At 44.6% G+C, this 144179-nt stretch overlaps 4 protein-coding genes across 5 annotated transcripts; all 4 read right to left on the reverse strand.

Moving 5' to 3' along the window:
- Positions 1–24544: 24544 nt before the first annotated feature.
- LOC147673434 (uncharacterized) lies at positions 24545–59150 on the reverse strand. Its single transcript, XM_086946353.1, has 7 exons — positions 59075–59150; positions 58331–58426; positions 52263–52405; positions 44611–44878; positions 29665–29843; positions 26893–26951; positions 24545–24692 (listed from the first exon to the last, which is right to left on the reverse strand). The coding sequence occupies exons 1-7, from the start codon at positions 59148–59150 to the stop codon at positions 24545–24547; spliced, it is 969 nt and encodes a 322-aa protein (XP_086802479.1).
- A 15664-nt stretch (positions 59151–74814) lies between these two features.
- CTU1 (cytosolic thiouridylase subunit 1) lies at positions 74815–91065 on the reverse strand. Its single transcript, XM_086947301.1, has 3 exons — positions 90930–91065; positions 83109–83635; positions 74815–76511 (listed from the first exon to the last, which is right to left on the reverse strand). The coding sequence occupies exons 2-3, from the start codon at positions 83602–83604 to the stop codon at positions 75982–75984; spliced, it is 1026 nt and encodes a 341-aa protein (XP_086803427.1). The 5' UTR covers positions 83605–83635; positions 90930–91065; the 3' UTR covers positions 74815–75981.
- A 12008-nt stretch (positions 91066–103073) lies between these two features.
- Positions 103074–135850, reverse strand: POLE4 (DNA polymerase epsilon 4, accessory subunit). Of its 2 annotated transcripts, XM_086947302.1 has the most exons (4): positions 135467–135850; positions 132055–132139; positions 129383–129424; positions 103074–103624 (listed from the first exon to the last, which is right to left on the reverse strand). In XM_086947302.1, exons 1-4 carry the CDS (start codon positions 135641–135643, stop codon positions 103611–103613), a joined length of 318 nt encoding a protein of 105 aa, XP_086803428.1. In that variant the 5' UTR covers positions 135644–135850; the 3' UTR covers positions 103074–103610. The 2 variants fall into 2 exon arrangements, with proteins under 2 accessions (XP_086803428.1, XP_086803429.1); XM_086947303.1 differs by lacking the exon at positions 129383–129424.
- Positions 135851–136871: 1021 nt separating this feature from the next.
- LOC147673437 (uncharacterized) lies at positions 136872–141188 on the reverse strand. Its single transcript, XM_086945499.1, has 2 exons — positions 139976–141188; positions 136872–136888 (listed from the first exon to the last, which is right to left on the reverse strand). Exons 1-2 carry the CDS (start codon positions 141186–141188, stop codon positions 136872–136874), a joined length of 1230 nt encoding a protein of 409 aa, XP_086801625.1.
- Positions 141189–144179: the final 2991 nt, after the last annotated feature.

Below are 144179 nucleotides of genomic sequence, written 5' to 3' on the forward strand. Positions count from 1 at the left end.
GTGAAGTGGAATAAAGTGATGTAGCGGTGGTGGCGTATAATGGAGTAGTGTTCTAGAATAGAGTGGCAAAGAGTGGAGTGGCACAGAGTCGAGTAGTGTCATAGAGTACAGTGTTGAAATGTGGAGTAGAGTGCTGTAGAGCGGAGTACAGTGTTGAAGAGTGGAGTGGCTGAATAGAGTGGTTTAGAGTGTCACAGAGTGGAGTGGCATTGAGTGTCAAAGTGGAATGTTGTAAAGTGGAGTAGAGTGTTGTGCAGTAGAGTGGCATAGAGTGGAGTGATATGGAATGGAGTAGAGTGGCATAGAGTTGAGTTGAGAGTTGTTGAGTGTTTTGTGCGTAGATTGTCGTGGCATAGAGTGGAGTGGTGTACAGTGGCTTGGAGTAAAGTAGAGTGTCATAGAGTGGAGTAGAGTGGTGTGATCTAGAGTGAAGTGGCATAAAGTGGAGTGGCATAGAGTGGAGTACAGGGTCGTAGAGTGGAGTGCTGTGGAGTAGATTGGCTTGGAATGGAGTAGCGTAGAGGGGTGTGGCATAGAGTGGAGTACAGTGGCGTTTGAGTGGAGTGGCATAGGGTGTTGTGTATTGGAGTAACATAGAGTGGATTCGAGTGGAGTGGCATAGAGTGGACTGGTGTAAAGTGCATTGGTGTAGAGTACATAGGCGTAGAGTGCAGTGGTGTAGAGTGCGGTGGCATAGAATTCAGCTGCGTTGTCAGGATTTGCCGTGATGCGCTTACCTCGTCGTGAAACTACATTTCCCATGATTCCCCCCCTGAATCTCCTCAGGAAGCACTTTAGGGGGAGAGACACGCTTCCGGTTGCGTGTTATTCTTGATTACGTCTTTGGCGTGAGAGCGGACTCTCTGCACGCCGGTTCCTGATTTCCTTGACCCGGGGTTCGCCGGGGAAACTTGAATCCAAGGTAGGATTCTTCAGTTGGGGTGTTTGTTGATGCACGCTGTTTCTCGGCAGCGGGTTGACTATTCCCCCGACATCACTGTACTTTGATCGGGTACACGTTAAACCGTAGCTGGCTGTTGCGTGTTTCTGTGCTGTTCGTCCTTCAATTGGTAAAGGAGGGGTGAATTCATCTTTGGAACTTTAGTTCAACTACTAAGGAGTTTGAAGGCTGTTGTTTCAGTCGCGGAGCGCGGTGGTGGTCGAAACTACGCGTTACCGTGTTTTCTGGCTCAGAATTCTTCCAAGATCTTGAACTATGTAGCAGAACGCTGTGGTGAGGTTAACTAGACGCTACCGTGTATTGATTTCGGACACGTTGCAATTAAAGGGAGCAGAATGCAGTGGTGGACGCAACTACGCGTTACTGTTTAAAGTCTTTGTTTATGGATTACTTTAATTCATGCCAAGTTCAACCATCGACAGGGTAGTGAGGAGCGGAGTGCTGTGGTTCTTGCTTCCTACACACTTCCGTATCCTCGGCTCATCGTTTGCGATATTGGTTTGAAGCTCACGGAAGTTCTTTCTTTATTTTGTTCATACAGACCCCAAATACATTATGTCCTCTGGGCTGCCATGTGGTACGTTAGAGGTGGTTTGTTTAGCATCGAAGTGTTGTTTGTAGACCTTACTTTGTGGAAGCCATGTTTACACGTTTATTTATGTTTCCTATAGGCGATCCAAAGGCAGTAGTAGAGTGTGAAGAGAGGTTCATTATCGAGGGTCTTTTTCTTTTCTTTAAGCAGGTATACAATGGTGCATGTTTAGCGAGAATTCATGAGAGTAGCTTTGTGTATAAACCTAGTGTTTATTGAAGGTGGCTTTTGTCGTTTCAGGTTTCGCTTCCCTGCTGACCCCTTCCTTTCCCTTCCTTTTTTTTAATTTTTATTTTCTCTTATTTTCCCTCACCTAATGGCTCGAACACCTTGTATACATACATCAGGGTGTTGGTGACATTTGGAGGTGGAACCATTAGTGCAGCAACTGGATCCCGTGGAGGTAAACCTGACAGAACAACACGCCCACGAAATACACTCTACCTGATCCAGTTGTTGCGTAATGGCTACCATGGATGATGTCATGCAGGCTTTGCTTTTGGTTCAACAGCAGCTAGCCTCCTCCAAAACTGAAGCCACTGCATTAAGGGAAAAGGTAGAAAGGTTGTCTAGGAATCCCTTTGATGTCTCCTCACCCCAGATACAGGTCACGGTTCCTCCTCCTATCCCTCTGGCCAGTCCAGAGAGGTATTCAGGTGATCCGAATAAAACTCAGGTATTCCTAACACAGATCATGCTCCATTTCTCATGCAAGCCAGCCTCATTCCCTAACAACCACTCGCGGGTGGCGTTTGCCATTTCTTATCTGATAGGCGATGCCGCTAACTGGGCGGTACCCTTGGTAAGAAACAATGATCCTGTTCTTTCTGATTGGTCAGCATTCCGCACCGAGTTTGAAAAAGTGTGCGATAGAAGGGCCACTACATTTAGTGCAGATAGGGAACTCTTGGAATTAAGACAAGGTAGAAGTGATTTGATAACCTATTTACCCAAGTTCAACGGATTGGTGGCTGAGACCTCGTGGCCTGAGGAGAAATTAATGTCCCTATTTTACCAGGGGTTAAGGGATGGATTGAAAGATGCCATAGCCCAAATAGATCCTCAACCTGCCACTTGTATAGACATGGTTGATTTAACCCTGAGACTGGATGGTAGAATGGCCGACAGAGGTGGGGATAGGAAAAGATGGGATAGGGGCCCTTCTAGGCCTGATTAAACTCCCCGTAGAGCTTTGCCTTCTACCGAGAATACTACAGAACCCATGGAAATAGGGGCAGTTAGGGCCCCGCTAACCAGAGAAGAGAAAGAAAGCCGTAGGGTATCTGGGCTGTGTATGTACTGTGGCAAGAAGTGCCACTATGTCAGAGAATGCCCCTCCTAAGTCTTCAGGGGGATGGAATAGAAACAAAAGAGTAGCCATCACAGCTTTGAGCGCCCAGGACGAGGTGAGCGGGATAGCGGTATAGCTGAAGAGAACAAGAGGGAGGTTCAGCCCTGTAAAGTTCCTTCTCTAACGGTATTAGCTCTGCTGGAAACAGAATCCCATATCTTGCTGCCCACGAGGTTGGAGTGTCAACTACAGGTCCACCAAGTGATGGTCATGATCAACTCAGGGGCCACCCGTAATTTCATTAATAGCGGGTTGGTGTCTTCTCTCTCGTTGGACAGAGTACCCAGAGACACTCCTGAAGAAGTCCTAGCCGTGGATGGGAAACCATTGATTCCAGGTTTGATTACGGAACAAACCGAGAAAGTAACATTGTCTGTAGAGGTAAAGGAAGGCAGGCACAGGGAGGAGCTGTCCCTTAATATTATTAAAGCCCCCCAGTATGAGGTGATTTTGGGGATGCCCTGGCTAAGCCATCACAACCCATCAATAAATTGGAAGGAAAAGACAGTACAGTTCTTGTCCATGGAATGTAAGGCACATATGGAGAGGCATAATATCGCTCTGTTTTCACCAACACTGATTCCCATGTTGGTGGCCACGGCAGCGGAAAAAAACGTGAGCTTACCTATTGAGTATTAGAGTTACAAAGATGTCTTTAGCGAAAGCAAGGCAGAGCAGCTTCCTCCGCACAGGCTGTATGATTGCCGTATAGACTTAGTAGAGGGGGCCACCATTCCGTCATGCAGGGTGTATGCGTTGTCCATTCCAGAAACAACACACTTAAAAGAGTATCTAGACCATTACGTGGACATAGGGTTTATCAGGCCATCCAGATCTCCTGCTGCTTCTCCCCTGTTTTTCATCAAAAAAGCACTACCGTATGTTGAACAAGAATACAATCAGAAACAGATATCCTCTACCCCTTATCTCAGTTTTATTGGACCAAGTATGATATGCCAGGGTTTTTACCAGACTGGATTTAAGGGGCGCGTATCATTTGGTCCGCGTCCGAGAGGGGGACGAGTGGAAGACCGCCTTCAAAACAAGATACGGCTTGTATGAGTACACTGTAATGCCGTTCGGACTGTGTAACGCTCCGGCGGCATTTCAGTATTTCCTGAATGATGTTTTGAAGGAGTTTGTGGACATCAGTGCAGTGGTGTACATAGACGATATTCTGATATACTCAGAGGATACCACAGTACACAAACAACATGTAGTATTACAGAGATTAAGAGAACATAGGCTGTTTTGCAAGATAAGTAAGTGTGAATTCAGCGTGTCTATGGTTGAGTGCCTAGGCGTTATGTTAAGTCATGAGGGTCTACAAATGTCCGAAAGAAAGATACAGGCGGTTCAGGAATGGTCTACTCCCACCTGTGTGAAAGAAGTACAGAGCTTCCTAGGCTTTGCCAATTATTACCGCAGGTTTCTACTGCGGTTCTCTCAGGTGGCTGTTCCTTGGACAAGACTGCTCAGGAAAGGAGTTAAGTTCCAGTGGTCCGCTGAAGCTGAAGAAGCTTTTGCATATCTGAAGAAAGCTTTCACAACAGCCCCAATCCTTGCTCATCCTAAGCCACAATACCCATATATCGTAGAAGCCAATGCATCTGATGAGGCCATAGGGGCCATTCTGTCCCAGAGAGATAAAGATACAGGACAACTCCACCCTGTTGCGTATCTGTCCAAGAAACTGAGCCTGTCCGAAAAGAATTACACCATAGCTGAGAAAGAACTGTTAGCAATAAAAAGGGCTTTTAAAGAATGGTGACAGTATCTATGGGGGGCCAAGTTCCCGGTCACAGTCTTCACCGATCACAGAAATCTTCAGTTTATGAAGACAGCCAAACACCTCACACAGAGACAGATGCGATGGATGTTGTTCTTTTCGGAGTACGATTTCACCATCACTTTCCGGCCTGGGGCGGATAATCTGAAAGCAGACTCTTTCTCTCCTGACGAGACCAGGTTGAGGAAACCGGGAGAAAAGATTCTAAGGTGGCGATTGTGAATCCAGAAAAGGTGATTTGCGTGATCCAGGCAGATACCTTTTTGGAGGTCATTCGCAAGACTAAGGATCAGAATGCCTGGGTTCATTGGGCCACAAAGGGTAACAATCGCTTATTAAAGCAAGGACTGCCTTTTCAGGACGATAGGTTGTATCTCCCTACTCCGGCGCTGCAAAAGAAGGCTTTTGCTTGGTGCCATGATTCTCCGTTGGCTGGTCATCAAGGAGTACAAAAGACTTTACAATTCCAGAAACGTCATTTCTTGTGGAATACTGAAAAAGCTGATGTAACCTTATGGATAGGGCAGTGTGAGGCCTGTGCACGTGCAAAAAATGTGACAGGAAAGAAGAAAGGCTTACTGATGCCTTTGCCTTCGCCAAGAAGACCTTGGCAGAATATCAGTCTGGATTTTGTTACTGGACTACCCCCTGATCAGGGTAAAACGGCCATTTTAGTGGTCATAGACAGTCTCACTAAGTTGGGACATTACATCCCATGCGTGAATCTTCCTACTGCAGGCCAAACTGCGCAATTGCTATTAACTAATGTCATCCGGTTGCACGGAGTGCCCGAGGTCATTGTGTCAGATAGGGGCCCTCAATTTGTTACAAGATTTTGGAAGGTATGGTGTCAGGCTTTACATATCCAATTCTCGATCTCCACCAGCTTCCATCCGCAGACCGATGGGCAGACGGAGAGATTGAACCAGACACTAAAAAAGTATCTCCAATGTTACGCTACGGACGCCCAGGAGTCATGGGTTTCTATGTTATGGATGGCCGAGGTGGCATATAACAACGCTTGGCACTGTTCGGTGGGGGTTTCTCCTTTCCTTGCTACCTACGGTTTTGATGCACGAATCCTTCCGGTACGCATCCCTGAGGAGGTGTCTCGGCAGCCTACGGTCAGTGACGTATAGTACAGCAATATAGAGTGCAGTGGTGTAGAGTAGAGCGGCATAGGGTAGAGTGGCAGAGGGTGCAGTGGCGTAGAGTGGTGCAGAGTGGTGTGGCATTGATTACAGTGGCATAGAGGGGAGTGGTGCAGAGGGGAGTGGCACAGAATGCAGTGACGTGGAGTACAGTGGTGTAGAGTAGAGTGGCATATAGTAGAGTAGCAGAGAGTGCAGTGGCATAGAGTGCATTGGCATGGAGCGCAGTAGTGCAAGGTAGAGTGACGTAATGTTTAGTGGCTGAGAGTGCGCTGTTGCAGAGTAGTGTCTTAGATTCTAGTAGTGTAGAATGCAGTGGCATAAAGAGCAGTGGAGTGGCTTAGAGTGGAATGGCGTAGAGTGGAGTGGCGTTGACTGCAGGGGAGTGAAGTAGAGTGGAGTGGCATAGATTGGAGAGGCGTAAAGTCGATTGTTTCAGAGTTGAGTGAAGTGGCCTAGAGTGGAGTGGTGCAGGCTACAGCGCAGTGGCAAAGAGTGGAGTGATACAGAGTGTAATGGCGTAGAGTACAGTGGTGTAGAGTACAGTGGCATATAGTGGAGTAGCAGAGAGTGCAGTGGCATAGAGTGCATTGGCATAGAGCGCAGTAGTGCAAGGTAGAGTGGCGTAATGTTTAGTGGCTGAGAGTGCGCTGTTGCATAGTAGTGTCATAGATTCTAGTAGTGTAGAATGCAGTGGCATAAAGAGCAGTGCAGTGGCATAGAGTGGAATGGCGTAGAGTGGAGAGCCGTTGACTGCAGGGGAGTGGAGTAGAGTGGAGTGGCATAGATTGGAGAGGCGTAAAGTCGATTGTTTCAGAGTTGAGTGAAGTGGCCTAGAGTGGAGTGGTGCAGGGTACAGCGCAGTGGCAAAGAGTGGAGTGATACAGAGTGTAATGGCGTAGAGTAAAGTGGTGTAGAGTGCAGTGGCATAAAGTGCAGTGGTACAGAGTAGATTCGAGTGGCATACTGTGGATTGGCGAAGAGTGCAGGTTGTAGAGTGTCGTGACACAGAGTGGAGTGCAGTGGTGTTGAGTGCAGTGTTGTAGAGTGGTATAGAGAGGAGTTGTGCAGAGTAGAGTGGCCTAGACTGGAGTGGTGTACGCATGGTGTGGTATCGCACTGCCATTACAGACAAGACATTTTTATTTGAGATGACATTAGTTTTGCACAGACGCACAGTTTTACTAATAAAACTATACAGCGCACATTTGAATCGATAATGTGTGGAAATGGCATCACCTAGTGTTTTGATTTGTTTTGATCATGTTAAAGTATTGGTTTGCAACACACCTCAGAATTAAAAATATACTACATTTGTTCTTTCGTAATTCTGATATATTCTGGAAAACGTGCACAGTTCAGTTAAATGTTGTTGTGTGCTAGAACCCCATCCCCATATCCAGCAAGATTGTCATATAAATCCTCTCACTTGGGAGTCAGAGAAAGAAAAGTAAACACCAAGCTCCCTCATAAGACAGAGCCTGACATTTGACCTCTGTCTTTGAATGCACAGCACATATGACAAGATAAGAGCAAAATGTACAGGCTTTCTTACAGAAAGGAGCACTTGTAGAAGAATACAGAGAGGGGTAGTGTGGAAAGTCTGTACTCCTTTGGAGGCATACATGCAAGGTGGCCAGCCTAAAATAAATAAAGTGAGCAAATAGAAATCCAGAATATGTGAGCTACAAACCACAAAGCTATTGGTAAGGAATGGGTAGAATGCATTCCCAGGGAAGCTTTCCGAGTGTCCCCAAGATGTCTTTACAAACCAGACGGCGAGTCTGGTAGGCTTCGGCCTCAAATATAAATCTCCAAAGAAGACAGAAACAAAAGCAGGACTGGTTCAGAGGCATATCAATAGCCTCAGCAGCCTCTGCGGTGCAGGGCGCCCAAGCTCCAGGGGCCCTCCCTCAGCACTTTGCACGGACGGCGGCTGAGAGCTCTTCACTGGGTCCAGAACATAGGGGCCCCTCTCTATATAGCTTGCAGGGGGTTTTGCCACTGGACTGGTTCTGGGTAACACTGCCTCTTATGGCTCCACCCCTTTGGATCCATACTTGGGAGGGGCTGAGGCTGAATTGCTACCATTTTTCGCTGGTGTGACCGCGATGTGAGGCATGATGGAGCGCAGTAGGAAAACAAACAATGAGTGACAACATACAGGGAGGACTCCACCTGCCCATCAGGACCATTGTTATGTTTCTCTTAGATACAAACCCTAATTTGTGGGATTATTGCTGAAAAGCATAATTAATACAAAACAGGCCAAAAAATCATGGCGACCACTCAGCATTGAGACCAGACAGGCAGCGGATGAACTTCCGTTTAACAAAGTGGCGATCACATAATGTGGTGTCCAGAACTCCGCCAGGGATACAGAGGCCAGCGCCTCCACTGTCCGGTTAGATGTACCACACGGGCTCTAAATGAGAACTTAAGTACCGGAGCCCACTTTTTAATCGCTCTGTTTTAATTTATTTTATTTGGGGATCCTGAACATCTGGCATCCATCCCTTCTGGGTGTGCACAAGACATACCTGTTTCATGTAACATGAGATAGCCCAAAATATAACATGTTTAATAATGTAACGTAAATTAACTCGGGGCTGGACTATAATTATTGTTTGAAGTGCAGGTCCTGGGAACCGGGGGTGTGATGGAACCACTGTACCCCAAGATTGGCTGTCTCTTACTACCTACCCAGTGAGGCACGGGGCTTTGCCTGCATGGGGCCCGAAAGCATCATGGCTTTGCCACTAATATAATTTAGGGATTTGCCGGGACAGTCCCGGTTTTTTATCTGCTGTCCAGGCAGATTTCGGCAAAAATTGGCTCGTGTCCCGGTTTTTAGACTAAGTAGACTGAAATCAGTGAGAGGCACTTTTTTGGGTGTTCTGAAGCTGTACTAGTTAGAAGCTGTTATTAGTAAGCGATATAATTAACAGGTACGATGCTGGCTTCTAAAATGATATTTTATTTATTTTCTTAGTGCCTCTGTCATGCTCCGTTGACGTAAAATTGTTGTCCTTCTATTTTTGGCAGAATGTCCCGTTTTTTTGCTCTCAAGATCTGGTCACCCTAACATTACTTAAAATGTGAACTAAAGCCATAAAATAGCACAGTCCTACGACCGTTTTTGGTGACAAGAACCGCACTATACACAGAGCTCCCCTGCTCCAAAAACTCTTCCCACTGCTGAACATTTTGCTCCTGTGGCGGCTTCCCGCCAAATGGCCCACCTGGCCTTGTGTCACATCACACTGTGACTGTTTGCACGCCGAGGAAGGGGGTGTGTGCTCAGCTGCACCCGACACTCCGGCCCCGCTCGACAATAACCATTAAACACAAACAGAAACAAGCTCCCTCGCCCTTCGAAAGAGCTCTAGCAGCAGATGCGAAAGGAGTACCCGGGACTGAGGATGTAGGGTCCTTGAACCGACAGCGCTGCAGGGCCTTACCGCTGAGAATACAGCGCTATACAAATGTACTTCAAACCTGTGCGTGTAGTAGGGGGTGCTCAAATACGGCATTTGGGTCTGGCTGATGAAAGGTATAAATGATTATACTCACGGCCTCTACCGCACATCTCCCGGAATATAAAGATGACGTGAGTGACATTTTCAGGCATGGATAGGGGTTGCATTCAACGAAGATTCAAGAGGGGCACAGATGAGAGCAAAATAAAGTAACCGATCTTAGGTTGCCAAGCCGAGACTGTCGCCATTTGACAAAAAACGAAAATCAAAAAATGAAAAACGTTTTGACTGCTAGGGTGGGTGGGAGAGGAACGGCAGTTGCTATTGTAGTACAATATCGACTTCTGCATGAGGAAGAACCAGGCGTATCAAACGACATTGCTTACCGTCCACACCTAGAAAGTATGGTCGAAGGTGCCATTTCCTCATGGTCGTGGGAGGGTGGTGGGGGAGGTGTAACTTTTCCTTTCCACTGCTTTCTTCTACAACTCGGGCCTTATTCACAAAGGTAAAGTTCACATAAATAAATCTACATATGCAATGGTTAATTTGTAAAAAAATGAAGTCTGGGGCTCTCGTCAGGAGGCAGCTTCCATCAGCATGTTTCTCCGGTTAGCGCCCCTAAAACAGTACCTACTACTAACCATGAAAGTGGGGAAGAGGGTGTGGCGTGATGTCCTGAGCTGCCGACTCCGGAGCTGGGGAACCTGGTTCGAGTCTCGTCTCAACATCCTATGATTCTGGGCAAATCACTTAATCTCCCCGTAAATAAATGTGCCCTTAACTGGTGCTCATAAAAAGCGCTGGTGTTGATGATTAAGTGCAGGTGTTGAGCACCAGAAACCACTGGCTCAAATTAAGCACTGTACATACATGTTTACTCTCATACTTTTCAGTAACTGTACTACTTTGGGCTAGGTACCACTTGACTGTGTTAAATTACTCAAAAGTGTAAACTCAAATATCCCTTCACCCTGAAACAGGAGTGGAGCTAAGTTTATGAGTGTAAAGTTACTACAGCCAAAAAGCGCAGTAGTATGTCAAGCACCTCACACGGCCAATCGCTGGTACTACAAGAGCCTCCAATAAAAAATAAAGGAGTAAAAGATTTTAAATATTACCCCATAGCAAATTATGTTAAATTTAATTAATTAAAGTATCTAAAAATAAAGCATTTTTCATTTTAACTTACTTTAATAACTAATTTAAAAATTAATGTAACATTAATTGGCATTAAAGTATCATTATTTTTTCATTCATTCTATACACCACTTTTAATAATTAATAAAGAATAAAAAATGTATTTTTATTTTATGTTGGACTTTTTTTCTAACGAATATTTTAATATTGCAAATTTAATATATTTTTTTATTAAATTCAAACTTAAGTTTCACAGGAGACCACACAAAGATCACAGTGAAGAAGCTGTAATAGATTCACATCTTTAATTTTGTGCTGCCATCTAGTGCTTTGATACGCAATCATGCTATGAATTTTTAAAACTAAATTGTGAGTGTCAACTTGAATATATGTATCATGGAGTTAGATCCCTTTTATGACATAGAGTTGACCAAAAAACCCTTCACATTTCCTAGTCCTACTACTGGTAAATTTTCTGCAATTGCTGTATTTGAGAATCAACAGTTATAGATTAAAAATAAAAACAAATGGATAACCTTTTTGACTAGTAGGCATAAAATAAAATCCTAAAGACTATGGGCCCCATTAGGATGGCGGGCGGATTGCCCCCGCCAGGCTGGCGGTAGCCACCGCCAGCCTGGCGGGGGAAATCCGCCCGCCATCCTTCCCTGTATTCCCCCCGCCATATTAGAATGGCGGGGGGGACCACAACGGAGCAAAATACCGCCCGCCACTTTTCCGCCCCGGTCGCCTTGCGGCCGGGGCGGAAAACGAGTAACATGCAGGCGGTGTCTGTCAGACACCGCCCGCATCATTACAATGGGCATTTTACAATGCCTTTCCGTGGCGGCATTGCTGCCACGGAAAGGCATGCGGTGTTCACTCTGGGGGCCCCCTGTGGGCCCCCAGAGTGAAGGCCAAAGGGGGGTGGCACACGGGGGGTACCTGTGGTACCCCCCTGCATTTACATAATCAAAGCGGTAGGCACCGCGCGGTGCCGGCCGCTTTGATTAAGTAAATGCTGCACAGCATTTTTAGTATTGTGGCGGGCGGAGCACAGAGCTCTGCCCGCCACAATACTAAAAATACAGGATGTGCCCGCCACAGTGGCGGGCACATCCTAATGCTGCGTGCGGGACCCCCGCCCTTAGGGCGGGCGGTCCCGATGTCCGATAGGATGGCGGGCGGGCAAAGCCCGCCCGCCATCCTAATGGGGCCCTATGCATTCTTTGGGTATGAAATGGAGAGGTCATATGAGAATATTTCATATTTGTGCACATTTTCAGGTTCTACTAAACTGCATTTCAGCAACATTCAAAGAGAGTTCCTAAAGTAATTTTTTCTTTGCATTGCACTAACAATATTAAGATGGATAAACACTTTTTGTGTAATTTCCTTTGTGGAACCACAACAAAGCATCACATGAAGCTTTTAGAACCTCCAATCAATGGTATCTCAACAATGTTGAGAAACATATTGTACTTAACACACTGGACAGTGTAGTTTAGTTCTAGATTTGATTCTTTTAAAAAACCCACGAACTAGAGGACACTGGCGAGCAGTATTTCGAGTTTGAAAGGCATTTCATTTACAAGTCCTGGGTACACTTGGTACCATATACTAGGGCCTTATAGGCACATTAAATAAACCAATCAGGTGTATGCCAATTTTACCATTTTGAAAGGAGGAGTACAACCACTTTATCACGGGTTAGCAGGATTAAATGCACAGAGTTCTGACTAGACAGAAAGGTCAAATTTCCAACACTGTTGAATTCCATTGTCGCTGAATGTGAACACAGTCTCATATTGATTCCACATTATGACTCTTTCTTAAACACTGTACACTGTGCTGGTTCTTGTTGATCCCTGCTTCCACCCTTTGTCACTGTTTTTTTTATGCTTTTTGCTTCCTTCTCCATTTTACCTTTTCTACCATACTCTCTCTTACTCTGGGTCAAATTCTGATGCTATAATAAAAGTCCGGTCACCACACATGTGTGCCAGTGCCCAGCACAAGCAATCCCAAAGCACACATTAGGCATTGTCTACTCTGCTTAGTTCATCAATTCTATGTACTACCACCTCTTGGTAACTGTGGCTATCGCAATTCCTATACTACCTATAAAACCATCTCCTTTCAGTAACCATTCTATTCCCACCCAAAGAGGAAACTTGAGTAGAAGCAGCTGTGCTTGACTTACCCCCGGATACATAGTTGTTGGGCCTCTTCAGTCGGGTACAGATTGGCTCCAGTGGCACAGTAAGCGAGGGACCTACTTCTGGACATACCTTTGGCCTCTCAGGGCAGAATATCAAACACACAAATGGTGATGGTGGGAATGCTTGCTATAAGCCCAACCACTGACAATCGATCGGGCAGCATTCCAACCAATCGTTCCTTTGCCGACCATGACACCTCAGATTAGACCAAGCCATATGCAAATCTGTCTTCGTCCTGCTCAAATGGGAATAGTCCCTCACCTTTGGTGTTTATTATATAACCCCCTAAGTTTCCAAATTCATGCCCAGACGTGGGTCCCTTGCTCACTGTGCCAAAGGATCCAAGCTATAAGTAACTGATGAGACCTAAGCAGGACGAAACCGGTCTGGAGTTGCTTGTGGTCCCTTCTAGAGTGGACCTCACTAGACAATTCAGGATTTCCATGAAGAGCAGGGGCTGTTCTCATTTGCATAATGTGGGTCTTTGTCAAGAGTGGCCCAGTGGGCGGAAATTATGGATTGTAATGCTACACATAGACTATTTGAAAGCATTCTTCACTTCACATTTTTTATGTATTATAAAGACATATCACGGACTGGTGGAGTCGACAGGTGATTTCTTAATCAGAAATAAGATGCTTTTTTTTTCAGAAGGAGAACAGAGAATACAGGACAAGCATTGACCAAGTCAAAAGGTCGACCATTTGTAGGAAGAGACTAAACTGTTGGATTTAAAATGTATCAATTCTTGTTTGCATCGCATACATAAAAAGAAAATTCAAGATGGCTGCTGATGTGCCAGCATGCATGAGTACCCATGGACAGTCGTTTTATAATGCTTTTTCTTTTAGAATGAGAAAGAAACATTTTATGATGCTGTCAGGCATGCACACACCTACTGATGTCCTGGCAGATACATTGGAATTTTCTTTTACTTTACTGATGTCAGACGGCTGACAGTCATTTTGTGGGCCTCATAAAACAAATGAATTGATAAAAATAAAGAATAATGCAGAAATGGCAACTGAGGCCGAAGAATGAATGGATGGCCTAAGGTTAGGGTACAGGAATGGTCAAATTGAACTGCCGGGCCTCTGTTATGTTGCTCCACATGATGGCACACACATCAAGATTTGTGGAGAAAGGAGTTTTATTTAAGTTGCAGTGAAACCATAATAATACACATGTAAAAAAACAATTATATATATATATGTGTGTGTGTGTGTGTGTGTGTGTGTCTGGTGGTCTGAAGACTGATAGACTCACGGAGGCGTGGTGGTGGCAGTCTAGCCACCGGCGCTCCGATAGCCCCATTACCAGTGGGGCGGTCGGACTGTCATTGCAGCTCGGATGCCAACAGGGAACCGCTGTTCCCTGGTGATGGCGCAGCAGTGTAGAGGCAGGGATATGCTTGGCTGGACTGCTGCAGTCCTGCCAAGCATATTATGAGGTTCCTCTCAGCTATGGTTTTCATGGCGGTTCCTCCTCCATGAAAACCTTGGGGGAGAGGAAACAAATAGGGCCCTACAGGGCCCCCTTGTGCCTCTGGGCCCAGGGGTGCAGGCAGGTTTGCACAGCATGTGCCCCCCGTGTGCTTACACCACAGTTCCTGCACAGCATGGACTTTACAGTCCATGCTGTGCAGGAACCTTTTTTGGCGTTCCCATTGCAGTGCCCATTTTCAGAGTCACTGCCGTGGGACCACCCAAAAAAGCGCACCAGACACGAGAAACACTTGTAATATGACCGGTGGCCTGAGCATGGGTTTAGTGGTGCGGTAGCGGGCTGCCGGCATAGCGGTCGGCTCCCGCACCGCCAAACTCGTAATGAGGCCCAAAGTTTGTCAATAACAGACAGCTTACACTTTCCGTAGGGAAGGCCTAAAAGATATGCATTATCCAGTATTATGGGTGTCTTTCATAGATTCACATGCCTGAATCATTCCCCGTTGTCGAGACGGGAGTCTCCGGTACATAGAAAATTAATGTCCTATAGACATACATAGAGAATAGTAGGCCTAAAGGCCTCACCTTAGTAACATATCCATGTCCTTTTGTAAAAAGGACCAAACTCTAGATAAGAGCCAATCAGCTATCACCTCCCTCTAGAACCTTCCTGGCAGGAGCCTCAGTCCCTCAGATTTTCTACTGCACGTTGTGCTAAGGGAGTCTCCACCCGAGTTCTGCTCAGGTTTGCTTCTAAAGCTTTATTTCTTCAAACATTTGGATCCTTTGTAGGTAAAAGCTATTCATTATGGCTGATACTCATAAGAAGGGTCTTTTTAGAGCCTGTAGCTCTTGTGGTAAAAAAAAAGGCTCTACATAGATGACCAACACAAGAAATGCTTATATTGCCTGTACCCGGATCATTCATCTAAAGACTGCAAAATATGTAGAACATTTTCCACAAAGATACTCAAGGACTGGGAAGGACGCCTTCTACTCTGGCTCCAAAGGCTCAAGGACAGAGACAATCTGGAATCCTCTGAAGAAGGTGAGAGCTCTTCAGTCTCCTCTTAACTGTCTCTCAAAAGGCCAAGGGTAGCTTCCCCTAGCCCTCAAGACGCTCCTCCAAAGAAGACAACTAGAAAGTCTTCAGAGGTCCTGTCATCATCAGCGTCTGACAAGGAGGTTCACACCTTCAAAAAGCCAGCGCCGTCGTCGACGACGACCTCATTGACATCATCATCGGCGCTCAGGAAGGCTGTATCTCCTGCCTACGTCTCAACGTCGACGACGACAGTCCCGACGACGACGGCATTGTCGACGTTAACTTCTTCGACGACGACTACCACATCGTCGAGGGCGGGTAAGCCCTTGTCGTCTACCATTGTTATTAAAAGGTTATCAAAACAAAGTGGTCCTAGACACAATTTTTCAAACACATATAGATGAATTATTCATTTTATACCCTTTGTAGGACTTAATCCTGGAAAGGAAGGAGACAGAAAACAACAAGCCAAATACGTTTGCAGTATTATCCTAACCACCCAAAACAAATTGTATGACACTAAGTTTGTATATAGCAATATAAGTTCGCAATTTATTTCACAATCATATATACATATTTACAAAAAAACAACCCAAAAAGTTGGGGGAATTTTGCCAGGTGCAGTAGAAAGTGCAAAGGATTTTGTGCTCAAGTGAAAGTAAAGAGAAAGAAAATAACCAGGATAATCAAATGATTTCGAACAAGGACTAAGGTTCTGTTCCCTTAGTATTATGCCAGACCCACGTATATTAATCATACAGTTTTAGTATCAGTTTTCAAAAAGGGGCAGGGGAAGGGGTGCAGGCAACAAGGAAAGGGGGGGAATCGTCGACGTTTCGACCCTGGCCCTTTGGAGGGGGGTTCAACACCTCAGCTACGGGTCTTCCTCAGGACAAAAGGAGAGGGAGAGGGGAGAGGTTTTCAAAAACCTATACTGCAGAGAGACAACACCCCAAGAATGAGGGTAGCTACCAATGAATGGCATGCTCTAAAATTCACCAAATGTAAACTCTGTACAATGCTCTTCCTAATACTGGAGAGGGCAGATTGGGAAATAAATCCAAATCGCAAAGGGTGAATCCTTATTCAGGCAGATCAAGAAAATATAAATTATACACCAAAAACGCCAGTCAGGTAATTCCAAAGGCGTGGTCCTGGTAATACCAGCGCTGATCTCATCAACGGGTCCCGTCACCATAGTCCATGGTCTATGGTGAATTTTTAAAGATTGGAGGAAAATTAACACATTTTCTCAAGAATTAGAAAAGAATTACCACGGACATGTGGGTCCTTAAATTGATTCAATTTGGCCATTCCATGGAATTCAAAAGTATCCCTCCGAGAACTCCTCCTCGCCCAATGCATCACAAGAACCTACGATTGCTTCTACAAGAACTCTCAATTATGCTCAGGAAAGGAGTGATAGAGAGAGTACCATCGTCTCAGAAGGGGAGGGGATTTTACCCCCGCTTCTTTCTCATTCAGAAAAAGGAAAAGAAATGGAGGCCCATTCTAGACCTCAGAGCGCTGAACAAGTTCTTAAAGAAGCAGTCGTTTCTCATGTTCACCATACAGGAGATCTTGCATCTTCTAGAGGAAGGGGATTTCATGACGTCTCTGGACTTACAGGACGCATACTTTCATGTTCTAGTCCACAAAAATCACAAAAAATACCTGAGGTTTGCAGTTGCGGGCAGGCACTTCCAGTTCTGTGTCCTACCTTTTGGCCTCAAATCTGCGGCCCGCATCTTCACCAAGTGTCTCTCCCCGGTGGCAGCTTTCCTCAGGCAGCATGGTCACCAAGTCTTCCCATATTTGGACGACTGGCTGGTGAAGGCGCCATCCTTTGCAGGTGCTTCCAGATCCTCCAACGCCTGTCTCAATCTCTTCAGTCACTTGGGTCTTACACTCAACCAAGAAAAGTCCACCTTACAACATTCTCGCATCATCACCTTTCTCGGAGCAACTCTGAACACAGGTTCTGCAAAAGCGTTTCCATCCCAGGAACGAAAACGCAAGCTCCTTTCTCTAGCCTTAACAGTAGCCTCGAAGAAAACTTTGCCAGTTTGTATCTTCAAAGCCCTTTTGGGAATGATGTCATCATGCATCCTACTCATACCACATGCAGTCTACGGATGCACCCCCCTACAAGAGGCTTTGTCCAGACAATGGACACAATGCACAGGGTCGTTCGACGACAGCATAACTATTACAGTGTGAATCATCAAGGCATTGCAATGGTGGATGTCATCAAGAAGCCTCTCGCAGGGATTAACATTCCTATTTACCGCAGCTCCTCATGTCATCACAACGGGCGCCTCCTTGGAGGGTTGGGGAGCTGTCCTGTAGGAACTACAGATAAGTGGCAAATGGTCAGAGCTGGAAAAACATCTCATCATCAACCTACTTGAACTGAGGGCAGTTTTCCTGGCCCTACAGTCATTCTTGCCAAGGATCAAGAACTCCCTAGTGCTCATCAGGACCGACAACACTACGACGATGCACTATCTAAACAAAGAGGGAGGGACGCGTTCGCTGACACTCTCTCAAGAATCGCAAAAGATCTGGAATTGGCTCATTCTCCACAATGTAACGCTAAGAGCGGAGTATGTCCCAGGCAAGGACAATGTGATTGCAGACGCGTTAAGCAGGCAGAGGACATTGTTGCACGAATGGGAAATGGACCAGGCAATTATCGACCAGATCTTTTCCAAGTGGGGATCGCCGTGAATCGATCTATTTGCGACCAGAAAGACGCCAAATGCCCACACTTCGCAAGCTGTCATCCCCAGTCAGGGTCCCTAGGGAATGCATTTTCCATCGCATGGCGCAACGTCTTTGCTTACGCATTTCTGCCATTCCCGATGCTTCCCAGAGTCCTCAGAAAGATGAAAGCGGAGCCTTGCACTCTAATTCTGATAGCCCCATTCTGGCCAAGACAACACTGGTTCATGGAGCTCCATCGTCTATCTCTAGAGACACCGATTCATCTATGCCAATATCCATCCCTGCTCACAATGAACAACAAGCAGGTTCAACATCCGGATCTGAAGTCTCTCAGGTTAGCCGCCTGGCTCCTGAGTTCTGAAAATTCAGCAGTCTAAACATACCACAAGACTGTAGGGATATTCTAGCCAAGGCAAGAGCAGATAGCACTAACAAGACATATTACCTGAAGTGGAAGCGCTTTTGTGTATGGTGTGCGGACCGAGGAATTCGGCCTTTTCCTCCTCTCCAGAACAAATCTTGCCTTATCTACTATATCTGGCACAGTCGGGCCTAGCCCACTCCTCCATTAAGGTACGCTTGGCAGCAATATCACGTTTTAAAAGGACTCCTAAGGGTCCCTCTCTCTGGTCTAGCAGACTAATTAAACAATTCCTGAAAGGACTATACAGATCTTTCCCACCAGTACGGATGATACCACCAACATGGCATCTAAATGTGGTTCTTAAACAGCTTATGAAGCATCCGTTCGAACCTATACACAAGGCTGACCTAAAATACATCTCGTGGAAGACAGCTCTCCTCCTAGCGCTTACATCTGCCAGGAGGGTCAGTGAAATGCAGGCATTTTCCATCCAGGATCCCTTTCTACAGTTCAAAGACGACAGGGTGATTTTGAGAACCAATCCTAAATTCATCCCTAAAGTCCTGTCGGACTTCCACTTGAACGAGCCTGTAATCCTAAAATCATTCTTTCCAAACCCCAGCACTGCAGCTGAGAGGTTGCTGCATTCGTTAGACCTTAGAAGGTGCTTGAAATTTTACATTGATAACACCAAACCCTTCAGGAAGTCTAATCAACTCTTCATAGCTTTCAGTAGACCTAGGAAGGGTCTACCGCTTACCAAACAGAGTATCTCCAGATGGATCTCTTCAGCAATTGCTTTCTGTCATGACAGAGCTGGACAGCCATTACAGTCTAAAGTCAGAGCTCAGTCTACAAGAGCTATGTCTACATCTATGGCACTCTTTGCAGGGGTGCCAGTCGTTGACATTTGCAGGGCGGCAACATGGAAGTTGCCGCACACCTTCACTAGGCATTACTGCCTGGACACAGAGCTGATGAAGGATGCAGCAGTGGGACAAGCAGTATTACGCCATCTATTTCAGTAAGGTGAGCCTTCCTCCGTCCCTCCATCCTTCTCTGATATGCACATTTCTATGCTGATGCTTATTGTTGACATTTATTGGTGGTTCATAGTCGAATGATATGTATTATCTAATGACTTGAATATGCTGTACCATCAGAAATGTGCACTCTGCATTGCTTGCTACTCTGATTCAGGCATGTGAATCTATGAAAGACACCCATAATACTGGATAAGAAATGCGTTACTTACCTGTAACTGCAGTTATCCAGTATTGGTGTCTTTCATAGATTCACATGCAACCCTCCCGCCTTCCCTGGAAGGACTCACCTAACTCTCTCAGTGTCACGACTACTTAGCTTAGTGCGTACGAAAATCTGAGGGACTGAGGCTCCTGCCAGGAAGGTTCTAGAGGGAGGTGATAGCTGATTGGCTCTTAACTAGAGTTTGGTCCTTTTTACAAACGGACATGGATATGTTACTAAGGTGAGGCCTTTAGGCCTACTATTCTCTATGTATGTTTATAGGACATTACTTTTCTATGTACCGGAGACTCCCGTCTCGACGACGGGGAATGATTCAGGCATGTGAATCTATGAAAGACACCAATACTGGATAACTGCAGTTACAGGTAAGTAACACATTTCTTGTTCAGTAACTGGCGATTACCAATGTTTCACCTGTTTTTTAATATTTTAGTTATTCAAACTCACCTCTGAATCCTGCAAAAGGTTGGCAATCCGGGTCCTCTAAAGAAACTATATAACCAATGTTTGATTCCCTCTGTTATGTTTAACCCTTTATGATCATCCTTAAAAATGAATGCGTCGAAAAATAGGTAATTTACGTTAAATTACAGAGATTTGCATAGGATCATATTGCCATTCGTTTTTGCTGTGCCCTGCTAAATAAAAGACCATCTATTCTTTGGGACAAAGAAGAAGTTAATCCAACTACTGATTTATACTATAATTTCTGATCTCTATGTGCAATCTCTCTAATGTCCACCAATTGATATCCATTAACACCCCAGAATCACGCCCTATCCATCCACAAATACCCATTTTTGGAGGCTAGTATCTCCCACTAAGCCACAGTACTTCGCATCACAACACTTCTTTTACTTATGTCATTTATTTATAAAATTATTTGTGATGTACATATATATGAATAAGTGTTTTACGGCAACACATAACATATAGGCATGTAACAATACAATAAGACATAAAAATGTACACATTTCATAAACAGGAAACTTTACCATACAAAAATACAATATTTATTTGATCATATTTATGTTTACATTTTGTAGATGATGCGTTTGTGGCTTACAATTTATAAGATTGTCAAAGCAATCCCTACTCCTGCTGCACTTTTTTTTAGTTTGTCTTTTGTAAAAACTATTATCAAAAAATGTAGAATCCTAAGTGTGATTTTGTTGCTTAAGTTATAAACAATATATAATTAAGCTGCAGAAATTTGACACACCGAGTTTTTGTTCAAATATATTAGATGTGCATTATTCATGCAAAAAAGTGCAGATAATTGAAAATAACACTTTCCTGTTTCTAATATTTGGAGGCTGAGCTAATGTATGTTAAATCCAGAGGAAATGGATGCTCTTTCAGGTTACATCTCACTTAATGGTTTTCTTATTATATTTACATATTCCTATCTTTTTAGAAGTGTGATAATGATTTGTACTCAGCAGTACTATGAGTCCCCTCTTTCAAAACAGTGTAATATGTGAAATACTAAACAGGCCAAAACAACTATCTCGTAAGTCATGAAGACATAAATAGAAATATCGGTTTTCTATGCCACTGAATATCAAGTTTATTATTGAAAGAAATTATTGTAGTGTTTTTCGTTAGAAGTAACACACAAAAAGGTAGAGATGGGATTAACATTTGTTCTTAGACGTTCTGATGAAGACCAGTGCTTCAGAATTTAGACCGCAACTTTTTTTTATCCTTAACATATATAGATTTAATATTGTTATGTTAGTCATTCCTAAATGGAGGACTTGGGTAAGGATGCAATGTCTCTATTGAACAAGACAGTGATAATTATGAGATGTGTGTGTGTGTGCTGTATCCCTTATGCACAGGTATTTGAAATTCTATCCCCAGGCCACCTCTATTCATTATAACTATACCGCAAATGCCGAGCAATGACAGGGACACGAATTAACCCCTCCACCATATGTGGACACATACAATGACTGCCTAGACTGCATGCTTGCCAGAACAAAGGCAGGCCGGCTTTCACATTAAGATATAGCATATGGGCACTTCGTATGGAGTATTTGTTTGTAATTGAATGAACAAATCTCTATTTTCACTTTCTAAATATGTAAGAAATATACTACCACAACATATAAAATGCCTCTTGGCAGTTTACATAAACCTTGCATTTGTATAAAATATAGCAAATTCTCTTTCACAAAGTTTTTGCCTCTGTGTGAGAATAATTAGAACACACAGATTTGGATGTAAACCATAACCCATGCTGCCAGCTATAGTATATTGATTGGCAAGTTTATTTTCTGCTAGACATGTCTTCTCCTTCGAGCAGCCTTGGAAAATGTGCCAGAGTTAAATTTCCTACCAGGATGGCAGAGTTTCCCCACAAAGGGTTTGTCTCTGCTAGAAGTGGAGATCCTATTGTGGAAAAATTGTCTGACCTTTATGTTGACGGGTTGAATTCCAGCCACCAAAATGAGAGGTTGGAAATGTAACCCTTGGTTTTGTTGATTGTTAGTGCCTATATGTTTGGTACCCCTAAAATACTCGGGAGTCCAATCATGTCTGGGATTATAGTTAAATATCACAGCTAGTATTCAAAAACGCTTCCCATGGTGGTATCGCATGGATGTAACCCTACCAGACATGGTGGAAGACCGGCTATTATAAATCGGTAAAACTCCACCCTTTTCTGGTACAATTATATATGAATGACCTGGCCACACAAGGAAAATCTACACCAAAAAATGTTCACCATGCCCTTAACGCGGAATGAGGAAAATATATTGCCGGAGACAGAAAAGGTTAATTCTCCTGTTTCACAGCACATTCTATGTTAACACTGCCCTGTAAATCAGACCTATAGTTATTGCAAACGATTTATGACATAGTTTGATTAAAAATCATTTTATGTGTGTAATATAGTGTTTAACACATGAAAACGACTCATGAATAATCTTTGTAAAAATAAAAAAAGAAATAAAACTGATTTTGCAAAACGTATTCTGCATCCATAAGAGAAAACGAAACATATTGATTTTGTTTAAATGATCTAATTTTAAATTTGGAGAAAATGTTTCAGTTTCTCTCTATTTCAAATGAAAGCATCAAAAACTAAGTAAATGTAGTTTGGTCTTTTTGGTGAGGCCTGGTGCCAAAAAAGGGCCTTGCTCTACTCTCTAACAAAGGTACCAAAAAAAAGGTGCAAAACGAGCAATGCTGCCATTTGCAATTGTGTAACTTGTACTTAAACTGGCGCTGGGATTTTGCAGCTTCTTAAGAGTTCAAGACACACAGCTCTACAAACAGACAACCTTTATGTCGGTCCCTTTTGGCACTACTGGCCTAACTGTGGGAAAGTGTGTGCTTAGCCTCCCAGTTGGGTACAGACAGGGATGTATGGCTCAGCCCTCTGCCACCAACCTGGGGCAAGGCTTCCCCTCCAGGTGTGTGTGCTCACGCCATTAAGGGTACAATATATTTTATAGTGTTTGTCTTGGACAGTATTTCCTCGATAACTGTAATTAGAGATGAAAAGCATCTGCTACCGTTTGCTGTGTCTATGGTTTGTGTGACTGTTCCTAGGAATATTGTTTTCTTGAATTTTGCTCGGCTTTGCCCGAGATTCCATTTTAAGTAGCTCAGTCCCCTGAACGTCCATTTTAAGTAGCTCAGTCCCCTGAACGTCCATTTTAAGTAGCTCGGTCCCCTGAACGTCCATTTTAAGTAGCTCTCCCCCCTGAACGTCCATTTTGTGTCTAGATATAGCCCGCACCAGACAATTTCCTGCAGCTGGTTGTCCCGTCCACAAAGACCAAAGTATTGTGACGTCATCTGTAGCTGGGCGAAAGCAATCTATAAAGTGTTATTTGGTGTCTTTGCATAAAACTGAACTTACAGTAAAAGGCAATATTTCAAGGAGCGGCTATAGAAGTGTACTGGGGGAACAATCTTAATAGCAACACTTTTAAGTCTCAAACTCTCGCCCGCCCTTACTAACAGAGCCTGCGTTTTGCTGGCCACACATAGGTAATTCTCTCCCGATTTAGATCTTGCCCTCTGGAGGGTGGGGACTTCCGGGAGAGAGCTGCCATGTTCTGCTGACAAGCCATAGTTGTAACCCTGTCTAGGAATACAAATTATTTGGTTCTATGCTGTCCAACATTGGTCCACAAAGGCCAATTCCCTGCCACATATTTACCATGTATGCATGCAATGAAACTATATGGAGTCTGAAACCAATGAAACTAAATGGAGTCTGAAACCAATGAAACTAAATGGAGTCTGAAACCAATTAAACTAAATGGAGTCTGAAACCAAAGAAACTAAATGGAGTCTGAACCCATTGATGGCACTCCAGAACTCATTCTGAAGGACAAAAATTAGGCTGGTGGCTGACTTACTTTTTTTTTCTGAAAGCAAATAAAGAAATTTAGTTTTTTTGATATTGAGACCTCAGAGGACATACATTCCTTTTGCAGCACCAGAGTAGTTTTCCTTATTGACAACCTATGTCATCTGGAGGGCGTCTATTGTGTACAATTTGGTACTTTCTTAAATTGGTGATTGGCGATGGAGAACTTGTTCTAAATCCCTTCATCATAAGTCCTTAATACCTTGGCTTCGATGAGCAGTACTGAAGATGCTGATTGTTTTGTTATTCAGAACTGGACAAATAATATCCCATGACATCTATGTTGAAGAATTGATCCACGTGGCTCTCTGCTGTACACTTTGGTGTGATATCTCATGCTTCTACACGGGAATCCAAGGATGTTCTCTTCAATGTTTTAATGATGCAATATGATGATTTGGCAGAAAGGGTCTAGCCTAGTCATAAGCCTAGAAGTAACCGGCCTATCAGAGACTTTGGTGGAGGACGGCAAGTAGAACATCGTTTTTCTGTACAAGGTGGAGAAAGTTATTGCAGATATCTTTCGATAGTTTGTCGGTTGCTGTACACTCCATGCTCCTGTACAAGCCGCGATGTAGGTCGGGGGTGCCCCTCATCGGTCTGTCGCTGGTCTGTATCACTGGCATTTACAGGTTTGGATAGCGAAGACGGTGCGGATGTGCCCATTCCGGGTCCGGAAAACATGCGTCTCATACTCGTCGGGTACACAGCCGTGAGTCTCCCCCTCTGCCCAGACCAGGCAGTGGTCTTTGTTCCTAGTGTCCCTAATAAAAAAAAGAGATAAGATATAACAATCCTTATTTCTTAATTTCCCTATACCTTAATTTCTTCATTCCAAAGATATTCCAAAACATTATTCACAGCAGACATGTAAAGACAAGAATACAGGAAATTTGGGAGGAATCTTGACCAGCGCACCTGTAACGTCAATAGTGCTGGGAACAGTGAATCACATACGACAAAACTAACATGTAACTAACTGAGATATTTCCTATAAATGTAGTACTAGTTTCTTATAAGCCAGAGGGCCTCTGTTCTCAACATGAGACGCCCCTAAAGCCATGATGCATAGCAGGTCCAGCAGGGGAAACATCCTTTACAACGCGGTGTTTACACTGCGCGACCTTTACGACGCAGCCATTACAACACAAGTCGTTACTACGACTTGCGTTGGAGGGTGCTCTTGCTTAAGGAATAGTTTGATTTTCTATTCCAACACCTTCCCTACTGTTACGTGTGCTGGAGCTGGAATAGAAAATTAAATTAATCCACAATCCAGATCCCTCCAACGCAAGTCGTTGTAACGACTTGCATTGTAATGGCTGCGTCGTAAAGTACTGCGATCAAAAAGATCGCATTGTACTGACGTACAACCGTCCAGCAGGGTACACAGGCCGTCTCTCGACACCCCTCATCCCTTAGTTTAGGGTCTTCTTGCCAGAATCAAGGCACAAGCAAAAGTATTTGAGATTCATAATCAGATTCCATTTTTTTGGGTCTAAGGGTCCTCAACGAGTTCAAATCATATATGGAGGTGCTCAAACAGAGTTGAGAACCAAACCCTTCGTAATAACACGATGCAGTAATGAGGCTACTACATTTAGGCTATGTGGTGTTACACATCCAATGAAATGTCGTAAAGTCATAAAACCTTTGGAAAAGCGAAATATTGCACTTGCTGAATTGCATGTTTATTGCGTTTTTAAAGCTCTGATGAGGAGGTAGGAGGCAACTTATGCCCTGGAGAAAATGAGCACAGAAATCAGAAATATTTAGTAATCTCTTTGCGTAATCCTAAATTAGCTCACCAGATCAATATCATGGTATAAAGCGTGCGTCCCTTCGAATGTGCCTTTGTCGGTCAAAGGCCTGCATGTAGCTTTCAACATTTTTTACTTGCCACATCATTTTGGGTAGTGGGTGATGGTCGCAATGAATAGATCTTTGAGACACACAACACGGAGGATATTTTTACAATTTTTGGCGCTATTTTGGAACCACTTGGCAGTACGAAATACCACCTGGAAGGGACAGATGCCGGGGCACTGGTAATTAATGGACTCTCTGAGCTGAACTGGCCGACATGGAAATCTGGAGTATCCCCAACTGGTTGTTGTCTGAAGTACAGTAGAAATGAGGCTGCCCTTTGAGCTCTCAGAAGTAGGACATGAATTTCGCAGGATGCAAGTTGATTTCTGACAGAACGGGTTCCTATCACTAACAAAAGTTAAGACACTATTGCATTCTTGGCATCCATCCATCCACCCATTTGTCCATCGACTGTGCCATCCATCCACTGTGCCTGCCTGCCATCCATCAATCCATCCATCCACTGTGCCACCTACCCACACATCCATCCACTCTGCCATCCATTCATCCATCCACTCTGCCATCCATTCATCCACCCACCCACTATGGCCGTCGTCCACCCATCCATCAACCCTCCATCCATCCTGCCATCCATCCATCCACGCACCCACCCATTTAAGTTTGAAGCTCGTGGCTGCATACAACGTCCAATCGGAACTGAGGATTAGCAAGTATTGCCTCGATTGGTGCCAAATGGGATTTGAACCCTCCCCAACCCCTACCAGGCAGCGAGGCCATCAGACGGAGCGGCCAGAGCAGTATGTCACTGTTGGCCTCCTAGGCATGGCAGACAGCGGTGCGGGTCTACAATGCACATTTTGTGAACGGACGAGACGACTGGTTTTTTCTGTCCTCTGTCTTTCTTTCTCAGCCTCTCTCTGTCTTTCTTTTACTCTCTCCATCTCTTCCTCTGTATCCCCATCTCTCTGTCTGTGTATCTTTGTGCCTCCGACCCTCCGTTTCGCTTCCTTTCTCTCACCCTCCCCTTCCCAAGTGTTACAGTAGTAAAGTCGATCTCAACCCCCGCCCCCCCTCCCCCCCCCCTCCCCCCCTCTCACCCGCAGGGGTGGTAGCGCCGCACAGCTGTGTGCTTACCTGAGCAGGCAGTGGTTTCCTGCCGAACAGCTCCCCAGGCATCGGCCAACATCAATTTCCTGCAACATTAACAAGACAAAGCCATTAGCAAGCGTCGCACCCGCACCCCCTGCTGGTGGAGGGGAGTCCTGCAGCCTGGACCAGCTGTTCACATGGAGGGGAGCGCTCTGTTGGTTTGTCAGGGGAATCAACATACTCAGGGGGGTACATTTACCAGGGCTGCAGTTCCGTGGGATGAGGACAGTCCGGAAAGCGCCTCTGACTACAACTGAGGGCCTGGACTTTTAGCCCGGAAATGTATTTAGAGGGAAAAAGAAGGAAAGAGAGAGAACTTTATTGAGAGGAAAGAGAGAGAGATGCATTAAGTAGAGAAAGAGAGTTAGAACAAGAAATGTAACGTGGAGAGAGAAAAGAGCAAGAGATCGAGAGAGCAAGAGAGGAGAGGGAAGAGATGAGAGGGGAGAGAGAGAGAGAGAGAGAGAGAGGGAGAGAGAGAGAGGGAGAGAGAAGAGAGAGGGGAGAGAGAGCGAGAGAGAGAGAGAAGAGAGGAGAAAGAAGAGAGGAGAGAGAAAGAGAGAGAGAGATGCGAACTCAGGAGAACTGTGGTCGAGCACCCAATTTAACGAGCTTGCTTCTTATCCCTGTTTCCCATCTTAAGCACACCGTGTGATCCTGGACAGAATACATTATCAACGTGATCTCTCTTTCAGTACCATTTCTAACTGTGGACCGTGACAGCAATCCAGCTGCCTCGCCTATGGATTTACATCCTTTGTTAATGGCTCACTACAAGCAATGATAGTCGAAAAATGTTAAATCTGGAAAATGAATGCCCAATTGCAGATTTGTTGCCGTCTTAAGCGTACTGCGGAGGTGAGAGTCTTTTCTCAGGAGAGTGGGCATGCAAGAGGCGTTGACACCCACAGAGTGTTTGCTTTTGGCCTTCACAAACATTTGCAATGCTTTTCCCACACTTATTATCTCTGCTTTAAAGCTCGCACTTCAATTCAATAGGTAGAAGTGCTACGCCAAGTGTTAAGGGGGATGTGTGGGAAGGGAAGCCTTTATTTTGGAGACATTTTCAGTGAGAATAAAAAAAGAAAAAGAAAATACACTGGTGAAAGTTCCCAATTATCCTAACGCTCTTCTTTCTGATTTTCCTAAATGATGAAACTTTTTTTTGGGGGGGGAGTGCATTAATGGAGACAGACTCACCTAAGGGGAGTTAAAGCAGCAAGAAGTTCCGCCTGGAAGGCTTGTGAATTCTTTGACTCATGCAGCCAAAAAAAGTGTGTCTCAGCTCCGCGTAGGCCCATGTCTCTGCAAACACAGACTTGCGAGTATCTTTAGGTGTGTTAGATTTCTGTCATTTAAGTAATGGAACTAGTCCAGCCACCTACATGTACTGTGTTTTGAGACCTGCACTGGTATCTTTCGACCTCAAGAAAAATGAAGTAAATGTCCTTACCTATTAAAAATGCTCACAGCTGCAACCATACTGGGGGAAAATTGACTTAGAGCTGGTGAGAGTGGGCAGGAAATCTATCACACTATCCCCACAACTCTGTCTCCTGGATGTATGGGAAGCTACGGGCCTGACCAGTACCGAACGTACATGGGCCTTCCTGGGGTTTGCACTAGCAAAAAGAAACATTGCTCAGGGGTGGGAACCGGTGCCCCGCCGAAATACTCGAAGTGAGCCAAGGACAATGCTCTGATAGCAGAAAAAGATGTGCTCAAGCATCGAGGGTGCCCGGCGAAGTGGGACCATAAATGGGCAAAGTGGAATGTCTCCAGAGGAAATATCTGTCTCCCCCCCCTCAGTCGAACCTGAGGAAAATGCTGATGGTCTTCCTGTCTCATATTATGTGCTGCGCTGTAATATGCTAACCTGTACTGATGCCTTGTTTGTGCTTTGATACTGCTGACTGGTCCTATGACCTGTCATTATACCATCACAACGGCCTAATAAAAGAAAATAATAAAAAAATGATATTCAATATTTACACTGCATAATTTCCAAAATGCAGGTAGGTCTGAGTTAACACTGCTCTACGCACCTACGCGCCCAATCCCACACATCCAACCTGAGCGACAACTGCTGACTCAGTGGTACATGTTTTTCGAGATGTTAAACTGCGACTTTTGAAAGATCCAGCCCTTTGGAATGGCCTTTATGTCGCAAAGCATTCCCAAACAAATCAATATAACAATAACTACTACTACAACCACTAGTATTACTACAGCAACCACAACTACTACTACAACTGCTAATAACACAAATACTACAACAATTACTGCTACTAATACAACAACTACTATAACAACACAACTACTATGCCTACTACTACCAATACCACACCTACTACTATTAGAACTACTGTGACTATTTCAACTACTACCACAACCACAACTATCGTAGTTACTAAAACTTCTACTAATACCACAACTACTACTATAATTACCATTACAAATACAACTATTAGTACAACCACAACTACTACTATACCTATAGTACACCACAACTAATTCTATGAATACAATTACTAGTACTACTAAAACCAGAACTACTATGACACATACTACTGCAATTACTTATACCACAACGACCACTACTACTAATACAACTACTACAACTACTACTACAGCTACTTATACCACAACTACTACTGCAACTACAATGACTTGACCTCTTACAAAAATTACTACAACAACAAATATTAGAAGAAAATTGGTAGTGCTCAGAAATAGGCTACAGCCCTTCTCGGTTACCTTCAGACGCTCCTCCTTCTGTCCAGCGGCGCTGTAGGCCGTCTCATAGTAAAATTGCAGGTGTGCTACACGGTAGCAGGACTGTCTCATGTCGCAGCTTTCCACGGTCTGCACAAGCTCCGCCCCATTCGGATTCTCCACAACCACAGTCTCGAATTTAGTTGGAGAGCAGGAGAGCTCTACGAGGGAGAAGGGTGTATACCATTTAACATCGCGACTTCAAAAATAGGGAAAGCAAAGGTTGCCTTATATGCCAAAAGTGAGCGTTTATAAAGCAGAAATAACAAAACAACAAAAGGAAGCTCTAGATAGAATGTAAATGCACAATTATTACAAGGCAAAGATCAAGTACGCAAACAAGTCTAATAGAAAGTGTGTACGTTTATTCAGCTGGTGTTTAGCTCATGTAAAGTGCATACTAAAAAATTAAATGTTGTTCATGCTCGCTACATTAATATTAAAGGAGTACCAACTCATTTGAGGCGGCAGGGGATTGCTGTGCTGTGTGAACCTGGGCCAAGACTGACTGTGCTGCATGCCTGGGCCCAAGACATGCTCAAGAGGTAACCACAGATACACCGCCCACTGTCGCTGCCAGTGCTGCCAAATGCATTTACCAATGCTACCTATTAACCATGATTGTGAGAAGTTGGCCTGATATATGGTGTTCACTATTCTAGTAAGCACCTTGCACCAGTCCAAACGACCCTTATGGTGATTGGTTGTAAGTCAACCTTATAAACCAGCTATCCTAATGGTAGCGTGGACAAAGCAGTCTTAGGCTAAACTCAAGAGGGCATGTGAAGCCAGCTGTTTTACCATATGCAATCCCTTTTAATACCAAATGAAAGGACATCACACAAGTTATATAATACAAAATATATGTATTTATTTCTAGAATAATCCCCTTAGATCTTTATGAGCACAGAAGCACAAGCGTTAAACAAAGAACACAGTATAACATACAATAAGCTGCACAATTATGGATAGGCCGGGTGGCCACTCAAACCATATATTAATAAAGTGGTATAAGTACCACGTCATGAACAATGAACAGGCCTAGGGCCTTGGAAATCGCTGGGACTACACTGGACTAATGAAGGTTAGGTCGGGAGAGGCCCACAGGATACGGGTGCAGAGTCTATAGGCAACCGCGTTTACCATACAAGTCAATAGTGCGTAAAAATCAGAAAGTTATAGGTTTCGGAGACTTCCGACTGGACTAGAACTTAGCCACTTGAAACTAGGATACTAGAGGTGTAAACCACTACAGGAGCACCAGAGTTATATTGTTACTTCACCCACAGGAAGCAGGTGCATAGATGCCAAAGTGTGTCGGGTTTCGTCGTGAAGTTCTATGGAGCCTGGAGATGAAGATGCTGCAGGCGGCCAGGAAAGACGAGTCCGGTTGGATCCAAGGGTGGATCGAAGATGTAGAGTACCTGAAAGCAGAGGGGACAATGTTCGGGTCACTAGCCAGTGACCAGCGAGGAACCATGAAGGAACCAGGTGATGTCGGGTTGCAATCAGGTGATGTTGAGGTGTTTGTCTCCGCTGCCATGTGGACCAGGAAGGATCGAGGGTGACCAGCTGGTAAACAAGAGCTGTCCCACAAAGGCTCTTGCTGTCGGCGGTGTCGGTACTCGATTCAGAGTCACCAAGCCTTGGCAAAGGCAACCCACGCAGGATGCGAAGATGTCTTCTTAATCGGACTGGGAAGCTCAAATCGATGGCTCCTTTTCAGGAGAGCTGGGGCCAGTCTGGAGCAACCAGACCAGCAGTGTAGTTTTGATGTTTCGTCGTCACAGAGGCCACTAGCCAACGGGCAAGTGACCGGACAACGCATCAAACAGGAAAAGTGCAAAAGGGCCCCACGCAGCACTCGGAGAGTGTGGAGAGGTGATTTTTTGAGCACAGGCTACTTGGGGATGGGGCTTCTCAAACCCCAAAGCACAGCGTCGAGGAAACCTCGGGAGCTGCACAGGAAGCACTTCGTTGACTTTTCAAAATGGCTGGTCCCACGTCTCTCGTCGCCTCCATGGGTCTAAGCTTTGCTAGGACTGTGGATCAGGCTGTTGGAAGTCTGGGAGTCCAGGTCTTGTTGGTCTCTGTCGTTCGAGCTCCGGCGGGAGCAACGGCAAAGAAAGTCTCATCGCGCTGATGGTGCCTGCTTGCACAGGGTGGCCACTCCTTGACCACAAGGGAAATTCTTCAGTCTTCTACGTTGAGTAGGATGTCGAAGGGTCCAGAGTTTCGTTTCAAAATTTCAGTCAGGATGATCTAAATTGCATTGGCACAGCTCCTACCTTTATTCCAAATCAAGGGGCTGGATCACCTGCTAGGTCCCTCCTATGGGTGGGCCCAGGAAGGGGAATTTTACACCCCTCTCCCTTTGTCCAGTTTCGCGCCAGAGCTGGGGCTGGAGTGCCCCAGCACCGGTTTGAACTGGGCTATGCATGGGACGCCTTGTGCGCCCCAGGCAGTGTCTAGTTTCATTCAACCCTCCCTGCTACAATCCACTATCTCCTGTCTGGGGTGGTGTAACACCTCCCTGTTTTATTTTATTTTATTTAAAGGTTTTGTAGAGCGCGTAGTAACCCTAGAGCATCCCAGCGATACCATTTGTCCAGGCCTCCCCTGCCGGGGTTTCGGTCAGCAGCAGGAGGCCAGACTCGTGTCTGTGGCAGCAGCATCCATTTTGTGATGCTGGGGCTCTGGTTAGATTTAACCGCGTTTAAGCAATGTAACATGTATTCTCCCTCTAGTAAGGTGGAATGCTACCCCGTCGCCAGAACTGGCGAGGGGGTAGTATTCCAAAGCGTATGACACCTTACACGACATGTTTTGATAAAGTCAAACCAAAGTTAGCAAGTAACCGCGAGGATTATAATGCACTTAAGAGTATATGGTATGGCAATATCCCGGAACAGCTAAGGGAGTTGGTCTCGAAAGCTGCAGACAGGCCCAGCTCATGCTGGAGCACCATCTCACATAAAACCAAGCACTCTGCCTCCAGGATTGATAAGGCCTGCCATAGGAGTGACTTATAGGTGCATATGTGTCCAGATATAGGTGTAGATATAGATATACTATATCTAAGCAAGGGGTGATTACACCACCTTGCCCCAGCTGAGTGATCAGCCAGTTGTGTCAGTTTGGATTGCCAGCCAGGGGTGGCAAAAGATATGCTGCAACCCCTGGTAGGCCTTGGATGCACCTATGCCCTGGGTACCTATAGTACACTGTACAGGGGCTGATAAGGTGACCCAATGTCCAATTGGTTATGTACCTAAAGTACATGGATGTGAAGTTAGAGAGAGAACAGCAGGCTGTGGGTCTTATTAGCAGGCCCACAGCCACATTAAGTCGAAAACCAGTGAGGCAAAAAGCAAAAATTAGGGTGAACATAGGAAAGCAGACCCTACTCTCGTACATAACCTCCCCCCTCCCCCAACGCAGGGACATTAAACTTAACCTTGACCAGATAAGTCTACATGTTCTAAGTGGATATACCTAGAGAGACCATCTGCATTACCATGGTCAGTCCCTGGTCTGTGTTCCACTGTAAAGTCCACCCCCTGTAGGGAAATGGACCACCTGAGCAGTTTGAGATTTTCACCCTTCATCTGATTTAGCCACAAGAGGGGCTTATGGTCTTTCTGAATTCTGAATTGAGTGCCAAACAAGTATGGTCTCAACTTCTTCAGGGCCCAAACCACAGCAAAGGCCTCCCTCTCAATGGCTGACCAACGTTTGTCTCTAGGGGTCAGCCTTCTGCTAATGAAAGCAATGGGCTGGTCTTGACCATCTACATTAAGTTGTGAAAGCACAGCTCCCACCCCCAACTCAGAAGCATCTGTTTGGACAATGAACTCTTTGGAGTAGTCAGGACTCTTTAGGATAGGTGCAGAGCACATGGCCTTCTTCAGGTAATCAAATGCCTTTTGACAGCTAACTTTCCACTGAACCTTCTTTGCCATCTTCTTGGATGTCAGATCATTTAATGGTGTCACAATGGACCCATAGTTCTTTACACATTTCCTGTAATACCCAGTCAGGCCCAAGAAATCTCTGACCTGTGTCTGGGTGGTTGGAGGAGCCCAGTCCTGTATGGTCTGGATCTTACTCTCCAGTGGTTGAACCTGACCCCCACCTACCAGGTGGCCCAGGTACACCACCTTGCTCTGCCCTATCTGGCACTTGGTAGCCTTGATAGCCAGGCCTGCCTTTTGCAGGGCCTCCAGAACTTTCTTCAGGTGGATCAGGTGATCCTCCCAGGTGGAGCTGAAGACAGCAATATCATCTAGATATGCTGCACAAAAGTCATCCAACCCAGTAAGGACTTGATTCACCAACCTTTGGAAAGTGGCAGGTGCATTCTTCAAACCAAAGGGCATTACCACAAACTGATAATGTCCACTGGGGGTTGAGAATGCTGTTTTGGCCTTTGACTCCTCAGCTAACCTGATTTGCCAATAGCCAGCTGTCAGATCAAATGTGCTCAGAAATTTGGCAGAAGCCAATTTATATATGAGCTCATCTGCCCTTGGAATAAGATGAGCATCTTTCCTAGTGACAGCATTGAGACCTCTATAGTCCACACAGAACCTCATTTCTCTCTTTCCATCTTTGGTATGCGGTTTTGGCACAAGGACTACTGGGCTGGCCCAGGGACTCTCTGATGGCTCAATTACTCCAAGTTCAAGCATTTTCTGCACCTCAGCCTTTATACAATACCTGACATGGTCAGGTTGCCTGTGGATTTTGTTCTTCACAGGCAGACTGTCACCAGTGTCCACCTCATGGGTGCACCAGTTAGTTTGACTGGGGTGAGTGAAAACATGTGTCTGAAAGACTGTAGAACCTGCCTGCAGTCTTGTTGCTGCTGGTCAGTGATGCTGCCATCTGAGGCCACACCATCAACTGAACCATCATCAGGGTTATGGGATAACAAGTCTGGGAGAGGGTCACTCTCTTCCTCTTGCTCCCCATCTGTAGCCATGAGCAAGCCCATGTCTGCCCTGTCAACAAATGCTTTCAATCTGTTTACATGGAGTACCATGTGGGGGCTCCTAGGGGTGCCAAGGTCCACCAAGTAGGTGACCTCTCCCTTTTTCTCAATAATGGTGTGGGGTCCAGACCATTTGTCTTGGAGAGCTTCTGGGGCCACTGGCTCCAACACCCACACCTTCTGTCCTGGCTGGTACTCAGTCAGCACAGCCTTTTGGTCATGCCAAGCTTTTTGGAGTTCTTGGCTAACCTCAAGGTTTTTGGATGCTTTCTCCATGTATTCAGCCATCCTGGAGCGGAGACCAAGTACATAATCCACTATGTCAAGTTTAGGCTTTTTGAGAGGTAACTCCCATCCTTCCTTCACAAGACACAAGGGACCTCTCACGGGATGCCCGAACAAAAGTTCAAAAGGGCTGTAGCCAACCCTCTTTTGTGGGACCTCTCTGTAAGCAAAGAGAAGGCAGGGTAAAAGGATGTCCCATCTTTGCCTAAGCTTTTCAGGTAACCCTTTTATCATCCCTTTTAGGGTCTTGTTGAATCTTTCAACAAGCCCCTTGCACTATGGATGGTAGGGTGTAGTGAATTTGTAGTTGACACCACACTCCTTCCACATTGCTTTTAGATATCCAGACATGAAGTTGGTACCTCTGTCTGAAAGAACATCCTTTGGAAAGCCCACTCTGGAGAAAACTCCAAGTAGGGCCCTTGCCACAACAGGAGCTGTTGTGGTTCTCAGGGGAATTGCCTCTGGATACCTGGTGGCATGATCCACTACCACCAGTATAAATCTGTGCCCAGATGCTGTTTGGGGGTCCATTGGTCCAACAATGTCTATCCCCACTCTTTCAAAGGGCACTCCCACCACAGGTAGCGGTATGAGGGGGGCCTTTGTGGTGCCACCTGATTTGCCACTGGCTTGGCAGGTGACACAGGAGCGACAAAACTCCTTGGTATCTTCTGACATGTGAGGCCAGTGAAAGTGAGGGACAAGCCTGTCCCAAGTCTTGTTCTGGTCTAAGTGTCCTGCTAAAGGAATATCATGTGCCAAGGTTAGAAGGAAGCCCCTAAATTGCAGAGGTATAACCAACCTCCTGGCAGCACCAGGCTTGGGGTCTCTAGCCTCTGAATAAAGGAGCCCATCATCCCAATACACTCTATGGGTACCTTGAGCTTTCCCAGCAGCCTCAGCGGCAGCCTGATGTCTGAGGGGTTCAAGAGAAGGGCAAGTTAATTGAGCCTGCCCCAGATCTGCCCTTGAGGGTCCCCCTGTCCCCAGAAACTCAACCTGATCAGGTTCAAGCTCTTCAGGGACAGTCTCCTCTTGGACCACAGAATCAGCCTCCTGTGAGGTCTGATCCTCAACCTGGGGCAAGTGGGAAGGCACTGCCTTATCCCTCTTGCTCTTTCTCTTGGGTAGTGCTTGGTCTATTGTTCCAAGATCCAGCACAGGTTCAGGTAAGCACTTTTTGGCCTGTGACCTGGTCACAGCAAGGACATGTGCTGAAATACCTAGCATCTCTGCATGAGCCCTCTACTCCACTTCTGACCACAGTGAATCCTCTAGATCATTGCCCAAAAGACAGTCAACTGGGAGGTCTGCACTTACCAGAACTCTCTTGAGGCCATTTACCCCTCCCCAGGAGAAGTTAACAACTGCCACACTATGGGGAGTGGTGACATTGCTAGCATTGGTCACCAGGTAATTATCACCCTGTATAAATTGTCCAGGGTCCACAAAGTTAGGTGTCACCATTGTGACACTGGCACATGTGTCCCTGTAGGCCTGAGCCACTTTACCATTAATCAAAGGCGTCTGCCTGTACTTGCCCAGAGTAATGTCCATGTCCCCCTCACAGATCAAGACTGCCTGAGTAGGAACTCTGACTAGGCGAGGCTCCATCTCAGTACCCATGTTTAAACCCACTATAGCTTTAGTTTGGGGACCACCACTGCTGACTGTACTAGGGGGTGCAGTTGCCTTAGGGGCTGCAGTGGCAGGGGCTCCACCTTTCTTAGTGCACTCACTAAACCAGTGAGAAACTGACTTACAGTAATTACACCAAGGTTTCTTTGGGCCATCATTCTTCTTTTTTCCATTTTGCCCCCCCCCCTCTTTATTACTATTTTGGGGGCCTGAAGAAGTCTTCTGGTCTTTTTGTTTCTGATCTCTACCCTTCTGGTCTTCCTACTTCTGATCACCACCTTGGTTCTGGGGTTTCTGCTTAACCCTGGTTCTGACCCATTTGTCTGCCTTCTTTCCCAATTCTTGGGGAGAGGTCAGATCTGAGTCAATCAGGTGCTGATGCAACACCTGGTTCTGGCAATTATTAAGGATCTGTTCTCTCATTATTAGATTGTACAATCCTGTACAGTCTGTAACTTTACTTCCCAGCAACCAACCTTCCAGAGCCTTAGTGGCACAATCAACAAAGTCAGTCCAGTCCTGAGTCTTTTGGTTATCTCTGAACAACAACCTGTATTGCTCAGTGGTTAGGCCAAACCCTTCAATCAGAGCACTCTTCAGGACAGAGTAGTTTGTAGCATCCCCAGGTCTAACAGTGAGGAGCTTGTCTCTTCCTTTTTCTGAAAAGGAGAGCCACAAAATTGCTGCCCACTGATCCTGAGGAACCTGCTGTACCATGCAGGCTGTCTCAAGAGCAGTTATCCATTTGAGAATGTCATCCCCATCTCTGTAGGGGGCACAATCTTACTCAGGTTTCTATTGTCATAGGACCTGTCTTTATCCTTGGGGATAATACTGCCACGAGTGGAATCTAATCCACGTAATCTTTGCTCCCTTGCTAAAGCAAGTTTAGCTTGGGCCAGGGCTACCTCTTCCTTTTCAATCTGGAGTTGGACAGCTCTCACCCTAGCCTCATGTTCTCTTCTCTGGGGAGAAGTCCTTCCCCTTTGAGATCCCCTGGAGGCATTAGACTGGTTAGATTCCCTGGAAGTAGATCTAACCCTTCTATTGCCAGGGTTAAGTCTACTATTGGGCCTGGAAAGGTGGACACCTTCTCCATTTCCATGTAGGCTTAAATTGGCCTGGTTCAACACTCTAACTTGAACCTGGTTCTCCTCCCCCTGATCTTCTGACTCATTTCCATCCTCATCCTCATCTACCTCTTCAGGATCAACTTCTGGGACATCAGAATTATCAGGTGGGTTTCCCTCTCCTATCTTACTTGAAGGACCTGAAGCAGATTCCTTCTCAAGATCAGCTTTCTCTAGGATTGCTATGAGGATAGGGATGGTGGGGTTGTGACCCCTTTTCAGCCCCCTTGAAGTGCATAGGGCACTCAAGTCCTTGTCGCTGAGTTTTTCATAACTGGATGGTGCTTTGTGAGAGTCACCCACAGGTAGAGAACTGGAGGGTTCACCTGTGCCAGGCATGACTAGTGAGGTGCAAGTGGTGCACTTACCTACACTATTTGTTTTCCTACTGGAACCTCTCTAGAGGTTGTAGTCAGGGTGTGCTAAGCCCTTTGGTCTACAACCACTAAGTTCAGTAGAACATAAGTATGCTAAGCTTTGTTTATATGTACCTAGGTACTTGATGTGATCTTTCAAATGATATTGTCAAAGATTACAATTGGTAAAACAACAGCAAGTTCAAATCCCAACCGCTGCACACCAATGTGAGAAGTTGGCCTGGTATATGGTGTTCACTATTCTAGTAAGCACCTTGCACCAGTCCAAACGACCCTTATGGTGATTGGTTGTAAGTCAACCTTATAGACCAGCTATCCTAATGGTAGCGTGGACAAAGCAGTCTTAGGCTAAACTCAAGAGGGCATGTGAAGCCAGCTGTTTTACCATATGCAATCCCTTTTAATACCAAATGAAAGGACACCACACAAGTTATATATTACAAAATATATGTATTTATTTCTAGAATAATCCCCTTAACTCTTTATGAGCACAGGAGCACAAGCGTTAAACAAAGAACACAGTATAACATACAATAAGCTGCACAATTATGGATAGGCCGGGTGGCCACTCAAACCATATATTAAGAAAGTGATATAAGTACCACGCCACGAACAATGAACAGGCCTAGGGCCTTGGGAATCACTGGGCCTACACTGGACTAACGAAGGTTAGGTCGGGAGAGGCCCACAGGATACGGATGCAGAGTCTATAAGCAACCGCGTTTACCATACAAGTCAAAGGTGCGTAAAAATCAGAAAGTTATAGGTTTCGGAGACTTCCGACTGGACTAGAACTTAGCCACTTAAAACTAGGACACTAGAGGTGTAAACCACTACAGGAGCACCGGAGTTATATCGTTACCTCACCCACAGGAAGTGGGTGCATAGGTGCCAAAGTGTGTCCGGTTTCGTCGTGAAGTTCTATGGAGCCTGGAGATGAAGATGCTGCAGGCGGCCAGGAGAGAAGAGTCCGGTTGGATCCAAGGGTGGATCAAAGATGTAGAGTACCTGAAAGCAGAGGGGACAATGTTCAGGTCACTAGCCAGTGACCAGCGAGGAACCATGAAGGAACCAGGCGATGTTGGTTTGCAATCAGGTGATGTTGAGGTGTTTGTCTCCGCTGCCACATGGACCAGGAAGGATCGAGGATGACCAGCTGGTGAACACGAGCTGTCCCACAAAGGCTCTTGCTGTCGGCGGTGTCGGTACTCGATTCGGAGTCACCAAGCCTTGGCAAAGGCAACCCACGCAGGATGCGAAGATGTCTTCTTAATCAGACCGGGAAGATCAGATCGATGGCTCCTTTTCAGGGGAGCTTGGGCCAGTCTGGAGCAACCAGACCATCAGTGTAGTTTTGATGTTTCGTCGTCACAGAGGCCACTAGCCAACAGGCAAGCAACCGGACAACGCGTCGAGCAGGAAAAGTGCAAAAGGGCCCCACGCAGCACTCGGAGGGTGTGGAGAGGTGATCTTTAGAGCACAGGCTGCTCGGGGCTGGGGCTTCTCAAACCCCAAAGCACAGCATCGAGGGAACCTTCGGAGCTGCACAGGAAGCACTTCGTCGACTTTTCAAGATGGTTGGTCCCATGTCTCTCGTCGCCTCCACAGGTCTAAGCTTTGCTAGGACTGTGGATCGGGCTGTTGGAAGTCTGGGAGTCCAGGTCTTGTTGGTCTCTGTCGTTCGAGCTCCGGTGGGAGCAACGGCAAAGAAAGTCTCATTGCGCTGATGGTGCCTGCTTGCACAGGGTGGCCACTCCTTGACCACAAGGAAGATTCTTCAGTCTTCTACGTTGAGTAGGATGTGGAAGGGTCCAGAGTTTCATTTCAAAGTTTCAGTCAGGATGATCTAAATTGAATTGGCACAGCTCCTACCTTTATTCCAAATCAAGGGGCTGGATCACCTGCTAGGCCCCTCCTATGGGTGGGACCCAGGAAGGGGGTGGTTACACCCCTTTCCCTTTGTCCAGTTTCAGGCCAGAGCTGGGGCTGGAGTGCCCCAGCACCGGTTTGAACTGGGCTACGCATGGGACGCCTTGTGCGCCCCAGGCAGTGTATAGTTTCATTCAACCCTCCCTGCTACAATCCACTATCTCCTGTCTGGGGTGGTGTAACACCTCCCTGTGACAGGATACCATTTGTCCAGGCCTCCCCTGCCGGAGTTGCGGTCAGCAGCAGGAGGCCAGACTCGTGTCTGTGGCAGCAGCATCCATTTTGTGATGCTGGGGCTCTGGTTAGATTTAACCGCGTTTAAGCAAAGTAACATGTCTTCTCCCTCTAGAAGGGTGGAATGCTACCCCTGTCAACAGAACTGGCGAGTGGGTAGTATTCCAAAGCATATGACACCTTACACGACATGTTTTGATAAAGCCAAACCAAAGTTAGCAAGTAACCGCAAGGATTATAATGTACTTAAGAGTATATGGTATGGCAATATCCCGGAACATCTAAGGGAGTTGGTCCCGAAAGCTTCAGACAGGCCCAGCTCATGCTGGAGCACCATCTCACATAAAACCAAGCACTCTGCCTCCAGGATTGATAAGGCCTCCCATAGGAGTGACTTATAGGTGCATATGTGTCCAGATATAGGTGTAGATATAGATATACTATATCTAAGCAAGGGGTGATTACACCACCTTGCCCCAGCTGAGTGATCAGCCAGTTGTGTCAGTTTGGATAGCCAGCCAGGGGTGGCAAAAGATATGCTGCAGCCCCTGGTAGGTCTTGGATGCACCTATGCCCTGGGTACCTATAGCACACTGTACAGGGGCTGATAAGGTGACCCAATGTCTAATTGGTTATGTACCTAAAGTACATGGATGTGAATTTAGAGAGAGAACAGCAGGCTGTGGGTCTTATTAGCAGGCCCACAGCCACATTAAGTCAAAAACCAGTGAGGCAAAAAGCAAAAATTGGGGTGACCATAGGAAAGCAGACCCTACTCTCCAACAATGATACTCCCACGTACATGCGAATTTAGACAATTCCATGTCACGCAAAGCTGCAACAAGGATCTAATCGCTCTGGTACGATTATTTATTAATTTAGACTTACATTGTTAAACACTCTGCTGATGTGACGTGTTGAGCGAAAAAGGCAGACAGCACCACCATGTGGTAGACTGTGATAATTACATGGTGGTGTTAAGACAAATTTACTGGTGACCAGACCTGGCAGACAAGGAACAAATTAAGCACTACAGACTGGCCTTTATGGAACTCAGAAGGCTTTCTTCGATATGCAGAAGTAATCAGCATATAAGGCGAGTTGTATATATCAAGTATCACTAGACAAGAGTCTCTATTCTATCCGTGCCGAGTGCTATAACTGGACTGGACAAACTAAACACAAGGAGATGATGGACGGAGCTCTGAAACTTTTCAGACACTCACCCCCAGTCACAGATCTGGGTTGAATCCATCATCGTTCTTTAGCTCACTTCACCACCCCAGTTCAGACACAGCTATATGCAAATCAGTCTTGACCCTGTGCCTCATGGGAACAGTCCAGCCCGAACTGCCAAGCCATGTCTTCCCTGGACCAGAAACAAGCATCCTGGGAATAGTTTCTGGCTAACAGTCCTCATCAGCCAGGCTAGCCTGAATCCAGTGGCAAAGTGAGCAAGGGACCCACGTCTGGGCATACCCTGCCAACTTAGGGCAAACAAAGCAAACACAAGGATATGATAGCGGGACTGGACAGCAGCATAGTGGACAACTCTGTTTTATATGCCACGGAAATACCACTGTAGTCCCTACCTAGATTTGAAGATATGACAAAAAAGTATGACAAGACGATAGAACTGGAGGCAGGCATGACTATGATACGGAATCTTTGTACTCTGGGGAAGCTACACTCATTTGAATCAAATATAGAGCTGCATGGGCTGAGAGGGCAATCATGCTACACAACGTATTGGTAAAAAAGGCGGAAGGAACTTCCTTGCTCTGAAATGTTATCTTATCTGTGATTTTAACACATAAGAAGTGCAGACATGCCGTAGCTATACTATAACCAAAATCGACCCATGTCGTGCATGTCAACATATAAACACTAAAAGGGTGACAGGACGAGAAGATACAGTGGCTGCTTACAAAGAGTGGGATCTCACTAGCCTGCTGGTGATGCCTCTCTGTCAATGCCAAGCTGAGGTGTCACAAATGACTGTGCAGTGTGTGGCAGGGACAGGGTTTGGGGTGACACATTAGTTGGGGGTGTCACAGTTTATGGACAGTTTAGAGAAGGCCATGGGCAGAAGCGGACAGCTCTTGCTTTGCCGCTGTGGCCTGGCCGCGACCCTGAAATGCTACTATCAGGACTTTAAGCGGGAAGAATAAAAGTGGAGGGTCCCTAAAGGGGGCGTGGCCACTATAGTTTACGGTGTGGCTTAATCATGTAAATTAAACCTCACATAATGTGCTGCCCTACCCCCACAACTGCAGTTGGTACACATGACCGTTGCGTTGTTCACTCGGTAGTGAGCTCAAGGATCATACGACCACTGACAGGAACTGAGAGAAACTTGCGCTGGCTTCAGCCACAACTCAATCGTGGCCCATTATAAACACCTGGAGGCGACTAAGTTCAAAGTATGCCTTACACAAGAGTAACATGATAGCTGAAAAACAAATACCACAACACAACATATTGGGAATAACAAATATTCAAAAGAATGCACGATTAAGTAAAGTGTGTGAAATAGAAATAGGAATGGCATTAATTACCTTTCTTTTTTTTTCACTTGTTCAGAAATCGATCAGTATTTTTGCTTTTAAAATAAGGACAGAAATACAGGGCCCCAAAGGGACACATTTTAAAGTCTGCTTTTATTTACTACTAGTTCTGAGACCCAGAGGGACCCGGCCCACTCAATGTTAATGTTAATGATATTTATACAGAGCTGCTAACCGGAGATGTCCTGGCGCTAGTTATATCTCCTGTGGCCAAAGGAAGAAATTCATTGGGCAAAGAGCCAGGTATTTAGGCTTTTCCTGAAAGCTAAGAGGTTCGTGATGCATCGTAACTGGAACGGCAGGGTGATCCAGGCATTGGCCGCACTGTAAGTGAAACTTCTGCCTCCCCATCGAACTTTTTTTATGCGTGGCACTGACCCCAACCTAGCACCTAATGAGCGAAGTGGCCTTTTCTGTGTGTCCCAATAGAAATACTGTTTTAAGTAGTCAGGACCTGAACCATGCAGCGCCTTGAAGACCAGACACAGGGCTTTAAAGCGTACTCAGTTTCTTACTGGTAGCCAGTGCAATTTGTTTATTTCCTTGGTAATGGGCGCAAACCGAGGTGTGCCAGAAAGCAGTCTGGCTGCTGCTTTCTGCAGTTATTGAAGTTTATTCAGGAGCCTTTGTTGAGCATTAAGGCACAAACTATCACAGTAGTCCAATCTCGACATAACTGTTTGTCGCTGCTCAAGGGCAGGAACGGCAATATTTTCCTGATTGTTTTGATTACATAAAAAGTTTTAGATGCCATTGAATTAACCTGCTGCCTAAAAGTAAGACCCTCATCCATTATCACACCCAAGTTTTTCACCATATTAGTGGGTGAGGGGAGAGAGCCCATCGAGTCTGGCCACCAGTTTGGAGTCCAGAAGTTAATATTGTTCCCAAACAACATGACCTCTGTTTTACCCATGTTGAGTTTTAGGCAATTCTCTGCCATCCAGCTGCCCAGTGATAGCAAAGCCCTGGATACCATAATTCTTAATGGTGGTGGACTCCTGGAGAACAGGATAGGAAGAAATATCGACAGTCCTGATTGGCCATACTAATGACAAAACATAACACGAGTCGCACCGACTTCTTCAAGCCTTGAACCTAAGATTAAGACTGATATCACATGGCCAACTTGCGACAATTGTGAATCTGAGTTTCATGCGAATGTGACATTGGCCATCTCGGAAATGGACTCACTAAGTCAAATGTTAATTTTACGAAATCGTCATATGATGATCTGTTAAGAAAAATTAACATGTAAATGGTTTAAAAGTTCTACAACTCTGTGCTGAACCACAGTGCCATTCACACTGTTTGAAGAACTAGTCTGAGGGCTGTAAGACGTTCTCAGATATTTTGTGAAAAGGAGAATATGATACAGATTAAAATATATGTAATGATAAATGCATTTGTCTAGTGCATTCTTACTAGAAGCTTGTTCCTGAAGTACTTTGGAAAACTGAGTCGCTTTAACTAGTCTGCGATTCGCGTTGCCCATCGACCCAGTGATTTATTGACATTTTATTTGCTTGTGTTTCACACTGTTAGAGGTGAGTCACACTGGACAAAGGCCACAAAGGTGGAGCAGACTTATGTATTGTTTAGCAATGGAGTATATCATTAAGACTGGCTGGTTCGTGCTATGGATCTGTATTGGTCATATGAGCCTAACGTGTGTACCTAAGTGCTTTGGCACTGATGGTGTGTACTCCTCACTGTCCAAAGCTCCTTTTACAGCCCTTTATTTTCCCTATTTGAGGTTCCCTTACCTTTACCTGCTGCCTCTGATGGGTTGGAACACTTTCCTACGTCGACCGTGGTCTCAAACGGGCTGTCCGGAAAGAACGCCTTCAGAAAGGGCATTCGGATGCACTCCTCAGGTACAGGGTTGCACTGGCAATCTTCGGTCACCTCCACTTCTTGAACACCTTCGAAGAGCAGGACCTGCTCCAGTAAAACCTTGCTAGGCTCACAAGTGGAACTCTTCGGGCAGGATGGCTCCAATCCTGATGCGAGAGTCGTCTCGGGCACCCGCTCACGTAGCTACAAATACCCAGTAGAAGAATGCAGATTATAAGGGCATCAAATGGGGAGTAATGTAGTATACTCAAATACATACAAAATAATCAGTAACGGCTATCACAGATTTGCAAAATACATAACATATGCATTAGTGCACAGACTAACATTACGCTGCTCATCTCTATGGGTATCAAAAATTTAAACTTCACTTGGTAAGTCGAACGAAAAATGGAAAATTGACTATTCTTTGAGGTAGGCAAGGGGTACAAACTTTGCTAACAGAAAGTTTTGTTACACTAGAATGTTATTCCCTACAGCTGGCTGTTCCACTCAAGCTGAGTAGGACTTCTAGCTGTAGGGAAATTCTAGCCAGCAGGTGGAGTTTTCATTGATCAACAAGGAGCTAAAGCTAGCTTTGTAGCTCTTAAATCTCCCAAAGTTTTAAAGAAGCATTTTGCAAAGTTGCGAGCTGTTTGACTTTGCGCACTCCAAATTATTGCTGTAGATTTAGACGAGGGTTACATGCGAGCAATGACCTTACTCCAAATCGATGTTAGTGATTAAGCCCAGCAGGGCACATCAATCTGCAAAACCTGTGGGCTGATATTTCCCAAAAGCACTATCTTTGGAACTCTGCTGGTGTAGTGAGACCCAAAGCTGGCGGACACCTGGAGTAAATCTAACATGACAAAAAATAGGCAAAAATTATGGAACAAAACTTATTTTTCATGTAATAAAAATATGTTTTGCATTACGACAACTAAATGATATTGTAACCTCTCTATTAGACAATTAACTATAAATATAGCATATCCTCCTCTGTTTTTCAACAGATGAGGATATACTATAAAAAGCTACAAGAAAAAAAAAGCAGTTCCCAGTGGGGGACAGATTGTCAGTTTGAAGCTTGAACCTTTTTCTAGCATCAGCTGACATAATCTGGGGCGATGTTAACAATTTTATAGCATCACATACCTCTGTCTTTCACTTGAAACATTATTCTGTATACGTCATCAGTTCTGTATCTTAATTTACAGACCAACAAAGTACCATACTCGATTCATCCCACCAAAGTGCCCTATTTTCCACATGTTGTATTTTATTGAACATTAATTTCAACAATGATCTTAATCAAAAGTGGACCTCATTAGTGTTCCTTCTTCAAAATCAGGGCATGACAGAAGGTGCATTGCAACCTCTTTGGGTCCTTATGGCACCACTGTGACATCAGAAAGCTCTAATGACATCACTATAACATCATAAACGAAGATTACAGGACTCCTTGCTTTCTAATGATGTAGCAAGATGTGCCACCACATTGCCTTTGACGCCAAGTGACATGCGTGTTCTTATACATCACAATCCCTACATATCCCACCGACTGTTCTGCCTTGCGTTCTTAGATTCGAACAAGCCTTGGAAAAGCCAATGTATCTGGATTGCATTCTGTTGATGTTACAGGAGCACAAATGGAATGTAAGCCTGTAATATACATAGCAGTCACAGGGTGGCGCTATTGTTCCTCACATATGGAATTGTACAGCAATTAAGAACCGTAATAACTAGATTATCCACATCAATGATGTAACTTAAAGTCAGCAGTACAAGCAGAGTATATGCATGAAGCTATGGCTCTATACTGTTATAATTTGGGTTTATAACAGAAAGCTGTAGTTGCCCTTAGGCAGACACTCTAAAGTACATTAGGGGAAATCTTCTTTCTTCTAACTTAATTATTGACTTCCATTTTTGTTGTAATGGACCTTTTTAGAGGGCCAGAACAACAAGCATTTGCAATGCAATAGGTCTCGCATTAGCGAGAGTTTAAGCCATTATCATTGTAAATGACAATACCTTTTATTTATGTTTTTTTTAAAACCAACACAAGTATAAAAGGCCTTGTCATTTTTTAATGCCAATAACTCAAAGTCTTGCAAATGGGAGACCACTTTAATGGTGGTCACACTCCTTTCTTTAGATGCTGCTCGCCATATTCCGGTTACAGCGAGCCACGTCTAAAGAAAGGGGCCCAGCAACTATTAAAGTGAAAGCACGGCATGGGGTGCTTTTACAAAAAAAAAAATTGTTTGTGAAGTTCACAAACAAACTTTTTTTTGTAAACGTGCCCCATGCCGTGCTTTCAGTTTAATGGCGGCAGAGCCCCTTTCTTTAGAGACGAGCTGTAACCTAAATACGGTGTGCAGTGTCTAAAGAAAGGGGCGTGGTCACTATTAAAGTGAAAGCATGTTATGGGGCGCTTTCACTGGAAGAAAGAAAAAAGGTTTTTTAGCGTGGCAGCTAATGTTAAAGCAGACCGCGCCACTATAGATTGAGGGGATTGCCATTACTAATTAAAATATAAAAGCGGGCGGTGTGCTGCCTTGTAGGAAAGCATGTCATGGGTGGAATACGGGAAAATCAGTAAAGAAAATAGCGCTCACAGACTAGATAAAGCAGACCGTGTAACAACACAAGTAAAAAGTCCAGTCCTCATGGGAGGTTACAAATACAGACAAGGCCAAGGAGGGACTACTAAGCCTATTCATAAATCAAATGCAACGATTTAGAAAGTACAGTAACTGGAGCCAATTGAAAAGATGGGCTAGAAATGGGCTGAGCTTCAAGTACCCTACCTGAATACAGCATGCCTCGCACAGCGGTGCATACGCTGCCCAGGCTCGACCTAAAAACGGAAACACTTCTAACATTTTAGGCAATTAATTATTATATGACCTTTTTTTTGCAGAGTTTTATATAGCGCGAACTAGACCCGAACCGAATCAGGTATCTGAGCGCTTTACATATCACCAGTTACGTTACATGAGGACACACATTAATTTTAGGCACGGGGAGATTAAATGATTTTGCCCAGAATCACAGGAGGTTTTGGCGTTGTTACCAAGACTCGAACCCAGATCCCCAGGTCCGAGGTCGAGCGCCCTAGCCGTTAGCCGTCTCTCCAAAATGGTTTAGTGAAGCTCTGTTGGGAGTTTGACATCTCTAGTCCTGCTATAAGCTGAAGAGAATTTTAAAAGAGTGAAGTAGCAATATTTTATTTAAAAGAAAATGCAGATGCAGACTACCTTAGAAATATAACCTATACTGTATCAAAGGAGAAAATAGCTTTTGTAGTAGTTCTAAAAAATAATTTCTTCCCAGGGGCACGGGAAGGCTTCACCGTTCAGCCGGGAGCCCAAACGGTTTGAACCCATGAGAACTGTGATGCATAAGTTTTATACAAAGAATCAGAAAGTGTGGTGCATTTATTAAATCACAAAGCATATGAATACTTGCTCAAATATTGGAGACACGGGGCTATCATATTCTGCATAGCTGTTAAGTCTCATCAGGGGCAGTAAGCGCTATATAAATGCAATTACAATACAATACAATATTCTGCGTAGCTGTTAAGTTTCTCTGGTCAATGTGTGACACATTGATCCAGACCATGTGTTTTGCCTTCGAGAATTCTGGGACTTGCATCCGTTTTTAATGGAATAAATAAGACTACAAGTCCCAGAATTCAATGGAAAAACTTGGACTGGAGCAGCACATCACGCATGGACCAGGAAAACTTGACAGGGTTGATTCTGCAAGGGGCCCTCATAATTTTGCGTTCAGAAACCGGCCAACTGTTAGACTTACTCTACTACCGCCTTTGAGTGTGAAACTTGTCATTTGTCTGACTCTATCCAAACATTACAGTGCTAGCCTATCAAATTAATCCCTTTAAACTCCAAAATGGAGGCCTATCTCCAAATCCTGGGAAGCAATTCGGCTTGGATATTGCTCGTGGAGTGGAAAGGGCCAACCCTGCCTGCATTAGCTGTGCACTGGCGCCACCTAGGGCTCACTTGGAAATAGACACAGGATTTTGTATTTTCCGCAGCTCCAATGTAATTTGGGACATTGAAAAACACGCACAATTGAATTGTTTTGTTTGGAAAACGCATTGAAAAGCAAAAAAAAAAAAACGTTAGAATTTTTGTTGAATTTGCAAAAAACACTAGGAATAGATTTCCTTTCCTGTGCGATAAAAAGACGCATTGGTTCTAGGTGACACATAAACATTATTCTAATGAATGTGAGGGATAAACCTTCAAAAAGTGAACCCACAGTTGTATTTCCCACTAAACCTTTCAGAAAATACTCAAATTTTACTTATTGAAATTTGAAACTCCACTTAGTGATTTAGGCACAGATTTACTATAATTCTGCGTCTGGTCTGTGTCACTTTTATGGCACAACCCTGATGCAAAATCATATTTTGCATTTACTAAGCCATGCTGAGTCACTTTGCTTGGCTTTACATGGTTTTGTTAATATAAGGTAACATAAGGCAGCGCATAGCACTGCCTTGCTTTACTTTGCTTCGGGTAGGCATTAAATGGGTGGAGAATGGGTGTCCCCAAGCACTCACCCATGTATTTTGATGAAAACTTGTAAACCTGGGTTTGAACCAAAATAGTGTGCCTACCAATCAGGGGCATAGCGAGGAGAAGCATCATTATTTCTCCTTGTTATTTCCTCTTTTCATCTGTGTAGCATTCTGCATCACACATAGAAAGATGGATACGCCTATAAGGATTGTTTTTGTACAAGAAAGTCTCAGTTCCTGCACAAAAACAATCCTGCCTGTAACACACGCACCCTTGCACTATAGTGCAAGGGTGCCTGCGTTGGTGTTATATCATACAACAATGCTTCGCACAGGTATCTTTCAAGCCAACATCTGTATTTTGAGGTTAGATGACCTCATACATGCAAATCAATGCTTAAGTGGCATTAGGTAAACAGAAAACTGCCATATGGTAAGGAAATATTTAATTACCTTAATCATCAATCAAGCTCAATGACATAAAAAAATCCACAAGAATGAATGCATAAATTAATGCATAAATTGGTGCAATGTAACCCCAGTGAGATACCCATCACAAAATGAAATACTGAACAACAAAATACTGTTACAAAAGGGTTGACTTATTACTAAAAAAACAATCACCTAAGGTTTTAGTTCAATTAATAATGATGCCTTTACTGGTTTGTTATGTGTCAATGGTGTTTCGACCCTTAGAGGGTTACAAGGGTCTCATCAGGACAATGATAGTATGTGGACACCTGAAGTGTCCTAATGATTAGGGGACTACTACTGGGTGAAACACAGACCACCACAGTGGGTAAGTGAGGTTATAAAGCAAGGTACTTACTCAGGGTGAAAACCCCCCTGAAATTAAACATCAGGATAATCTAAGTTTCACAGGGCCACGGGTGCAGTAGGATATCAAATATAATGTCTTCGAAAGAAGCCAAGAGAAAGAAAAATATCCTCATTAATAGGGATGGTCCTGTCATGATTTTCGGAGCATTGGCTGCTCCATGAGATTTGATTGTGGGCCTGCTTTGTTGTCGCATGGACTTATTAATGTAATACAAAATGCAATGTGGACTTCTGCATTGGTTTCTTTTGGAGGAATTATATTTGGGAATCCTGATGCCCAATGGTCCCCTGAAACTTTAATTATCCAGAGGACACACAACCAGTCAATTTATCTGATCAACAATGTTCCACAGGTTCTCTCAGATGACAAAATATTAAAGTACTGTCTAGATCACCTGTACTCAGCTAGCTTTCTACAACCTATGAAAAAGCAGCGTGCGATTTATAAGATCTTCAATAATAATAATCATTCAGAGCAGTATGCTCATTAACCGCCCATTCTTTATGGGTTAAATTTGCTAGTTTGATTTGACCACTGGATGGATTGACTTGATTATGTATCTTTGATGAAATTTTGGATTGAATAATAAATTCGGAATTGATAATTCAACAAAAAGACTCCCTAAGGATCTTCTTTGTTTGGAATTTAAAGACTGGACTGTTACTGAGCATACTGCTCTGAGAATATTATTGAAGGACATAGAAATCGCACGCTCCTTTTTCAAGGGTTGTAGCTTTGTTGGACATGGCCCAGTGGAGGTGTGACCACATAAAGTTGAGCGTGATTGGAGCTTTGTAATAAACTTCCAGGACTGTACATCAGTGTGCACTTTGTTGACTGCCCTCACCGCTAAAAAATTGTGTAAGTCAACTAACTTTCTCATTTAAAATGACATAATTTATGTGCATTTTTGGATAACCAGAGATCATTGAAGTTCCATCTCAGATCACAAAGGCATCCATAGACACTCTTTGCTCACTGAGCCACCTTTCATCATGTGTACCCTTTCTGGATAAAGATCCATGTGTCCCGTCTCCACAGTCAGATCACTGGTGATCAACGTGGCCTCTCAGATAATCTGACACCATTCATGTGCCCTCTGAGGTCACCTGGTATTTGTACATCAACTTGGTTCACTCAAGATCCATGGGCCCTTTCAGGTCACCTGGGATTCATTCATGCACTCAGATTAAGACACGTCTACAAGACCTACCTGATAATTTTATCTCCTAGAATCCATATTCAATCCAAGATCACCTGAGAGCCACATACGTTCTCAAATTCCGTCAAATTCACATTCTTCATCAAGTTATCTGGGACACATCTCCTCTTTCTAACCAATGAGGACTTTCTTTAGTATCCTCTGTGATCAATATGTACTTGCAGAATGCCTATGAGGTTATTTTGTGTTCCAATCTATGGTGAAAGGGAACAGATAATTTTGTTTGAGAGTCCACTCTGTCCTGCCACTTGTACAACAATTAGCCTTGGTATGCTTTTCCATCAACGATTGGTGATTGCGGTTACCAGAAACTTGCATTGCTTACACTCTCAGATCACTTGAGATATATCTGCTGCCTCAGGTTACTTCACCCTTTAGTGCCCTCAACAATCACTTGGATCCATGTCTCAAATGTCATTCCTTTATATCCACAGATTGATCAAATCAGATGCTATTGTTGCACTATTTTAGATCACCTCAAATTCACATTTTAGATCACCTCAAATTCACATTTTAGATAACCTCAAATTTATATGACCTATCAGATGTCTTCAGATCCAAATAGTTTCCTCATCATCTCAGATCTACTTTCCCTCTCACATACCCTCAGATCCACATGCATTTTGGAGCAATGCAGATCCAGAAACACTCGAAGACCATCTTGTACTCATTTACCACACATCTGCTTGCTCCTTTAGATCACCCCAATCCAGTTATACCTTTAGATCACTCTAATTCTGCAACCTTTCTCCTTAGACAATCTCAAATCTAATTGTCCTCTTACATCACATCTACCCCCAGATCCTCTGGTCCGTTCATATAGCAGAGCATCCACATGTCATTTCAAATCAAATCCACATGCCCCCTTGGATCGGAGCAGATCTGTCTTGCTTCCCAGATTACCTAGACACTACTTGTTATCTTACATCACCTCTAAGCAGGTGCCCTCTTGCATATCACTCACCTTTTTGGTTTTCAGGAAGTCCAGCATGGAGGAGTGTTTGGGGAGTCCAGGGAATCCAGGGTTGTAGGTGCTAATGCGGGAAGGTGCCCCACAGTGGGACCTGCACATACCTACATCTACGCTTACTGGACTGCCAGAGATATCTGTAAATGGAGAGGAGAAGAGTCAGGTCATTGTCTGAGTGATAACATAACCCTAGCCCAAATTGGATCTCAGAGCTTAGCCACGCCATATATACACACAAGTATGGTGGAGATCAACACTATTTAACCACTAAGACTCTCACTCACTCAGTTTCCTACTCATTTATGTGATGACTTCTTCAGCGTTACTTTGATTTATTTGTTCACCTGAGCATGTATTGCTGCAGTGATTTACTTAGTTACTCACACTCATTCAGTCCTTTGTTCTCTCATTTGTCATCAGAGTGATTATGTGATTTAGGTACCTCTGTACTCACTCACTGACACACTAAGTCATTCACTTGCTCACTTATTTCCACTTATTTGCTCAGTTGTGTTGAGCTTATACATATATATTATTTTAGCCAAAGTAACACATTACATACGGTCACTTGTTGAAAAGTTCCAAAACCAATTCCAATTGTTTCTAAAAACTTTCCATTTTATAAAACAGCATTCTTCAATGTTGCCAACGTGTAAAATCGTAATCCAATCTGATTTTATCTCTTAGGTTACCTCCTTTACTATTTATAGCAGCAATAGAAGAATAATGCTCTTCATCTAACAGGAAGGCTACAATTATTTGCTCATCCACTAACATTTGTTTGCGTTTATATTTGTTTGTTTTGTGATGTGCTGAATTGAGTTAACTATTTGGAAGTTTGAAAACTGCTTCCTTTACAGTGCACAATCCCTATGTCAGTATCAAGTGCTATAGTGTAATGTTCCATGTTTTTTTATGTTAGCAATTTAGATTTCTTGTGGGGTCACCTTCAAAAGAAAAACCTTTCAATGATCCATCATTCTAACAATATTTGTAAATCTTTCTTTCAAGCAAATTTTGCTCTAAAAATAATTGGTGCCAAAATATAATCAGATTCTTTGAGGATAGTATAGTTTATCAAAATGTGATAAGAATGAGGTACTTTTCAACTATCAATTACATTTAAAAAAGTAACAAAAATGTTTTTATACTATTTTGGTTTATGGAATGAAGTATACTCTAATTGAGTGGAAGGATGAACTGAAAGACAAGAATATTTGCTATCGAGATGGCATTCCGACAAAATATTGTATAAAAATATCATGCAACCAAAATATTGAGAGGTCAAGAACATTGTGGAACATAATAAAGAAGGTAAGAATGTTGTGCTTTTAATATCCTACTTACATAAGGCTGTATAGATTTTTTATATAACTGACAACATTATTTTATACATTTTAGTTATTTTAGTATTATCAGTTATTAGTATTATAATATTATTTGTGTTTAAATTGTTAGTATATTTTGTAAATTGTCATATGAAATGTAAATCTTTTGAAATTTAATTAGAAATTGTTAATCTACTAACGGGTTGTTGGTTTTGTAATGGATTAGAATGAAAGTTTTCTAAATATCGAAATTAAGCAATTTCTTTAATTAGCTGATAATTATGCAAATTATTAAATCATTGCTTTAAATGTTTTTTGATGTTTAAATAATTGGTTGATCAATATATTTATGTTTTTATTGCGTTGATTAATTTATATGTACTACTTTTAAATTTTGTATTTAATTTTTAATGTAACATTACAGATTCATCATTTTATATGATTTAATTATGTTAGGAATTGTAAAAGGGCAAGTGCTTGAATTGACAATATTTGTAACTTTCAACAATTATTATTTTATTTGTAATTTCATATATTTATTTACATTGAATTGTATTTGTTTTCTATTTAATAAACATGTTTAATATTTTTAAAGTATTTTAAAATAATATAATTTTTTTCTATATTTGAATGTTTTAGAATTGAGAATAGTGAATGTGACCCCTTCCTACACTTTCCCTACTCTTGCTCAGATTGTAGTGGACATGGTAAGTTTAACCCCTTCAAATATTAACACTTCCCATACTTTTGCGTATGCTGGAATTGAAAGAGAAATTTTTTACCTCTTTGAAGCCCAATACTTTCCCTGCTGTTACTTGGATTGGAGTTGGAATAGCATAAAATGTAATCAAAGTTAATTTGACAAACAATTAGTCCAACAATGTCCCTACGGTTGCTAAGACTGGGGTGTGAATATTAAATTTGAACCCACCAAAGTCAAACACTTCACTACTGGTACTAAGATTGGAGTGGGTAATAGTAAACCTAACTCCTTCAAAGTCCAACACTTTCCCTACTGTTGGTAACATTGGGGTGGAATAGTAAATCTGACCACTAAAAGTCTAATGCTCTCCATACTTTTCTTTAAATTGGAGTGGGGATAGTTAATCTGATCTTTACAAAGTCCAACTCTGTCCCTATTTTTGCTTTTGGGGATTGGAAATAGTAAAGCTAACACCTCCAAAATCCAACACTTTCTCTACTGTCGCTCAGATTGGAGAATGAATAGTAAATTTAACCTCTCCAAAATGGAACACTCTCTCTACTTTTGCTTATGTTGAAGCAGGAATAGTAAATTTAACCTCTCCGAAGCCCAAAACTTTCCCTACTGTTCCCCAGATTGGAGTGGGAATTGCAAAATCCAAGACATTTTTTTTCTTTTGCTTACACTGGAGATTGGATATTATTTTTAACCCCTATAAAGCCCAACACTTCCCCACAGTAGCTACGGTTCGGGAGGGAATACTAACTGTTTCTCCTCCAAAGTCCAACACTTAACCTACTTTTGTTTGCATTGGAGTGGGAATAGGAAATCTGAACCCTCCAAAATCCAACACTCTCCGTACGGTTGCTCAGATTGGAATGTGAATAGTATATTACAACCCTCCAGGTTCAACACTTTCTCTACTTTTGCTTATTTTGGATTGGGATAATAAATTTGAATGCTCTGCAGTCCAACACTTTCGCTACTGGTGCTCCGTTTGGAGTGTGAATTGCAAATCTGACACCTCCAAAATGGTTGAACAATTTTTCTACTGTTGCTAAAACTGGACTGGTAAAACTAAATTTGACACCTCTAAATTCAAATACTTGCCCTACTGTGGCTAAGATTGGAATGGCAATAGTAAATCACACCCTTCCAAAGTACAACACTTATCATACTTTTGCTTGCATTGGAGTGGGAATAGTAAATTTGAACTCTGTAGAGTCCAACACGTTACCTAATTTAGAATGTTGGAGTGCGAATAGAAAACCTAACCCTTCAAAGTCTAGCACTTTCCCTACTTTAACTTATGTTGGAGTTGGCAAATCTGACACCTCCAAAGTTGAACAATTTTTTATCTTTTGCTAAAACTGGACTGGAAAAACTAAATTTGACACCTCTAAATTCCAATACGTTCCCTTCTGTGGCTAAGATTGGAATGGCAATAGTAAATCAGACCCTTCCAAAGTACAACACTTACCATGCTTTCGCTTGCACTGGAGTCGGAATAGTAAATCTGAACCCTGTAGAGTACAACACTTTCCCTAATTTAGCTAATGTTGGAGTGTGAATAGTAAACCTAACCCAACAAAGTCTAGCACTTTCCCTACTTTTACTTATGTTGGAGTGGGTATAGTAAATCTGACTGCCTAAAATCCAAAGCGTTCCCTGCTGGAGCTCAGATTGTAGTGAAAATAGTAAATCGGCACACCCCAAAATCCAACACTTCCTATACTTTTCATTATGTTGTAGGGGGAACAGTAAATGTGGCTCCTCCAAAGCCTAATAATTACTCTACCGTGAGAGTAGTGAATTAAACATACTAAGTGTAATTTTTTTATCTGATTTAAAAAAAAATATATTTTTTTGTTTTTATTTCAAAAGTACATTTCTTGTTTTTGTCAATTTTTTCTAGCAATATATGTTTTAGTAATTTGTTTATGTTAATGTTGTTATTCTATATTTTTATATTTTAATATACAGTGGTTGTAAATATATATTTTTTTATAATTTATGTTTAAACAATAGTTTTACTTTTTTAAATGTGTGTTATTTATCTTTTGTGATTGTTTTATTATATTTAATTTTAGGTTTTGTAAGTTAAATGCTTATATATTTTTTATATTATTAAGATTTTTTAATTGTAATATTATAGTTAAAATTAATATATGTTTAAAAGTTAATATAGTCAATAATAGTTAAAATTGTAAACCCTAACCAATTATCTGATGGTATTGTGGTCTTCTATGTTTTGTTCTATACATTTTTGACTTTACATGCAAGGTCCGGAAAGCTTATTTTTGTGTCCCCGATAGTTTTTGCAATATTTTTGTTTCAGATATTTTTGTGCTCGATATTCTGTCATACAACCAGCAATCTAATGACACAGGAGTTCAAAGTAATTGCCTGTTTTATGGTATTACTCCAAAGTATTCCCTATTTTTATTTTTCAAATAACTGAATTACCTTATAATATTTGTATTACACTCACTTTTGTCGCTCTTTTTTTCTGCCAACAGGCTTATGGGTTGTATAATGTATTCATACTTTTTTTATTGATTCTTCGACTAGTAATTATTGACCTTTGTGCTCATCTATTTATGGTTCACAATACGAAGTTGTATTGCTTTATATAGTATTTTAACTATTTGTACTCCTTTTCTTGAAAATAATAAAGATATTGGAACATAAATACAAGTAGTCACTGTCATAAATTATGATTTATAGTTTACTAAATTTGAGTTCCAAAAATTGGATGTTGGTTTGTGGTGTAGCATTTTAATTCAGTGAAGATAAAATGCCATTCGTGGAGCACAAGACTATGATCATGGCTACGGGAACTGTGCAATTGTGAGGCGATTTTCACATAATTATATATTTGCCGCATTTGCCACACAATCCATCATCTGCTGCATAATCTGAAGAGTTTAACCAAAAAAATTAATTTTATTTCTAGCTTAAATGGTTCAAAAGTTACTAAAATGCGACTGCATGTGTTGCTGGACAGTAGAAGGCACTTTGCAAAGTGGACTGGTCACCTTTCTGCTGCTTATTGCTATATTTGGGTGTTAAACTGGCACTAATGCCCAGAGAGTGTTACCAAGTTTAAAAATGGTGAAATAACGAAGTAATACTATTACGAAATGTGCTGTATTAACCTGCAAAATTTGCCCTTTCTTGCCACATAATTTACTCACCCGTGCCACAAAATGTGGCCCTTTCCTGCCGCATAATTACAGTGGCCCTGACTATGACAAACTTCTAAGGTATATCACATTTTAGAGTTCTAACATCTGCTGAACAGTTTCTCCTTTTACACAACACTAATGAAGATCTTAAAAATGTATACTACATTGTGATGCGCACAAATTGTGGAGATCATTTAATTGCAGTACTCCAAATGTTGGCGGGGTGTTGTTGTAACGTGTTTTTTTTATATCAAAGAGTGTCTTTCTAGTTAAGTCACGGAGGGGCTCCAATATCCACAACACAATCAACAGTCTTGTAACCTTTAACCTATATCCTGTCATCACACTTAGATCCTTGTCAACCGAATGATAATAACGTGAATCATAGTATTTCTGTTCAATAACTCAAAGGTATTATCTTGTGTTGGACGATGACGTAGCATACATTCACATAGTTCTCGTGAGCTCGTTCCTCTCTCTCATGCTGGCTCGCGCCAGGCCTCAAGCTCTCCTCTGCATTTGGCGAGTGTGTTCTAGTCCCCTCGACTCTCTTTTAATATTAGATCAAGACCCCTTTCCATTCTATATAGCCTGCCTGACGTGAATGCCTTCTGGCGTTTTGTGGAATAAAAGGAGTGCACCTTTTATTAGCCTCCTGATATTCGGCTGACTTTTCCCCAGCAGAACAGCCTTTCAGAGCCATTGGCCTTCATTTACGGGCCAGTCCACCTCTGCTTATGTGTTTCATTGATTGACAGTAGAAGACATTCCCAAAGGTGACAGGCGCACGATGAGACAGTGTGCGTGCAAAGGCGCAATCAGGGTTACACTTGCATCACTCACCCTGTCCGATGTACATGAAGTGGCTCAGTCGCTTGCAGCACCCCCTCTCTGCGTACAGGTTCCTTCGCTCGCTCGGCCGGCTCACCACTCCTGCGTCTGAAGGAAGCACAGAGAAAACACACGTTATACAGTGCCGCGCATAACCAAAGAGAGGGATAGCACGGTGGGTTGGGCAAGCGCAGCAGAGAGATGCAAAAATGTGCAGGGAATCATCCTCCTGAGACGAGAAATGAATACCGGTATGTCGGCCGCATACTAAATATTCCAATTGTGGCGTGGGCTGGACAGGTCCTCCGGGCTTTGTGATGGAGCCGAGAAAGGTGTTTATCACATCTCAACCAAATGAAATAAGGGTATTAAAAGGTGGCCCGCTCATTCTGGCTTTGGGGGAGGTGGATTTGCAAAAGCCTCCCTTTATCAACTGTGGGATCGGGTCATGGTAAAGCGTTTCGAAGGGCCCGAGACAGGCGCTACAGGAAAACAAAACGACAAAAAAAACAAACGCGGGGTAGGATCCTTTGCAAAGCGCCTAAACATGTGCATTCAGACCACTTTCCGCTACAAACAGATCAGAGGGTCAATGAAACGTATCCGCCTCTCCCCCTGCCCTATGGCCTGTCACACTTTTAGACCAGAGACATGCACATGCCAGAGACTTTTCGCCCCTGACATGCATGCACCTCTTCCAGCCACACAGGCCTGTTCACGTCACCAGACCCACGTGCAGGGAGATTCTGCACTTACCGGCAAAGCTGAGGCGAGACAGCAGGCTTTCCATGAACACCCCGAGAAGCAGCAGCGACAGACACCCCACATCCATGGCCTACGGTGGGCGGACAGTGAATGCGCCCCTCACGTGCCCCCTCCCAATATATGAGCCCGGGCCCATGCCAGGGGGTGGCCTGCTTGTACGGGGCTGCCAAATGTTCGCCAACAGGCCGCCTGCCCAGGGACCATACCACAACACAAAGGGGTGTCAGGCCCCCATCTAATTGCATTTCAACACGGAGCCGTCCCGGCGACCGAGCTCCCCGGAGCCACTTCAAAGAGCAGGCGGTGAATGGCAGGCCCGTCTCCCCAGGTACGGGGGGCAGGGCCGGCCTGTGTGGACTCTCCCGGCGGGAGCTGTTTGTTCTAGGCACCCCGTCCAAACTAATTAACCTCTAAGTAGCCTTTGTGTCACTTTAAACCGGGTTAATTGGCAAGGAACAAAGGCATTTAGAGCCATTCACAGAAGTCAATTGTTTTTGAGCTCATGATACTTTTTTTTTCAGACCTTTAAAGTTCAGAAGCACAGAAGGCGGAATATTTTGGGGACCCTCCGACTAGAAAGACCCCTCCAGTTTGTATTTTATAGGCACCCCTTAGCACTAGGAATAACCCTGTGTTCACACACTCGCAATTTCTGCACGTAAGCATCATGAAGATAATGTTTTGTCCCAGGGTCACACAATTTGATAAGGGGAGGTGGGGGTTGACATTCTGTCATCTGGTTCCTGGGCTGGGGTTTTAACTACTAGACAACATCTTCCACAGGGAACAAAGTGTCACTATTACGCAACAGGGCCAAGATCACACATTACAAACACCCGTAGCTGGAAATAGGCTAATCGCAGGTGTGGCATATGGGGGCCGAAAAACCGGACACAGGGAAACACGGGAACTGGGAACGACGAATGAAACCCAAGGGGTAGGATAACCTCAGGCACTTAGGTTCTAGAATGGAGATAGCTACAAATAACATTTGAAAAAGCATTGGCAAAGCCAATAGCTCGTAGGGACTGTTGTCTCTGTCACTGACTGGCTTTTGGTTATGCTGTTCGGTATGGCAAAAAGAAGAAAACACAAGCATTGGCAAAGCAATAGCTCTTGCCTTTAAAAACCTATTGGTTTTGTTGATGCCTTTTAGCCATGCAGCACAGCATGTGCAGCAAACTTAATACTGTGCAGCATGGCTAAATAAATGTGCCTAAAAACTGACGTGACTTCTTTTTTTTGCTTTTCATTTGATGATCCATGTTTGATCGGCAAATAAAAAGAAAAAATGTGCATAAGGGTTTTGTTTATTAAAGCACAGGTGAGGGAGGGCAATACAGAGAGAGCAGGTGGGGGAAGAAACAAGGGTGGTGGGTAAGACAAGCAACAGCCGACAGAGACTGAGTAAATGTGTGTGCAGGGAAGCGACAAGGAGTGCGGCGAGGAATGGAAGCAATACAGTGAGAGGGGTAGCGAAAAAGAATCTATCAGGATTTATAAAGCGCAGCTAATCACCCGATAGGGTATCTAGGTAAAGGAGATGGAGGTTGCGGGTGGGAAGGCCGCAATACACAGCGGTCGTGGGGATGGAAGCCACATGGAGGGTAGGGTTGGGCGGAGCCCCAAAGGGGGCAAGAGCAACAGGGATGGGCAGTGGAGAAGTGCACAGGTAAAAAGCAATGGGTGAGGACAAGTGGCGACCACAACAGAGAGGGGCGGGAAGAAGCACACAGGCAAAAGTGTTCAACAAGTGCAGCTGGAGAGAACTATATTAGCGACACAGCTGGAAAAAAAATTCACTCTTGTGGAGGTCTTAAACAAAAAGAACAAGCATTGGCATAGCCAGTAGGTCTTTAGGACCTTATAAGTGTTTAGTTATGCAGCACAATATTCTTGGTGCAACAACATCAACTGTTGCATGGCTAAACACTTATAAGGTCCCAAAGGCGAGACCTATTGGCTATGCCAATGCTTGTTTTGAGTGAGTTGCTCGTGCAGGTATGCCACTGTGAGGTAGAGATGCTGCGAGTGCTTTTACAGGAGCCCCTGTGACATTGCGCCTCTTCAAAATGTATTGGGTCTGGTGTAATATTTCTAACCCCTATTCCCGTCTTCTCGCACCCAATGCATCCTTAAATGTCCCATGTACAGCCGGGGTTGACACTCCTATTACCCCTGCCCTCTAGTGACACTTTACCCGTCACAGGATGTGGTGGTGGTGGTGGTGGTGGACGTGGTGGTGGACCTGGTGGTGGACGTGGTGGTGGACATGGTGGTGGACATGGTGGTGGATGTGGTGGTGGTGGTGCACATGGTGGTGGTGGATGTGGTGGTGGACATGATGGTGGACGTGGTGGTGGACGTGTGGTTTCGGTGGACAGGGTGGTGGTGGACGTGGTGGTGGACAAGGTGCGCATGGTAGTGGTGGATGTGGTGGTGGACCTGGTGGTGGACCTGGTGGTGGTGGACGTGGTGGTGGTGGAAGTGGTGGTGGTATTGGACGTGGTGGTGGTGAACGACTATTGGGTAGGAGGGTGCTGGCAGAATGCAGATGGAGAGGAAGATCTTGATTCTTAGAAGTGATCCTGGTATTTTGTCAAGCTGGCTTATACTCTTTAAAAGGGACAGCCGTACTGACCCTATGAACCTAGTAGTCTAATTGACAACGGTCAGAGAATATTTGTAAGCATGATCTAGACAAGATTAAAAACACATATAATGAATACGAATGTTGTCTCTGGTTACCGGGCTGGCTTTAGGAAAAGAGACCAGCATGATAGGTCAACTTTTCAGGCTACATCTCTTAATTGACAAATAGACCCTGATGCAGAGCTCTGGCCCGGGACCAGGGTTCAATTCCCCGCCTCGGCGGGTCTTGGGCTCAAAATTCCACTGACCTGATAATTCTCGCCTCGGTGCCTATTCCAATCATGGAGTCCCACTCTACAACTCTGGGCAATAGCTTGCTTAATCTCCACAACGGCCCCCACAACGCTAAGGATGCCTGGCCTCCACCTTGGGGGTACCCAGGAGTGGACGCCTCACAGGGAAAGTCAGGATGGGTTCCACAGCGGTATTCGTACAAGCGCCTTGAGACCCTTGTGGGTGAGTAGTGCGCTATACAAGTATCAATTTACATTTACATTTTTATAAATATGCAAAAGAAATTGCAATATGCTGTGTTTGTAGACCTAGAATCCCCATTTGACAATTTCTGCAGATTAAGCTGTGGGCGCTTTTTAGAGAGCTGGGCATATTGTTAGATCTGAGCACAATAGAAATACAATGAGTGCTGTCGTCCATTTCACTAGAGCAAATCAACCCTTCTAGTGTCTGTCAACTCCAAGTCAAGCACCTACAGGTAGTGGACTCACGTTATATGCTATTTGGCAAATCAAAAAGACTTGCCTTATGCAGTACCGAACGATGTGTATCACTAGTCCTGGCTCTGGGGTTGGTACCAACACTAGGCCAGATAATCCTCTATAATATAGCAGTTATCATTTCTGTGACATGGGCAGAGATGAAAGAACTCACCAGCGAGCTCAGAATATGTTCAAGGCCTGTTGCTTTTTCTCAGTTGCACGCTGAAACATACCTAATTGCAGATGACAACTTCAGAGGTGGGGGATTCTGTCATTCCAACAACTCTGAAAAGTCAAAGTGCACTATTTAGGGCGCATGGGCTTCATGGCTTTTGAGGGAGTTTGGAGCAATAGGCTGCATTTGATTTATTTGACCTATGTTAAGTTTCAGCGGGACAGTGGGTAGCAGTGGCTGCTTTTTTTGACAGTAAGTTGGACGTCATTGAGCTTGCACACATTTGTACACGGGGTCTCCACAGCCTCCTTGCGGGGGGGGGGGCGATGGCGGGAGGGGCGCGTTTTTTAGTCCTGTTGAATTATTCTCTTGCTAAAATTCGAAGATGGCTAGCGGGGCTATCTGAATCAACCTCTCTTACTTCTTGGTGGAGAACTAAATTTAGTGTTTACATATGTAAACGAGCAGCAGTTGGCAGTTGGTAGGTGGGTGGTAGCGTCTTGTGCTGGCAGGGAGAATGTCTTCCCTTTGCAACTGAAACATCTGCAATATAGCGTAGAGAAATGCACGGAACTGGAGAGAAGCCAGGAAGAGGGAAGGGTCACAGAGCGTAAGCATTAAGGGTGTCTGACGCAGCACGCAGAGTGACCTGGAAAGCGTACAGTGTGGGCACTTCTGACCCTGGCTCTACGGAATCTCAAAGTACGGGTATTTAAATTAATTAAAATTATGTGAACTGCAGTGAAAAAATACGGATGCACCATATGCTTACATAGTACACTTCACGACTCACTATCAACAAGTAGCCAGGCGCCGGGGGCCAGGATATGAAGGGGGAGGTTTAGGGGGAGAGCAGTGATCTGCATCTGTAAATGTGCTAGCCTGATACATGAATAAATGAATATATTAGTTTATGTAGTATACATTGTTGCCCTACGGCAGCCGCTAAGTACCTCAGATGAGAAGCTGGTTAGTTGAGGGGGCAGTAAAATATTAGAGGTTTCACGGAGGAATCTAAAACAAGCGCGGCCGCGAAAGTTAAAGCGACAAGCAGCATGCACTCGCAGGCTTCACTTTTCAAGCACTGCACTCGTGCTTGTGGGGCGCCCCTGCACGCTCCCGCAAGGTGGATGCCGCCACAAGCACGAATGTGTGCTTGAAAATGTCACGAGCGACAGCTAAAGGACCTCCTGTGCAGCACATACGCGCTGCGTAGGCGAGACCTAAAAAAGTAGTGCTGTAAAAGCAAGTGGTTGATGCATAGAAGCCACCCAATCGAAAGAGATGGTAAAGAGGTTGTAGTGGGGCAAACACAAGATTGACAGATGGGACACTGAATAAGAAGCATGCAAATGAGTGACAGGAAAGACAACCAAATGCAAGCCAGGAGAGGACTCAAAGCCCCTCAATGTTCAAGGTCAACCCATAATATCACATTCGTAACCAGTTAGCTGCTTTATCTGGCAGGCAGGCCCAACCTAAACAGGTACAATGACCAGTGCATATGTGATGACATGTCCATGCATTTGAGTCATTATGCATGCATGCCTACAAAATTGGCAATTGCTGTTCTATACATTATTTAGTGACAAAACAAGTAGAGGTCACTGCCCCCTGGGAGAGTGTCTTTCTCTGACAGGTAACAAGAGGTAAGGCCTAATCGCTCCATTACTGGGACGGTCCCGGTTTTGAATGGACTGTCCCGGTGTCCAGACACATTTCTTGATTTTGAATGAATGTCCCGGTTTTTAGGACAAAAGGTCAGGGAATTTCAATTGGAAGGAATTCTTTCTCTTACACGCGCGCTTCGGAAGAATAAAAAAATTAAGCAATTTATTATGTTTGTCAGGCAGCACAGGTGGTTTGGCTGCATGCTCTTAGCGAAAGGGAGATAGGGTGGGGAGAAAGGCAGGATGCATAGGGTGGAGGTCCTCAAAATCTGTCACCCTACTCAAGGGCCAAAAGTCTGAGAGAAGAAACAATACTCCTCTAGGTGGAGCCAAATCCCGCTTTAATTATATTAAAAAATGTAGTAACAATAGCTACACACAACTCAGCTGTCAAGGCAGACCTCAGAACTGAGGCATTGTGTAGCCTCGAACAATGTCTCTGCAGTGGACATAAAAGACGCCCTCTGAGCAGCAGGCCCGAGTCCTTGTCCCTGGCTAGCGAGTGCTAGACGAGACACCCCCTCTTCACACCGAGGGGGCTTTGAAGTATAGAAAACTGTCTTCCATGCAGCCCTTTCACTCTTTCAGTATAAGCAGATCAAAGACATGTTAATGTATGCGCGAGAAGCCAAAGGGTTGCTGGAACCTCGTGTGTGAGGCTTACAGCACTCCCACCGCGGCTTTATTTTTGTTTTTTTTGCATTATGCAATTTTTATTTCTCACTACTGTTGATTTTCAGTGTGCCTGCACTCTGCAATGGGAGAAGAGCCGTGGCGTATCGACTGGAGCTGCCGACTACAGAACTGGGGCCCGAGGTTCGAGTCCCGAACTCGTCTCGTACATCCTGCGATTCGGGGCAAACTGCATAATGTCCTAAGCACAGCCCCCGCCCAAAAAGTTCTCGTAGAAAGCAACTTAAACGCCCCTGGGCCAAGTTCGTCCTAACGAAAAGAGCAAAAATAGTGCTGGTGTCAGCTCTGGGCGTGAATTTCCTTAGCTGACGTTTCCAGTGTAATTGTTGAGCAGGTTTGAGAAATGCTTGCATTAGGCCTCCAGAGTCATATGGTAAATGAGCCTGCGTGTATATACGCCTTGCTGTGTTCAGTTACCTGTTTTTTGCAGTACATTTCCGTCATTTTTGTGTGACATTATTGTAAAGCTTTTCAACTCGGGAAGACCTTTTGCTTGTAGCATTTTCTAGACTATTGCCAGTGAACTGTGGAAGCAATGCAAATGTTCTTAACTGTTGCAGAGAAAACTCAGCCTTTAATGAAAGTCAGAGGTGAAAGTGAAGTGTTTTTCTTTTCATTTGTCTTTCCTTTTTTGCGCTTTCACACAACAGCACGATCGGATCCACACACCCTAAAGAAATACCGTATTTTCTGTCGATGTGAAGGAATGAGTACGCGGTTGGATTTGTTAGGAAAATCTTAATTCTAATGCAACACTTGTGACTCTTCCTACACTTGTCAAATTTCGGACCTAAATGGCGTCAAGATGAACCTCCAACTTGTAATACAAATAACCTAACAGCACAACTTCTTAAATGGCTATTCTGACACTGTGCTTAATTTCTAATAAAATAAGTGCCAGGGCTCTCGTCAGGAGACCACTGCAGCTTGCACCACCCATTGTCCCTGCCATCCCAGCGAAGGACAGTACCAACACAACTACTCACCAACACACTCCGACAAGTGTGACAATTCAGACGATTCCAGGACCCCAGAACTATAAGGCTTGGTCATCAGTAATTTTTTAAAATGTATATAGAATTAATATACAACTGTAGTTGTGCTTATATTTACATTAGTCAAATACCACCACTATCTAAAACTGTCATAAATGCCGGTTGTTGAACCTGCGATGGGCAGGCCCAGCACAAAGGGGGTTGCTTGGCTCAAGTGACAAGGCAAGTGAAGGCTTTCGTGCTAAGCCGGCTCTGACCCAATAATAACTCCCTGTAGCGTCACCAAAAAGAAGGACACCACACCCCTGCTGTAGAAAAATACGATTCCTTTATATAAAAACTCTGTTGTGAATAGGGATCAATTAGGAAAGCACATACACATTTCTTTTGGTCACAATATTCTGGGTTTCGGTTTTGGAATAAATACAATAAATAAGTTCAGGAATAAATATCGCCAATAAATATCACTTTTGTTTAGCAGAATAGATACTGGTTCATTTAAATAAACAAACACATGTTCATTCTGGTATCGCTGCCACCAATACTTCAGGAACATTATACTTGCAATACGTTTCAGTTTGGAAAGATAACTCTTACAGTTTAGGATGATTTCACTGATAATGTATACAGGCTTCTCTGGGCACAAAAGGAGTGTTGGGACTCTTTAACTCCTTGGACGCTCATGACGAGCTCAGCTCGTCATGATGTACACCTCCATACACTCATGACGAGCTGAGCTCGTCATGAACAATGGGAAACTCAATAAATCAGCACAGGAGGAAAATAACACTAGCATCGATGGTGTTAAGGTTCACTCGGGGAGTATGCGCGTGTATCTAAAAGGCAAGGAAACACAGTGAACACTTCATTTACACTCGGCTGCCACCGGGGTGAGATCTCTGCTTGCCGGTGGGGTCTAAGCGCGCCTACGGGCTTTGTCAACGCTAGGACTCAGGCGGCACCAGTTCAAAGCCTTTAGACTGACGAACGGGCTGCCGGAGAGGTCACACAATCTTCGCGCTCAGTCAAATAAATGCCGGTTCACAGTTCCTTTACATCGCCGTTCCATACCTGAAGAAACAGGCCCACCTCACATCGGCTGCTAGTCCCGCCCAACAAAGGCCGGCCTTTCCCCGCCCCGGCGCACCACCTCACCTTCAGACTGCGCAGGAAGCACTCTACGCTGGTGGGGCTCGGAGACGTATGAGCTCCTCGCTGGAGGCGCCTGTCGCAAAGGGGCACAGAAGGCGATCGCGGGCGCGGCGAATTTGCTCTCGAATCGCGACCCGCGGAGTCTATCGTGATTCACCACCGGCGGGGGGGGGGGGGACGAATGGGGCGGGGAGGCACACGAAATCGGCCACAGTCTCTTGGGGGTAATGAGGCACTCGCTGGGCAGGCGCTGTATGCGCAAGGTCACCGCATACGCAGCTGACTGGAACGCCAGTCAGGATCAGCGCCAATGACCTTTGCTACTCTACTGCCCGCGCTACCAGCCACCTCAGGGGTCAACAGGGCAGGTGTCAATCTGGTGTCAAGTCTGGAATCTCCTTCTTCTCATCAAATCAAATCTAATCTAATCTAAAATGGCCGCCAGGGACTGGACCTTATATAGCCAGTGCCCTGAGGTGCTGGCTCGTGCCAGTAGGTTCTAGAACCATCTCTGGCTAGGCCAATGACATGGCACTTTTGAGATGTATTTGGGACCCTAACAGCCACCATACTGTGGTTCTAGAGCAGCCATTTTGTGTACCTGAGGGAAATAAAGCAATTCCTGTCAGGAATACGCGCCAAACAAAAGGGCGCCAAAACCTTGAAAGGTCAAAGTTTATGGAGGCTCCAAGGGGAGTCACTCACATGAGGAAAAAGGATGGCCACCATTTTAAGGCCATTCATACAGGTTGCCAATCCCAGTCTATAATGCCACAGGTTTCGCCAGGTGCCTTGTAAATAGGTGCCAAAAACCTTGTGAGCAACTGGGCGTCAAGGAACATCTAGCCCCATGAAACCGCACATAAAAAGTCCTGGTAGACAAAGAAAAGCGACAAATTTTGGGAGGTTCAGGGGAACAAAAGAAATCATAGTGGTGAGGGGACTCTCAGAAGCAGACGGGTCTAACACAGGTGTTGAGAATTAAGTACAAGTGCCGAGCACTGGAAACCATTGGCTCAAATTAAACACTGTTCTATCCCAGAGCAACAATCACACTAACCTACTTCAAGTAAATAACTGTCTGTATCAAGAGAAGCATAAGAGGACCTGAATCATTCATTGTGAAAATCACTTTCCTTTTTGAAATAAGAAAAAAAGGGGATGAAAGTTTTGCAAATACATGCAATGTAAGGGAAAATTGAACAGAAAAAAAACACATACCGACTACTAAACATACCCATGTCCCACAAACTACATCCATACATACACCAGTGTATTAAATTTTCTGTGACTTGTTTCAATTTAGTGAATTGTATCTTTTACTTGTATGGTTTTCAAATTGTTGTTTTATGATGAATTTAGATAAGTACTGTAATTTTTAACATATGTTTTTAATAATTCTTCTAGAATGTACTGAGTAAATTTGCATTGAATACACTTGTATTGTTTATTTGGATTTCATTTGATCACTTGACTTCTTTGTTGCCGTTTATTGTCCTCATGTTGGTGATAGAAGGTTCCTACTGTGAGTATTAATTTATGTGTATGTATTCACCCAAAGGTTTTTTTTCTGACTAAGAAGAACATTTATAACCAAAGACCTAAAGTGTTCAACCTTAAAAATTAAAAACAGTACACAAGTATCAGAATTGCTGCCTTGACATATTGATAGAACCACTGGTGGTGCAATTGCAACAAACCAAGCATTGGCAGCATTCAGAAATGCCACCAAAAGTCTGACATCGTCTTACACACATTGTCAACCCATCCTTAATGTAGGGTCAAAAGTCCCTGGTGAGGACTCCATGTGACAGCCTGCTTCTTATTTTGTCATTTCGCTCCACCAGGTTTGATGTCCTGTGCCTAGGTGCCTTTGTTGCCACGTTATTTGTAATTTGCTTAAGTGAAAAGGTACATGTGAGGAGGAGTACCCTAGGTTAAAGGCCCTCATGGTATATAGGACGACCTTAAATTCTGTCCGGTGCTCAATAGGTTTAGTGGTATTCACAGCTGCTGTCTCCCCTTCCCTGCTTGACCTGGGGTTGATCCTGTCCCCTCTCATTAAAAGGCCAAGAGAATACATCTGTGTCTAAATCGCAAATGTGGACAGAGCACGAACAATCTTTTGCCTTCAACTTTCGCTTACCAAACCATCTCCAGCAGGTCATCGTGCAGCCAGACTGACTCACATTCAACAAAGACTTCGATCAACGACTTGGCCAGAGTTGCACACTAGGGAAAAGGGTTGGGGTCGTCCTGTCTTGTTCTGCGAGAGCCATCTGGACCTTAAAATATTATTTAAATCAACAGGGGGCAAGTGGTCGCATTTCAGTCCAAAACCTCAGAGTGAAAGTTCCACAAGAAGAAGATGGTCATGGAGCTACACTCACCAAATGCACTTTGTAATGATCGGCTCCCCCAAACATTTGAGACCAACTTTTGAACCAAATTGCCAGTGGTTGGCACTTAAATGCCATGTGCTGTATATACATATGCCGATTGGCATCCCCACTGTTCAACTTTTACTTGATGATCTTTACACACGAGTGTAGACAAAGTCAGGAATCAGATGCAGAAACCTTGTATGTCTCACCTGAAGGGAGTAGGAGACATATCTTACGACTGTGGAGAAGACTGCACTGCAGCAACCCAAGGAGGATACTGCCAAGCAGGTGACAGACTACTGCCTTGCGCTGGACAGTAGGTGGAGTCCAGTCACCAGGATCACTGCAGAAACTCATTCCAGTCTAACCTACCTATACTGTAGGCTTTCAGCATGTGGCCTCCAGAACCATCAATGCAACTGTGATCAGACAGGAAAAGTCTGCAAGCAACCGCAACCCTAAAACGAGGACCTTTGTGTCTTGGCAGACACCTCTGCACCCATGATCCTCATTTCCGAGATTGCAACGCTGGCATGAGGGTTAGTGTGCCTTTGCAAACATTACTTTTAATCGCCCCTAGAACAGTCAGTGAGAGAACGCAACTCAGCATGTGGTCCTGTGTGTCTCCCCCTTTCCTGTTGCAATGGAAAGCCTCTGGTACCACCACGACATGCCAAGAGAAAGCTGTGTGCACCCTCCGAACACTGCTGCATTGCTTGTTCCGTGTAACAGCAGTGACATCAATTGGTCTGAGGACAAGTGTTCTTCTGTCACTACTGCTAACTTGTTCGAGTTCCGCTCTTCAAAACTTCAATCACTTATGTCAGTACCACTCAGAAATAGCAAAAGACCCTACTACACACAGTTGAAGCCACTCGCGATAACATCTCAAAGTTACAAGGGTCCCCTACCTTCAAGAACAGAGTAGGATATATGACTGTGCGAGTCCCCCACATTGATCTGCCTCTGCATTTTGGTTATAGAATTTGTGCAACCTGTATCCCTGCGTCTATTGTGAACAGGTCACAAAGGGCAAACCTACTTTCAGAGTAAATGCAATAATTACCAGAGATGAGAAATATGTTCAAAAGCTTCTTGAAAATTATATGCTTAGATATTTACACACAAGTATTTAATTAACAAAAACAGCAATGCTTGGATATCATATTTATTGTGAGTCACATGCGCTATATGAACTGTACATTCTTCCCTATCTCATCCTGCAAGAGGAAACATTTATTCTTTACCTCAATAGGTACACAAATACAGGCATGCACAAATACCGTTTACATGCACAAATGTTGGTTTGCAAAATAAAGACCTACTGGTATTCCCAATAGAGGGAATAACAGTCACCACAAATGACAGCTTTGTATATAGATCTGAAGGTAAAAGTATAATGACTGTCTTTACTTATCATGAGAAAATAATCCCTCATGCATTCCAACAGAATCCATTCCTAGAAGGTAGAACAATATACAAATTAGCCAATGGTAAAAGAGAAATAGCCCTCTGTGGGGCGATAAAGCTCAATCTTGGCATTTTAAGGAATTGATAATAGGCAATTCAAACAATTACGCTGTCAAGCCAGAAATAAGGACTCAGATGTCGCACCTGCTGGGTTGAATTTAAATCCACAGTTATCCTCATACACCAGTGGATCATGAGGAGAACGCCATGCTGAGGGCCTAAACCACCCAAGATTCCAATATCAAACAAGCATAAGGCTAGATTTATACAATGTAATAACCATTTACGCAATTAATGCGGTGATGCAGCAAATGCTGATAGGGCCTGTGGTGGGGGGCACGGTGCAACTGAAAGCGAGACCCGCTCAGTACATCTTCCAGCATTCACGGGTTACTAATACTGCATACAGAAATGGTGCAACAAATTTCAATACTTCAGTAAAAAGGCTTTTTTCCTTCTCATGAAATGCAATTTTTGGAGCTTTTCATGCTTGATACCTTAAGCTTATGGGTTTCACCTGTGCAACGCTGGCCAAAGATGTAGATATAGTAATTGGCTGTATCTCCATGTGCTGCGTAAGCCCACCACTGAGCAGAGCAAACAAACCATTAGCATAATGAAGGCTGTGATATACACAATCAGGGGCTGAACTATTAAGTGCATCAAAACATCACCGTCATTTTAACTAAATTCAGATATTCCACTTTTAGCTAATCCACCATTATCAATTATGTGTCCAATTGCTAGTGTACCTTTAATCTTGCGAAGTGTTAGACCTGGCATTTCTTGCTGTGATTACCCCTGACTTTGTGCCTCTACCTCCTCTATTTTTGGTGCTGTAATGGATTTTGTTTTGCCAACGTAGAGGCTTTGGACACTTTGCCACTGCTAAACAGTGTCAAAGTGCAAGTGCTCCCTGTATAAAGTGTAATGGTAATTGGTTGTCCATGATTGGTATGTTTGCCTTACTAGTAAGGTACCTAATAAAGTGCACTATGTGTGCCAGGGCTGGTAATGCTAATGCTACTAGTGGGCCTGCAGCACTAATTGAGCCTCCCACACAAGTAGCCTTAAAAAGGGAACTCAGGCCTGCCATTGCACTGCCTGTGCGCAGTTTGTTGAACTGCCATGTTGTTCTGACAAGTGCACCTACTTGCCAGACTTTACCCTTCCCTTTCTATGCACATCAGACACCCCTATGGTAGGTCCAAGGTACCCCCTGGGCAGGGTGCTGTGCATGTGAAAGGTAGGACATGTACTAAGGTGTGTACCTTGTCCTGACAGTGAAATAATCTCCATTTCATTTTTCACTGTTGAAAGGCCATCTTGCCCATAGGATAGAATGGGAAGGCTGTGTAATATGTTTTCCAGCCTATCTTCCCAAAGGCTTAAGATAGATAGGTGAAGTTCAGGGTGACTGAACTCACAATGTAATAACATCTTTTTATGAAGGTGGTTTTTGCATTGTGTGTTTAGAAGCTACTCTTTTACAAGTGGCTGGATCTTTGTGCTCTAACATTTCTGTGTGTCTCTGCCTGGTTGTGGATTGACTTTCTGGATTTTAAAGCGATAGGATCTGGGCAATGTCTTGACCCAGGGGAGGAGGTAAGACAGCAACAGGTCGACCTGCATCTGGAGTGTAGGGGGAGGAGTAGCCCATAGAGATGAAAAGGCCTGGGTTGCTGCTATAAAACAATTTTCCTATCTGATGCTGAGTGATTGACCCCCCACTAATCAAAGGAAGAAGGTGTCACTGGCAAGGAGGCACCCAGAACTGGTTTGAACAGGTGTCAGTGCCCCCCTGAACACAAAGAGTTCAAAGCCATTGAGGGGTATAACTATGAGAGCTGAAGCCCCTGAACTTTGGAGAATGGCTTGATCAAGGTTGAACAAGACTGGAGCTACTTCGCCGTCAAGAGGAACCTTTGCCAAGGAAGAAACAACTGAAGAGACTGAAGGAAAGGACTGACCCTGGCTGTGTGTTCTGGGGCTGACCTGTAGTTTGTGATTTTAACCAAGGAAAGGCTAAAGGAACTTTGCTGTGTGCTGTGTCCCTCTGCTTGAAAGGACTTTGCTGTGCTATGTCCTGAAGTAACTTGTCCCCAAGGGCCCGAAGTGAGCTGGCTCCCTGTTGCGGAAACTCAGAACACAAAAGTTTCCAGGAGAGTCTCAGCGACGCTGTGTGTGTGTGCTTTTTGCAGCCAGAGACCCTCATAAGCAGTGCCCTGGGATTGTGGGCACCTGGAGTCCAAGTGAGGATCAGCGGCGCTGTGTGCGTGTGCTTTTTGCGGCCTGAATCCTTTGTGAGGATTGCCCAGTTATCGTGTGCACCGGAATCCAAGTGAGTCTCATCGGCGCTGTGTGCGTGTGCTTTGTGCAGCGCGAGACCTTCGTGTGGATTGCCTTGTTATCGTGCACACCCAGAATCCAAGTGAGTCTCATCGACGCTGTGTGCGTGTGCTTTGTGCAGCGCAAGACCTTCGTGAGGATTGCCTTGTTAACGTGCACCCGGAGTTATAGTGAGTTTCAGCGACGCTTTGTGCGTGATCTTCGTGCAGCCCGAGACCTTCGTGAGGAGTGCCCGGTGATCGTGCACCCGAAGCTCAAGGGAGTCTCAACGACGCTGTGTTCGTGTGCCCTGTGGAAGCCTGAGATCTTTGTAGCAATAGCGGCCCGGACCGGCAGCCCCAGAGGAGCTGAGGCGCCGGCCCGAGTCTGCCATTGACAATTCACAAAGATTGCATCGGAGGCCCAAGTCGCTGGAAGAGGAGAGTGAGGTTGCACCCCCCAGGTAACATGTGTCGACACCTGGGGTGAGACGCGGGCTCGTAGGGAGACTATCTGGGCCTCTCTCATTCAGGCAGCGCAGGCATCTGCTTCGGCTTGTATCGCGGCCCGTACTTGCCAAGGGAGTGGCAGTACCGGGGCCGGAGTTTGGGGCAACTGTTGACAGAGGCTGAGTGCAAGTCAGAAGTGGCGGAGAGACCGCCTAAAGCACAGTGATCGGTGCTGGAGTGTATTATGCATTACTTTATTTCTGCATAACGGAGTGCCTGATTGTCGTATTTCACATTGCATCATTTCTGCATAACGATCTACCTGATTAGTGTATTACGCATTGCATTATTCCTGCATAAAGAACTACCAGATTAGTTTAGGACGCATGGCATTATTCCTGCATAAGGAACTACCTGATTAGTGTATTACACATTGCCTTATTTTTGCATAACGACATACCTGGTGGTTGTGTTACGCATTGCATTATTTTCACATTGCAAAGTACCTGATTGTTGCATTGCATTACTTTTCCATTGCAGAGTGCCCGATTCTAGCATTACGAACTGCATAACATGGTATTAGGACTAGAGTGGAATGTTTAGAAGTGCTCATTAATATAAACCAGAACTTACAAGGGCTGGCTGGCCTAACAACCAGCCAGGAGTAATATTACACATACTCATATGTTAGATTTATATTGTGTGGTCTTATTGTATATCTTTTTATATAAAATGTATACTCGTTTTTATAAAACTTGTGTGGAGTCCATTTGTGGTGTCATCATTGGGTGTCTGTGAGCGTGGTTGCAAATACTTTATACATTTGCCTTGAAGAGAAGCCTGGCTGCTCGTGCCAAGCTACCAAGGGGGTGAGCGGGGGTTATCTCAGAGGTATCCTTCCTTTCCCTGATGTGGAAACGCGGGTCCCTATTTGGCCTAAGGTACCCACCTCAGCCAACGAGGGATCCCGGGTCTAACACCAAGGATGTAGAAGAAAAAAACTTTAATGAATAAGTTAACATTTTACAAATGACTATCAAACTGTTGCTGTCTTATAATTGGTCATGTTGTAATGCATTTCCTACAAATTTTTCAGTAATAATACATTGTACGTCAAAGATGGGAATAAAAGGAATTAGGGTGCTTTCATTATTTTCATTACATACAATTACCAGCCTTGGAATTGAAGCCATGAAGACACCATTATTCAAACCACTAACCACTAGACCAGTGTTCCCCAATTTGCTAAAATGTTGCTTTCTGGAATGCAAGACCATGCCATTATGCCCCAAGGTGTTCATGAAGGGGGGCCCTTGACCATAATAGCTTAGCCAGTGCTTCATGTCCACTCACGCCAACTGTATAGGACAGCTGGCCCTTGAGGAGAGTCTTGAAGTCCAGTTTCATGACTGTCCGCTCTAGCTGCTGAGCCGGCACCACAGTCAAATTTAACTTGATTGGTTGCAGTGTTGACCAACAAGTGATTGTAGTCTCACCTGGGTCACTCAACATGACAAGCCCGCTTACAATGGGTCGCTCAACAGTTCAAACCATTTGTGCACCCAATAAACCCTTTAACCAAGTTTGCAAGCAGTTGGACTGGTGATTGATGGATCTTGACAAAACCCTAAACTTTGGAGGTGGGAATCTCTATGGTTCTTTTCAAGGGATATTTAATAGGACATCAGTGATTAGGAGCTAAAAAAAAAACACACACACAAGTATGTCTGCAGTCCTGTCGACTGAGACAACATCAGTGGCATAGGTAAACAGTATAAAAATGCTGCGGCAATCTGCAAGCGAGCAGAAGACACCACCAATTCTCATAAAAAGTTGTCATTTACGATGAAGAATTACATTAAGGTGTGTAAGAAAACAACTTTTAATTTGGCGGCATTTCTACAAAAATTCTGATATTCAGAATTGTTAAAATATCAGAATTGTTAAAATATCACACTTGTCAAATAGATGTCCAATAGCTTGTGTTTCTTAAATTCAGATAATTAAAAAATACTGTAGTTCACGAGTTAACATTTTAGAGACTGAAATCAAGTAGAACTTTAAAGAGAAATGCAGAATAAATAAGGCACAAGACCCAGAGAAACTAAAAAGAGAATGCACACTTGCACACAACACTTTGTTATAAGTAACAGGATGAAATATCTTGAATGAGATTTTTTTTTTTTTTTTACAAATCTCTGCATAGGCACCAGATTAAAAATCGACATTTTTCAGTTTCCGCTCCTCTTGCTCAGTCAATGGCTCCTGGGCTAAAAGTTTGTGTTGTAACTTGTGGTGTTTGCCAATGCCTAGCTTGGGTAAGCCGCGATTCAATCCTTCTAGGAGGACGCAGGCCTTGCAAAGTTTCTGGCTGGATATGTAGCCGCAGCGGGCACAGGTCCCCTGCACTGGCATCTTCACATCCTCCTTCACAGAGAGGTTCTCCCCTGAGTGGATAATGTCTATGATGGCACTGGGGCGGATGGATTCCAGGTCCTTGAGAAACGCCCGGGCATACCCTCTGTAGGCGTTAGGCGAATAAATGCACTCGGTGGAGAAGTAGTCCAACTTTTTAAAGTAGGCATAGAGGACTATCTCCTTTTCATAGGCATACTTAAGAGGTTTGCATCGAGGAATGGCTCCCTCGCTACCAGTAGTAATGAAGGTACAGCGCCGGAGGCGTGCAATATCTCCTCGCAAGAAGTTCATCAGGACGGTCTCAGCTATGTCATCTGCGTTGTGACCTGGGGGAGGGAGAAAAAAAGTTATTGTACAACTACACCTCTGGAAAGGAGATTTAACAAACTTCTGGGAGAAGTGCAGTATTGTCACTAATAGCGAACAGCTCAAGCAACAAAGGCATATATTCGTGCAACTTAGCAAAATTAACCTAAATCAACAAGAGAAGTAGTAAATATTTAACAAACATTTTACAATGCATTTTTACACTGGCTTTAATCAGTATTCTGGGACAGTCAAACATTACAAACTCCAAAGAATAAGACATTTCTATAGATTTCTGAAAGGGAAGACAGTTGCAGCCTGCAGGAAGTGTGCCAGCCTCCATTTCACACAGTTTCTGAAGGGCCCAATGTAATATGTTTCGAACATATTACATTGAGCCGAGTGGTCGCTCCCAGCGTCCCCTGCTGGTTCTGGTATCGCAGCGCTGCTTTGCCTGTGCATCTGCCGACTACAATTGCCTACTGCCTGCCTCTTTGCTTGATTTACATTGTTTTACATTGTTTGGTGATTGTCACTGCTGTTTTGCGCGTCTAACTGTAGCGCTCCGCTCTGCTCCCCCCTCCGCCTCCATTTTGACTGTTGTTGTTGTCCTCGTGTGCCCGCCCCGCCTCCCAGCTGAGACGCCCTCCCACTGTCCTCAAAGAGCGCTTCTCCACCTTAGTGCGCTGTGACTCACTCCTCTCCTCGAGCCGAGTGGTCGCTCCCAGCGTCCCCTGCTGGTTCTGGTATCGTAGCGCTGCTTTGCCTGTGCATCTGCCGACTACAATTGCCTACTGCCTGCCTCTTTGCTTGATTTACATTGTTTTACATTGTTTGGTGATTGTCACTGCTGTTTTGCGCGTCTAACTGTAGCGCTCCGCTCTGCTCCCCCCTCCGCCTCCATTTTGACTGTTGTTGTTGTCCTCGTGTGCCCGCCCCGCCTCCCAGCTGAGACGCCCTCCCACTGTCCTCAAAGAGCGCTTCTCCACCTTAGTGCGCTGTGACTCACTCTTCTCCTCGAGCCGAGTGGTCGCTCCCAGCATCCCCTGCTGGTTCTGGTATCGTAGCGCTGCTTTGCCTGTGCATCTGCCGACTACAATTGCCTACTGCCTGCCTCTTTGCTTGATTTACATTGTTTTACATTGTTTGGTGATTGTCACTGCTGTTTTGCGCGTCTAACTGTAGCGCTCCGCTCTGCTCCCCCCTCCGCCTCCATTTTGACTGTTGTCCTCATGTGCCCGCCCCGCCTCCCAGCTGAGACGCCCTCCCACTGTCCTCAAAGAGCGCTTCTCCACCTTAGTGCGCTGTGACTCACTCCTCTCCTCGAGCCGAGTGGTCGCTCCCAGCGTCCCCTGCTGGTTCTGGTATCGTAGCGCTGCTTTGCCTGTGCATCTGCCGACTACAATTGCCTACTGCCTGCCTCTTTGCTTGATTTACATTGTTTTACATTGTTTGGTGATTGTCACTGCTGTTTTGCGCGTCTAACTGTAGCGCTCCGCTCTGCTCCCCCCTCCGCCTCCATTTTGACTGTTGTTGTTGTCCTCGTGTGCCCGCCCCGCCTCCCAGCTGAGACGCCCTCCCACTGTCCTCAAAGAGCGCTTCTCCACCTTAGTGCGCTGTGACTCACTCCTCTCCTCGAGCCGAGTGGTCGCTCCCAGCGTCCCCTGCTGGTTCTGGTATCGTAGCGCTGCTTTGCCTGTGCATCTGCCGACTACAATTGCCTACTGCCTGCCTCTTTGCTTGATTTACATTGTTTTACATTGTTTGGTGATTGTCACTGCTGTTTTGCGCGTCTAACTGTAGCGCTCCGCTCTGCTCCCCCCTCCGCCTCCATTTTGACTGTTGTTGTTGTCCTCGTGTGCCCGCCCCGCCTCCCAGCTGAGACGCCCTCCCACTGTCCTCAAAGAGCGCTTCTCCACCTTAGTGCGCTGTGACTCACTCCTCTCCTCGAGCCGAGTGGTCGCTCCCAGCGTCCCCTGCTGGTTCTGGTATCGTAGCGCTGTTTTGCCTGTGCATCTGCCGACTACAATTGCCTACTGCCTGCCTCTTTGCTTGATTTACATTGTTTTACATTGTTTGGTGATTGTCACTGCTGTTTTGCGCGTCTAACTGTAGCGCTCCGCTCTGCTCCCCCCTCCGCCTCCATTTTGACTGTTGTTGTTGTCCTCGTGTGCCCGCCCCGCCTCCCAGCTGAGAAGCCCTCGCCCCTCCCCCTCCACTATCCATATATGACAGTAGTTCCCACGCGCAGCGTTCGCGCCCAACCCGCGCCGAAGGTGCGCCAAAGGTAAGCCCGTCTACGCCCGTCCGCGCCTGAACAGCGGCCAGCGCCCGACCCCCTGCCCCTCGCGCTGCCCAGCCCCCCCGCATTACCTACGATGCCGCCACCCTCCTAGCCCTTAACCCCGGTCGCGCTCCCAACTGCGTCCAAGCCGCCCCTGGACACACCCACGGACCTTTCTCTTGCTACTCCTGCAAATTCATCGGCACCGACAACATCCCCGCTACAACCACAACACAGATTCCCGACCCCAACCACCTACAATGCATCCTTCTCAACACTCGATCGGTCCACAGACACGCCATTGACCTATGGAATCTACTAGACACCATCTCTCCAGACGTCGCCTTCCTAACAGAAACATGGATGAACGCTTCCTCCGCCCCAGACATCACCATTGCCATCCCTGAAGAGTATAAGATCACACGCAAGGACCGCACCGGCCACACAGGAGGAGGAATCGCTATCGTCCATAAGAAATCAATCCGCATCTCAACCAGCTCTGACGCCAACCTCGCTAACTCCGAACACCTTCACTTCCAGATCCACATCGACCCCAAGACCACACTCAGAGGCACCCTCCTCTACAGACCACCAGGACCCCGCGCAAAATTCAGTGAAGACATCACGGACTTCATCACCCCACACGCACTCCCCTCCAAAGACTACATCCTTCTGGGAGACCTCAACTTTCACCTTGAAAAGATCAACGACCGCAACACCACCACCCTCTTAGACAACCTCGCCAACCTCGGACTTAAACAACTAGTCACTTCCCCCACCCACATCGCAGGTCACACACTCGACCCCATCTTCACCTCCAGCAATCATGTCTCCTTCAGCCACACTTCGGATCTCCTCTGGACTGACCACAGCTGCGTTCCCTTCACCTACAACAAACCAAAACCCACCAACCACCTCCAACCAACTCTGCAAAGAAACTGGAACAAAATCACTACGGACCAGATCTCCGCATCGCTCCTTCTAAACACCCCAGCCCACTCTTCTAACGCAAACCAAGCCGCCACCAACCTCACCCTGTGGTTATCCAACACCGCCGACACCTTAGCACCACTGAAAAAACGTCAAAGCAAACCTGGCAGCAAGAAGGCCTCATGGTTCAACGATGATCTTAAGAAGTCCAAGAAATTCTGCCGCTCCCTTGAAAAGGCCTGGAAAAAAGACCCAACCACTAGCACCAAGGACGCCTTCAAAAACGCCACCCGCACTCACCACCAACTAATCCGAAAGGCCAAGAAAACAGCATTCAAGGATCGACTTGACAACAACGCCCACAACAGCAAGGAACTTTTCAACATCGTCAAGGAATTTTCCAATCCCTCGGCCAACTCCAACGACATCACCCCCTCTCAAGCACTCTGCGACTCCCTAGCCTCATTCTTCCACAACAAGATTGCAGACATCCACAACAGCTTCGACAACCAACCCGGAGACCAACCCACCCTACCATTTGCTGAACATTCTCCCCCCATGAACACCCTTAACGACTGGAACCCAATCTCCACTGAGGACACAATCCGCCTGATGAATTCCATCCACTCAGGATCCCCCACAGACCCATGTCCTCACCACATCTTCAACAAAGCAGACTCCGTCATAGCACCGCACCTCCGAGACGTCATCAACTGCTCCTTCAACTCCGCCACCTTCCCGGAAGACTGGAAAGTGAACTCACCGCCCTTCTGAAAAAACCAACAGCGGACCCCACCGAACTCAAAAATTACCGCCCCATCTCGCTCCTTCCATTCCCCGCCAAAGTCATCGAGAAAGCTGTCAACAACCAGCTCGCCGCCTTCCTCGAAGCCAACAAATCCCTCGACTCCTCACAATCTGGCTTCCGAGGAAAACACAGCACTGAGACCGCCCTCACCGCAGCAACAGACGACATTCGAACTCTACTGGACAATAGAGACACAGTCGCCCTCATCCTCCTCGACCTCTCTGCAGCATTCGACACAGTCTGCCACAGCACCCTATTACAACGCCTCAATAACATCGGAATACAAGGAAAAGCACTTGAATGGATCACCTCGTTCCTCACCGGAAGAACCCAGAGAGTCCGCCTTCCACCATTCAGGTCCGAGGCCACTGAAGTCATCTGTGGCGTACCACAAGGATCATCACTTAGTCCCACCCTCTTCAACGTATACATGAGCCCCCTTGCGGCCATCGCTCGCCAACACAATCTCAACATCATCTCCTACGCGGATGACACTCAACTGATCCTTTCTCTCACCAAAGACCCTATCATGGCCAAAACCAACCTACACGAAGGAATGAAAGAAGTTGCCGAATGGATGAAACAAAGCCGTCTGAAACTGAACTCAGACAAAACAGAAGTCCTCATCTTAGGTACATCCCCCTCTGCATGGGACGACTCTTGGTGGCCGGAAGCCCTCGGAAAAGCACCCATCCCGACAGACCACGCACGGAACCTAGGCGTCATCCTGGATTCTTCACTCTCAATGAACAAACAAGTCAGCGCCGTATCCTCATCCTGCTTCAACATTCTTCGCATGCTCAAAAAAACATTTCGCTGGATCCCCACCGAAACAAGGAAAACAGTCACCCATGCTCTGGTCACGAGCCGACTGGACTACGGAAACACCCTCTACGCAGGTACTACCGCTAAACTCCAGAAGAAACTTCAACGAATCCAAAACGCCTCAGCCAGGATCATATTAGACATCCCACGCAACGAACACATCTCTGGTCACCTTAAAGACCTCCACTGGCTACCCGTCAATAAGAGGATCACTTTCCGACTGCTAACCCACGCACACAAATCACTCTACGACATCGGACCAGAATGCCTCAACTCACGACTGTCCTTCTACACCCCCTCCCGCCAACTACGCTCTTCCAGCCAAGCCCTCGCCACTGTACCTCGTATCAACAAGACCACCATGGGAGGCAGATCCTTCTCTTACCTGGCTGCTAAAACATGGAACTCACTCCCCGCTTACCTTCGCCTTACCCAGAACCACCTAGCATTCAGAAAGCAACTTAAAACGTGGATATTTGACAAGTAATCCTCCTCCCCTTCCTAAGCGCCTTGAGACCCTCTGGGTATGTAGTGCGCTATATAAATTCTCTGACTTGACTTGACTTATTCTTGGGGTGAGGGCTTCACCAGCATCGATTAGGGAATGCTCTCTCCCTCATTAAATTGATACCACTCCTGAAACAATGCTTAAGTCACACATTATATTATATATATATATATATATATATATATATATATATATATATATATATATATATATATATATATATATATATATTTTTTTTTTTTAAACAATAATCGTCTTTTATCTAGAGAGTAAATGGCTTCTCTAGGTCCATGGATTCTGTTCAAAGCGGAACCTGCAAATCTAGGCCTTTTCAAAGTAAAACAACCCCAATATCCACACATGAGGGGAGCTGATGATAGAGAGTTCTCTAAACAACAGTTTCAATGAAGGCTCCAGGTATGCACTGGAATGTGTAGGATCTGTCCAGCCAGCCTTCCGGGGCTTGAGGTAGACCCCGGAAGCCAGTGCTAGGAAAACTAGGGAACTGATGTGAATTTATCTGTACAGTTGCACTACACACAGAGGATTGTGGGAGGACTAGTTTATGTTAGGTAGGTCCTGGTACTCGCCTAAAACAAGGGGAAAACACTGCTGAGTTGTTAAGGTGGAGTTAACTAGTTGTAAGGAAAAGATGCTCAGAAGTAGCTACAGTACTGTGTCTCTTTAAAGAGTCCATAAGCCGTGTATGCCTAGTTTTTTATAGAAGGACTCTGTTTCACTCGTTTATTGATACCGAAATGCTACTTTCAAATGTACCAATGGCCATGTGTAGTAAAGTATGTGTTCCGTTTTTGGCACACTCCATGTACTGTAATAAATGCATTATCGATGCATGATATGAAACGCAATAAAATAAAACAAAATGGTGTGGTACCATTAATCTTGGATTTCAGTTTAAGTTCATTTGACTGTTGTCCTCAAACCCCACAAGTATTTTGAAAATAAAAATATACCCAACAGATATGTATTTATCTGTTTTACAATGTTTCCAGTTCCTGAATACATTTTTCAAAATTTGGTCAAATGTGTTACAAAACCCGCAAGTCAAGAACTAAAATGTTATTTTAGGATCTCGTTTTGTTAGTAAAATGTTGGTGACGACAATTACTAATGCCACTCACTCAAATACTTTGTGGAATTCATATGCAAGATTTGGAGGCACCATTTCATACATTTCAATGGTATGATCATGAACTTTATAATTTGCAGACTATTCAAAGTGCATGGACCCTACAGCTTACCTGTGCAGATCTTGTCCACGTGCAGCATCATGGCCCCCCTGTCTAGGGCCTGCCTCCTAAACACGCCGCAGAACGTACAATTGTTCTTCAGCCCGACCTGCTTCACAATGTCATCCATAGTCCAACCGTACAACTCCTCATAGGAGACAATCTTCAGAGGCAACTCATACTGCTGCTGGTTCCGCTTCACCGTCTCCAGGGAGTCATCCCGGTAGCCCGTGATGCCTTCATCCACCGACAGCAATATCAGATTCAGCCCGTAGTCATGGCGCTCGTTCAGCAGCTTCATGACATGGGCCAGAACGGTGGAGTCCTTGCCGCCTGAGGCACCGATCCCCACAGTCTCTCCACGACGGAAGAGGTTGGCAGATCTGATGGTCTGGTGGACCTCCTCCTCGAAGGCCCAGAAGAAGCACTCCTTGCACAGGGAGTGACCTGTCTTTGGCCGACGTAATACCGCATTCTTTACCTCACAGGCACTGCAGAAAACAGGCATGATAGCAACAGTAGAGCGTAATGGGTCTGGCCTGCATGTAAAACACGAGAAAATGATTTCAGTACAAAACAACCAGAATATGCTCTTGGCTATAGAACCATTGAGTTATTACTAGGTATTGGATACATTCTCACATGGTGCGAGAGGCAAGACCTACACTGTGTTCCTTCACAACACTGAAAAGTCATCCTGGGCTTGATTGATAGGTGGAGTAATGCCAACTGTCCTATCCAACCACATCTACACATCCCGCCCCATTTACAGTGCGGTGCAAGGAGTTGTAGCAGATGGCAAAACTAGATCAACTCAAACATTGGGAATGCCATTTTGTGGGGCCTTGGGGCGGAAATGTTGGATTTTCAGCCCAACTTAGGGTGGTTTGCCCCCAAGCCCTTACTCTGTGAAGGACTGTCATATAACCCACTGCAAGGAAAGCAGTTAAAGGTCTCATGAGCCAGGAGTAATCTTCGAACATTATTGAGATATCTGTATTGTAGGTTTTATAAATGTACCCCGGGGTACTCACCAAGGAACAATTTGTACCTGCATTTCCACTTAACTGGACTGCTACAGTGGAACTTCTGAAACATTTTTGAAAGTGAGACAGAACAAGATGTGCCCGCCAGAGCCCCATGGGTAGAAGCCCAGAAGTAAACTTTAAATGACTTAAGGTCTATAAGTAGCAGACCGTCATGGCGAACATTGCTCCTAACCCATACTAGCAAATTCATGGTCCAACCCAAAAAGCAGAAATCACATCCATATTGTTTACTACAAGTACACATTAAATATCACATGTAATAATGGGAAAGTTGCTTCCGAACAGTGAGCCTTATTGTTTGCTTACGATTATGTGGTGATAAGAGAAGATAACCACCCCCCCTACTTCTCCAGTGCATGCCATAAAATTACAGAGTAATCTCTTTCTCAAAAGTAACTTTCCACTACACTAACAGGGTTTCTGCAGCCAAGTTTAATAAATATATTGCTAATGCCCTAGATTCGACTGTGCCATTAAAACATAGCAAATAGGGCCAAATGTTCTGCCCCTAGGTTCTCTTGCAAGCTAAGGGAAGAAAAGAGCAGCTGTAAAAATCTGGAGCGAGCTTGGAGAAAGTCTTATAGACAGGAAGCTAAGACTCAATGTAAGGAAGCTCTAATAAACTTCATTAAATCCACTCGTAAAGCACAGAAAGAGTATTTCTCCTCCTCAATTTCGGCAGCGTCCAACACTCCACAGGAGGTATCAAAAATTGTCATTCCTCTCTCTCCTAACGCTGTTAATAGTAATTTTAGTCCTTCCAGGGAATATTGTGATGATTTATTTCTATTTTTTCATGGAAAAAAAGTAGTTCCAAAAATCTATGCCACCTTTTCCATGAAAACCGAAGTGGAAACACTGACAGATACATTGAAGATCCATAACGCTCTCTCAAGATTTCACACAATCTCTGAGGAAGTCACTTTGAAAGATTTAGAAAAATGTAATTTGGGATCACAAGATGATCTTTGTCCACCCAGAATTTTTTTAATTAGTTGCACCTCCTATCTATCTGTTGTTACAAAAAATCTGAATTTGCCTCTAGAAGTAGGTCAATTTGCCACTGACTGAAAACAAGCTTTTCTTCGGCCATTACTGAAGAAACCTACTGCAAATCCGGGCATATTGAGCAATTTTAGGCCCATCTCCCTTTTCCCGGCAGTAGCAAAAATACTTGAGATAATGGTTAATGGTCAGCTCTCTGCCCACCTGGAACTTAACGGTTTGCTTCATGATTTGCAATCTGGTTTTTGACAAAGGGTTAGCACTGAAATTGACTAACTACATCAAAGAGCATCTTGACGGCAGACGTTCTGCGATGGTGATTCTTCTAGACCTGTCTGCAGCGTTCAATACTGTTTTTCATGCAACCCTTTCAGACAGATTCCGATTGGCTGGCATTCAAGAGATTGCCTTTTCTTGGCTGAAGTCTTTCTTACAGGATAGATCGCAGAGGGTCTACCTTTGGCCATTTCTATCCCCTCATAAGCACCTACAATATGAAGTCCCTCAGGGATGAGCACCGAGCCCTACGCTTTTAAATTTTTTTTTTTTTATTATTCATCATCGGAAAAACGAAGTGCAAACAATTAATTACTTTGACATATATATCTGATACAACAGAAATCATTCAATTAAGGCTTAGTCATTTAACACCTTGGCTGCTAGGGGTTTTCCCCTCCTGAGCTGGAAATTGAAATAGTCCATGGATCATGACAAGGTCAACTGGTCATAAGCACAGCTCCACTGTGTCTCATGACGAGCTGACCTTGTCATGAGCATGGAAGGGGTTAAAGTAACCAACGAGATGCAAAACATGATTTGAGTATAATTTCCGAAAAAGAAAAGTTGAAAGATCTGAATAAGGAAAGATAAAAGTAAGGAGACATAAGAGTAGGGGTCAAAACAATTTTAACACCACCAACTATAATCCTATCAAAATGAGCATGAATCTACCCCCTTTTAAATTACCCGTCTAATTTAAGTTTCCATTTTTCAACTGGGGCCCATATCTTTTTCCCAAGCTGCTTTGCATTCACGCCTTTTTTTCATATAAAGCTTTCTATAGGGTATAGATAGCTAATCATTTTGAGAGCCATTTTTGAAACGAAGGAGGATTAGCGTCTTTCCATACCGTTGCAATACAAAGCCGGCTCAGCGTCATTGCGATAAACAAAAATTCTTGATTAGGTACATCCTGCCCCTCCTTTGCCACCCCAAGACCCATAATCTCATTAGTTAAATTAATAGAAATCTCCAATTCCTCTTTAAAGAATTGTTCCATAGCTTGTTTAAAGGGATCTAATTTAGGACAAGCTGCAAACATGTGTATCCTGTCTGCCTCCATACTCTGACATCTTGGACAGAAGATCCCACTCGTACCCCCCCAGCGGGTTATTCTATGCGGTGTATAATATAGTTCATATAAGGTCTTATAGTATTGTGCCTGCAGATTTGCAACCTTTAAGATAGTGTTTCCTAACCTAAACGATTTTTCACCCTCATTCCCGACTAGATTTAATTTAGCTCTCCATTTATCAAATACCTTTCCTCTATCATCCTCATTATACTGGCACAATGCACCATAAAGTTGAGAGATTGAACATCCCTCCTCATCTCGAACAAATTCCAACAGGTCTACCCTAGTAAACTTACAATTACCTGCTTGTTTTCTCTGCAGGACTGATCTTATCTGTAAGTATTTAAGGAAGTCTATCCGATCCAAATTGTATAGCTGTTGCGCCCTTTCAAATGTTATTAACCCGGACAGATCCGTGATATCTCCAATTGTACCAACCCCGAGATTATCCCACCGCCTCATCACTTGATCATGGAATACATCTGGGAGAAATTCATTCATATATAAAGGGGTATAGAAATTCATTCTCCCTAATTTTATTTTCTTCCGGATGATTGACCAAACTGATATGGCCGCACCCAACACCTTGAACTTCGTTCTTCTATAGTAGTTTAACTCCTTAAATGTAAGAAGTCCCTTGTTGGAGTCCAAAACCAACAGATCATATATATCCGGAATGCCAGCGTTACCCCTCCAGATATCTTTCGTATTCCCACTGAGGAGTCCTTTACAATACGAAGGACTGAAGCAAAATAATATGCCTTAAAGTCATGTACTGCAAGGCCCCCCCGTTCTTTAGAAAGTACCAGCATCTTTATGGATCTTCGAATTCTACCCTTGGCCCATATGAAGCGATTACAAATCCCCTCTATTTCCTTAAACCACTTATTAGTAAATAATAAAGGAATCGTACGGAATAAATATAAAATCTTGGGCAGAAACTGCATCTTTATAACATTGCAGCGACCTACAACTGTTAAGTGTAAATTGTCCATCCTATTTAAGTCTAGTTTTGCCTTTTTGATTACTGGGGTCCGGTTTTCCTCCACAACCTTAGATAGATCGGATGTTATAGTAACGCCCAAATAGACCGCGGACTACATAACTCTCTCATCATGAATAGTAACAAATTGATTTACGACTATTTGTGTTTTCCCTTGGTTCAATTTGTAGCCTGACAGAAGACCATATTTTTTAGCCTCATTCTCAATTTCCCCTATCGCTATTATTGGTGTTTTTAACCTTTATTTAAATCCTGGCTCAGCTGATGGAACTCTGGCGGTACAGGTGGAGTCCTATGCGGACCATACACAACTGTTACTGTCCATTCAGGAAAATTCGGACTTGGCCCTGTCCAAGCTTAACGAATGTCTTAAGTGCGATGCAGGTTGGATGGACACCAATTGCATTAAACAAAACCAGAGTTCTTTTCTTTGGTACATCCTCACTTCCGATCCTTTGGTGGCCAGAGAAACGTAATCCCCGCAGGCACCCGCTGCTCAAGCGAGACACCTGGGAGTTATGCTTTGGCTCAAATCGTTCTTGCTCTTCTCAAATCAAGCAGGTGTTATCCGTCTGCTGTGCTAAACTTAGATCTTTGAGAAAAATGTTACATTTGATCCCGGAGGAGACTGTAAGATGGTGGTTCATAATCTGGTAACCTCCTGTCTGGACTACGCCAATTATCTGTATTTGGGCATTCATTCATGCAGAAACCTTGTCTCTCATCTGAAGGGAGTAGGAAACATATCTTACAACTGAGGAGAAGACTGCTCTGCAGCAACCCAAGGAGGAGACTGCCAAGCAGGTGACAGACTCTTAATAAATGGATTGCTAATGCCCTAGATAATTTTAAATCCCCAGACTGCAGCTGGTTCGAAATGCAGCAGCAATATTGATCCAAAGAGTCCTGTACAGGAAGTCTATATCACCTCATTGAAGCAGTTACAATGGCTGCCAGATATAAATCGGATCAAGTTTAAAACTCTTACATTAGCTTTCAGGGCTTTTTCTGGTCAAGGACCTGCCTATCTACGAAAAAGACTTCGGTCATATAGGCAATGCAGATCACTTGGATCAAATAATCTCCTTGTGCTGCAAGTCGCTAAATTCACCAGGGCAAGACAAGGAGCAAGTTCTTTCACAGCCCTAACAGCTAAACTGTGGAATACACTTCCAGTGCACCTGTGGAGAGCTGCTTCGGTCTCAATTTTTAAGAAATAACTGAAAACCTTTATGTACGCCAAAAACTAGTTCCCGCTTCTGCGTTATACTCATTTGGGTTTTTACTTATTTTTTTTTTTGCTTTCTGCAAGTGCCGGGATGCTTCTTACAAAGCAGCTGTGAGCTATACAAATTGCGTTTGATTGTATGAGATTCTAGGTCCAATAATAAAAGTGAGAGAGGAAGTAATGTTAAATATGCAAATGCACCATTCCTGCAAATGGGTGTGTCTGGAGGAAAATTCCCAGAAACCAGTCTAGGGAAGCAGGAGTATGCATAATAAGCCTACGATCAGAGTACAATTCCAAGGCATAAGTGTTAGGATATCATGAATTCTAAAAATGTGGAAATGTATCTAAATAGGACGCAGGTACCTATGATCATAGATGTTTACGTTTTTTTGACGAAGTCTCATAATCTCCAAGGATGTTAAGAGAGCTCCACCAACAACTGTAATCTATGGATCCTACCTTAAAAACGTCCCATGAGTTAACTACCTCATTATCAAAATATGAAATGTTGATTAGTGAATGTATATCACACTTAAATGGTCCATCTAGTTGAATGAGCACCTAAGTAAGCTAATTTGCAGATCTACACCCAGAAGAGTTACAGATAATAAATGGAATATTGGTCCCATGTAGTCGGAAACCTAGGTAGTCTTCGAGACAAAAAACTTGGCCCAAAGCGGCAAACTGGAACAGTGTTAAAGTCATCTTACCACCAACCAGCATTGCTTAAAACATGGTTCGCGTTCATCACTACTAAACACCACCCTGTAGCAGTCAAACACTAGTGACCACCCGCTTGGACTACAACTCCTTGTGCAATGACTTGCTATACTACCAAATACACAGACTCCAAAAAACTTACTATGCTGCATTTTGCCTCATCTTCTCAGCTTTGGGTTGTGCAAAATATCACCCTGTATTGTAGATACAGCATTCTCTCCCAGCAAAAGACAGGACCAGCTTCAAAATATTGTTACGTAAATTCAGATGTCTGGAAGTTTCAGTGTTAGGTTGAGAATGGAATAGAGTGCGTGAGAGTGTGTGCAGTGAGAAAACAAGAACTAAGAATCAATTCTTAGACAAAATCTTGCTTTGGTTGCCCTAAGTTTCGCAATTGATCTTATGGCGAAGAAACTTGAATATTAGACTATGGATCAGACTCTGTCCATGTAGTAATTGCTTCACTGGAAAACTTTCAAATAATCCTCGTGTGGAAAAAAAGATTACCTGAGCACCAAGCAGCCTTTAGATTAGTTTATTAGCAAATTATAACATAGATACTTCTTTCACATAAAGGCACCACGAAGAGCGTTTGTTTTTTGTAAGCACACCACTACAAATTTAGGAAGTGCTGTACGGGATGGCTGAAAAACAATGAGAAATACGTCTCTAAGGCGAAAAAGTTGATTTCACCAATGTTAGTTTCTTTAGCTGTCTGTCCCTTCTCTCCCACCACACCACAGGACACTCCCTACTTCTCTCTCAGTTTGAGGAAACTGCAGGTTGGCATAAACTGGTTCAGGAAAGATTGTTTTTTTTTTTTAAATCACAACTATTTGGGTAACATTTTAAAGCTTGAGAAATTCATTACTAATAGATGCAGCGTACGTCAAACTTTGCCTTCAGCTGGAAAATTGTCTGCAAGAAGCGGATTCTGCAATCAAATATATTTAGGGGTATGGGCCTGGCTAAAATAATGCCCATACAACTTGAAGTGACTCGAATCATCTAATCCTGGGTAATTTTACCAGATGAATCGATGTCACATAAGCAATTTCCAGTCATAGCTGCCAAGATCCCCAGGTCTATGCGTGATGCGTTTCTCCAGTCCAGATTTATCCCTTAAATTCAGGCACTTGGAGTCCTCTTTTTATATTTGAACAAACATTAATACAAGTTCCAGAATTGAAAGAAAACACTTAACTGAGGTAGCACATCATGCATGGACCCGGGAAACTCGGCAGGGCAGCAGTCTTTTTGGCGTGTCATTGCAAAAGGAGCAACTGAAGGGAACCGTACTACAACTCCCAGAATGCACTCGGGTATTACACGAAAACCCAGAACCAGAGGTAGTTCATTTTCGTGTCCGACGGTCCACGTGCGTCAGTGCTCACGGGTGGACTGGCTAAACTCACGCCGGGACGCGGGATGTAAACCCGGGCAATAAAAACATTGGAAAAAGTAATCTCACCGGTTTAGACTGCCTTCAGACCACCGTCGGGCCCCAACACCTGCGCCCTCCCTGTTGAGCAAGTATGAAGCTTCATCTGGTACGGGAGGCACGCGAGGCCAAAATAAGTCGGGCTTAACTCAAACAGCATTCAGTAAGTCACTTCCGGTAAAGAGCGGACTACAGCGCCATCTGGTGGCAGCTGATAAATGTACACATTGTCAAGAATCCATTGATGCAAATCAGCGTAGCCCTGGACTTTTATGTATAGCATTGTTTTTTTTAAGCACAGATTTGAGTAGAACTATCCTAGTAGTGTTCAGTGACCTTCCAGAAGACCGATGAAAATCTGTTAAAGTTACAGAGACGTGGTGCGTTCCCAGCGATATATTGCACAAACAATGGTTAAAAGCCACCGGTACTTTAAAATTTCAATCCTTAATTTTTTTTAGTAACCAGTATGCGGCATGGCAACACATTATAATCTAGGTGTATACTGCTGATCTCCGAAGATCCTGTAGATAATTTGGTAGAGGTCGGCCAGCACATATTATCGAAGCTATATACAAATTAAATACAATTTCTATTTGTGCATTATGTAAATAGAATTCTGAACAGTGAACAAGAGTAGGATTCACAATAATTTGAATAAAGTGAGGATGTGTGTGAGATTAACCAGTGTTTAATTTGTAAAATAAATACATAAATAAAGGTGTTTAAAATGTTCTGCCTGTACGGATAAACACCAAAACTGGAGTGTACGAAAAAAAGCAATCGAGCTTTCATATTGGAGGAGCAAGTTGGTATTCTCCACCCTGAATATGTTTGAAAAATTGTGTAAAATAAGGCACTTTTCTGTTACAATGGTCCCTCTCTTCACGGTTCTTCCTGAAATCAACTCTCAGAACTTGAGGTGTGTCTTGATTATAGCTGAGAAGCATACCACACAACATGACCGTGCAAGTCCATACGTCACCGCCTCATTCTTCCATACCCTGAAGAAGCAGAGAAAGATTTTCAAATGGCTCCTAATCAGCACATAAAAAAAGTCACACTGGTCCTGGTCACAAGCAGGATGAACTATGGGAACACTCCCTATGCCAGAACCAACAAAAACACACCAGAAGGCTGCAGACCATTTACAACTCAGCAGCCAGAATCATTCTTAACCTACCACACTGCATTCACTCCACATCACACCTGAAGGACCTCCACTGGCTCCCCATTCACAAACCAGTACCATCTGATCTTACCCACTCCTTCAAAGCACTACATAACAGTGTCCCAGCCTATCTTAACAATTGCATCTTATTTCACAAACCTTCCAGACACTTACGCTCGTCCACACTGCTGCTCACACGAATCCCAAACATACAAAAAAACAGATCTGGTGGTAGAGCCTTCTCCTACCTCACTCCTAAAGTATGGACCAACCTGAAGCTACACATAAGAGCCTCCTGCTAAGCGCCAGGATACCCTCCCGAGTGATAGTGCACTCTAGGAATCGGCATAACCATTGGGAGGAGTGACTTCAGGACTATGAAGGAAGGTCGCAGTAATAGAGAATGTCAGGAAATCTCAACACCCAATTACTGTCCTGTGGAAAATGTTGTGGGCGGGCCTCGAAATTTCCACCACGTTGTGCAACTGTCCAACTTCCAACCGTCACTGAGAAGTTAGACCCCATTATATAAACACATTGGGTCTGATTACTAGTTCGCTAGGCGGTGAGGGTGGCCATGGGTTAGAGGGTAGGCAATACCACTCCAATTGACCCGATATTCCTGCACCAGGTTTTCCCGGGCACAGGAACACCACATCTATTTCTACCTGCTGGTAATGATGCCCAGTAAAACTTTATGAGGCTTGGGCTGGAACACCAGCCAAACCTGGTTTCCTGCTCCATCTTCACCTCTTTTTTTGGTAAGAGGGAGCAGTCTTGCACCACCTTGCCAGAACTTTATCTTCCCTCACCTACCTTCCCCCACACGCATTTACATCCTGCTCAGAACAGGTGGTAATGTGTGTGCTAAAGCCAAACGAAAAAGGGATAACATTCAGAAGTCCACATAGTAATTCAATATCTGCAGATATATTCCCCATTACTCCAGTATTGGAACTTTCATAGATTCCCATTGCTTGTATCATTCCCCGTCGTCGGAATGGGAGCCTCGGTAATAATATATATATATATATATATCCCTAGGTAAATACACCCTAATAGGTGTAAAAAGGTAAAAAATTAGGCCTAGGCCTCATTATCTTTTGTAGCCTATTGGTGTCCTTATGTAAAAAGACCCAAAGTCCCCTTAGCAACCAATCAGATCAGCCTCACCCTGTAGAACCTTCCTGAGAAAGCTCAGAGCCTCAGATTTTCTACCGCTTCGTTGGTGACAGGGAGTCTCCTTAGAGCTCTGCTCTAACTTCAACTTGAGGTACTGTTTAAACAGTTTTCTTTAAGGATTTCTTTCAGCTTTGTCATGGCTGATAAGAAAAAGAAGAGCCTTTTCAGGTCTTGTGCCACTTGTGGCAAAAAACGACTTTATACAGAGGATCAACATCAGGACTGTATTTACTGTCTATACCCAGACCATAAGGTTGATAAGTGTAGTATATGCAGGAGAATGTCTGTTAAAACCCTCCGTGATCGTGAAGGACGGCTGCTTCTGTGGCTCAGGAAGTTGGAAAGGAGGGATAAAGTAGTTTCTGGTGATGAGGAAGATGCCAGATCAACATCTTCAAAGGCTTCATTGAAGAGGGGCGGATCGTCTGTGGACACTTCAACTGAACCCCCCTTAAAGGCTGTGCGTGGGACCTCTGATAGGTCTGGCAAGCCAGGGCCTATCGAATCTCCTCACGTGAGTGTAAAGGAGAGGGAAAGGCAGGCACTGCAGGTGCAAAAGGCTAAACTGGATGAGAGCTCGGCTGGGCCTTCCCACCAGGTTAAAGTAGCCAAGTCCGTCAAAAAACCGACTGTAGAGGCCTCTACAGGGGTCAAGAAGGACTCTAAAGCATCTGAGGTGATTTTGTCTCCTCAGTCGTCGACGAGCCATCCAGCGACGACGAGGACGACGACGACGAGAGCGTCGACGAGGACCTCGATGTCGATTCCGTCGACGAAGACTGGATCGACGACGGCGTCGTCGACGATGACCACGTCGACGGTTACCACCACGTCGACGAAGACCATCCCGTCGACGATGACTATTCCGTCGACGGTGGCAATCTCGATGACGACGATCCCGTCGACGAGGACGACGAGCCCGTCGACGACGACAACTCCGTCGACGATGGACCCGTCGACGATGACAGCTCCGTCGACGATCCCGTCGACGATGGACCCGTCGATGATGATGGTTCCGTCGACGATGCCGTCGACGGTGAAGGGACTCTCGTCGACGGTCCCGTCGACGACGATTCAGAATAAGGAATCGGTGGATTTGTTTTCAACGTCGTTGACGACAGGAGCGCCAGAAAACAGCAGAAGGAGGAGGATAACCCCAGATATGACTTCTCCAAGGAAAGTGCCATCACTACCTCCACCCCTTTTGCTGGATGAAGATGACTACTCAGAAGAGGAAAATGAGATGTATGGGGATGCTTACAGTCCATCTCAATTGAATCTGAAATACCACGATTCGGATTTGGATGAGGAATATTATTATCAAAAGGAACAGCGGCCAGAAAGACAGGTTGCATACCAAGATACCCAACCACAACAGGGCATGGTAACGATGCCTATGAGTCTTTTGACAGACTTAAGGGCAATGCTGGAGGAGTATAGGAGCAAGAAAGGGTCGCAACCTGTGGAAGGTCAAACACAGGTTCAACCGCAGGTGGTGGCAGCACAGTCAGTACGGCCTGCACAGGAAGAACATGAGAGGGAATATCCTCGGCAAGTCCAAGTGGATACCTCGGATGAAGATGAAACGGGGCAGAACCAAGATCAAGACCAGGAGAGTGAATGGAACCAATATATAGCTCCGGATCCGGCTTCACCAGTGCCAGACCCGGTCGACTCGCCTCCGGCTGATGTAGGAGGTTTCTTCAGCTTGATGGAAAGAGCCACAGCGCGCTTTAAGTTAGCGATGCCTACAACATCTACGGATTGTTTCTTGTACGATTTTAAAGAGGCATACCGTAAGGCCGTGCGCTCGATTCCCATTGTAGAGCACATATGGGAGGAAGGGAAGAAAGTGATGCAGACCCCAGCGACGGTCATTCCAACTCTTCCGCGCTTGGAGAAAAAATATAAGGCTCCGGACGACAGTCCCGCCTGTTTGATTGGACAACCTAGACCTGACTCGGTCATATCGCAAGCGGCGCAGAAGAAATCGCGGAATCCTTCGGCCACCCTCACGACTCCGCCAGATAAGGAGGGTAGAAGGTTGGACAACGCTGGGAAGCGTTTTTCGTCGATGGCTAGCTTGTTGGTCAGAGCGGCGAATGTCTTGGCGATCCTAGCAAGGTACGACCGCCAGATGTGGAGTGATGTGGCACACTATGTGAATCTGCTAGCGGATGACCAGAAAGCGGAAGCACAGAAACTTCTGGAAGAGGGACAACGTTCCTCTTCGGAAATGATTGACTGCGCGATGGACATCGCCACCATCTCTTTCCGTGCCCTAGGCAGTGCAGCGGTTCTTCGGCGACAAGGGTGGCTGAGAGCTACATACTTCCGGCCAGAGGTCCAGAATAGGATTTTGGATTTGCCCTTTGACGGGGACATGTTGTTTGGGAAACATGTCGATGAGACCCTACAGGGTATAAAGAAGGACACAGAGACAGCAAGGGCTCTGGGGAACCTGCAATATAGGAAGACACCGTTCCGTGGAGCACGAGGAAGAGGTTTCTCTTCACCTAGAGGAGGTTATCAGCAACAGCGATATTCACAGCAGTCGCAGTCTTACAGGCCCCAGTACGGCAATCAATACTATCAGCGGCAGTCGCAATCCCAGTCTTTCTCTCGCCAAAACGCTCGTGGACGACAGGGGCGTCAGGGCAAGGACGCTGGCAAGCGTCAATAGCGGCCTCCTGACTCTGCCAACTGTTCCTCCGCTTCTGGGATCTCCAGTGGGCGGCAGGATATCACAACATCTGAGCAGCTGGGAAGAAATTACATCGGATCAGTGGGTATTAAACATCATCCGAAATGGGCATACTCTAGAATTCCAGGAATTTCCACCTACAAGAGCTCCCCACGCCACTACTTCGAAACATCTGAACCTTCTTCAAGAGGAAGCTCAACAAATGCTTCAAAAAGGGGCGATCCAGTTTGTTCCCCTATCACAAAGGGGAGAAGGTTTCTATTCAAGATTTTTTCTGATCCGCAAAACAAAACAAAAGTGGCGTCCTATCCTGGACTTGAGGGAGCTCAACACCTATCTCACGAAACTGTCGTTTCGGATGATTTCACTCCAGGACATATTGCGCCTCTTGAACCCAGGCGACTGCATGGCAACATTAGACCTGGAAGATGCCTATTTTCATATCCCGATCCATCCAGCTCACAGACGTTTCCTTCGCTTTACAGTAGGCAAGAGTCACTTCCAGTTCATGGTGCTCCCATTTGGATTAAAGTCCGCTCCTCGGATATTCACAAAGGTGCTGGCACCGGTAGCAGCATTTCTGAGGAGACAGTCGCTGGAAGTATTCCCGTACTTAGACGACTGGCTGTTGAAGGCCCCAAGCTTGCAAGAGGCATCGAAGGCAGTGGACACATGCTTGAACCTCTTTATTCATCTGGGTTTACAACTCAACAAGGAAAAATCAGTTCTTCAGCCTGCAAGTACGGTGAAGTTCTTGGGAGCGATACTCAATACTCAGGAGTGCAAAGCCTTCCCATCGGAAGAGAGACAGATGAAACTCATATCGTCAGCCACCCGTTGCCAAAAGAGAAGTTGGATGACAGTCAGGATGTACAAATCTCTTCTAGGGTCGATTTCATCCTGTATTCAATTGATTCCGCATTGCAGGCTGCGAATGCGCCCCCTGCAGGAGGAGCTGGACCTTCAGTGGAGACAAGTGGAAGGTTCGTTCGACGACAGAGTGAGGATAACCCAGCGGATGAAACGGTCGGTTTCATGGTGGATGAAAAGATCTCACCTCACTGTGGGACTCAGTTTCAAGGCTGCACGGGCTCCTCAGGTCATTACCACGGACGCTTCTCTTCAAGGTTGGGGAGCGGTCATGCAAGACCTCCAGGTCAGTGGTCACTGGACTCCGGAAGAACGTCGTCTGCATATCAACGTTCTGGAGCTAAGAGCTATTCGGCTGGCAATGTTGGCTTTCCTCCCAAGGATTACAGATTCAGCAATCCTGGTGCGGACGGACAACACCACCGCAATGCATTACGTCAACAAGCAGGGAGGCACAAGATCGCCACTGCTTTCACAGGAAGCCCAAATACTGTGGGAATGGGCGATAGCGCAGAACATCACACTCGTAGCAGAACACCTTCCAGGAGTATGCAACACGAAGGCGGATACGCTAAGCCGCCTGAGAGCAGTCTCGCACGAGTGGGAATTGGAGGACGCAGTGATCAAGGACATCTTCTTCCGTTGGGGGACCCCAGCGATCGACCTGTTTGCAACACCGGGGAACAAGAAATGCCGGTGTTACGCAAGCAGGGAACACCATCGAGGGTCACTGGGGAATGCCCTTTCGATGTCCTGGTCAGGCGCGTTTGTTTACGCCTTTCCGCCATTTCCCCTAATTCCTCGAGTCCTCAAGAAACTCAAGATGGACAGGTGCAGGATGATACTAATAGCGCCTGCCTGGGTTTGCCAGTTTTGGTACACGGAGTTGCTTCTTCTATCAGAGACACCACCCATTCATCTGCAACCCAAACTGACACTTCTGTCAATGTACAACGGCCAAGTTCTTCACCCGAACCCGAGCTCGCTTCAGTTGGCGGCTTGGCTCCTGAATACAGAGAGTTTAAGGATTTAAACATCCCAGAAGAATGCAGGACCATCTTGGCACAGGCACGAGCCCCTAGCACTAATAAGACATATAGAGCGAAATGGAAGAGGTTCCATTTGTGGTGTCAGAGGGAAAAAGTACATCCTTTCTCGTCAGCTCCGCATCAACTCTTACTATATATTCTTTCGTTGGCACAAGCAGGTCTGGCTCATGCTTCTATCAAGGTCCACTTGGCAGCTATTTCCAGGTATAGGAGAACGAGATCGGGCCCCTCTCTATTGTCAGCGAGAGTAATCAAACAATTCTTGAAAGGACTGTTTAGAGTTTTCCCGCCAGTTAGGCCCCCACCTCCGGTGTGGCACTTGAATGTGGTCCTGGCTCAGCTGATGAGACCGCCATTTGAACCAGTACATAAAGCGGACCTGAAGTTCCTGTCATGGAAGGTGGCGCTTCTTTTGGCACTCACCTCTGCAAGGAGAGTAGGAGAGCTTCAGGCTTTAACCATCAAAGAACCCTTCTTACAGTTCAAGAATGATACAGTGATCTTGCGGATGAACCCCAAGTTCATTCCGAAGGTACCGACAGACTTTCATCTTAACGAGCCAGTGGTTTTAAAATCTTTTTTTCCTCGACCTTCAACCCAGGCTGAGAGGACACTTCATTCTCTGGACGTTCAGAGATGTTTGAAATTCTATCTACAACGCACAGCTGGATTTCGAAAAACACCCCAACTGTTTGTGGCTTTCGGAGCCCCAAGGAAAGGATTTCCTTTGTCAAAACAAGGGATATCTAGATGGATAACTAGTGCGATCCGGTTCTGCCACCAGGCGGCAGGCAAGCCTTTACAAGGACAGGTGAAGGCACATTCCACAAGGTCGATCTCAGCATCAACGGCGCTGTTTGCTGGAGTATCCATAAAGGACATTTGCAGAGCAGCCACCTGGAGCAGTACGCACTCCTTCACGAGACATTACTGCCTGGAGGCGGCTGCAAGGGAGGATTCGGCTGTAGGACAGGCAGTCCTGAGAAATCTCTTCCAATAAGAGGTGAGCTTTCCTCTCTTCCCTCCTCCTGTTTTTCAAACATTTCGTTTATTATGTTTTGTTACTGCTTTATGGTTGTTATAATCTGTGATGTCATTGGTTTATAATGATTCTGTAACTGTGTACGAAATGTTTGAGGTATGCTAACTGCTATCTACTCTGATACAAGCAATGGGAATCTATGAAAGTTCCAATACTGGAGTAAGAAACAAGTTACTTACCTGTAACTTTAGTTCTCCAGTATTGGTAACTTTCATAGATTCCCATGCGCCCACCCGCCTCCCCTGGGAAAGCTCACTTTAGGGCTAGGTGATTATGTGGCAAAGCAACGGCTACGAAAATCTGAGGCTCTGAGCTTTCTCAGGAAGGTTCTACAGGGTGAGGCTGATCTGATTGGTTGCTAAGGGGACTTTGGGTCTTTTTACATAAGGACACCAATAGGCTACAAAAGATAATGAGGCCTAGGCCTAATTTTTTACCTTTTTACACCTATTAGGGTGTATTTACCTAGGGATATATATATATATATATATATATTATTACCGAGGCTCCCATTCCGACGACGGGGAATGATACAAGCAATGGGAATCTATGAAAGTTACCAATACTGGAGAACTAAAGTTACAGGTAAGTAACTTGTTTCTTCCAAGGGGATTAACTCCTATGTGCATGGTAGTGTTAATCGCATGGTAACAGTAAATGCGTGCAGTTGCAACATTCCATTACTAAGTAACTCGTAATCAGAGTCATAGTGTTTGGAATGGACAGGAATTATCAAGAACTTAGTACCGGCACTAATGTAATTTGGAAGGGAGGCCATACTTACTTTTGTAGAGTACTAGTAAGTTTGCATTAGAAACAGACACTCTGGAAGAATGAGGACACTCGCGTGTCTTTGCACTATAGGCGCTCCTGGTCCATTGTTACAGCACTTTAAGGGTCAGGGTCAGGCTGGGCAAGGTTCCCAACATGTCACTGAGAATAGGAGCAGCCACTGAGGAGGGCATGATTAGCTGGGAGTGCAGAAGTAACCTAGGAAGTAACAGAAAACTGTGCAGAGCCTCTTTTGTCCGCATAGTCCCAGAACGACACAACATGAAAATTATACCAGCAGAACGGAGCGCTGATTTATTCTGAACCAAGTCTGTGGCTCATTTATACAAGTGATAATGTTTAATGAAAATTACATGGAGGTGACAGTGGTGTACTAGGGAGCTAAAATGGTTACTAAGTAGCTAGAGACAACCAACCACCGTCCACAAAACTGGTTTGGGAAGACATTTGGATACTGGCAGACCGACATGTCCATGTTTACATAGACAAACATGCATATGAACAAAACATGAGCTCATCTGATATGGGATTGATATTCTCAGAGCCCTGCAGATGTTGGCTAGTCTGTGAATCTTACACTATCCCTATGCGCCATCCCAATCTAACTTTACTAAACATGTTTTTGAAGCACATTTATACTTTCCCTCTTCTTGCCTGCCCTGTTAAAGCACAATTGTTGTGGAATGAAGTGAGGCATGATGTACGTGCTGCAATGGTCATTGCTCCACGTTTTCATGTCTGCACAACAGCGTTATATGTTTTTTGATGCAATGAGGGAATCAGCCACACCGGGAATACGTTGTGTTTATGAGTGCCCACATTTTTATCATGATGATGCATCTGAAGTAAGAGGAGGCTTTGATATGTGCTGGTTAAAACCAGCACCGGTAGGTAGAACATCTGATTTTAATTTCGCTGGTAAGGAAAGAATGCTTTGCTTTTTGGATCAGGCACATGCATTAATAACTGGCATAGGCTGGGAAGGCGTACACTGAGCACAAGTGGTATCCAAGCTCAGCCAATAAGAATACAACACCACCTCGTGCAATCAAAATAACAATTTTGTTTAACCAATCGTTTGTGTTCTTTACAAACAGTGCTGAGTGTGAAGGACTGTTCAACGTTAAGTCAAGAAAGAATGCTCTATACCCACTGTCAGGGGCTGAGTCTGTTTTGGATACTACTTGCAAACCGAAGAGGTAACAGCGGGCAGGAAGCACAGAAGCTAGACGTGCTGGCAGCTGCCAAAACTGCTCGGAGGGCTCACTCTCCACCGATGTCCAGAAGAAGGCCTGCATGGATGGAGAAACACACATGCCATCTGCATGCTGAGATGCGAGACAAGCTGGCAATCACGTGTCCTACTGCACAGGACAGTCAGCAAGCCGGAAAAGGAATTCCTGAGATTGGGTGGGCTGAGGGTGGACATCGGACAGAATAGCTTTGCAAATCACCTGGACTGCTCAAACAGTCCCGGTGCCTGGAAATAAGTACTACTTATTTTTATTTAACAAAGGTCCTAGGTTTTAGTAATACTCAAAGGAATTTTCACAGGCTTGAAATAAGGACTGTGTGTTTTTTCTTCTTCAGTGTCCAGCCGGACATAGAAGTGTTTATTTTGAACATAAATTAATGTTATATACAGAATAAAGTGAGACAAGTCACACATTAATAACTGGGCACAAGCCTGTACCAAGTCAAAGAAGGACAATACAGGGGGAAAAAATAGAGAGGAAAGAAATAACAGGCAAACGTGGAGAACAGGGTGGCTTATAGTACAATTGAAAATTCAAATAAGCTCAAACCCACAGTAACTGCCATAGAAAAAAAAAGAAAGGTTTCTCATGGATTATTTACATAGTAAAAAGCTAAACAGCTAGTCAGAAGCCACTCTTTACATGTGGAGTGCAGCAAGTGCACATGCAGTTTTTGTTCCAAAGGGCACGGGTGGCGATGTGCTCATTTTTGGAGTGTATAAACTTGCCGATTTATGTGGGGCATGCCACGTTGTGCACTAAGGTTTTGTGCTCAGTGACGGAGTGCGCAGTGTTTGAGCAAAAATTGACGTGGTGGTGAGGTAAATTATCGTCAAGATTGTGAACTGACCGTGACGCAAAAAATCGCGTTCCGGTTTCATCGGACGGTACACCGTAGGCAAGACGTGGCTGTCACGCATCAGTGGCGTTCAAGTTCCAATTAGTTGACGCGGATTATATCCTATAAGGAAGGAGTTATAACGTGAGAATTAGGAATAACAGATTACATAATGAAAAGGAATTAAAGTGGCTGAGTTTACCGTGTAAGCCTAGCAAAATTGCGTAGGCATCCGGAAGGATTAATGGCAAAACCAATTTGGTCGGTCCAATTTTTACTATGTAAATAATCCATGAGAAACCTTTCCTTTTGTTTCCCCTTCTTCATTCTTCCGGTTTAAACCTTACAGGCTCACTCGACCAATCAGTCAAAGCTCTTCATTATAGTCCTGAAGATGATCCCACTATATTTTTGGAGATAGGGATCGAAACGTTCGTCGACTGTTTGTGCAGTACTGCTCTTTCTATGATTTGTATTTTCTATGGCAGTTACTGTGGGTTTGAGCTTATTTGAATTTTCAATTGTACTATAAGCCACCCTGTTCTCCACGTTTGCCTGTTATTTCTTTCCTCTCTATTTTTCCCCCCTGTATTGTCCTTCTTTGACTTGGTACAGGCTTGTGCCCAGTTATTAATGTGTGACTTGTCTCACTTTATTCTGTATATAACGTTAATTTATGTTCAAAATAAACACTTCTATGTCCGGCTGGACACTGAAGAATAAAAAAAAAACAGTCCTTATTTCAAGCCTGTGAAAATTCCTTCGAGTATTACTAAAGCCTACGACCTTTGTTAAATAAAAATAAGTAGTACTACCCGCGGTCCTTGGCCACTATTACGGGTTCCCTTGTTTCGTGATACCTGGAAATAAGTACTGGCAGGACACACCTGCGACAGTTAAATAGTGAGACAGGCGGACAATTTCTCATCCTAAGTGCTGGTCACTGTTACAGAAAGCTCTTGTGTTTTCCAGATCCATAAATAACTCACCCATGCCTGTTTTTAACATGCTTTCGGGACTTGTAGTCCTGATTATCCTCCTACACAATATGAACTACACGTCCCAGAATGAAATACAAAAAAAACAGGAGCTTGCCCTGGAACTTGCACATGAACCTTACCACAAAGATACTTTATATCAAAAGGGCATAGAAAAGATCCAGGCTCAATTTTCTTCTACAGATAAATATAGGTTGCGTTAAAAATTGTCACATTATGTATGCAGGCCGATTCATTTACTTTTTGAATGGGCTCGAAAAGTAAAACAAAACTAGAAAGTCTCATATTTTAGTTTATTTTTTTTTAAATGGCAAAGTTTACATCAGTTGGGCAAAAAAAATGTCACACCAAAATATTCTTCATATAATAGTAAGATGGTTTCTATGTCGTAAAAGTCTTTAATTTAAGGACTTAATTACATTTTTTTCCAACTCAACATTTTGGTAACATGCTATACACAGACTTGGTTTAAGTGGGACACCCATTTCTGCACCTTAAATAGAGTCAAAAATACACCTTAAAAAGGTACCCTCCCATGAATGTGCTAAACATAACGGCAATACTGTTTTTGTTTTAACCAAACCACAAACAAGAATCCCTTTCGTAGCGTATTTGAAGCTGCCACTGCCATAATTTTACAAAAAGACAGCAACGATGACCCCTGGATCTAAGGTTTATATTAAAATACACGTTAAAATATTGCTTACAGCTTAACCTTTTTGACACACCCCATACAAATAATTTTTAATGGTTGAATGTAGCCGCTAACTCTTTAGCGTACAGGGCTTCTCAGAGTATTCCAGTCCACCTCAATCCAAGGTACCTGTAATAAATGAAAGCATACATCAACACCCAAGGAACAGCTTTACATTAACACTCTGTACATAATTAAACTATTATTTTAGTACAAGTGCAAAACACACATTTTCAAATAAATGAGGATAAAAGCTACTTTTTAGACAAAGTTGCTTTAGCAAAATTTTACCACCAGAGTATTAAGCCTTGTAAACGCTGCAGGACATCCATGTGTGCGCCTTTGATCTGAAACCAATGATCATCTTGAAACACTTGGTTTCAAAAGATTATCCGCCACACAAAACGTGTTTAACAGCTTAAAAACATTATACACTTTGAACAAGGCCAATGTGTCCATTAATCTGGATAGTTTGTACAATCCGCCCACCAAAGTCCATGTACAGCACATAGGCCAAAATGTGTTTGCAGTCCGAAGGTAGGGTTATGTAGCAGGATGTGTAAGACCACCACAAAAAGATTACCATCATTATAGATCATAGTGCGGCGGCCATCTTGGGTGGGGAAAGCATCTCCACTCATTCGAGTGGCCAGTACATAAGGGGCACTGGGAGCCAGGCTCAATCCTAGCTGTTTGTGTTTGTGAGTCCCTCCTGAGGCGGAAGCCGGGAGGTTGTGGTTGTGCTGCATTCTTTTATCTTTCTGCTTGAATTTCGAAGCACTTAGATTTCCTGCTGCTAATTTTTAATAATCTTTTTAAAAAAATCGAAAATCGTTTTTAATTAAAACAAGTCAACCAGTGACTTCTACTCACTTACCCCCACACTGCCCTGCTTCCTAATTCCATTCCAGCCGATTTTGGGGCTGGGGAGATTCTCTCCCGGACAGGCAGAAGTGCGGCGGCCATCTTGGGTGGGGAAAGCATCTCCACTCATTCGAGTGGCCAGTACATAAGGGGATGGACTCTCCTCCGCGCAGCGGACGCGATCAGCGGATGCACCGGACCCGCGCCGGAGTCACGCCAGAGTCCAGCCCGTCTACACCCGTCCGCGCTGAGGACGGGCTGCAGGACGGGCAGCCCTTTGCCATCATGTCCTCAGGTAGGCAAACTCTGGATGGTCGCGTATATTACTCTTCCACGGCACTACTTTCACTGCGACCCTGCACCCCCACCTCCTGCACCTCATGCATCTTGCCTCGTCATTACTTCCTATGTGATGGCTGTGGCTTCTCTACTGGCAAAATGCAGCTCTCTAAGACACAACAGAGCGTTAAGCATTATAGGGGAAAAAGGAAGCCTACCAAGGGTCATACTTCTTCTCCTTCCCCGCTCCATCTTTGGAGCCTAAATTGTAGATCGCTTCCTAAGAATAAATTAAACATCTTCGATTTCATAACTGAGGAATCCCCTGACGCTCTGTTCCTGACCGAGACTTGGATACACGCCAGCTCGGGTCCGGACATTGCTGCAGCTATTCCTCCCAACTATGTTGTGCTGGATCAGGATAGACCCTCAGGTAAAGGTGGTGGAATTGCAATCATTTTTAAATCTATTTACCAATGTAAACTGGAACTATTACATCTTCCAGGTAGTGAGGCAGCATTGTTTAAACTCATGATTAATCCTCGAATGACGCTCTCCGGTCTGCTAATTTATCGGCCGCCCGGTCGCGTCATGGATTACCTCACTCATTGATTGCCTATCACTACTAAAATCGAATAATTTCACCATTCTCGGTGATTTAAACATCCATTTAGACGATGTCAATAATCCCCTCAATAAATCTTTTCTTTCTGATCTTGAGGTCTTTAACCTCAAACTTTGTAATTCCGGAGCTACTCATCTTGCTGGTCATCTCTTGGATCCAATCATTTCTACTCTTTCATTTGACTGCACTTACTCGGCGCGTCCGCTCGTCTGATCATTATACGACACATTTCGTGCTACCACCTGGTCTATACTCAGCCAGTGTTTACGTGGAGGAAATTAAATCATCTTATCGCTGGGACAGACTTGATGTAGCCGCTTTTAATCTGCGTCTGACTGAGACAATTCCATCCTTTATCAACACTGAGCAGAATCTGAATGCTCCCATTTCTGGTTGGTTGACAGATGCAGTGTCGGCTCTCGTTCCTCGGTCTAGCAGCAAATGTAGATCCTTGCGCCCACCAGCACCTTGGTACTCGGATGAGCTGAAAATCCAACGTGCCAAATGTAAAGCCCTGGAGAGGAAGTGGAGGATGTCTTACTCCGCTCCTTCTAAAGTGATTTACAAAGAAGAACTAAAATTCTATCACGCAAACTGTAAACGTGCTAAGGCCTCTTACATCGCCTCCACAATCACTTCAGTGCAAAATTGTCCCCGGACTCTCTTTGCCACAGTTAAGAAACTCACAGGAGCTGATACCACTCCCGCGCTGCCGGCTTTAGATGGTATACAATGTAATGCCATTGCAGACTTTTTTATATCCAAGGTTGAGGGCATTTATCAATCTTTGGCCTCCCTTCCACCTCCAATTGATCTCTCTCAACCCGGTTCTTTCTGCAATGCTTTCGTCTCCCCCACTGAGTTCATTCACAACTGGACACCATTTGATGATGACTCCTTCCTGTCTTGTTTAAAAAGCATCAGGTCAGGTTCCCCGCGGGACCCAGTCCCTATGAAGATACTGAAACAACTTGACCTTGAACCACGGAGATTCCTAATGAGGCTTCTTAACATCTCTCTCACTGAATCTCGGGTGGAACAGGACTGGAAACATGCCATGGTCGTCCCCCTGCTAAAAAAATCTGGTGCTGACATCACAAATCTTGCCAACTTCAGGCCTATATCCCTGCTGCCAGCCTGTTCCAAAATATTGGCGCGCCATGTTAACACCCAGCTCAATGACTTTGTTGAAAACGTGGGATATCTTCATCCATCCCAATCAGACTTTCGCGCGAATTATTCCACAGAATCCGCACTCCTTGGGGTGACTGAGCGACTCCGACACGGTATCGATAGCGGTGAGACCTTTGCGCTTATTCTTCTTGATTTAAGCGCTGCTTTCGATACCTTGTCCCATTCCATCTTATTGGAGTCTCTCTGCTCCCTTGGTGTTGTTGGACCAGCGCTTGCCTGGGTGGCCTCATTTCTCAATGAGCGCACCTTTCAGGTTTTCTCAAACAAAGCTGAATCTGCGATTCACTCCTCTGCTTACGGCGTCCCTCAAGGGTCTATATTGAGCCCTCTGTTGTTCAATATTTACATCAGACCACTTGCTTCTATCGTAGAGGACGCCGGTCTGTCTATATACTCATATGCAGACGACACGCAGATTGTGTTTTCTTTGTCTAGCAGCAGGGCTCAGGACACTTCTGCCCTTAAAACTGGCCTTTCTCGTGTTGCAGCTTGGATGCAAGCGCATCTGCTAAAGCTCAACGGTGACAAGACCGAGGTGATCATACTAGGCAAACAAAGATCTGTGGGGCTCTAGACACTGGCCCAGTGATATGGGTCCGCTGCCTACCCCCGTGCCTGTTGCTCGTAACCTCGGTGTCCTGATCGACGATAAACTCTCGATGAGGCAGCAGGCGACTAAGGTCGCTGCAATCTGTTTTAATACTCTACGCTGGCTGCAGAAGATCATATGGATGTTGCCTGAGTCCACTCGAAGAACTGTCGTACAAGCCCTTGTGATGTCCCGCATCGACTATGGCAATGTGCTCTATCTAGGAGCAGATAAAGCCACAATCAATAAACTCCAGGTTGTACAGAACTCAGCTGCTCGCCTGCTGCGCAATGTTCCACGTAGAACGTCCGCAATGCAAGCTTTGCGTGACCTTCACTGGTTAAAAATTTCTGATCGTGTGGTCTTCAAAACTTTGTGCTTCCTATTTAAGATTCGTCAGGGTTTTTCTCCCATCTACCTGCACAATCTTGCCCAGCCATATCAGCCTGGCCGCTCTCTTAGGTCATCCAACAATGGCAATCTTGTGATTCCTAGAAGCCGACTGGCAAAAATGGGAGGCCGTTCATTCGCATATCTAGGACCTAAGATGTGGAATGCTCTCCCGTTGGCGCTAAAAACAGAAACTAGTCTTCTTGCTTTCCGCAAAAAATTGAAGACTCTTCTGTTCTAAGTTCTTCGGTTCTGTTTTTCTTTTCTTTCAGCAATTGCTTGTTTTCTTCTTCAGTCTGTCCCTGGCGCCGGGAAACCCATTGCGGGTAGCTGTGCGCAATACAAGTTCAATAAATAAATAAATAAATAAATAGATATATGTCCTAGAAGGACTAACGTATGCCCTGCGAGTCAGCAGCGTGCTCTAGTCATCGCTTTCAACTAGCATACACCGTCCCTTAAGTAGGACACATTACCTGCTGAACCCTAATTCTATCCTTGTAATCTATTAAACTACTTAGTTAATTGTGGACCTGGGACTGCTGGCGTGAATTTTAAACACTGTGCGGCTGTACTTCCGGTTTTGTCTTTTGTGACGTCAGGTGACAACCCTCGCGACAAGGAGTTATGAATGTTTAGTATTCAACGTTTTTTGTTGTATCAGTAGCTTGGTCTTCTTAAGTTGGACTATACACAAGAAAAAGGGGGGAAAGGAAAACACCTTACTTCGTCCTCCTCCAAGACGGTATATAGACACAAAAGGAAGTAAGGGGAGTACAAATCGCAAATTTTAAGTATGTATAAAGTTATGCCTGGAGAACATCCACTTTGTAAAAACTGCCCTCACCCACAAGTTGTGGCATGCTTCATCATAGGGTTGCTACTAAATGCTTCAGCGCAGACCAACGCTAGAGACGGAGCAATAGGGACGGGTAGACAATACAAACAATTAGAAACAGGAAAAGAAAAGGATCCTAAACAGCAGACGATTAGTGTTAAAACTGACTAAGAGATATAGTCTTAACAATTTTATTCCTCGATTCCCTTGTCAGGAGTAAATAAAGGGTGTGCAGATACCCTCGAATGGGGTGGCGTGAGTGAATTAAGCGCTTTCCACCCCTCTATTCTGCACAGAAGTCAACATGTTTCTGCTGGATTCCGTCTCTTTACCGGCATTCATCAGGACAAACAGTAATACACCGACAAACATCTCAATAAACTCGGTATGGTGTGCTGAGTGGAGGTATGTGTAGGACCCTGTAAGCACTTTCAGGATACGCACAAGACTGAGTACGGTGTGGGGCACGTCGTGCCACCATGCCATTTCTTGACAGATGTGCTCACTATAGCAATGATACATAGGCACAGTATGTTTGGATATTAGATATTCCCATTGAGTGTTCTTGATTAAAGAGATAGGGCCATTGTCTGCCCAAATATAAGAGTGTATTATCGATAATTTACAGAACACCCTTGTCGCACCTAATTGGCTGTATAATGAAGTTATCACTGAGAGCATTTGTCCTTCACTTGTATTATTTATGTGTTTGTTGGTGTACTACTGTACAGATTGTTTTCACTGTTTTTATTCTTTCCACTTACAGATTTCATTGATGAGTAAGTGTACTGGACTGCACAATACTTACAGGTGGAGAAACACTAAGTACGGTGGTTATACCAGGGGTCTTTGTGACAGCAAGGAAGAGTGGCATAGGGATCCCTTTTGTCCTAATGAATGCCGGTAGAGAGGCGGAATCCGCTAGAAACAGGTTGACCTCTATGCAGAACTTAGGTTTGGAGAGGGCATAATTCCCAGTGTGGGGCCGCACAGCAACAGGAACCTTAGCCTCCAGTTAAAGTGCCTTGGACAAAAATGAGCACCACCGTTTGGACTAAAAGCCACACTTCCAACCCTCATATGTTCATGAGAACGACCCCCAAACATTTTAGTGCCAATATAAAGGCTTAACTACTTATAAAAATTATTTGATACATCTAAATAACTAATAATCACCCTTACTGCCTGAACTTATCAACATATCCGATGACAAGGGTATTGCCAGTGTTGTAAGCAGTCTGAAATCTTTTCTGTCAGATCAGGATCTTTCTCAATTCTGCGATAGTCCAACCCACAACAAGGGAGAGACATTAGACCTTGTCATAGCGAAAACGAACACTGTATCACTAGAATCCATCACCCCATGTGATTGGACAGAACATTACAGCATTCTCTTCTCCATCAATATTGAGGTAGCTACAAAAAGGGGCCAACACCCAAAAACAAAACAGTGGAAAAGGAATATACAAAATATTAACCCCACTGACCTAGTAAACCAATGCTTCTCTGCCCTAACCCCCAAGATAGACATGGTTGGCCGTCCATGACCTCACGGTCTTTTACAACTTCACTATGCTTGAAATTATGGACTCTACAGCTCCCCTCCAAGAAAAAAGATGTTTCCTCCAAAATCTCCAAACCATGGTTCAACGAGAACCTGAACTCTGACCAGCGTAAGCTAAGATCAGCCGAGATACTATGGAAATCAGCACCCTCCACTGATCACCTATATCACCTTTAAGCACTGAGGAATGCATCCAACAGAAAGATCCTAAAGGCTAAGGCAGACTTTTCCAAACTCAGCTGAAGCAAGCCATTAACCGCCCCAAGAAACTATTCGAAATAGTTAAACAACAAGCGCGCAATACGCCTAAATCTGTGGAACCTAACAATCCACATTATAAAATCCACATTTTGTAAAGCGCAAACAATCACCCGTAAGGGTCTCTAGGCGCTGGGGGGCGTCAGGAAGATTAAGCAAGCTATTGCCCAAAGTCACATGGTGCTGGGCTAGCCTGCCGCCGGAGCCGGGGATCGAACCGTGATCCCCAGATTCTAGCATCAGTCGCCCTGGCCGCGGCGCCACACCTCTCCCAATCCGGCTATTCCTAACTGCGATCAGCTTGCCAATTTCTTCCTTGAAAAAACAAAATCTATTGAACTCGACATCCAATCCAAGAAGTTCCTTCCACAACCTATTGCTCAGGATACTAAATTTTACGCTCAGATCAAGGTCCATTCTAGTACTCTGAAAGAAACCCCCCAAAACAATCCTTCTTGGCGCGCCTTCTTGCCCTACCCTGAACAAGAAATCTAACACACTCTTCTAGAGATTAACCCCTCCAATCACTTCTCTGACCCCCTACCTGCTTCCCTATTCAAAATGCTCAAAACCTCCATCATACCCCTATGGCCGAAGATTGTAAATGCTTCTCGGAGACAAGGCTCCATACCGGACTGTCTTAAAGTAGGGCAGGTCACAGCTATACTGAAGAAATCTGACTCCCTCCCCTCAGATCTAAACAACTACCGTCAGATAACCAACATTCCTACTCTAGCAAAACTGCTGGAAAAAATGTGTACAACTACAAAAATGTAATCACATAGAGAATTTCAACCTCCTAGACAAACACCAATCTGGCTTCCGGCAAGGTCATTGCACGGAATCTGCTCTCACCCACATATTGGATGACACGCTCAAATGCTAGACCACAACGAATCATGCCTATTGATACTTCTGGACTTATCCTCCGCTTCCGATGCAGTTAAGAATGACAACCTACTGTCCCTACTGGAACGAAGGATGGGCCTTACTGGCCCAGTGTTATAATGGTCCACCTCCTTCCTTAATAAAAGAACACTGTTGGACTTGGCCCTTTTTGCAGGGTCATCTCTGAACTTTTTATCTTCCTCCTGTATTTTGTCTGACCTGTTTTTGTTGATTCTAGGACTCTGGGCACTTTGCCACTGCTGATCAGTGCTAAAGTGCATATGCTCTCCCTATTGTAAATTGATGTATGGATTAGTGATTGGCTGATTTGGTTTATTGGTCAGACCCTAGTACAGTGCACCAAGTGTGCCCAGGGCTTGTAAACCAAATGCTGCTAGTGGGCTTGCAGCACTGGTTGTGCGACCCACAGAAGCAGCCTTTTAAAATGTGTCTAAGGCCTGCCATTGCAGAGCCTGTGTGCAGTCTGGTATTGCCATGTTGACTGGGCAAGTGCACCCACTTGCCAGTCCCTGAACCTTCCCTTTTCCTCATAACAGACACCCCTATGGTAGGCCCAAGGGCAGGGTGCATTGTAAGTATAAGGTAGGACAAGCCCTGATTTGTGCGACATGTCCTAATAGTAAATTACAGCCATTTTCGTTTTTCACTATTGCAAGGCAACCTGTTCTCCATAGGCCAGAATGGGCAGTTAGATTATTACATCTTATAATCCTAACTGACACAGGGAACATAGTAGAAATTCGCATTTAGTAAGCCTGAACTCAGAATGATAAAATACATCTTTTAGTGAAGTTGGTTTTACCATTCTGTGTTTGAAAATGCCACTTTTAGAAAGTAGGTATTTTCTTGTCTAACTATCCAGGCTTGCCTCTGCTAGGTTGTGTATTCCTTGTCTGGAGTTTGAGTGACAGGGCTGGGGGATTCCAGGAGACAGAATGAGTCAGCCTAGTGGTGAATAGAGAGATCTGCATCTTGGTGGTAGTGAGGAGTTGCACCTGGGTCCTAAATAGGACAGTGCCTGCCCCCCACAGTGCTGGCTCCACCCCCTGTGGTGCGTCTGATGTCTCTGCCCTGCACTGTGAAAGGAGAGAAGGAATCATGTCATCAAAGTGCTCCAGGTCTGCTGTGCTTTCCCTCCACAATGCTGGCTCCATCTCCCGTGGGGCATCTGATGTTTCTGCCCTGCACTGTGAAAGGAAAGAAGGAGTCATGTAAACAGAGTGTTCCAGAACGGTTTTGGATGGGCAAAGGCTCCTCTGCCCTCAGAGGACAAAGGATTTTGGGGTATAAATATTGGGACCCTGATCCCAAGAAGTTAGGTCACTTTTGGACTACAAGAAGAAACCTTTGCTGAGGAGAGGAACCTGAAGAAACTGAGGAGAGACTATCCCTAAGCTGAAGTGCTGCTTGGGGGATTGGCCTGCAGTGGTTGTCTGACTGCCAAAGGAAGGAGAAAGGAACTTTGTGTGCTTTATTTCAACTTGTGTAGGATCTCCAAGGGCTTGGGAAAGAGGTTTCCCCCTGACTGGAGTCTCAGGACCAGTAGACTTCACCAGCCTTTGTGGATTGCTGCTGGGAACACTGTTTCAGTGGCTACAGAGGCAGGGAGCTGTGACCGACTCTCACGACCGGCCCTGTGTCCTGTAGGCACCGCATCGAACAACGTCCGCATCGAACAATGGAAGCTCTGAGCTCACAGACTCCATCCTGATGCCGTCACCGAGCCGTTGCCTGCACCGTGACTTGTGGACAACGCGACGTGCAACGGCTCGCTCCACCAAATCAAACTGGTCTGAACTACACGATCCCTGTTGCGGACTTAAGAGTCCTGTGAACGCATCAGAGTTGGGCACCGCTCGCACCATTCGCGACGAACCACCCGACTCGTACCGCTGTCTGGACTGATCGACGCCAGCTCTCGCAATCCAGCTGTGTCGCCGCACCGCAACAAAGCCCCTTCTTGCCCGGCAAAGTACGCCTTGGACCCACTGACTCAGTCAACAGGCCGTTGCCTGCACCGCATCGAGGGACAATGCGTCCTGCAACGTGACAAACGCTGGAACCAGCTCGCACGTCCGTGCCTGCCGCAACAAGTAAAGGTACTGTGACCGAGCCTGTCGACACTTGAGTGGGCCCGGACCGACGCGGTCCGCTGGATTTGTTAGACTCTGTGTTATTTCAGCAATGCTGTAGCCGGACAGGGCTACCGATTCACACAGGACTTTGATAGAACTCTTGATTTCTAATAGTATTGTGGATTATTTTTGTCTTTTATGGTCTTGTGGTAACTACATAAAAGATACTTATTTTTATAAATATACAACCTGTGTGGTGTCAGTTTGTAGTGTTGTCACTTAATTAGTGTATGTGTTCACAAATGCTTTACACACTTCTGGGCGCCCAGCTGTATACACAGATGCTTCTATTTTATCTAATTGTTCTGTAAAAATATTCATTCAAATATCTTACCAGTTGATAAACACACCGACCCACAAAGGTCAGGACTAATCATTAGCACATTTGTTTTTATTCTATCTTCCCCTATTGTTCATTTTATTTGAATGAGTGAATTGGTTGTCTTTATAGCTCAGACGAATACGCTAATGGGTTTTTCTCCCACGTCCAGCCACGGCGTATCTGGAGGAGATATTCCCCTCAATGCTGTGTATCTGGGGTCTTGGCTCTACAGAAGCACCCTTCTAAAGCTCTGGAAAGCACTGGTACAGATGAAGCGGCCTCGGTACCCTTTCCTTAATCTCCCCACCCACCCCGCGTAGACTTGCTGAGACCTGCATGGAAACACTCCGCCCCCCCCTTACCCACAAGGGGTGTCTGCCCTGGCCTCACACCCCAGCTCAATCCATGCCTCCTCCCCAATTATTCTCTCCCTTTCATCCCTGGAGGGGCGCTCCCTTCCCGCACATCCCAGACGCTTGTCTCTCATTCTCTGTGCCCCCGGCACATCTCTCTCTGGTGGGCGGCTGGCCCTCTGCCGCCCACCCGCTCTGCCTTTATCCATGTCATGCCCCATGCGGAGACACCCTCCCGCCCCCCACAATTAGAGCAGCTCTGTCTCTTGTTATAAATGAAACCTCTCTCTTGCTTCAACCGACGAAATTATCTGTGGCGCAAAGACAGTCTTTCTCCACAGCTGCTCCCACTTTTTGGAACGCCTTACCCAACAAATTAAGAATGGTACCAGACATCCTTCCCTTCGAGAAGCAACTTAAGACTTTTCTGTTGAGAAACCACTTTGTCAACTTTCTGAGGATGTGGCCTAATGGTGGGTAGAGCGGTCGATCTCGAAACTGGGAAACCAGGTCCGAGTCTCGGCAGGGACACTCAGCATCCTGTGATTCTGGGCAAATTACTTTATCTCTCCATACGGAACAAAATGAATGTGGTCTGGAATGCAACTGGTGCTCAAGTAAAATGCTCTGATACAGTGGCATAGCAGGGGGGCGGTCAGATTTGGGGAGAGTTTTGGCGGTGGTGGCAGCCCCTCCCCCGCTCTTATCTTCAGTCATCGTAGGAATTGCCAGCAAACCCCCACTCTCCCCACGCAACGCTCTTACATGCGTGGGGCACAGGTGAGGAACCGGAATTGATTTTTGGTTCCGCGCCGCATATAAATCGATGATTTAGAATTAGCATGATGTATCTAGATTTCTTACCACAAGTACGCAAACACTAACACGCACCCACCTTGCAGTAATTTAGGGTTCTAACATGTACCGCATTTATTTATTTATTTATGCAATTTTATATAGCGCGGACTTTACCCGAAGGTGTCAGAGCGCTTCACAATAGGAACAGAAAAGATACAAACTGAGAACATTACACGAGCAACAGATTGCAGAGGCATACGTTACGTTACATACGGTAAAGTGATAATTGTGAGCAACCAAGAATACATGAGGTAGTAAAAATGTGGGCTACCAAAAATACATGAGGTAATAAAAAGTGCACAGGAGGAAAAAGTGACAAGTGTGCAGGCTACAAGAGAAAATAGAGTATAATTTGCGGTATAATACTGCAATATATGTTACACACTCAAGCACAAGAACAAACGATTACGTAGGCAAAAGTGGCACTTGTGCAAGTATCAAAGGTAAAAAACATGTGAGAGGAAGCAAACCGTGTGTTACAGGGGCAAAGTGGTGAGTGCAAGTTGCAAGAGGGTACCAAACACAAGTACATGGATAATACTGCAATAAAAGGCAAACACTCTAACCACAAGAACACACTGGGAAGGCACTTCCATGGACATGAGAAGTAGAAATTATCAGTAGTGGGAGATCTTCCTTCAGATAAAAGAGAGTTACTTTTGGAGGTGTCTCCGGAGGAGGAGAGCTTTGAGGTCCCTTTTAAAGGCCTGGGAGGAGGCGGTGGTCCGGAGCTGAGGCGGGAATGAGTTCCAGATTCTCACTGCGTTGCCTGAAAAAGTTTGGGCCATCGTTCTTTCCTTCTTGAAAGTGGGAGGTTCAAGCAGTAGATTCTCCGCATTGCGTGAAGGTCTAGAACCTCCAGAGAGTTTCAGTTTATTCGCCAGGTAGAGAGGAGAAGAGGAGTGCAGGGCTTTGTGGGTGATACAAGCGGTCTTGTAGATAGCTCTAGCCTCAAAGGGAAGCCAGCGGAGGGTAGATAACATCGGTGTGATGTGATCGCTTCTTTTGGCCCCATAAATGAAACGAATTGCTGAGTGGAAAACAGACTTAAGTGGGGACAAGTGGGATTTGGGGAGGCCAGTAAGAAGAGAATTGCAGTAGTCGAGTCTGGAGAGGACCAGTGCTTGCACCAGGGTTATAAGGTCCCGCTCCGCGAAGAAGCGACGGATTCCCCAAAGAAGGCGCAGTTGGTATCGAGCTGATTTCGCAATGGAATTGATGTGGGGAATTAGATTAAGTTTTTTGTCTAGTATGACACCAAGGGATTTGGCGCTGTCGACAATGATGGGTTTATTGTTTAGTAGATTCATCTGATCCATCCATGATTGAACCGGGGGAGGAGAGAGTGAGGAGGAGAAGAGGAGGAATTCAGTTTTGGAGGGATTCAGAATCAGTTGATGAGTTGACATCCAGTTTTGAATGGAGTCGAGAGTGGAGCTTAGGATGGAGAGATCGTGAGTAGAGGCAATCTTGAGGTAGAGTTGAGTGTCGTCAGCATAAAGATGATAGTGAATCCCGGATTTACTTAGGAGATTTCCCAGTGGTTCTAAATAGAGATTGAACAGTGTGGGAGCAAGTATCAAGCCTTGGGGAACACCTTGACCTACCGCCACAGGAGGTGAAAGACTGTTCGCTATTTTGATCATTTGCATTACGCGTTTTCACTTGCTCGACTTGACCGACGCCATTTTGTGGCCTCGCTCGAAGTCCTACATTAGCAGACTCTATTCAAACGTTGCACCAAAGCCGTTCCCCTGAGAAATTGCCCAACTGTTGCTAAAACTGCTGTCTCTGCTCGTTAGGCCTGTCAAGGTTATAGGTAGAGGGAGGAGGCCAGATAGACACATTCCGAGAGGGGTGCGGGACGGACTCTCTCGGAGTTAGCAGAAGGGAGTAACCTGTACGACCCTTGCTAATCTAGGATGAGCTAAACCAAGAGCGCATTGTCTCCCATATATGGTCTTTCCCCCTGCACCAACCTGTACCAACTTGTATTTTTCCATCTTAGGCAACGGTTTTCGAAATGTAACAGTATATATGTGATGTTCTGAAAATGTGCCAGCAGTCTTCTTGGCGAACCTCGTGGGGTTAGGTCGCAAGGAGCTCCTCTGGCAGAGTTTGTTTGTTATAATTAGGCTTTCCTGTTTTCAGTTTCTATTTTTGGTAAATTCTGGTGGTGTTTTCTCAGTGTTTTCCAGTGATTTCAATACCTCGAAAAAACAGTGCTTTTCAGTGGTTACTCATTTTCGCGCCATAAAAAACAACTGAAATGGTGTTTTACCGGTGTTTATGGTACGCTTTGCTTTTATTATTGCTTGCTTTCTTAATTGGTGCATGGTATATAGCCAGTCTATGTACAGTGTATATGAGGTCCAAATAAACTTTTACAAGTCAAATTTATTGTAGTACACCATACAATATTTCTTCAGTGAATCTTTGGTCATTTGCGCTCTCTCTTTCCTTCCCATGTACACTTTCATTTGTGAAAAGGCCCTCAAGACATTGGCACTTGAGACTGGCAACGCCAAAACAGACAGTACACAATTTGCCAACTCTGGCCACCAAGACTCTTGCAGAAAGTGCATACATGACATCCTCGGCGTTCTCACGCCCATTAACAAATTGCACTGAAACCAGGTCACCCTAGGCCTACTATCTCCCGTCAACCTACATGATGCATCCAACCAGTGTACGGGCAAAGGAGTGAAGTGCTTTACAACCTTCAATAAAATTCTTACATCATTGCAAGTTTTAACTGTGCAAAACTGACTCTGTCCGGTGGCACTAAGCTCCCCACTCTAAGAAGGGGTGAAAAACAAGATAGCCTTGTTAAGTAAAATGGTCGTATACAGACCTGCGAAGTACTTAGGTGCGGCTGCAGTTAGACAGACACCAGAACACAATAGCTCCTCTCCCCACGCCCCCCCACCCCCCACGTGAGCCAGGCAGGGGGGCCTGGTGTTGCTCTGGCCCTTTGGCCTTTCACACCTCGGCTCCCCATTCTCTGGTCTGTCTTCGCCCCCTGCACTCTGTGTTGCACTAAACAATGCCAGAACGTTCTTTAATGGCCAGTGAGGTAAACAACGACAATGCTCGACCACTTCAGTGATTCTGAAAAATGTGGACGGATGGTAAATTGTTAGTTACATGCAAGGCAGGAGCCTGATATCCGACTGACTCGGTCTCACACCAATAGGTTTTTAATTCAATCTTAACGTTTCCCTAAACGATATACTTTTGCTTTATGTATGGACTTTGCATTAAGCACTCGCTGTATATGAACAAGGTCAAGACACTTTGCAGTCGTAAATAACCTTACTTAACTGCAGAAACTAGGCACTCTCTGCAAACAACATAGGAAAGATGCTCTGGATCAGCAGAATCAGTCATCAAGAGCTCATATCTTTTAGAAAGTAGGCCTCAGAGGCAGGTAAAAGCCAGATGTAACAACAAAAATTGCATGTTTAAAAGTGGCAAGCTTGGCACAGATGAATTCCCAATGTGCAATACACTAAATTCAAATTGTAATTTGCAAAACGAACGATGGAACAATTTCAGACATCTTTCACTGTATGAGGGCCAGCTGATTAAGACGGGGTGAGGGCGTGACACACAAATTCCATGGATGGCTGGCGACTTCTAGCTTGCAATGTTGGTGCAAGTCAAAAACTAATGGAAAAGTTTATTGCACAGCCTCCATTCCTTCAATCACTTGCACTGGGTCAAATCCTGTCTCAGGAATAGGAATGACCTGGACCATCTGTGACTCCATTGTGTATGGATCTAATGCAATGTGAACCAGTTGTTTGCGATAGCTGACCCCAAAAATTTGCCTCAAGAATGTACCTTGTACAACTCCACCCAAAGGAAGAGGGGGAACCAGAGGTGGAGCGAAAGGAGGTCCCTTGCTCTGTAGATCATAGGAACACACTTAGAGTGGCACAAGATCGAGCACACTTGCAATAAACTAAAACACCCCATCGAAAGACCAGGTCAAAGACAAACAGTAAGCAAACGCTTAAAAATAGGATTTTTTGTTATTCAAAGGTCTATTAACACCTTAGCAGCTATGGAACGTCCAGCTCCAGTGCTGAACGTTCCATTGCGCAGGTGCAGTTGGAACGTCCAACGGCTGACGGCAGCACTCCCGAGGTAGTGGTGCCGTCGGCCGTTGGACTGGGCGCAGCACTTATGAGGTTAAAACACAAGCGGAACACTGATCCCTAATTTGTCACTATCTCTAAAAGTGGCAGCCAGGAAGATCTATTTCAATAGGGACCCCTCCCCCACCTCACGCGCCGGTTGGTGCGTTGCAAGCTCTGTCCCCTGCCATCAGTTAGAAGGAAAAATACGCGTACCGGCAGGATTTCCTGCATCTCCCTCTGGCCCACGGAGGTGACGAAGACTGCGATCAGTACCCAGACGAGGCGGTGAGGAGTGCGGAGGATCCCGACCAGAGCCTAGCCGAAAGAAGAAAGGTCCGAGGTGTCAAGAGGCCCACCAGTTTTCCGAAGTTTTCCGAAGTATCCACGTGCCGAGTCCAGTCCAGTCCAGTCGAGTTTTCCGAGGCCTTCAGTTTCCGTGCTTCCCGGTGAGTACCATTGCTGGGACGTATCTAGACGGGTTTGGGTACACAAGTCCGGTCTGCACTGTTTTTAGACAGTGTATCTGTACTGTTTAGCAGTACATCCGTTATTTCAAGTTTCTACACTGTTTTAGCAGTGTATCTGTGCTGTTTAGCAGTACATCCGGTATAGAGGGTAGTCATATATGTCTGAAATGTTTTTTGTGATTAATGTCGTGGTATGAGTGTGACTGTTTTTGTGCATTATTGTGTTCTTGTATAACTAGCTGTATTTAGTATTAAGTAGTAAGGATTGAGCACTCAGTATTAAGTAAAAAAGATGCCGTTTTTCGACAAATTAAAGTAGATAGGAACTAGGAAAGGGATACTAGAGGAAGTAATTCCTATCCCCCCTAGGGACACTCCAGGAAATTTTATGTACCACAAGCATGGCATAGATGCCATATTGTATCTAGATTTATGGGCCGACTATACTAAGCATCTAGACGAAAGACACAGATGGCCTGTTACCGGAACATGGGATGCCGAGTGCATTATGAAGGTAGAAGAAGCATTATGGAAAAAGAAAGCCAGACAATCTCAGAAAGACACCATAGAGTTTTGGCGTAAGGAATCACATAAGTGTGCTGAAAAAGTACTACGTAGAGAAGACAGACTTAAAGAATCAGACAAGGCCCAAGAAAACGAGTTAGTTACCGAGGGGATCCGAGTAAAATCAGAACAAGTAGACCGCGCACGAAATAACGTCGTAAACGGTATGTATCTCGCGGCCGAGGGTTCGCCTGAGGCCATTTCAGAAATACCGAAAAATCTGCCGCCACCATTGGTCCCAACTAAAGTAACTCATAGGACCACTAAAGACATATTCCTGAATTCCTATCTAGAGGATGTAGCACCCGCTTACACCAATCTGCCTGTCCGCGCCCTGCCTAACGACAGGGACGGGGGTGGTAACCTGCCCCAAGATCATATTCCGCCAGTACCACAACAGACTTCTCCTGTTCCACCAGCTCCACCACTTCCCGTACCTAAAGTTGATCTACCGAAACTACTTCTACCTGATCCTACTTAAAGACAAATTCAAGTTCAGATACAGACTCCACCGAGAAATAATGTCCAAGCTTCCGCTTCAGGGGGTGCGGCCGGGGGTCTTCAAAGCCCCGATATTGATACGCAAGTTACAGCTCGGGGATTTGCGGAATCCTTTTACGTTCAAGTCACCCCGCCTTGACATATTCAAAGAAAAGCTTTCAGTTTGCAGATATGATCCAGTACCCGGTAAAGACAATATAATGATGATGGCATCACTACGGTTAAGATCTGCTACTGATTTCCTGCTGTGCTATGCAGGAATGAAGGAGCGCCTAGATAGAATATATGAGTTTGTTCAGACTGGGAAAGACCCTGACAGTATTCAGGATGCCATGGAGCGTCAGAAAGTTGACGTTCAAGCACAGATACTACGTTTTTTCATAAATTGCCCAATAAGAGAACGAGACAGGCCTGAGACAGATCAGAGTGAATTAGATGCACTAAATAAGTGGGGTCAAAATATATCTGAAGGAAAACACGACAAGGGAACTTGCATCGCCAGTATGTACAAGAAAATTAGAAAAGCAGTGATAGAAATACACCAAAAAGAGAAAGGAAAGGCTTCCTCCGAGGAGGAAGAAGAACTTGAAGAACAAGAAAAGACTACAGACACTATAGCGTATGTAGGTAAGGGAACTTACCTTAGGAAAGGTATCCGTCCAGAAAGCAAGAGAGTTTTACTCTCTGCCTTAACAAACCCGAATTCTTCTGAACATCAGTTCCAGGAGACTGATAAGACTACGAGAGAGAATGGGGTACCATGTACTCAATTCGATGGATGAACAAGAACTAGCCCGGTCAGCCATACTGTGGGCTGAAAATCCGGATATGTATAATGATGACACCGTAGCGCAGACATTTTTGAACCTTTCCCCAGACGAGCAGAAATTAGCAGGTGTATACATGATTCAGCACCTCCTCACGAAATACAGAAACCAACATTCTGATCCAGGTCCCTTACACGAAAGATTAGAAGAACTACTCATGGATAGATGGAGAGGTTTAAGTACCAAGTTAATACAAATAATTCTAGAACAACGACATAGATATAACACTTTCATAAGCTCTGAATATGTTCCCGCCCCGCCCCCAGAAAGAAAAATGTATCATATAGAGCGTCTGCATGGTCTTGAAAGTCAGAACACCTTACGAGAGGTACATCCAGTTATGGGTGAAGATCGTACCTTGAAACGCGTGTATGTACACACGCCACTGACTAAGTTAGAACTGTTAGAAATGAAGAAATTAGTACCCTGCCATGATAAAGACCCTGCAGGTTTTCACAGAGAACTTAAAGACATGTTACTGATGGGGGATTACACATATGAAGATATCATGAAAATGTTAAAGGTACTGCTGCCCACGGGCATCTACGAGAAACTAAAGGAAAAAGAATGGGAGGTGGGAGACAAAAAGATTGCATGGGCAGAAATAGAAGATGAAGAGAACAAACGCGTCCCAGGGGTAGGCCTTGGGGAGAAAAATAAAGGATTACCAGGTCTGATAGTACAGGTTCTGCCAAGATTATTGACAACTAGAAAAGAAGACTGGGATGCAATCTCAGCATGTAAACAGAAACTCGACGAAGATACTAGTGACTTTTATTCAAGATTCGAGAAATGTTTTATTATTAATAGTGGTCTTAAAAAAAAGTAGCGAGTCGTACCCGCATCTTTTTGTATCCAAGTTAGTTGAGAACTCCCTGTTAGCAGTCAAGAATCGTGTATACAAGGTTGAGAGTACATGGCAAGCAAATACGCCATCCCAGATGTTACAAATGTTACAATACCATCAGAATAGAATTAGAGAAGAACAAGATCAGGAACAAAAACGTATGAAAGACACGAAAATGAAAATGTTAGTAGCCCAGTCGGTCCATACCGACGGAAACAGAAAGGGTACGACCCAGACAGGTCACGCCGCAGGTCCCGTTAAGGGGACATGCAATTATTGCAAGCAGCCAGGTCACTACGTACATGAATGTCCAGTTCTGAAACATAACATAGCAACAGGTAAAATTAAAGAGAGACCGCATCCACCAAGACAAGATCAGGTTCAGCAACAGACTTCACAGAACGTACAGCCCATGCAGAACACACAGTCTATGCATGCTTCATCTCATACAGCACAGACAGTAGCGGTACCACAGCCCACTGCCTCGACTCAACAAGTTTCCCAACAGATGTACCAGTATGCCCAATCTGCTTACCCTGAGTATCAACGATACACATGAAAAAGCCTAGAGAGGGAGTTTGGCTTGCCTCTTATTGAAATTCCTGTAGATCAAGAAGGTCCTTATGTACACAGTCAAGTATTGGGAAAAGACAGAAAGTTTTTAATTGACACAGGGGCAAGCCGCACAACAATCAGTCATAATGAAGTCCCAGGGGCACCCCTCTCAGGCTCACAGAATGTTTCCCTTGGTTTTTCAGGACAGCCCATTGTAAATGAAGTATCAGAACCAGTACCCTTGGCTGTGGGTCCATTATCACGAGTTAAAGACTTGTTACTTACGAAATCATGTCCAGAAAATGTGTTAGGAATTAAAACATTGAAGGTTCTAGGAGCCATAATCTGCTGTTCCCCGGAGGGGTTTAGACTCTTTCTACGGGATTTCAAGGGTCATTATGTGTTGCGAGAATTTGATGTCAGATTAAAAAATGTACCAGATCACCTGTGGGCAAAAGGCCCAACTGATGTAGGTTGTATGCATATCACACCATACCGTGTTACACTCAAGACAGGAGTTGTTCTACCACGAATCAGACAATACAAGTTACCACCAGATGCTGTAGCGGCTTTACTGGAAATCATTGAAGAGCTCATAGCCCAAGGAGTGGTCGTAGAGACCGACTCCAATATCTGTAATTCACCCATCATTCCAATTCTTAAATGCACTGATCCCAATGCACCGCCAGTATATCGGCTGGTGATTGATCTAAGAGAGCTGAATAAATGCATTGTTCCACAGTACCCTGTGGTCCCCGATATCTCTTCCCTATTGACTACTATTGATTCAGAAGCAACGTTCTTTACTGTAATTGATCTCAAGAACGCTTTCTTCAGTGTACCTATTGATCCAGAGAGCCAATATCTCTTCGGATTCAGTTTAAATGGACGAAGCTTCAAATTTTCCCGCGCACCTCAAGGATTCACAGAAAGCACCAGCATCTATAGTCAAGCACTGAAAAGACAACTAGATTGTATTCAAATGCCAGTTAACACTTCTTTACTGCAATACGTCGATGATCTATTGATCACCGCACGAAGTGAGCCCGAATGTGAACAAGCATCCCTAACAGTTTTACATTTTCTGGCAGACAAGGGACACAAGGTGTCTCCTTCGAAGCTTCAATTCTGTGTTCAGCAAGTTGTGTACTTGGGTCACTTGCTGTCCAAAGTGGGGAGACAGCTCACTCCCGATCGCATTCAGTTAATTGTAAATATGCCACGACCCCAGACACAAAAGGAAGTGCGGGCCTTCATAGGCCTCACTTCGTACTGCAGACAATGGATTCCTCAATATGCATTTCTAGCTAAACGACTCATACAGTTAACGACGCAGGAGGCAGCGACTTCGACTGTCCTTCCTTGGACTCAGGAACATACACAAGCCTTTGAGGAATTAAAGAAAGAATTATGTCAAGCACCAGTTTTAGCGACACCATGTTACAGCAAACTGTTTACACTTTTTGTTACAGAACGTGATGGTACAGCATTGTCTGTCCTCACTCAAGACCAAGCAGGTTCACATAAGCCTTGCGCTTATTTTTCAAGTACATTGGATTCAGTAGCCCAGGCACTCCCTGCGTGCTTAAAGTCCGTAGCAGCAACAGCGTTAGCAATAAGACAGAGCGATTCAATTGTTTTAGGACATCAGTTAACAGTACAAGTTCCACACTCTGTAGAGGTTCTGTTAAAGAGAACCCAGACTCAACACTTGACTATAGCACGACTGACAGGTTACGAATTAACGCTATTCCAGCCAAAATGATGTAAATATATCTGCAGAGAATTGGGTACTCGCCAGCACTCTGTCGCCCTTCGGATTTTATCAACTAATACAGCCCCCCCGATTGTTTGTGCCGTTGCCAAGTTTTTAAAATGGGCCTGGTTGATTAGACTTAAAAGACTGTCCATATCAATTTAATCTCCTTTTAACTAACTTATGATGTTCTAATGTGTTTTAATGTTTTCTACTTATTGTACAGTCATACTTTTTTCGACATGCTGTTTTAATCTTTTGTATCGCTTTTATGATATATGCATATCGAAATAAAGCAATCAACCGTAATTTCACTCAGTGGGCTGAGAAGAATGTTGTTGCTCTATCCATCTCTGTAATGCATGTGGACAGACAGAAGGGCAACACCTAGCCATGCAGTGAGAACTCCCACTGAAGGTAAACACCTTGCCATGTAGTGAGAACTCAAAAAGAAGATGACCACACACTGCCTCAGGGATATTAAAAAGCAAGACAGAACTGATGTACGTTTTCGATCCCCCACAGACCTTCTCTTCCTATGGCACAGACCATTCACAGACAAGATATTACAATAACAATATCAGGAAGAAAGAGGTCTTAGAGAGGCTTCAGGAACGACATTCCACTGTAGGGCAGCTTCGGACAGAGGAATCACTTGTGAGTTGTATCTCTGGTCAAAGAAAACTCAGTGGGTTAATGCGCTCGCTGCAGAATTCTTCTGTTTAATGCTAGAATTGTGGACCTGCAGCTGATACACCCATGCCTTGCTCTTTGTTATTCTCAGCACTGTCCCATAAGCAGCGTAAGTCAGCACTTAAAACATGCGTGTATGTGAAGGCAACAAAGGCAGAGGCTGTTTGTCATTCTCTTGTTTGTCTTCGCACTCTGGCGCTCATGTAAAGCGCTCTGATACCTCCGGGTTTTGTGTGCGCTGTCAGTACCCCTGGAGTTGTTTGCAGCACTACACTTCAGACCTCGCTCTGGAACTCACGACGCCTATGATCATATGAAAAGGCAACTTCTCTTGTTAGGGCTGCACAATAAACACACACACACAGTGGCGCACTTGACATGTTTCAAAGAAAACTCAGTGGGTTAATGCGCTCGCTGCAGAATTCTTCTGTTTAATGCTAGAATTGTGGAGCTGCAGCTGATACACCCATGCCTTGCTCTTTGTTATTCTCAGCACTGTCCCATAAGCAGCGTAAGTCAGCACTTAAAACATGCGTATATGTGGGCACACAATCTAATTCCATTTTGTTGTTGCAATATATCGCAAACTGGTGACATCTCCTCTAGATTAATATTCCAGATAAGCTTGAATGGAAATTTAAATAATTGACTGACAAACAATGTAGCTATTCATCATAGATATATGTTGCTTTGTGTAGAAGCGTTCGTATTTCACCTTTCACTTTACTGCCATTTTAGTACTTAAGTATGCATCTGAGGCAGTGGCTACAATTTACAGGTTCCTTAAAGTAATGCCTGGTCTCAGGTGACGTGCGTCCTTTGAAGTTTGTGCATACAATGATGGTTGGTTTACAAATGAAGGTTTCAAAACTCGTCTCTGCAGATAAATCCATTGTCGGGTAAGCCCTTGACAAGCCTTTCTCTCCAGGAGATTCGGTAGCTAAAAGTAGTTTTGCCCTTAAGCTTACGTGTCAGTTTCACTATGTGATGAAAAATGATACTTTTTAAAATATCAATAAATACATTGCATTTCCACATTAAAAAAGTAAAGGTGCATAATAAATTTTTTTTTAAAAACATGCGTGTATGTGAAGGCAACAAAGGCAGAGGCTGTTTGTCATTCTCTTGTCTGTCTTAACCCCCTGCACTCTGGCGCTCATGTAAAGCACTCCGATAATATGTAAATGGTCTTTTCAAAGACCTGTGAAGTACTCGGGTGCGGCTCTGTCTGTGCCCGGGAGGTTTTCTAAGCAGGGGCTGGGGGGAGGGTTTAGACTGCAGCCCTTTGAGCTCCATTGGCGTTGTGGGTCTGCCTGCCAGCATCTTGACCTTCTGACACAGCCTCCTTACTGCTCACTGACTAACTCCGTTAATTTTATTATTGATAATAATAACGCAAAGGCAGGTCAATTAATGCACCACTGAACGATGCCCTGCCACCTTTCCTGTGAAACAGCTCCCTCGCAGTATTTATCTGCTGAGTCTTGGAGCACCAGCAGTCGTCTTCTCCTCTTGATATTCAATGCGGGCAGAGATGTTTGGGGACAAATAATCATGACATCAATTAAAATACGATCTGTATGGTAATACATGTGTGCCTGTGCTTTTTTTTTTTAGAGGGAGTGACTCTGTTATTGTTCGAGGTGAGTGCCGGATTGACCTCCCTGGAAGCTGGTTACCTCCCACACTGCCCTCCCGCCCCCATCCTTGTATTTCATCTTTGCTCTTGGTAGGAAAGCTGGAAAGCAATCAAATTATGCGCCCACCCTAATTAGGGAGTTTAGCAACTTTAACAATGAATACATTACCCACAGAGCACCCCACTGTGGAACACCACAAAACCTAGCGCAAATAAAACTGACACTTACAGGGGTTGCTCAGTACGCAGTTGCCAACCAATTGGGTGCCCCTAATTTAATGGGGGTGACTCATTGTTTCCCCGCTGTTTGCTTCCACAAAGCAAGTTCCAGGATAGTCCGTGTCCCTTTATGAGCTGTGAAAGCTCCTTTTGTTGGTTCGCCCCTCGGGCTGTTCTCATCAGAGGTGCGACAGGAGACACTCTGCTGCCTTTGTCCAGCAAATGCGGGGTGTGGGCTTCTCTCTGCTGTCCCGCGACCCTGCTGGATTAAATCCGCAGCAGTGGGAGGACATTCCTCAAGGATAGTTCTTTTTTGTGCTCCTTTGGCTCCCTCAAGTGGCCAAGCGGAGCAACAAATATGTAAAAAAAAAATCAGTGCCACTCGAAATATGTAAAAAAAACAGTGACACTCGGTTTAAACCAGGTCACCTTATTTTCAATCGGTAGGGTATTATCGTTTACATTCGGTTTAAACCGAATTCCGAACAGCCTAGTTATAATAAACGATTGGACCTTCTACACTGCCAACTGACTGGTTATTGGTAATTGGGGATGGGACTGGTAGTAAGTATAACTCTAATTGGGTGGTGGTAAATATTTTTCGGTACTTCACAGGCAGCAAACACTGGGACCGCCACAGGCGGCTAAAGGCCTGGCTGCGCCACTGCTCTGACACCTTCGGGTAGAGTTCACGCTATTTAATAAAAATAAAAAAAAGACGAGATCTATCGCCTTTCCTCTACTCTCTCCCCTTCTCTCAGCAGAGTCATCTATCCTTCCTTTAAACGATCCTCTCATCCCTAAACCCCAACCCGGTATTAACATTTACTGTATAAATAAAATCGATATTACTTGTACTCGTTAGGTTGCAGTAATGGGTATTCTGACTGCGTGACGTCACATCTGTTTACATCCACAGCTGCACGCCTCTTCCCTGCAGCGATGGTGGGAGATTGGATGGGGCACGTGTTCCGTATTTGATGCTTGCGTTTCTTTCTCACAATTGCCTTTCAGCTTTTGCTTTGCATGTTCAGTTTAAAATAAATCATTTATTGTGCATTCCGCATATCAATTTTTGTTTTGTATGTTAATCAGCTCTAGTGATGCATGTTAGTGCAGAGGTGAAAGAGGTCGAAGATGTTCTTCTTTTCAACTTGTAATTGTATTATTATTCCTCCCAAATGCTCTTTTTACTTTTCTGGATATTTTCAATGTATTTATTGTTGGCGTGTGTGTAATACAAGTCTCTCCTTTCTACGGTCTTTTTCTCATGGCAGTATCTGTAGAAACTGTTTTAGCATCAGTGTGCTGGACGGGCATTAAATATATGGTTGCAGCTGCTATTTTGCTCCCATGGTATTTGTATTACGGAGAAGGCCACACACCTTTGTATGGCCCTCTTCTGTAATCTCCATTGTGCTAGAGCAAAGATCAGTGCAGTCGGTCTTGTGCAGGGCTTTAACCCCTTCGATGCTGAAGACTAGCTCAGCTCGTCATCAGCTACGGCGCTCGTATGCTGATGATGAGCTGAGCTCGTCATGTTACTCAGGATTTTCGAAATCCCAGCACACAGCGGGAAAACCGCTAGCAGTCAAGGTGTTAAGTAGGATGACAAGACTGGGGGGGCGTCTCTCAAAGGGGCATGACCGATATAATTAAGGGCGTGGCTTAAAATATATATGCTAAAAACCTGTGCTGCTTCTGTTATTGCCTCCACATAAATAAAACAACAAGTAATATTACACCTACAACAAGCGAGGACTATTGGCTTTGTCAAAGGTGTTTAGTTGCATAACAAATATACTACATGCATACATAAAACTATGGCTTCGTTGTATATAATATTGAAAATACTTTAGTTCTTGCACAAGAGGTTGTGGCGCAATGGCCAGAGCTGCCAACTTTAGTGTTGAAGAAGTAGGTTAGAGTTTCACTCTTCTGTGTTTCTGGGCAAATCACTTAATCGCCTGTGCCTACCAAAACAAGCATTTGCAATACAATAGGTCTTGCATTGTTAAAGTTTGATCTATTGGTGTTGCATTATTTAGCAATGCCAATACCTTAAACTTTAATGAGAGACCTATTGCATTGCAAATGCTGGTTTACTAAGGTATGCGAACCCGAGCAACAGTTCCATTATGGATACACATCACAACAAAGATATTCCCTTAGGGGAATATTGGGTGTCTGAGAGCTTGATAGATGATTTGATTTCACACCATACTCACATTAGACACTGTTTGTAGTAAACTAAATTATATACAATGAGATTGTCAAAGCCAACCAATGAAAAGGAATGGGCTGATGCAAAGCTGACCTTAAGCACTTTTAACAACATTCAGCTAAAGGTATCTGCAGGCGAAACGTAAAGATAGTGGCCTTCTTTTACAGATTATACTCTTTTATAATTGTGAAAAATATAGTATATTTGGATGAGATGCACATGGCCTTTGGAGTCAGAAATGTAAATTAAACATGTTGTACAAAACAAATTACCTTCAAGAAAAGCGAACTCATCAATCGCCTCTATTGCATTATCTGTAAAAAGGCAAAATAACACATTGAATAATTTCAGTTAAAAGAAATTGGTATGTATAACAATTATCAGGAATCACTGTGTAACAAAAATAGATATCTGTCTGTCAAAAATAAATGTAATCATTACGTTATCACCATAGATTCATGTCTATCAGTTTTTCAATTATAACAGGATAGCTACATGACTATAGTTAAAAATGAGTAAAATGGTATTTAAAAAGCACCCCGTTATGCAGTTCTAAAAAAAATCTTGTGAAAAGAGGGATTAACAGCCGAGCTGGGAAACAACATGCAACAAACTGGAATTTTGTCAACAGAAATCCATACAGTTTGTTTTCAAATCTCTACATTTAAAGAAATCCAGCACTGGAAAAGTCTCATATGACTAAAGTTAATAGCTCCTTTTCCTTGCAGGTGTGCAGAATTAGCTTGCCTGTCCTGTTCAAACAAGGTTTCCCTTCTCATATTTTGGGAGAGGTTACCGTTGAATTGCATAAACATGCATTGTTCCGTTATTTTTCTGGGACTTTACTTCAATACAGGGTTAACAGGAATTGTTGTAAAATCCTTTGACCACACATTATCTGAAAGTTATGATTTTTGTAGTTTTCCAAACACCAATTGAATAAGGAATTATGAAAATGTAGTTAGATCAGGAACTGTTTTCAAATCAGTTGTGATTTACATTCCAGAAATCATAAACCTGCAATTTTTCTCTGAGTTGGGCTCTAGCATGGAGATTGATGTCGTGATGTGTGAGTTTCAGTGGTAACCTATCAAAAGTCTTTAGAAGCCAGTAGACTGAAACAAACTCAAACAAGTGAGTCTTCCGGGATTCATAGAATTGTCCCAAGTCTGGATCTTCCATGGGTTCTAATGACATGTTTTTCCAATGTCTGGTTTCCAAAAATCTTTGGAAAATCCTACCCACCCGCGTATTCTTTAATTGAAGAGAGCCAATCCAGGAGGTCACTGCTAATCTAATCCTGCAGCTTTACTGTTGTCTATGTAAAATCTGCCTCAGGCAGTGTAGTTCTTTACTGGCTTGCAGAGCATTACTAAGACTTTTAATTGTACCCTCCGTCACACAAGAAGCTAATGCACTTAACCAGTTTTAGGGAAACCCCGATACTGATCCCCAAGTTCAATACTATACGATTTTCTGTGTTTCACAAAACTGTCAGAGGATGGCAACCATCGTAAACCAATTTATGATCATTAAACCTAGTAAAGAGGATAGTCCAAATCACAGAGAATCTTACACAGAGGACAAGAAACACCAAGATATTTTTGAGTTGCAGGAGTTTAAAGTTGCATCTGTGACCAGATGTGTCAATTTGGCAATAAGTCAAATTCACTAAAAACAGCTAAGATGCTTTAAGCATCGAGGGCACTCCACAAAAACAATGGCCACATTAGCACAGTTAATTTGCGAGATTTTCCACATCCATAACTCAAAATGCCATCCCCCTTTAGAGGTATGTTTGAGGATACAATACCCCATGCCCAAATCCCTCGCAGACAGAAAACATTTTGTTATCTAGTCCCTTCGTTATTGAGTTGTCACCCACAATCATTTGGAAACCTGGCTAACTTGATTTAACAAACCAGCAAGCCACAGATAGAAATTAAAATCTGATGGCGATAATACAAACCCTCAGGACCAACGCCAGGTTCATCGGACAGAAAAAAAACTGACACTGATCAAATTACGTCTTTTTCCTGTTATAAATTAATGTATCCAGTCTTTGGGAGAGTTGTCAGTGACCTCCAGTTTTACAAAAGACAAGACCTAGGAAGAAGCTGCAATTATCCACATTGGCGGTGGTCAGAATATCCAGTGATACAAGGAGAAATGGTTCTCTCACATATCTTGACGTCAACCACTATAGATTCTTTGCCAACCGGAATCCTAAACTTTTACTGATTCTTGGACATGTGCCTTGAAGTACTTCTAAACAATCTCCTCCAACAGCTTATGAATAACTGCAAGTTTGGAATTTCTATGGTAGCTTACTGGTTAGACACCGACAATTAACTCAAGAGGAGCAAAAACAACCAATTATAGAGATTCTGAGTGAGCAAAGCTTCAGGATTTTACCCAGATTAACAACCATTGAAAAATGGTTTTCCTAACTATAACCAGGGAGACATACAGTAAAGTTACTCTTTACTCATGTCTCATGTCTACGTTTCCCCACAATATCCATGTGTGAGAATTAGTTAATATCACAATCTGGCAACATTTACATTTCACTGCTGCATCTTTACATTTTTAAAATGCATTACCCTCCATCATTATTGATTTCTGAAAGATAATCATTTATGAGTAGCGGAGTCTTCTTTGGTACTGTTAAAGGAGACCTTGGCACTTGGCGATGTCCTCTCCATGTATAGGATTTTCAGAGAAGAGTGAAAATCTCACGATTATAAAAATCTCGAGATTCTCAAAGGATAACTATGAGAGCAGACAATCTTAGTAGAAGAGGGTCAAAGAGTTTAAGTTGTCTTTCAGATCGTTTAACGTTACAAATGTTTAAAAAAAACATTTTGTTGGCGCTTGAAATACACAGAGAAATAAGGATTCTGACAATAGTTGATGTATATATAAAATAACATTCTACACATACCCAGGTCTTTTCTCTGAAGAGTTTTCCTCTTTCCTCGTTGAGCATATATATAGGCATCTTTCGCAATAGTTTCCACAAATAACTCCTGACACGGAGATAAAGATCAATACATTTTGAGAAACAAAATTGGCAACAAATTATAATCACAATCAGTTTTTCAAAGTCAAGCACCTTATGAATTGCATCTAGTGAAATTTGTCTCAAGCAGTTTCTCACAACTTTTTTTGCTACAGACACATAAAACATACAGTCTTTCAAGATGTTTGGAGTTTGAAGCAACATCCCATATTAAAGATGCTCCCGTGATCCATTAGTATTTTACATTCAACTCATGGTAGGCTCCGAATGATAGATTTAAAGGGCCACAGCATCCCTCCATATTCCAATCATCTCCACTACATTCTCTCAACTGCCTCTGCCCATCCACCACCAACTGTCTAAATTACCACCACCCCCGGTCATCGTAGGCAACCCTCCCTATCCTTCGGAAAAATGTCTGTCAAATACCTCCTCAATCACCTTATCATCCGATTACATCAACCTCTCCTTCGAAATAACAACCCCCTTCCAAATCCTTTTCATATACATTTCAGATAATTTAAGGATTTGCCTATCAGGCCTGGACTAATGAAATGCGGTCTGTTTTGATTTATCTTAACTTCTGCTCCACCAATTATGATTAGTGCAAAATGTAGCCACCACGATCAATGATTTATCAAAATGTAACAATATCACTTTCACACTTGTTTCGAAGCATTAGTTCCCTTCAAGCAGAGGGTGTTATTTACATCCATGTGTGCACATAAGTCTGCACATTGGAAGGAAAAAGCCTTTATCGATTTAACGGGTACTGTTTCAAATAGCAATAAGGATCTCATGATCGAAGCCTTTTTCAAATTCCATAAGTGAAACAGATGAAGACTAAAGAGAGGGCTTTCTCAGTGGCAGCTAACTCTTTTTGGCATCACCTCTAAACACCATCCTTCTTGAGCACAACCCAATTACATTACAGATAGCACAGAAGCATTGAAACATCCATTTAGGTAATATATGTATTTAATATCCACTTTGCAATTGTGGCAATGGGTGCTCGGGTAGAAGAGCACTCTAAAAACTATAAGTTAGCAACAAATACCCACTGCTTCTTACATCATCCATGGACACTACTTCTCACCTTCTGCCATCATTTTATGCCTCCCACATATTCTGCTCCTTATTTTTGTTATAACCTACAGTTCAACTGTCACCATTTCCAATACAATTTCCTTCACAACTGCAATCTAATGCTCTGTGAAATCTAGCCTTATAAAAAAAACGACTTTGCGTCTCATCTGTCAACAACACTGTTTTCCTCCACGTGATCCATTAACTCCTCTGCTTCATTAGCCACATCCTTCCCTGCCTGTAATTGACTGCAACTGTCTAATAACACTGTGCACTCAACAATCAACACACCATCCTTTTCCACCTTAGCCATTAGTATTGCTCGTGATACATCTTTGTTGTTTTATTGAAAAATGTTCTCCAATATTATATAGGACCAATTACCAGCTAGGAGCTTGGGTATGTTATCTTTTAAATTAAAAACAAAAAGAACAACTGATGGACAGAATGCTGCACAATGTCAAACATTCACCACCTACAAAAACCTGGGCCTAAATCCATAGTTTTTTTGCTCCCCATGCTGTCTAGTTCAGACCCTGCCATAAGCAAACCAGTGTTGACTGTTCCCCCATGGCAACAGTCCAGTCCGAACTGCCAGGCCAGGTCCTCCCTGGACTGGAAACAAGCATCCTAGGACCGGTTTCGGGGTTTCACCCCTCATCAGCCAGGATAGCTTGACTCCAGAGGCATGGAGAGCACAGGCCCCACGTCCGGGCATACCCGTCCAAGTCGGGGTGACAAATGCAAAAAGAAAAACTGATGGCAGAATGTTGCACAATGTCAAACATTCACCCCAGTACAGATATCTGGGCCTAAATCCATTGTGTTTTTGCTCCCCATACCATTCCAGTTCAGACTCAGCCATATGCAAATCAGTCTTAATCTGTTCCCCTCCCTGGACTGGATCAAGCATCCTGGGACCGGTTTCGGGCATCAGCCAGGGTAGCTTGACTCCAGGGGCGACCTGGCACGGCAGTACGGGCTGGACTGTTTCCATGAGAAACAGGTTCAAGGCTGATTTGCATATGGCTGGGTCCAAACTGGGGTTGCATGTTGAGCAAAAGAACGATGGATTAAACCCAGATCTTTGTGACTGGGGGGGTGAATGTTTGCATTGCTCAGCATTCCGTCCATCATATGTTCCTTTTGCTTAAATTAAAAACAAAACTTCCCTGTGCAAATTAAATGAACTCCTCAAAATATAAAAGATCGCAGGAAACCAGCCCTTCCACAGTGCCACCTTTGACCAGGTTTCCTTTGTTAATAATGCAATATTGGACATTTTCTAGTGCAAGAAAAAAAAATTACATAAAAAAAATCATCAACAGTTATACAGTTCAAAAACAGACGTCTTGATCAGTCAGCTATGGGTTCATTAGCCTTTGAAATCATACTGATCGCATCAAAACGTCCATTCATGCCAACAGCTATAAATGTCCAACATAGGCTAATCAAATGGTTCAAACTGATTACACTACAGTAATTTATAGAATTTTTCATTACGCTTTTTTCAGGAAATTCCCAACATTTAATCATTACGCTACATTGTTATATTACACGCCATTGCACTGAACAAACAGTTAATGGTTGTTGTTTGTGCTGCTTTGTTTAAATGTGCCTTCACGCCAAAAATTGACACAATGAGACATTTTGCAGTAAAACATTGAGCAAAATGACAGATTTGCATTTTGCGTAATTTTGCAAAACATTCAAGAAAGTAAAGTATGTGAAATCCTCACACCACTAATTTAAAGCACTACTGGTTCCATGCCTGGCAACCAAATATCTTGTGAATAGAGATGATGCCTGATATTTAAGAGGGTGATCTCATTAACATAGGATACACCATTTTAGGGGGGTGATGCACGTTTGCAATGGGGTGATCCTAGTGGACTTTGTGATACGTGCCCCGTTTAAGAATGGTAAATATCAATAATAGGAGGGTTACACAGTTCAAATATGGGAATACTGGTTGAGCAGTTGTACTTAAACCCTCTAGGTTGCTCATAACCAGTGCATTAAATGGAAAAATAGTAGTGGGTAAGGTACTTAGTAGCTGGAGTACCGGGGAGTTACTGAAAACTGCTGGTACCCTACCATTAAAAGTACTGCTTCAATACTGTAAAGTGGCTGCTCTACTTTTCCAATGAAAGACGTGCAGGTACTCAGTACTGGGCACGACTTGACCATTTAAAACACTCCCAGCCCCATCTATTCCTCAGTGGGCTGAACCCATTCTCGCCCTCACCGTGGCCCGGGCGGTCAGCAGCACGGCCTCCTGGCTAGCCAGAGTCACATCCGGATCGGCCTTCATCAGGGTCTTGACTCGGGACATGGGCAGTCGGACCTGGCGGCCGGCTGCAGGTGGGGGTTCCTCCGGGAGGGGCTGAGTGCCAGCGCCCTCAGGCACCACCAACCCGGCCATCGGCCAGAGGAGGTGAACACAGGGAGCGATCAGAGAATAGCAAGAAGTTAGAGCGAATAACAACGCACGCGACAATTCATGTTTAGCGTGCGCTTCAAATATGAAGCACCTCGGTTATCGTAACAGCTAATACAACATAACTTGTAAATGCATGGTTCTCATCGAATCCTGCTCTAGTTCTCCCGCCTTCTAGCAATCCTTAGTCCAACCGGAAGCGAGAAAGGACTTGCGTTAATAGGGCGGACATCTTGAAATGGTGCTTGGACACAAGGAGAACGAGCGCAATGCCGGAAAACAAGCTGATTTACCATATGGTTATTTGGAAGAATACATGGTTAATTAAAAAAATAAAAACACAAATCCTACAGTATATTTTAAATTATAATTTAAGCTGCTTTTCCAAATTTTACAAAAAGGCTCAGTGATCACAATTTGGTTAAATAAAATTAGAAATTGTTTTATATTGCTAAGTGCCAACGCTTGCGTGCCAGGACATATTAGCACATCAGTCGTTTCCCAAGTATAAACAGATCAGGCTGACGAGTTAACAGTGCATGTCTGTTGTTACTGTTTATTACCTGCAAGGACTTTCAGCAGGAAGAAAATGAGTGAAACAAAAATCGGACTGAAGAGGAGAGCTACGCCATGGCCATCATAGAACTGTGTGTTACTTTTTACAATAAAAGAAGCAAGTAAAGGCGTGAAAGCATCACTGTTTTCATTTCGATCCACACACTAACCTGCTGGCTCTGATAACGATGTGGTCGGAATTGCTCACCTCTGCTTAAACCCAGTTTCCTTAGGGGTCAGAATTAAAAATTTGCAAACATTTGTGACAAGAAATTTCAATTCTATTAAGGACACGGAGGCGAGGATTATGCTTTCTCTATTTCTTTACTACTAACAGCAGCCAATAAAAACACAGTAAAGAAACGAAAAAACTACAACTCCCATGAGCCCTTAGGCCAACCATAGAGAGTACATGCTATATAAGGAACCATAGAGGACAACACTTCCTCTTTCTTTGTCCAGGAACCATAACAGTCTAAAGTCATTTGAAGAAAAGTACCGCCAACCATCCAGAAAAGAAAGTCCGAAGGCTGAACCGCAAAGAAATCCAACAGGAAAACAGGCAACCATCCCAAAAGCGCCAAAGGTGCATCAGGAAACACAGCAAATCCAGGATCCAAGGCGTGGAAAACGGTGCCGGAAAGACCAAGTTGACAAATCACTTCTGGTCCGAACCTGAAAGAAAAACAGAGCCGTAATACACATCCCCAAAAAACCTTTGAAGGTCGCATCACATAGGGTGGGGAAAAAATAGCAATGCAAAACAATGCAGTTCATAGTAAAGCCAAGATGCACATAAACAATGCAGTAGAATACCAATGGGTGGGATAATCCTCGCCTCCGTGTCCTTAATAGAATTGAAAATTCTTGTCACAAATGTTTGCAAATTTTTCATTCTATGGTAGGACAGGAGGCTTCAGATTATGCTTGTTCAAAGCTGTTCCACCACAACAGATGCAATATCAACAATGGGTTTGAAGTAAAATGTCTTAAACACTGTATCAGAAGACCAATCAGCTGTTTTTACAATGTCATGCAAACTTACACCAACTCGAAAAGCCTTAGAGGCCATGGCACCCCTCGCGGAATGAGCCCCAAAGATGGAGGTATCAATTCCTGCTTCAGACATAAGCCAGCGTACCCATCGAGCAAGAGTAGCTGACGCCACAGGCTTAAAAGGTTTTAACAAAGCAATCAATAACTGTCCAGACATATCCTGACGAAGAGGAGCAGTACTTACCTCATAATCCTTTATGCAGCGTACCACACACAATTGTGGGTGGTGAGGAAATGCAGGATAAGTGACAGTAGACAGATTAGTCTTTGTACGCCTGGAAACCGTAAACGTAACCCCTTCTGGAGAAAAAGAACGACCAGCGAGGTCCAACGCACGGACATCCGAAACACGTTTACAAGACACTAAGCACAAAAGCATTGTCAATTTCGCAGACAATTGCTTACGAGACAGAGAAGCGTTGGGAGGCCAAGCCTCTAGAAAACGCAACACAATGGAGACATCCCATAGAGCAACATATTTCGGACATGGCGGTTTAGCCATCCGCACACCACGTAACAATGCAGAGATGAGAGGATGTTCCCCAACAGGCTTTCCGTCGACCAAATCATGGCCCGCAGAGAGAGCGGAACGGAAAGAATTGACGGTCCTGTAAGCAGAACCAGCAGAAGCGATGGAAGCAAGAAAATTAACCACTAGAGAGACATCTGCAGAAGTGGGATCCAGATTCCGTTCAGAACACCAATCACACCACCTACGCCAAGCTGACGCATAACGTTTGCGCATGTTGGGGGCCCAAGCTTCACTGATAAATCTCTCAGCGTCTCCAGATAAGCCAGGGACTTTCCAGCGTTCCCCGAGAGACGCCACGCTACAAGACGGAGCTGGCCCGACAAGACTAGGGGATGCGGGTGGAGCAGAGGATCCAACAGCAAGTTCCACCTCGCTGGAAGCAGAAATGGTGTCGAGCAACTCATTTCCAGAAGGTCCGGAAACCAAGCTTGAGCTCTCCAAAGAGGAGTGATCAGAACAATCTCCGACAGAAACTGTTTCGTCCTGGCCAAGACTCGCGGGATCATCGCGAACGGGGGAAAGGCATAGCAAAGCTGAGGAGGCCAAGTCTGGAGAAAGGCATCCGTGGCGATGGCCTCCGGATCCGGGCGCCAGCTGTAAAACCTGGGTAGCCGAGCATTGAGGCGAGAGGTGAAGAGATCGATCCAGGGGCGACCCCAAAGGCGAGACAGGGAGCGAAAGACCCGAGGATGAAGACGCCAGTCGCTGAAGTCCCGTAGATGGCGAGAGTTCCAGTCGGCCACTTGATTTTGGCGACCTGGAAGATATTCTGCAATAAGAGTGATCTTCCTCTGTAGGCAGAAATGCCAGAAGTCCTTTGCAATTTCCGCTAACAACTTCGACCGAGTTCCCCCCAACTTGTTCACATATCGCACCGCCGAGATGTTGTCCATGCGAAGCAAAATGCAACAGCTGGTGGCTTGTGGAGCTAAACTGCGAATCGCAAACGATCCCGCCAGAAGCTCCAGGCAGTTGATATGAAGAGCTAACTCGTCCTGAGACCAACGGCCGCCCGTCGTCAAGTCTCCGCAACGGGCTCCCCAGCCCCAAAGACTCGCATCCGATTCCAAAACCAGATCCGGAGTCGAGCCGAACAGAGCCTTCCCGTTCCAAGCTTCCATGTGATGGAGCCACCACATCATTTCCGACTTCGCATCTTGGGATAGAGGAACCAGGTCGGAATACCGAAGACCCTTCTGCAAGTGTCTGATTTTGAGGCGCTGCAAGGCCCGATAATGCAGAGGACCCGGAAATATCGCCTGAATGGAAGAAGCCAACAGCCCGACAATCCGAGCGATCGACCGCAACGATACGTTCGGAGCAGACAACAGAGACTTCAACTCCCTCTTGATAGACCTGACTTTCTGGGCAGGTAAAAGAAGTTGGCAAGAGACTGAATCCACAAGGAAACCCAGAAACTCTATCGATTGAGTGGGAAGTAAATGAGACTTCTGCGGATTCACTAGAAATCCGAGAGATTGAAGTAGATCGACTGTCCAAGACAAATGGGAGCGCAGTTGCAGAGGACACTGGGCCATCAAAAGAATGTCGTCCAGATACACTATAAGTCTCACCCCCCGCGCACGCAACGATTCCATGACGGGTCGCAGGAGCTTCGTGAAGCACCATGGGGCGGACGAGAGACCGAACGGGAGTTCCGTGTACTCGAACCAGGTCCCCAGCCATTGGAATTGCAGAAAACGGCGATGAGGCGGAAAGATGGGAATGGACAAGTAGGCGTCCTTCAAATCCAGGCGAACCATCCAGTCGCCCTTGCGAAGAAGATCCCTGAGAAGATGGATGCCCTCCATCTTGAAGTGACGATATACCACCCCGTTGTTGAATTCTTTGAGGTTGAGTACAAGGCGAGACCCTCCCCCCTTCTTCTCCACCAGAAACACATTGCTGACGAACCCCTGTGGATGGAGGTTCGTGCGCACAATGGCCCCTTTGAGAAGAAGGGAATCGATTTCCTTGGAGATCACCTCGCGATCTCGTTGGGAAAAAACAAGGGGAGAAGGGACGGGACCCTGAAGAGGAGGGTGGTAGAACTCGATGTGATAGCCCTGCACTGTTTGCAATATCCATGCATCGCTGGAGATCGAGCGCCAATTCTCTAGAAAACACTGAATCCTTCCCCCCAAAACAACACTGTCGAAAGGAATCAGGCTCACCTGCAGAGGAGTAATCCTGTCGTCCTCCCTGGTTACCACCGTAGCCTCCCTTGTTGCCCTGGCCTCGACCTTTCCGGGAGGGGTAGAAGGTGGATTTGGATCCGGTATAGGACTGCTGCTGGCGCTGTCCGCCTCCACCCTGATGGGACTGCTGGCCACGTTGTTGACCAGAACCTCGGCCGAACGAACGTCCCCCTGAACGTCCGGCCTTGGCAAAAACCGGGCGGAACGCCCTTCGCAAAGAAGATTGCGCCTTGTCTAGGCCACTAAAAGTTGCCACAAACTTAGTCAGCTCTTTCAAAAACGGCTGACCAAATAACAGACCTTGAGCCAGAGCACCGGATTCGGAAGTAGCCAGCTCTGATAAACGTGGATCCATTTTGATCAAGATGGAACGCCGACGTTCCGTTGAAAGGGCACAGTTTGCGTTCCCTAAGAGACAGATAGCCCGTTGGGCCCAGCCAATGAGGACATCGGGATCAATGCCAGACGCCTCCCCTTGGGCTTGGTACGCCAGATCCAGAATTTTTGTTAAAGGACCAAGGATATCCAGTAACTTGTCCTGGCACAGGCGCCAAGAGCGGTCAATACCCTTCTTGGGATCCTTATTAAATTTCTTAAGGTAAGTCAAAATTGTGGGATCGACCTCCGGAGTATCAGCCAATTTGTCCGCCAACTCCGGGCGAGGGCACTCAGAACGTAACCGAGCACGCACCTCCTGATCAAAAGAGTTGCGGATATGGTCTTGAATATAGTCCGCGACTTCTGGGGCAGGGCACCAAACCTTGGAGTTAGGGTGGATGATGTCTGTAGGTTCAAAAGTCAAGATTGGGGGATGTGGAGAGGCGTCCACAAAATGCTCCTTCCTGGACTTCTTTGCCGGAGGGGGACCAGAAGGACCAGAAGATGACGAGGAAGAGGTATCCTCAGTGTCCGGAGCAGGAGCAGACAAAGACCTGGCCAAACGTGCAAAGTCAGACCTGTGAGGGTTACTGGGCGACTTAGAGGAAGACCTGGAAGCAGAGGACGGAATCCAACCCTGCTGCTGGGCATAGTCAGCCAAATGACGCTTCAGTGGCCCAATGGCACGGACCAAGGCAGTATTGACGGACTGTTGAACGCCCTGGTCAAGGGCATCGACCAAATCATACTCAAATGATTCCTCCTGCTCCTCCTCATAAAAATATTCCTCAGCGTCGACGTAGTCTGCCATGGTGCCAGAAAAAACACTGCACACCACTGAGGAAAACAGGCAGAAAAAATGGAATAGTAATATAAATATAAATATACCGAAGTAAATTTATAAGCCCACAACAAATTAAATTGCAAACAATAGGTCACAATCAAGTGACACTGACAGGGGGGGGTGACAGCCCCACGCAAGCCAAGAAGGCAGAGCAATAACTCGACCAAAATAAACAGAATTAAAGGTGGAGGGACCAGCTTGCGTGTAATAGACACCCTAGGCACCGCCTCTAAGAATTATGCAGCCCAAAACCTTCCGAGAGGTAAAGGGCGTCAGAGGAGCTCTCCGGCAGACAAAGTGGGCAGAGGCAATGAGGAGAACACGCCGCCTCGTAGCGTTTCCAAGCTCCTGTCACACGGAGCGTCAGAAGCCACCAATGCGCATGCGCGGTGACGAGTCTGTTTCCCGGAAGGAGAGCGACGCGCGACACGCGCGCGCAAGTCCCCGAGCTCCGGTCCCACTCCACAGACACACCAACGCGGGCACAAGGCGCCCGCAAGGCCAGAGAGGCGAACACCCGCTCTCACAATCACACCACAACGTCCTGTGTAAACTAGGAGAAAAAACGCCAGCGGCAGCACAACGCGCAAAGCGGCTGTATCAGCAAAGCACAAAGCGAAGGCGGCGCACAGGCAATACAACAGGACAATAAGGTAACAGTGCAATGAAACAGTCAATAAAGCATGTAACATAGAAAAGCACTTAACTGGCTGCGAAGCAGCAAAGAAAGAGGAAGTGTTGTCCTCTATGGTTCCTTATATAGCATGTACTCTCTATGGTTGGCCTAAGGGCTCATGGGAGTTGTAGTTTTTTCGTTTCTTTACTGTGTTTTTATTGGCTGCTGTTAGTAGTAAAGAAATAGAGAAAGCATAATCTGAAGCCTCCTGTCCTGCCATAGAATTACTACACCAGTATTATTTACCCCACCTGGTAATTCATAACTGCCAAGTTTCCCAGGTCTATGCTTTATGTGATACTCCAGTCCAGGTTTTTTTCTCTTTCAATTCTGGGAACGATTGTCCTGGGCTGGCGCAGCCCATCACGAATGGACCTTTGAAACTTTGTAATGGCTCAGCTAGTAATTATCAGGTGGTTTAACCCCTTCGCTGCTGATGAAGAGCTCAGCTCGTCATCAGCCACGGTGGTCGTGTGCGAATGACGAGCTGAGCTCGTCATGTAACGCGGCTTTTGGAAAAAAGCCGCACAGCGCAAAAATAACCCCCGCACGCATGTGGTTAAATACCTCGCTCCATGTTAAATTTTGAAAGTTCAAGAATGCCAGAATGTAATAGGAAAAACAATTGGGACATGCAGGTTTTGGTATGGTTAGCACCAACATCTGAATGTTACACCTCAAAACTCAGGAAAGGGTGCTTTTTAGGTTTCGCCTACGCAGCACACTAGTTCTGCATAGGGGGACTTTTAGCCATCGCTCAAGACTTTTGCCTAAATGCGTGCATGTTTTCCATTCCTTTGTATTGCAACTCGTGCACGTTTGGCTTTTCCCTTGCGGGAGCGAGCAGCGTGCCATCTGTTTTTAATTATCTTGATTGCGCTTTCAAAACAGATGGTGCCGCTGCTCGCTCCCGCAAGGGAAACGCCAAACGTGCAGGAGTGGCAAAACAACCCAATGCAAAACACGCACGGATTTAAGCAAAAGTAAACACTGTGCGTGTCTGGTCCCTGTTACCATGCAGAGACTGCTTGTTGTTTCTTATATTCAGCCTCTTTCTGCTCTCCCATTTGCCCCCTTCGAGATCCTCCTGTCCTTCCACATTCTGCCAGCACCCTCCTACCCAATAGTCGTCCCCCACCACATCCACCACCACGTCCACCCCCACATCCACCACCACATCCAGCATCACCACCACCACCACGTCCACAACCACGTCCTCCACCATGTCCACCACCACCACCTCCACCACCATGTCCACCACCACCTCCATCACCACATCCACCACCACGTCCACCAACACCATGTCCACCACCACGTCCACCATCACTACCACATCCACCACCACCATGTCAACCACCACGTCCATCACCACCACCATGTCCACCACTACCATGTCTACCACCACCACCACATCCACCACCAACACCACATCCACCACCACAACTAAGACCACCACGTCCACCACATCCACAACAACCACCATGTCCACCACCACATCCACCACCATGTCCACCACCATGTCCACCACCACGTCCACCACACCACGTCCAGCACCACCACCACATCCACCACCACCACCACCATCATGTCCACCACCACATCCACCACCACCACCACTCCACCACCATGTCCACCACGTCCACCATGTGTGAAGAAAATTCCTAGACAATTAATAATACATGAAATCAATATCACATTTGTGTCCAAATAGTCAATGTAAGGCTAATAATATGTATAAAATAGACTGAACAATTATTGTTAAAAAAATATAGCGGGGTTGTTTTATTCATCAAAACTTTTTCATTCCATAAAAAATACATAATGCAAATACATCATAGACAATTAATTTTACATGCATACATATATAAAAAAACACAATGTATTGTTTATAAAAACGTGCAATACTATAATACTGTGGCAAAATCGAGATTATATTTCTGCTTTTTTACTTTTCGACGCGCGTTTCGGTGTGTGTCACGCCTTCTTCAGGAAAAAGGAGAAAAAAAGCCACGTTTCCTGACGTTCTGGTTGGAATCGTCTGGAACGGAGATGTACACTGTCAGATGAACAGGCTTCTAATGCTAATTAGTGGAGTGCTGGGCCTCTGATGCTAGTTGTATTAGGCGTGGCAGTCCAGAAGTGATATAAAACAGATAATATCAAGGAAATATGTACAATATTTCAATCTTAATGATGGATAAACAGAGGGTCCTAGCGGAAATAAAAAATAGGAAATGATGTCGTGCAGCAAAGGCAGACTATTTTGTTCTACGTAGATGGTA

The sequence above is a fragment of the Lissotriton vulgaris genome, chromosome 12 (assembly GCF_964263255.1).
Source record: "Lissotriton vulgaris chromosome 12, aLisVul1.2, whole genome shotgun sequence".
Classification (NCBI taxonomy): domain Eukaryota; kingdom Metazoa; phylum Chordata; class Amphibia; order Caudata; family Salamandridae; genus Lissotriton; species Lissotriton vulgaris.

Bases quoted from the DNA above. Each gene is read 5' to 3' on its own strand.
- CTU1 (XM_086947301.1), bottom strand. From the start codon at position 83,604: ATGCCTGTTTTCTGCAGTGCCTGTGAGGTAAAGAATGCGGTATTACGT. The intron at 76,512-83,108 runs GTAAGCTGTAGG...TCCCTCCCCCAG, and splicing joins CGTGGACAAGATCTGCACAG to GTCACAACGCAGATGACATA.
- POLE4 (XM_086947302.1), bottom strand. From the start codon at position 135,643: ATGGCCGGGTTGGTGGTGCCTGAGGGCGCTGGCACTCAGCCCCTCCCG. The intron at 132,140-135,466 runs GTGAGGGCGAGA...TCTCCGTGTCAG, and splicing joins TGCTGACCGCCCGGGCCACG to GAGTTATTTGTGGAAACTAT. The intron at 129,425-132,054 runs GTATGTGTAGAA...GCCTTTTTACAG, and splicing joins TCTTCAGAGAAAAGACCTGG to ATAATGCAATAGAGGCGATT.
- LOC147673434 (XM_086946353.1), bottom strand. From the start codon at position 59,150: ATGGATGTGGGGTGTCTGTCGCTGCTGCTTCTCGGGGTGTTCATGGAA. The intron at 44,879-52,262 runs GTGAGTGATATG...GGGTATTTGTAG, and splicing joins ACTTCCTGAAAACCAAAAAG to CTACGTGAGCGGGTGCCCGA. The intron at 24,693-26,892 runs GTAAGCACACAG...TTTTTTTATTAG, and splicing joins GGAAACCACTGCCTGCTCAG to GGACACTAGGAACAAAGACC.
- LOC147673437 (XM_086945499.1), bottom strand. From the start codon at position 141,188: ATGGCAGACTACGTCGACGCTGAGGAATATTTTTATGAGGAGGAGCAG.